The sequence below is a fragment of the Ciconia boyciana genome, chromosome 2, assembly GCF_034638445.1.
Source record: "Ciconia boyciana chromosome 2, ASM3463844v1, whole genome shotgun sequence".
Classification (NCBI taxonomy): Eukaryota; Metazoa; Chordata; class Aves; order Ciconiiformes; family Ciconiidae; genus Ciconia; species Ciconia boyciana.
Window position 1 is genome coordinate 23,482,575 of NC_132935.1, and position 144,179 is coordinate 23,626,753.

The 144,179-nt window shown below is 44.4% G+C and overlaps 1 protein-coding gene across 1 annotated transcript; it reads right to left on the reverse strand.

Moving 5' to 3' along the window:
• Nucleotides 1–14,000: 14,000 nt before the first annotated feature.
• Nucleotides 14,001–79,607, reverse strand: GRHL2 (grainyhead like transcription factor 2). The gene is made up of 16 exons (XM_072851147.1): nucleotides 79,532–79,607; nucleotides 67,689–67,921; nucleotides 64,616–64,683; nucleotides 62,649–63,033; nucleotides 59,095–59,147; nucleotides 54,867–55,020; nucleotides 52,235–52,346; nucleotides 46,717–46,811; nucleotides 37,508–37,666; nucleotides 31,812–31,899; nucleotides 31,585–31,724; nucleotides 29,365–29,396; nucleotides 27,791–27,885; nucleotides 22,118–22,203; nucleotides 15,871–15,935; nucleotides 14,001–14,638 (listed from the first exon to the last, which is right to left on the reverse strand). The coding sequence occupies exons 1-16, from the start codon at nucleotides 79,605–79,607 to the stop codon at nucleotides 14,524–14,526; spliced, it is 1,956 nt and encodes a 651-aa protein (XP_072707248.1). The 3' UTR covers nucleotides 14,001–14,523.
• Nucleotides 79,608–144,179: the final 64,572 nt, after the last annotated feature.

Genomic DNA, 144,179 nt, shown 5'->3' on the forward strand with positions numbered 1-144,179 from the left:
TGAGGTACATGAAGCTGTGCTCTTGCTGTTCCTCTTGCTGTTCTTAGGAGCTGGTAGGATTTTGTTGGGGCATTTTGTCCTTTGTTGTTCTGTTATAAAGCATGACCTCCACATTTTCTAGACACTGCTGCTTAAAACAGTAAGCCAGAAGTGTGTAACTTCTGTAGCTGGACGAGGTCTCCGTGCAGAAGTATTGCACACCAGCACAAGAAGTGGTCACACATGACCAAGTCCCCACGGTTTAATAACTGTCCCTGGGGGCTGAGCCCCAGGACTTTTCAGTGTGTGCTCTCTTCACTAATGGCAAACATGCAATAGTGTGGCTTAGCTTAATTTTCTTTCACTGCAGACCAGGCTAAGTCGCATTACCTTGCATTTGCTGTGGGCTGGAAGTGCACACATGGGCAGAAACCTCGGCTCAGCTGACTCATGGAAACTTGGTGAACTGTGGTAACTTGATGTTGAGCCCTAATCCGCAGACTAAGCTGAGATGAGAATGCGGCCGTGGCCGTACATCTCTCAGTACATGTGAATCGGGGAACACGGTGACAACTGGCAGGTCTCTGGGGGCACGTGGCAGTGGGGAGGGAATCTCCTGCCTCAGAACGAATGCCCTGAGCTCAGCTGTCTCCCTTCTTTTAAAACGCTCTCTTTTTTTTTTTAGCAACACTGGTGAAGATGCAACACGATAGCAATATAGTACAGTCAGGATAAAGGAGGCATCCTTCAAAAGAGTTTCCTTTTGAAGCCTAGCGTCCAAGCGCCAAGTGAAACAAGGGGAGGGGACGGCTGGACAAGACCTCCTGAACACCCGCTACGCCAGCACCTCCTTTTGTCTTTCTCATGGTGCTCCCTCGGTTTCCTGGCGAGGCGGTCCTTGGGCTCAGGAGTTAGGTGGCAGGTTACTGGTGCAAGACCGGTGGAGAAGAATCTTTCACCTGCCCTTTGCACAAGCGTTTGGATGCATTCTTTGCTCTGTGTCTTACTGGGTGGGATCTCACGTAGGAGTCTTAAAGTGGGGGAAGTCGGTTTCCTTGGTATCGCAGGCAGAGCTTGTGCTTAGAAACGCAGAGAAACTTGGCAAGCGTCAGACAGATGAGCAATGCTCAGAGCTGCATGCAGAGTTTTCCATTGACTGTGCAGTAGGCAGATAAGATACAAAGCAGTGATATGTCAGACTCGCGGTGTGATGTGCTCTGAGATAGGGCTAGACCAGAAATGGCACCTTCTAGCTCAGCAGCCCTGTCTGCTGTGTATTCAGTCAGAGACACTGACAAAATACACTTTTAAATACCTTCAGCATTAACATGGAGCTGCAGGAGGGGAATAACTCTGCTCTTTCTTACACATAAGCAACAGAGGCATTTCCTAAGTGTAACTGAGGGAAAAATGTTGCCTGCAGGACCCTTCTTCCCGGTCATGGTAGACAAGAAGGGGAAGCTCCGTTTGACTCTCAAAGCCCAGGTGCCATTTTGCAGGCTGGGGAAGGTGAGAAGAACAGCTGCGTTTTAAGCACACAGAGCGAAAAAGCAGCAGGGTTTGTAAATTGGCAGGGAAAGCACTGACACTAGAAATCAGGACCACCATTGAGGGGCTGCAGAAGCCGTTAGGTGCCTCTGGCATTCACAGCAGTAGAGCAATCAGTCGGACGCAAAGTCAACCTCCTCATCGCTTGCAGAAACCATCCCTGGCTACCATGGGTGTCTCAGCAGCACCCCTTATTCCAGCCTGGCTTTTACTGCCGTTGCTTCAAAATCATCCATACTGAGAAGTTGTTTCAGGGGTAAGGATTTTCACAGGATAAGATATAAAGCTTTTCAGATATACTCTCCATATATTAACAAGTAACAGCTGGAAAGGCCAGATGTGAGGGGCTTCTTGCAATGTACAGATTTGATTTCCTCATTGCTCCCACAGGTCGTGTTATTTTAGTATGTATAGTTGGGATTAAGCTATCACGTGTAAAATGCTGACTAATGCACAAAAAACAAGGCAAAAAAGAGCTTGGGTTGTAGTCAACAATGTGAAAAGACTAGAGAAATGAAAAATTGTAAGAGACATCACTGCCTTTGCAGATCAATGCAGATCAGGGTCTGCATTCGCAAGGTGAAAGCCCCTTAGCAATACTCAGCACAGAATAGCTCCTCTGCACCAGCTCAGTCCGTGGGACCTCCTGGGCTGCTTCATCCCCACATCACCGTGTGCTGAGGCTGGGGACTCTGGGTCCTGCCACAGAGTTGGTCATCTGAGCTTATTCAGCCTGCTGAGTGCTTCCCAGGTCTCGAAGCACACATCAGCCACCCTCTCCGCAGTGTTCACTTACTGCGCAGCTGAGTCACGTCTTAGATCTTCCCCTCTTGCCCTGACCTTATACCAAAGATGTTCTCACCTTCCCAGGGCAGGCGCTCAGGGTGTCCGGCTCTCCGCGGCTTTGCGCCCACCTCCTGGTTGCCATCCCTACCCTCTGTGTGAATGAACAACAAACACCAGCCCTCGACATCTGGAGGAGCCAGGCTTGATGCACTTAGATGGAACAGCTTCTGATTTGGTTCCCAGCCTTTGGTCCTCCTGTGTGTACTTTGCCAGCCACACTATTTATTTCCTGCTATTAAGTAATGGCAGTATTAAACATCTCAAGAACACACTGAACCTCTGGAACAATGTGGTTTTCATTACCGTGTCTGTGTTTGTGATGCACTGCAGGCCGAACCTGACCAGTGCTCGCTCTCCGCTCCCATGGGTCATTCCACAGAGAGCTGATTTCTTCCAGGCAGGAGCAGTATCTTCCTATGCATCACCATTCAGCCTGCGGTGCCCCGATGCTGCCTGGAGCACCCAGATGCTGTGGACCAAGAGATAATTTTGGCGCAGGAATGTCAGGAGGAAACTTTTCCTGCCATCTGTCAAAAACACATGTCCAGGGTGGGACCTCTGGTTTTCTTCTCCCTGGGGACCGGGGTTTCAGCAGTATCAGGGTTGGCCTCGTGTTCCCCCACCGAACAGGATGATGGTGATCAGTAAAACCCACCTGAGAAAATCCTCTTAGATTCTAAGCTTCGTTTGTGCTGTTAATTGGCTGCGCTCAGAGGGAAGATTAATGGGTCCTATGCAGTTGTTTGGGGGAGAACTTGCAGTTCCTTGCCACCACCACCTTTTTATTTCCTGTCATTAGCTTATTCCCATTTCCAGGGCAACCAAATAGGTTGTATTAGTATCTGGGAGAAAGAAAAAACAAAACCAGAGTTTCAATCTGATAAGGGTCTAAGGAAGCTTACTAAAGACATTGTGCTCCATGTTAGTCATATGAATGCTCTACAAGATCACGTTTCTTTGGTATTTTGTGTTTAATTTCCTTATTCGTGTTTTAGTTGTGTTCGTGAATTATTTATTTATTTTGGATCCTCTTAGACTCAGCCCTGCCAGTTGTTTAGCTCATATGCTAGCAAAAGTCCCAACGATCCCCAGAGCAGAGCTGCCTGAGCAATTACTAGCGAGGTGGCCTCACTGTGCCTGGTAAAAATTAAGTGCTTAATTACATTAGGGATTATTTTTGTCTGCACATTTGCTGCAAGGAGACAGATTGAGCCGCATTTCACTATGCTTATCTCTTCCGCTTGCTCATTCAATTCCGTCCTAGCAGTCTTGTCATTAATATTTGTATATTCAGTTTTATTTCACTCTTGAACCCGAGGTGACCAATATTGGCCTCTTCTGACAGAAGTACTTGATACCTTTTGATTTTTAAGTATTGCCGAGTGAATGATGTGATGGATGCAAAAGTAAATAGTTATGCATTTGTTTGCATAAATTTGGGCAGATATTTTTGATGCTGTAGAGACTAATAAATTGAGATAAACCATGGCCAAAAGCTGAATGGAGCCAAGTGCCCAGTTCCCATTTAAGTCCATGACCACTCCACAGGGAGAGCTTTCTCATCTCTGTTCCCTCAGGCTGTTTCTACATTGCATCATGGAGCAGAGATACTAATCTAACTTTAAATAAGCTACCACGGGCAGACTAACTGCAGCAGCATGGAGTTCAGCATATCCTGTGTCTTGGCAAAATTAGATACCTCTCTAGATGAATGCTTTGTAAGCAAACCTATATATCCTAAGGAAGACTTTTAGAACTCAGAAAGGAGGGACAACTATGAATTAAATTAATTTGGTCCGCATAGTTTTCTTATGGCTGTCTAGAATAGTTAGTGTCCTGCGTGTAGTTGCCTATAGCTATCGTGATGTGTTAATTTTTCCCCCTGATTCTGTTGTAAGCTCATCTGGTGATATCCTGAGTCTCCAGCCAGTTCTCAGCCAGGCAAAGCCCACGGAAAGGACATCTAGAGGTGAGCTGCCTTCAGGAAGACTGAGGGCAGCTCTCGGGATTTGTCTCTGTGCTGTTGCATGCTTTGGGAGCGTGTACCCATGGAGCGACGCGTTAAACCTACCCGGTAAAATGGAAGTAGATGATCAGGCTATCGGAGGAGACGGAGAATTTGGCGGAGGGTTGTGTATGTGTTTTGTGCCCCCCAGCTCGCGCACCACTCCCCCTGCTATTAACTTCCAGTTAGGACCTTTCTTGAACTCTTAGTGTCAGAGTAAAGTTTTCTTATGCTGATAATGTATTTGTATTATGCAATGTACTCAGAAAAAAAACAGACGATTATCTCTCTATGACTGTCCTCTCCTCTCAAGAAGCTATTCTCTTCTGTACATATGATATGCAGAATGTATGGGAGTCTTAACCAGCGTTGGTTTGCATCTTTAAGACTGTACTAATTAATGTGTGATACTATTGTGTTTTCGTAGTGGCATCTTTGATGTAAGATGTAAAAACTATTTAAAATGAGGGGTTTTTTGTTATTGTTCAGCTTTTAGAGATAGCACCAAGGACTGCATGTTCACTAGAATCAGCCTTTTTCAAGGGCCGTCATAGCTGCACACAGGCACCGGTGTTTCACCCGGAGCATAGTACCTGCGTTCTTGTTTTAAAAGGGGTCAGTTTTGAGCAGAACCTTAATTCTTCCTGAAGAGTCTAGCTTTCTGTCTTTCCCTCTCTCAGATTCAAGCTTCCCACTCCCGTGCTGTGTGCCAGCCTTGGCCCCAGGAGGAGACCCAGCTGGGGGGTCCCACTCGCAGCACCCCGCTGGCCCCAGCGTCAGGCTTCCTTATCCCTTAGCTCAGCCACGTGCACCCGCCGTTTTCCTTGGGACTGCTGGCTATACCAGGACAAAACTGATGGGTTCACATTTTAAGACCATTTGTGCAAGTGACTTTAAAATTAATTAACGAAAATTTTGAGGAATTAAGCAATTAAAGCAAAGAAGAGCCTGGGGTCAGAATCTTATTGGGGTGCTTAATATAGTGAGAACTTGGGGTCAGTCCCTAAAAGACGGGACCATTTTGGGGGGCTTAGGTCTACACTTCTTGTCGGGTTTGGAGGGGAAGAGAGGCTCGGATCCAGCCTTTTGGGCAGGGCTGATGTACTCAATGGATTGAGTCTGAGAGAGATGCTTCTCCAGATCGTGTCCTGGGCCAAAAGACAAGACATGCTGCAGCTTAGGAGGTTTTTTTCTTTTAGTTTTTTTTTCTTTTTAATGGAGAAAGCAGTTCAAACTGCACCTGGCAAAATGACTGACTTCAAAAGCATGTTTTTCCTTGTTATATAGACACTCACAAAACAGCATTGTGTGGTTAAAAAGGCTCGTTTGTGATAGTTTCTTTTTCAGTGCCAAAATATATAAGCAGTATTGTTTGAAGGGAAATAAGAATTTTTTTACTGTATTGTTATTACTGTTGAACAAATATTGTTTTTAAATGTTAGATTTTGAAGACTTTTGTATTGTAAACTGTTTTGTGACATGGTGCTTTTTCATACTGGAATTACTGATTGCACCTAATATGAATTTTTTTGTTTTCTTATATAAATATGTAACCTTGAACAATCTTGATGAAAACCAATGTATGGTGGGTACCGGCGGTTCAAACAAATTCTCCTACTGAAAGCCCCTAAATGTTCTTCCCTACTAATAAATATTCTGCTGCAGCTAGCTATGATGTGCCCTGTGCTGTTACTCCCTTCACACTGGAGCCTTAAAGCCTCATGTAGCCCCATGGTCTGGTGAGCAAACCTCGGAGAAGCCTTTGCCTGCTGTCCTCGCAGCCCCTGGCCCGCTCACCGCCACGGGCAAAGGGGCAGTGGCTGGGCAAGCCAATTTCAAGGGCTTAGCGAGGGCTTAAGCCGTGCACGGGCCCTGTGCTGGCACGTTGCAGCCGGCTGGGCTCGCCGCTAATATAGTTTTTCATCCAGCGGCTGAAGCCTGCAGCCAGGCACGGGGCGAGATAATGTGGAGTGGTTTATAAAAGCAAAGGAAGGACAGCACAAGGCTGAGAGCCCTGGTCCTCTGGAGCTGGAAAGGCCAGCTTAGCTGGCTGATGGACGCTTTCCCTGCCATAGATAAATCCCTCTCCAGGTTTAGGGTGTTTTTTTATCCCCGAATGACTGGCAGACCATCGGGGGAGCAGGATGTGGGGAGGGACCACAGGTTGGTAGGGTGGTAGCTGTGGTTAGCTGCTCTGAGACGTGGCTCATGGGGCAGCAGCAGAGCCCGTTGCAGCAGGGGCTCCTGCCAGCCTCAGCTGGGCTCTGGAGGGGGCTGGCTCATGCTCCTGTGCTCCTTAACTCCTCAAACTTTTACCTGGGTTAAATTTGGAGTTGGGATTAGCACCAGGGAGCTAAAAGTAGTTTAAATCCCTCTGGAAGTTAACTGAAACCAATGCCTATTTCCTCTTGAGATTAAAAAAACCCCCAGACTATTTGTGGAATTGCACATTAATATGGGCTTGAAACAGGCTGGAGCCTGGATGGAGCATCAGTCACATCACGCAGGCACCCTGTGTGCTCAGTGCACCTTCAAACTGGCTTTATTACACGAGCTTCCAGTGTGCCAGGGTCCCTGTGACAGGTTCCCCTCGCCCTCCCATTAGGGCCATAATATGATTTAGCATTAAGGCGTAAAAAAGGCAGAAGTGTAAGGAGGTGTTTATTTGCATCAGGATGCTAAAATCCTTCATTTACCACGTTTGCTGGCCCGTGCATCTCGCTGTGCAAAGCCCAAGGCTTCTCTCCCAGGATGGGCTCCCAGCGCAGAGTGGTGGCCACCACCGGGCACTCGAGCACGTTGCACCCTGGCAACCCGGGACTGTCCCTCCCACTGCTTCGGGAGGAAGGGACCTGAGACCCTGCAGCTCACTGGCTTGTGAGCCCTGGGTCTGGCCCCATCTGGCAAAGAGCATGCTCTGGAGTCAATCACTGGTTTTGGCAGCACAAATCGAGATGAAAGCTTGGAAAGGTGCCGAAAAACACAGCTTTGCTGCCCCATTGAGTCCCCTAAAGATTCCGTCAAGAGCTAGAGGAGGGGTGTTTTGCTCCCCTCTCCTAGGAGAGGGTCAGTTTTTCTTAAAGACCTTGTCAGTCACCTTGCTAAACCCTCGCTCAACCACGCCAGAAACGGCCTGGCCTTTGAGCATGCTGTGGGTGCAGCAGTTCCCATCAGCCGACACGCTTCTCCTTGCTCCTCCACAGCCTTGCAGACAGAGCACTTCCAACCACTCAGCCATTAAAGCATTCACAGTTTAAGAGCCACTCAGTAAAATGACTTCCTATAGACACAATTAAACCTCTATCGCAGGCAGTGCCCAGGAAAGGTGATTACTTTAAAGAGCCCCATGGGAGCTGGTCCTGGCTCACCCCAGACTGCTTGTCCAGGCAAAGCCCCCAAGAAACTCCCCAAAACCTGCTGGACTGAGGAGGTGTGGTGGCAGGGATGGCACCTGGAGCTGTGAGCTTGTCCATGGGGGCTACCAGCACCAGCGAACTGCAGCCAGTCCCACAGCTGCCATCAGATACATATATATACATCTATATACATGGCATTATATACACATGGCTTTTGGTTTCTGCTGTAGCTCAGGTGCTGACTGCAGATGAGCTGGTAAGGGAACACAGGCTGCGCTGGAGACCGTCATCAGGGCAAAGAGCGTGTGGTGGGAGAGGAACGGGTCTCTGGTTTCTGGTGCATCTGGGAAGACCTCTTCTGCTCTTGGTTAGTTGGTCATACACGCCAAGCTATTTGTCACAGCTGACAAACACTTTTCAAAATTATTAGAAAATGCCAAGCACACAGGGAAAGCCTTTTTTTAAAACCTTTGGTGGCTGTGAAAAGGCTCTTAGAGCTGGACACGACCGGATGAGTTTTGCTTGGGTGGGGATGGGGAAGAGCTGGAGGAAGCTGGGCTCTTGGAGTAAACACTCCGCTGGCCAAGACATTTCAGGTGAATTCACTTCTTTCCTCATTGCCCGGGTGTGGTCTCTGCCTGACACAAGAGAGGAGATCTCAGGGGCTGGCTCTTGCATGGCAGCTTGTCCCGCTCAGGACTTGCCCTCAGAAGGAGCACTGAACTTCTCAACCCCACGGTGAGACAGGGCTGCCCCACCACTGCTCAGGCAGCCTCCCTTTGCTGAGGCAAATGCTTTCCCAAGCAATTTCCCACTTAGCTGTTCTCACCTCCTGGATTCTTGTTTGAAAAGACAAAGTCAACTGGTGGAGAATAAAATGGTTGATGAAAATGTTTTACTGCAAGATGCATGGCCAGGTATACTTCAGTGCTTTGGGCATGCAGGGCACAGCAGGAGCAGATGCGGGTAAGGATCTCATCCCAGGTGCCCTGGACTCACAAAGATGTTAGTGCCAGCGCTTCCAGCCAGGTTCCCAGGACACTCCAACATGTCACAAAATCACAGAATGGTTGAGGTTGGAAGGGACCTCTGGAGGCCATCTGGTCCAGCCCCCTTGCTCAAGCAGGGGCACCTAGAGCCAGTTGCCCAGGACTGTGTCCAGGCAGTTTTTAAGTATCTCCAAGGATGGAGACTCCACAACCTCTCTGGGCAACCTGTGCCAGTGCTTGGTCACCCTCACAGTAAAAAAGTGTTTCCTGATGTTCAAGGGAACCTCCTGTGTTTCACAGTGTGCCCGTTGCCTCTGGTCCTGTCACTGGGCACCACTGAGAAAAGCCTGGCTCCATGCTCTTTGCACCCTCCCTTCATTTGTACACACAGATAAGTATCTCTCCAGAGCCTTCTCTTCTCCAGGCTGAACAGTCCCAGCTCTCTCAGCCTGTCTTCACAGGAGAGGTGCTCCCATCCCTTCAGTAGGTTAGTGGCCCTTTGCTGGACTCTCTCCAGTATGTCCATGTCTCTCTTGTACTGCAGAGCCCAGAACTGGGCACAGGACTCCAGCAGGTGTGGCCTCACCAGTGCTGAATAAATATCACCTCCCTCAGCCTGCTGGCAATGCTTTGTCTAATGCAGCCCAGCATACCATCAGCCTTCTTTGCTGCAAGGGCACATTGGTTCAACCTGGTGTCCACCAGAACTCCCAGGTGCTTTTCTGCAGAGCTGCTTTCCAGCTGGGCAGTCCCCAGCATGTACTGGTGCATGGGATTGTTCCTTCCCAGCTACAGGACTTTGCACTTCCCCTTGTTGAACGTCATGAGGTTCCTGCTGGCCCATTTCTCCAGCCTGTTGAGGTTCCTCTGGATGGCAGCACGACCCTCTGGCGTATCAGCCACGCCTCTCAGTTTTTCATCAACAAACTTGCTGAAGGTACCCACTGCCCCATCATCCAGGTCATTAATGAAGATATTGAACAGGACTGGACCTGGTATTGACCCCTGGGGCACACCGCTAGTCACTGGCCCTCAGCAGTGGCCTTCATGCCACTGATCACCACCCTGTGGGCCCAGGCATTCAGACAGTCTTCAATCCACCTCACTGTTCATCCAGCCTGTACATCATCATCTTCTCTGCAAGGATCTTATGGGAGACAGTGTCAAAGGCCTTACTGAAGTCCGGGTAGACAATATCCCTGTCTACCAGGCCAGTCATTGAACCCATGCTTTGGTGATTATCTTTTTCAGTCTCTGTTCTTGTTTTCTTGGTAGAATGAATTTCTATTTTCTTCTTTTTGAAAAGTTTTCTGGGCTCAGAAGTAGGAACTCAATCCCCAGTATGTAGTAATACACACCACAGCAACAGAAATATTATCTTATACATAGGAATATTTATTTTTTTCCTTCTTAAAAATGTACAAAAAATAAAATAACTGTATTTACAGTTTATCAAACCCCTCTCCCAGTTGCAACACTATTAAGTTACATGAGCTATTTTCTTAATATAAAAGCACACTATTTATACATAAAGTTTCCTTGTTTGCCAGAAAGAGGACTTGTCACAAACTTTGGCACAAACGTTCTTGTTTGTATCTTGTCTCAATTCATAGGAAATGGAAGAGCATAAAAACATTTCATAAGCTTTACATTTTAAAAGTCCTAAGATACTCCTTTCCAGTTCCATATCAATCAATATACAGCATATCTGACAGCTGGAGAGTTTAGTTTTTACTAATTGTTTGAATTAATTTACAACATTTAAACAATCCATAGATTGAAAGAGGAAAATATACAAAAAAGACACTTGATCTCGGATTCCACTGACCAAAAACTTCATGATAGAGGACACACAGGAAAAAAACAGTTCTTTTCTTTGTAGTTTACATTCAGTGGTAAAAATCCTCAAAAATGTCTTGACAGGGATATCACCGTACATCAGCAAAGCTTCACGGCACTTTATTTGGGGGATATCAGCACCTGACTGTGTAGAAAGAAACTAAAATTTGAGATTTGGGGGTTTCATAATAAAACATCAGATGGACAGACATAATGCCAAACCTGTAGTGGGAATCGAAATTAGAGCTTAGAAGACTATCCTCCTTTTGCAAATCTCTATCAGAGTCTTTTGAAACACAACATCTACAGACACTGCACTGCTCTAATTCTTCATAGGGAAAATGAGTTGAGCAGCAAGCCACCCTTCAGGTTGCACTAGTTAAGATTCAAGACTGCTGTCTTGAAGAAAGAAAGGAAATGAGAGTTTTGTTCCTTTAAATAAACAACCAAAGCAGTGCCACAAAGAGACAAAAGGAGGCAAGGCAGATATTCCTGTCCCCTGCTGAACAGTAGCCAAATCTTACTTCCATTTAACTCATAATATTTGGAAGATCCAGCATTAATCAATATTTTTCATTAAACAAAAGCTGCATGTATATTTTAAACAATATACATGCGAGCACTTTGTACTCCTCAAGACTTTTGAATCAAGCAGGGCGTGAGGCAGGCCACTGCTCATGTTTGCATTACTCGTACTGGCCCTTCCCCACCACTTTGATAGCCTGTTTTTGACCAACAAGGTGAACCCTGAGAGCTTGTAGCTTGCCACGACCAGCATCCAAGGTTCAGTGCTCCTCCAGCAGCTGATGCTGTAACTACAACTGAAGGAGTGCAGGGAGATGTGCTCTTTGTAATGTCTTATGTGCTTGCGATGCATCTGCATCTGGAGCAGAGAAGCAAAGCCCTCAGACCCTGGCAGATAAAGTTAAGGGAGACCATCCTTAACTAGCTCTAGTTGGTTTAAAATAATCATACTGTCAGGGTAAATCCTACTCATCTTCTTCAACCCTGCTACCTTCATTGAGACTGTAAGAAGGAGATAAAGGCAGAAGTATCAGCTCTCTTGTATCAGGAATTCGCAAGCTTTAAGATGTATTTAGAAAAGCATTCAGTTAATCTTGGAAGGAACTTCCCTTCCCTGGACAGTGCCTGACCGAAAGCTCCTAAAACGGCAATGGAAAGATAGCTCCTTAAGCCCCAGTATTTTCTGGAGCATTACACTTCTCACTGATCCTACATTGCTCCTCGGTGCAGGATGCTGCAGCATCCAACAGATCCCAGCTTATCTCCACCCATGTGTAAGACAAGAATGTCCCATTAACCTGAGTTCTGGTGCTGCCAGGACAGCCCTGTCCTTCTCTGTGAACCCCAAATTCTCACTGTCCTCTCTTAACGCAGCACATCGCAACCTGGGCCAGCCCCAGACACCACAGACATTCCCTGTAAGAGAGCTTGGATGGCAGGTTTGCTGGGGCAGAACCAGAGCTCAACTCCTGCGTACATTTACTCCTATGCTTCACCTGCAGCTTCTGTCCAGACATCATGACCGACTGAGAGATCCCAGCTAATGTCCTTAGGATCCCAAACACCATCAAACAACAGAGAAATACAAGAACTAACACCACTGCTCACCAGTCCTTTGTGCTGGTTCCAGTTCCTAATGCCACCTGCCAAAACTGTCTTCTTTTTTCTTTAGGAAAAAAGTATCTGGGCTAAGTCTGCATAGACTTTTTATCTGAGCCTGAGTCACATAGAAACAAACTGAACCACCATAAATCCCCTGTATTCCCAGGATGTCTGCTCTTGAGTGGGGTAGCAAAAGCATCTTTGCTCGAGTACATATTTATAAAAAGATAATGGAATGACTACAAAACTCTGCATCAGAAGGAGAAAGAGCATATGACAAAAGAAGAGGGAGGGAGGGAGGAAGACAGAACAGACACTTTGCTTTGCAGACACATGTGGATTTGGGGTGTGTTAGCCCTGATGCTAACGGCTTGAACTTTTTATAGGTTATGGTCCCACAGAAACTTTGACAGGTACCTAACATTTCTATTTGAAGTACAGATTTTAATGGGATGCTATTGCTAATGAAGTTCAGAAAGTGTGCAAGAGCTTGCAGGACAATTCATGCAAAAACATGACCAAATCAGACTGGTCAGCTATGCCAGCTACTTTGCTTGAATGTAAATAGCTGCACACAGCTCAAAACACTACAGAATGAGCCCTGTTAAACTAGGCAGTGTTTCTTTACACTATTAACCACCTAATAAAAAAAGATTCTGTGACTAAATGAAAAAAAGACTTCAGAAGGAAAAAAAATAAATAAACTCTAAAGGCTGCATGTAGGAAAGGACCCACATTTCTGTCTGTCGCACGGGTCCCACATACAATGCATAGAGAATAAAATGCTTGCAGCTGAAACTCACAGGATTATATGCTGAGTGAGGAGCTGTCTATGATAGCCAGAGGAGCTGGAAAGGAGAGAGAGAGGTGCTGGGCTTGGATGCGCTAGGGACATTCAGGCCTTGAACCCCTTTCCTGGTATGATTTTAGCCTGCAACTTTCTCTCTTTACAGAATTCATGAGACAGGGGTGGAATTTGATGGGATAACCTTGTAGTTCAACTTGGGTTCGGATCCAGCCCTTGTGAGAGAGACCTATCTGCACACCTCAGTTGTGGGATACTCAGTCTCCACTGGTAAAATTGTTCCAGTTTCGATATAATATTTACATCAAGCCCAGGTTTATACTTCACCCAACTGTTCTAGGAATCAAAACAGAATCATTCAATGGAGATACAAGAGCAAGTACCCTTAAGAAGACGACTTTGAAGTCCTGTTTCTTACAGTCTAGAGGAATGCTTTAATGAGCAGCCTGCTGTGGAAAGCACCTTTCCCTCCACAGGCTTGAGAAAAACCCACTTTGAGAGCCTCCACTTCATCAACAGAACAGGCAGAAGTCCCTTCTGTACCTCTAGGCACACCAGAGAGCAGACACATGGTGTCTCTTGGATTTGGTGATGGCTGGATGGGACACTCAGGTATCTACAGCTGTGACTTGGGTACCTAAGATGGGTCCCAAGTAATTGTGCCAGAGTAATCCAGACCGTGTAGCACGGTTTGCTCCAATATTTCAGTATAAAACTGGGTGGGCAAGGGTGGAGCATATGAGTGCAGATGCAGTTATCAGCTTCTCAGTACACACTCCGTAACAGATTGCAGCAATCTAATCCTCTAGGAAAGACTCTGTTAAACCCTAAACCCAATACATACAAAAACATAGTGGCAGTAAACATGCCCACATACAGTAGTTAAAATATATTATTGCATATTATAAACATTATATACAAGGTTAAAATGGTTTCTTTACCATTTACTTACAAATGACATTTGTAGCTGAATGCCTTACTTACAAGTCCTCATTGCTACGTGCTGAGAACTACCAGAGGTATTTGGCAAGACTATACACTATAGAGAGATATGGATCAGTCTGAGCAAGTGAACTCTGTCAGCCACTTTCCCCATCTTTAGCACTGCGCCAGTTTTTTAGCAATGACGGAGAGAACTACTGGTAAAGTGATTTACACCAGCTTTCTGAAACTAGACCAGCATGGTTCCATAACATGTTTTAGAATGAGCTTATCCACACTAAAGTATGGATTAAAATGCTGCATTTCACATTTGCAGTGGGTCATCTGTTTACAAATCTGGGGGCTGATAACTGCTTGTACACTAGAGAGTGGGGAACAATAAATAAGGGACCAGGTTAACATGAGTGGCCTTGTGCTTGACAAACCCAAGCCTATACGCAGTGGGTGCACACGTGCAGAATGGACAGTATTTTCAAAGCAGTCTTGTAACAGTTTCTCTGATCAATGGCTGTCAAGTTCCCAGGGAATCTTCTGCTTTCCAAGAAGGATGAAATGCTGTGGTTCCTTACAAACAGGCTCTGCCTGAGGCTAGATCTCTGTCAGTGTGATCTTGAAGCCTTCAACCATGCTCTCCATGTGCAGGATGAATGTGTCCTCATTGGAGTAGTGCTCAATAATGTTGTCATCCATGTTTACCAAGATACTGGTGACAAAGGCACAAATCAATATCTTTATGTACCAGGACACTGAAAGTGAAAGCCATCCACTCCACTGCATGTGCTCGCTTCACTACAAATGCAAAAACAGACTCCAGCACATGCCAGTACAGGGACAATAGTGGGAATCATCATCAAGATCTGCCCCATAGTCCCTTAGCGTCTTTGGATTAGAGGCTGCTCCTTGCCAAAGTAGTTAAGGTAAGAGGCATGCCAGTGCTGGGATGTTAACCCACTTAAGCTGCCTACAAGGTGAGCTGCACTCCAGATCCCTGGCAGACCCAGCTAGCTGGCGTTTCCCATGCCTGGTGCTGGCTCCCCCAGGTACACCTCCATGCTGCTCCTCAGCCACACCGCATGAGCTGCTGCACCTCTGTGGTGTGAGTCGCTAACATGGGGAAGGAGTGTAATGTTGCTTTGCGCGCAGCTCACAGGCCTAGAACTCAGCTTGGATGTGAGAATATCAACAACAACTATTAGAAGTGTTTATGAGTGTTTTCCTCACTCTTTACTGTAAAGTGTTTCTTCCAACAAACATATCACTTGGAAACAGTGTTAGAAGGAAGCAAAATGGGAGAAGTTTCACCTGTCTTCTCAAAAGCTAAAGAAATCCCCAGACAAAACAATCCCTAAGCTAGAGTTACAGCTGAAAATAAATGATTGATTTAAAATTATATCACTACAATATTGTGGTTATTTAGAAATAAAAAAAGTTAAAGCGGAGAGATTTAGATTTAGATTTATGGCAAGGAGTAGCAGCCTAGCTATTCTAAAATCACAGCTGTGATGCTCAAGTCTAAATTTACTCAGCTGAAACCCCTGCAGCAAACATTGTCTGCCTGCCTGCCTTTCAGATTCGGACAGTGGCCTACTTCTTCCTAACACTGCAGGGAAACTCCATACCACATTCACAGCACAGGCTGCACCTCTCCCATGCTAGCACTCCACAATGTTATTAAGCATATAGTCTACAAAACAGACTTTATCCATTTTCCAAACACAAACTCTGTTTCTTCACAGTAAGCCTATGAATACTGGTCAGACACAGACTGGAGAGTCATGTTTCCTCCTCTGCCACCCCTTGCTGTCTCCATAGACCTTAAGATTTCAAGCGTATGGGCATGTCTCCTAAAAGTGTTTATACTGCCCAAGCATAGTTGGGATCTCTGAATACTTCTAAAGGATCCTGCAGTAGCCCATAGTTAGTTAGTTTACTTACCCCTTTTTGCTCTTCTTATAAAGTTTTGCAATCTTTTCAACTGGCAGCCCATATTTCTCAGAGATCTGAAATCATAAAAATAAAAGAAATACCATTAAAGACTAATGAGAAATATTAAATTATCACCTCTCACTTTACATAAGGCATTGAAACACTATCTCCGCAAACTTTGACAGGACAGCTATACAGAAAGGTCACTCACAACCAGATCATAGCTTCATTTAAGGATGATTCAGGGAGGAATAATCCTAAACATCTTGATCAAAAAACGACAATCATTTCCATCCAGAAACTTGGAGACTATAGTTTTCATAGGGTGTGAGTCATCAAAACTGCCTCAGCATGTCCTACTGCTCTGCTCAAGGAGTCAACACTCTTCCCAGCTTCAGAGTTTACCAGGGAATTTCAATCTGATCAGCCGCCTTTCCGCCATTTCTTATTCTGATTTTCTGGGCTCATGGAAGCAAAGGCTTCTTCCACTGGGCAGAAGGCAGATGAGTAGCAACACAAAAGGAGCTGATGGACTGATGGATCAAGAAAAAAAAATGTGCATATTTCTATTTCTCAATGGCATTTCAAGGTTTGTTAAGCTAACAGGACCCTCCATGGTACTTCTTTTGTCTGAAAAGTATCTTCAAGGTACCTTTTACTGTGGGAGGGCTACAAACATGCTACACACAGGATTAGGAAGCTTCTGTACTGTTGGGGAGGTGACTCAGTCTAGTTACTAGGGTGGCAAAATGAGAACACTATGTGACTCACAAAACATCATCTGAGTGTACAGATAACAAGATGAGATGCCACAGAGAAGTGTTAAGGTAAAGGACTTCTAAAACAAAGCTCTTGCCAGCTATGAAAATGATAAAGCAGAAAATATAGGAAAACTTTTGAAGGAAGAACTACTTAGCTGACAAATTACCAACACTAACGAGCACTTCACTGGGATGCTTTGGCATTGCTTTGCAGCAGTGTATTAGTAACTTTTTTGGACATTCATTCTGCAGCAAGCCTGTGGTGTGCTCATGGAGACAGTGTCCCTGAGCCCTCCGTCTGAGCTAGGTTTCCTTTCCAAATTATGACTCTTCTTTGAGGGAACAGGTCTCTCAATTCATATGCTAGAAGAGGATTGTCCCAAAAGGCAAACTAATTATGGAAAAATGACTTTTTGTCAGTGATTAATGTTCTGTGGTACTCTACTGCCAACCAAAGTAAGTTTCCTGCTCTTCCCAGGTGAAATAAAGTTGCAGCTAAATAGCTGACTATTTATCTTCTGCATTAGAGAACTGAAATGCACAATTAAAAATCCATTTAAAGACTGCCAAACATCAGTCACTGTAAAATCCTGTCTTTGTGTTTGCATTCAGACTTCTCTTGAGAAAAAGTGATATTTTAGAGAAGTATATTAAAGCAATTGTCATGAAATAGAAAATGGAAAGAAAGGAATGGATAAACTCAGCACCAAGGACAGATTCAAACACCCACAGGTTGAACCCCAAGCACAGCTCCTGTCCAGAGAGCCACGATTCTCTAAGAGAAAGAATTAATTAGCCTATACTTGCCTACATCACCTATACTTGTATAATTGTCATCTTACCTAAGACAGAATTTTGTACTTTAAAAGTATAGCATAACTCCAAGATTTTGAAGAATCAATGAAGCTTATTTTACACTGCAAACAGTTTCCTCTGACCACAGCATTCATCTGTGGCTAACAGAAAGGGGAGGATGTAAATAAGGAGTAACTGACAAAGTACACCAGACCCATCCACTCTCGAAGTTTTGCACCTAGCAGAGAACAAAATACAAATTAAATTGTGGGTTGTATTTGCAGTTTTACTTGCACCAACATGTTTCCCTGCCCTTTTGGATATGGTGCTGGAGGTACTGATGATAGTCCTGGTTCCATGTTCCCACCTGCCTTGGGAGAGGCCTAATTCAGCATCAAGGCTGCGCAAGCTCATATGCTGTACGGTCACACTCTCCCTGCTGTGGGCAGTGGTCCACTTTGCACATTTATGAGAAAAGGGGCTTCACCCCACTTGTCTTATATCTCACACAAGAATCCTCACTATCAGACTATAAAACCAATCTTTTTCACTCTGAGCTCTATGTAGCGTATGCAAAAGGCTCTGTGTAGCCTATGGAAAAGCTACGTAACCACATGCACAGGGTGGAAACGCATCCTACAAAGAAGTTCCATAACATACTCGGCTTATCTGGAGCAAGTTCAAATCTTTGCTCCAAACAGGGCAGAACAAGGGTGATTTGAACACAGGGTTTGCCATATCCCTGTGTGGGATGTCCGAACCTATTCCAGCTACTCTCCACCAGAGGTGGGACAGGCTGCCCCACCTAGCCTTCGTGAATGCCTGACCCAGCCTATGCACATAAATCCAAGGGAGGATCTATGGGCAGGATCCCCAGTAGAAAGCATCACCTACCTCTGACCAGAAGCACTTGTGTAGGTACCCACACCTTGCCCCTCACTCACACTCTACCCCTGTCTACCACCATCTTTCCAAGTCTCCCTTCCTTCAATGCCTCATCCTGTGCTGCCCATGGAGGGCAGCTGCCTGACCTGAGGCTGGTGACTCCTCTGGGGTACCCAGGTGCCACACTGTGAGGGCAAATCTTGACTGTCGTAGAGAAGTTCTCAGAGAAACTTTAATGTTCTCCTTTTATTCTTTCTTATCCTCTAGCTTTGCTTACCATGAATAGAATTACGTCAGATAAGCAATCTGGTGCTGAACTTTTGTATCTGTGGTTTTGTTGTACCCCTAAATTTAAGCTTTCATCTAAAGCAATAATAAAAATGGCTCCATTTCATCAGGTTGTTGAAAAAAATCCTTCGTAACAGGCATCAGAGAAAAACTGCAACCTGAAACTGCAGAAAATGTCACAACTGTGCGAACATGAGGAAACAGTATATCTTCCTCTCTGGGTTGTTAACTCTGAAGCCTAGTGATATTGTAAAGATCAGTACTGGAAGACACTTTTCACTGACTCCACGCACATAAACAAGCAAGGAGAAACATGCCTGTGCCAAGGAGGTTTAATAGCAGCTAATATACAGCATTCTGCACATTCCAGCATAAAACTTCCCTAGGATATTTGGGATACCTAACACTCACGCATTCCAAATGTTGTTCAAAGTGGTTTGGGACTCTGGGACACCACTTCCTACATAAGCTATGAGAGGTAGGGCTGAGAAAGCCTTGCCTGTCACACTGCCTGTGACAGGTGTAGGTCTTATATAACATGCAGGGATTAGTGAGCTTTGCAAAAGACTTCCAGCTGACTGAATAAGCACATTTCTCAGGAACCCCTAAGGATTCAACCAATTATACCAAACGGCGAGCTGTGGAAGCAAGGCTCAAAGTGGGGGTATGGGAGAGCCTCCCCCCCACAGGCTCAGAAAACAAGTCTCCAGTGCAAATGTGCTAAGTCCTGCTGCAGAATCTGAGAAAGCAGAGAGCTAGCATCTGCTAGGGCATCTCACTTAACACCCTCTTCTGAAACACGTTTGTTGCCAGCTCAGGGGGAACACCACTACTGCCAACTTCTATATAAAACAACAGGATTTCTCATCTTACCCCAAGCAGGCTACAATAAATTTTAAAAAGATATCTTTATTTGGAGGAATATTTTCCTTTATCATCTCCATTGTCCATTTTTCAATCTTCTGAGCAGAGAATTCTTTCCTTCCCTTAGGATGCCTGAAGCAGTGGGACAGCCTTCAGAGTGGCACTAAAATAACAGTCTGGGTGTCCCTTTGGGCTGCAGTCCCCTGGCATGGTAGGTTTGTCTGTAGCACATATCTGATTGCACAAGCCACCAGAAATGCTTTCTCTGCTGGAGTCAGGAAGACAGAAAGGGCAACATCTGGGGTGGTCAAGGCACGCAGGAAAACATCTTTGCCAACTTATTTCTATGGAATGGTCCAGTCTGTTGCCCTACAGAAGGTTGGAAGGACACATACATAGACCGGTATCTAATAAACTTTGGTCTAAGCAAGCTCTATTGAGCTCAGCTGTTAGCTTTCAAATTTAGAAAGACTTTGGGAGATACTTGAATTTCCCAATTTAGATTGCCTTCTGTAATTTGAATAAATATGTGTTTCTGCACAATGCAAGACTGGGGTACCTACTGAGATCCACAGAGTTAACCTGACTTTGGATCAGGCTGAGAGCAGGATTTAGAGCTGGTCAGTTACCACATATGTGTGATGTTTTGTGAGGGGCAATTGTTCCACTACTTTCTGTTGATCAAGACTGACTAGTGTAGGATGCAAACACCTTAAAAACCAAACATTTGCATCACTTTCTGAGATGCACTATATCTCTGAAACCTGAGACCTTTAGATATTTGCCAGAAGAAAGAAATCTGAGAAGGAATCTAATTGTTCATTTGGAATGGGGGTATACAAGAGAATAAAATAAACATAGTATCTGAGAAAACAATATAATTAATCATGGAAAATTAGGAGAAAGCCACAGACCAGGAATAGTGATTAACAACAACAACAAAAAAAGTAAAATCCATAAACAGAGAAGGAGCATATGATTCAGGATCATTGGTGCTGTCTTTCAGATCTGGGGCTCTATAATATTCAGAGCCTCAGTTTCTAAGTTCTTAGTACTGAGTTTAGAACTGAGCATTTAGGATGTGCACAATTACAAAATTACATGATTTGCTGAAACGACTGTAGCGAGAGTATTTAAGAATATGCAGTTTGACAGCTTTTTGGCATCGATTTATCCACAATATCCTACCAAAGAGAATTAAAATTTTCTGAATGTGTTCCTTGCAGTGAACTGGGACATTTTACAACAGATCAGATTTCTCTGGTGCTGAAAACATGCCACTGAGTCAGCAGCTGTGCTGACAGAGGTATGCAGAAACCTTTCCTGCTTCTGCACCAGCTTTGTTTTTATGTTACACAGTGGCTGGAGAACAGGCATGGAGAAGCACAGACTACTGGAGATAAAACATTCATGTTAGCTCGAAGGGTTACAGAAGAATTATAACATACTTTTAACTTCCATACAAAGACAAGATGAAATCATGTTACAGCTTATCATGAATCAGACTGCAGCCTCTTCAAGCAAAGCCTGGCTTTTATTATATATGTGTGTTCTGCCTAGCACCTGAGCTGCAGTCACAGATAACAAACAGTATCGGTAAAAGCACAGTTAGGACATCCTTAGAATGCAGCTGACTCTCCTCAGAGATACTCTGATCTGAATAGGTGCTTTAAACAACTTCACTAACCCACAAATATTTTTTTTGCCTTCTGCTACTGGCCAAATATTGACCAAATAACTCAATCTTTACTGCATTTGAAGTGTCCAGTACATGCAACAAGACACTGTGACAGTTTTATGAGAGTATGAATATACACACTTCTAGCACTCAGCTGAGCTCTCTAGGGACACTTTCATCCCTTCCCATCTTCTCTCCTACATGTAACCAAGGCTGGAAATCAACTCAGCATCCCACATGTCAATCTCACATTAGTCCCCCCGCTAAAGCAGTGAGATAAGTGGTTGCTTCTTAACGCTTCCCTCACCAAATTTCACACATCGACTAGCCATCAGCTCATATAAGCAGGATTAAATGTGGAAATAGCCACTCAGGATCACAGCTAATGGGTAACAAGCAAAAACTTGAGTCAAAGAAGCAGCAAAGAGGTAGGCTGGTAGGTAGGGCACTCTGGGATTGAGGGCTAGAGAAGGAATTTGAGAGAGGAGGTATGAAAGGCTAGTCTGCACTAGCTCAGCAACTGCCTCATATGCTGGAACAGCAATTGCACAAAAGCCATATGAAATTCACATGGAAACAGTGCATCCTTGGGCGTCTTCTTTAAAAGATGGTTGTGAACACACCAATGGGCATTACAGGAGAAGATTCAACAGGCTCCGAATCATCAGTTCAGAAAGAAGCATTTCAGAAAATGAAGCCTGCACCTCTATGCTTCCCTGACACTGGTTAATTACCACCATTCCTCAAGGCTCAGGTCTCCCATAAATCAGCTCTGTGACACAAATTAATCCCAGCAACCTGCTGACAGCACTGAATTCGGAACATGCCAGCATTTCAGAGGTGTGCTCCAGAAAGCCTTTATGAAACGCTTTAAATGTATTTGAGAATAACTTCATCTTTATATTATGTTTTACCTCAACAATACATTGAAAGCCTGAGATTTTCTTGCCAAGAGAGAAACAATATGAGGACATCGGATACTTACCGCTTCCATTAGCCCCTTTACTGTGGGTGATTTCAGCATCAAAGCATCAAACACCTCATCTGTCTCCTTCCTCACATACAAAAGCACTGAAACAGAAAAAAAGTCAAACTTGGAGCAGGTTCAGTCAATTGAGCAGACGAAACACTCCACACTGAGTAGAAAAACAAATACTAATCCATGACAGATAAAATTAAGTGCTGAAGGTGGTTTGCACTTAAAAAAAATGTACTCTCATATCATCAGTGATCTAAACATGGAAGACACATCATAGTTGCTTTGAAAACACACAAAGAAAATTCAGAAAATTTAATGTGAGGAATCCGTATCTTCAAGAATTTAAACCTCCATTTACTGAAATAAGAGAAACTAAAAAGCACTGGGGCCCTGTCCCTGGATCACAGGACAAAACACACAAGCTAGGTCTTCCTAAACCTGTCTCAGCTTGCACCTCTCCAGGCTTCATCCAAAAGGCTGGGAAAGGACATTCAGAAAGGGCAAGTCTGGTTTGCCTTTAGCTGAGCCTTTGAGAGCAACACCAACAAAAAGGAAAAGAAATAGTTCTCTTTGACATTACTATGTGGATGACTGCAAATGGGCCTGGCCAGTCTGAAATTAAACACTGGAAAGAACAAGTCCAAAGTAATTTGAGACTTTACAGGGAAGACATTCAAAAGCCGAGCTGGCAGGCAGGCATTTACCTGCGTGCCCACCCCTGCTCAGGTACCCAAATGCCATTTGTACTCCTGAAAATCTCCTTCCTCTTCCTACCTCAGATGTCCTGCTGGGTCTTAGTGGTTCACAGGCGCAGTGCCCTGCCTTCTCTAGCTTGTTCTCCCCTCTCTGACTTGCACAGGTAAAAAGAGGAAACTTGCTCTTACATGGCAAAACCAAAGCAGACAGCTACAAAGTGAATAAACATAAACACTAGAGAAGTGTTTTAGGTGTAATCTCACATGACTCTGATAAAGTAGCAGGTTAAATAAGATGTTCTGCAATTTATTTTGTTCCCTAAATAAACTGCCTTCAAATAGCAGTGCTGCACGTTAGGTACAAATACACATGCACCGTTAAGTATCTTATGTCTGTGTGACAAATGACATTGCTAATCATCTTTTTTTTTTTTTTTTGGTAGACAGAAAAAGATATCTTTTGAAACTGCTAATCCTTGTAGTCCAAAAGGTATCTTCACCAGGTAACTCAATAGATGACTTGCAGATGAACCAACAGAAATTATGGTATTTTTCATACAGAAGCAATTGTTTGGAAGCTAATGCTCAGGTCAAGACTCAGGGTGGACTCAGGCCCATTTGCAGATCAGTCCCCTGTCTTGGTCTACAAACCAGATGTACAGGACAATAGTGGTTTTTGGATCTTTAGTTCAGAAGTACAAGCCACAAAACTGCTACCACAGGCACACAGAGCCACATCCTTTTTACCTACATTTTGGTAATTCTTTGGGACCTGCCTGAGAGTGTCCTTTTAAAGGACTTAGAAGCTGAGATAACTTCGGGTCACAACCTAAATATATAAGACTATAAGAGAACAAAAAAAATCCATATCAGTAGTTAAATTTTGTTGGGTCTGATAGGTTTATTTGCATGAGCAAGCACTCGCTCAAAGTGCTAATTTTACCCATACTAACACTTTTATTAATTCAGTAATTCTTCTCTTGTGACTAGAGGGCTGTCCTGTAACTCCTGGCTTTTCAAAAATCTGGACCTCTGCCAGCCTTAATAATTACAAACGTATCTGAAAGGAACAAAAAATCACTGGGTCTGAGGTTAAAGTTGGGGACATTAAGCAATCCAAGTGCTGAGCTTTAAATCTCTCTGTTGTGCTTGGTGTGTCAGGCGATGTTATGCTGAATGAAGGATCCATTACAAGGATAACGGGGAACTTGAATCACTACTATACACACAGAGAGCCAGGATTAGTAAACATATGGGGAGTTGTTGGTTTTTTCTTTCCCCCAACAGGTGTGAAAATCCCAGCTTTGATTCACTAGGGCACTTTTCTATAAATGACTTCTGATGACAGTGATGCCTTAGGAAGCCCCTGTCTCATGCCTGCCCTTATGCTCTGTTACTCTGGCCTGTCTCAATGAATTTTCCTGGATGATGAACTCTCTCAAACAGCAGATGTGAGTGCAAAAACAACTCTTTTTTCTGAGTTGTTCTTCAGACAGATCAGGTCCCTGCTTCAGCGTACAATGCAGCCCCACAAGCCTTCGTGCTGGCATAACCACGGGGAGAAGGCCGGCTGGCCAGCAGCAGGAGGCACAGCCAGGGTAGAGGGAAAGGGGCTGCCACGGCTCCATTGGGCTCAGCAGCATTGCCACTGAATGCCAAGCCATAACTCTGACGATGTGACACAACTCATACTTATGCCCTCTGATCCTACTGTCACCATGTTCATGGCATCTACATGGGCTCACTTTAATAGTACAGATGGGGGGGGGGGGGGGGGGGGCACGGATCTTGTGCCAGGTAAAGAGCTATTTTTGACTGAAAGTTAAAAGACTAATTCAGATTTGTCTGCCCTTTACACTACGTGACCTCAGTTCTTAACCTTCTTACCAGCATTGAAACCTACCATAGTCCCTAATCTTTAGCTGTTAAAAAGAATTGCAAAAGATGGGGATGATAAATTTACCTTTAGTTACTTAAGAAATAGCCCTGATTCACAAAATTGCAGAGTGGCAACCAGCCTTTGCTGAAGGCAAGGGAGGTTGTTGCACCTAGGAGATTTTTGGAAGCCAGGCCACTGAACTGAGGATTTAAGCGTGAACGCAGAAGAACAATGTTAGATACCTCTTTTAAAAGTGTTAACAGCTTGGCTCTCCATTGGCAAATCTGCCAAGGCAGAAGACAAGCAACAGACATGTGGCAAAAATGAAACTAAGGACATGATGGGACAGTAAGACTTGGGCCACTAAGAAGGTGTGAGCACAGGCATTACCAATGCTGTGACTGACACTCTATGAGCAATGACTAAAGTCTTTGTAAAGTGGTCTCTGGATGGATTTGTGGCATATTTCAGTCAAGGAAAGTAGGGCTGGTAGCTGTGACCTGGCTTTCCTTTCCCTCATTTGGAGTTTTCACTAATTGCCTAGGCACAAATTCCCTAGGTGACAGAGTGAATGCTGTCCTCCACAGGGATGGTTCACAAACCCCTGACTGTTATGAATCCAAAATGTTTTAGAGTAGTTTAACATGACTTTCCTGAGAGACAAAAGCTAGACAAAAATATTACTTTCTTCAAGCTGAGAACTACAGGACTGGAAATCTCCCTGATCTGTAACACAGCTGCTGGATTTATAATTAACGGGAAACTCCCTATGAAATCCGAAAGGGAAAGTGATTTGAAAACTCTTACTGAGAACTCAAAACAGGAAAAGGCCAGAAGTCTAGCCAAGTAACTAGCTGTGCTGCACACTTGGTACAGATTAACATACTTTACATTTCTGTGTTGGGCACTTGTACCTCCCTTAGAGGTCGAGGAGATGAAAGAATAATTCACAAAGATGCAGCTATCTGCATGAGAATATGAACCTTGTTTTACCAATGGCTTGCAAACCCCTTCAGACTCTTGAAGGCTGCCCCTTTTGCTTCCACCAGACAGTATTACAATTAGGTCCATCAGGCAGAGGTGAGGCCACACACTGTCACTTCAGTTCTTCAGCTGGGCTTGGACCTCTCACTGGGTGCTACTTACCTGCACTGCTCTGATAATGAGCCACCTGGGATTACATTGCTTTTAATGCATATTTTCACATATCAGACCTGCTCTCTCTCAAACGTTACACCAGTGTCCCGTCTATACCTGCTCTCTAGGAGTTATTGATTCTGCTGTACCAAATAAATCTGGAAGAAAAAAAGCTTCTAGTGTTGCTAAGCCTGGGAAAAACAGCAGAACATTTTAATACCCGGTGACTCCTGTGGCAAAGGCAGTATTGTCAAATGGGCAGATTCAGCTGAGCTGCGCTCCATCAGCACAACCCCAGATGCAGGGTTCCCGATGGCAGGAAGTTCACCAGAGCAAAGGCCATGCTGGAAGAGGCTTGGCCTCCAGCCAGCATAGTCCAAGTTGAGAGAAACACCGAACAGGAAGGGGATGTGAAGAAAGGATCCTCCAGCTTCTCTGGTTCTGTGCCTCTCCTGGATTTAATTATTTAACATAGTTTTGCCACCAGTTGAAAAACATTTTTTTTCTTTCAAATCTTCCCCTTGAAATGGTTGCAAGTCCTGAATTATATTAAAACAACTTACCACAGCAAAGGACAGGAATAATCAAAGCAAGTCAATACCTCCTTGCAGGCAACTCTCCAGGCTTCCAGCTGGGAAACCCAGGTGAAATTGCAGGAAATGACAGTTCCTTATGTAGCCCTTGTGGCTGTCCCCTTCTGCTTGATGGAGCCCTGATAATGTGAATTTGGTCAAGGCCTTCAGTCAACCAGGTACAAGTTTGTGGTCAGTGCTGACCTCACATAATTAATTGAAGATTTAATTAAAAGAAGAATATGTTCACATTTATTCCAGGAAGATATCAGTCTCCATCCTGTAATCTTGTATGTTTCCCCTGGTTCAAGCAAGCCACCCTAACCAACAGAGAAACTTTGCAAATGCAGGCTCATGGGAAGTTGTTTCTATAAAGCTCAAACGAGTCTTACAAATGGTGCAGCTAAGAACAATTGAGCTCACTTCTGTACCTTGTTGCTTTGTCGTCTCACAAAACTGATGGGTGAATCTCAAAACATTTGCAAGTTATATAAGTTGGTCAAACCCCTGGAGCCTCCAATAAACTTACATGACAGAACTCATGAGACTGAAGGAATGGCAAATATTCTCCAGGGTGTCTAACTGGCAGTGTAGGAAGTTATCACCTATAGCACTGCACTGGAAGTGACTGTACACAAAGCAGATTTTGTGGACAAAACCACCATCTGCTCATCCTTACCTTCAGTGCAAAGGTTTAACAGCTCCACCTAAACCATTGCTTCAATGTTACTCAACTTATGCTTCACTGTAGCAGACTGGAAAACAGGAGTTGGACTGGTATAACATGAAACGTGACTATAATAATATTCACTCAGGGCAGTAAAAACAGTTAAGGGAAATAAACTCTTAAACAATTCAGTTAGGTCTGCTGGAAGATGTCTCTCCAAGCCTTATATTTCTAATTGGGTAGGAAATTTCTGAGCTTTTATTCAGGCTAATCTCACTCTGCAGTCAGCAGGAGCTTGCCTGCGTAAGGTCTCTGTATTTCACCCAGTGCATCTTGTATATTTGCTTGTGATCCCAGCCAGCACAGAAAAGATGAGCAAAAGTTAAAAATAGACAACCACAGATTTGCTACTGGAACATTTATGAACTATGCAGCTTGGCCAAGGATCAAGAAACTTTCTAGCTTTTTTATATTTTATATACATTTGTGTCCTGATCCCTTCTTGAGACAGCACAGTCCTTTTTTTTTTCTTTTCTGCTTTTAAATCATTACTAGCATTTGTTAAAATGCCTCGTTGTATACTGGCAGGTATAATGATCTTTTCTCCCATCTATCCCACATTTGCACTAGCATCAAACAACTGACTTGGTCCAAGCCACACCTGCCCTTCCCAGCTTGAGAGCATGAGTCCCACAGCATTATTTTTAACTGCTAAGAATTGACTGTTACCTCTTTTCAGGCCTTCTTCTTTCATTTGTTTCAAAGGGGATGGACCAAACTCCTCCTCCACAGGCCGGAACATCCTTTTGACCAGGACACTGCTACTAGAAAACACACAACAGGGACCATGTCACAGTAAAACTGTGCTCCCAGCAGGAGAGGAGACAACAGCAGCAGTCATGACTCACTTGGTACTCTGGCAAAAACCCCACTAGCTACTCAAGTAGCACCAGACCAGAAACTGCAAGGATTTAGCTTTTGATGCTTATCTGAACTCTCCAGGCCTCTCAAATTGCCCAGACCGACTGTCTGGGACAGGTGACAGGAAAATACGCTCCAATGTTACACACTATTTTGAAAACCCCAAAGGCCCTTAACTGTTTAAATATTGAGGGAAGGAGGGTGGGGAGGAAGAAACAGATAAGTAAGGAGCTGAACCCACATTTACACATTGATTCACCTCCTCTCTGGGGTCAAGGAGACAGCCTCAGGAAACACCAGCAATATTTCTAAAATCTGAGACCGTACAAGCCAGCGAGTTCAAAAGGAATAACATACTGGGCCAGATCCAGCCCAAAGCTGCAACGCACTCCGCCAGGGAAGCTGAGGGCTCAAGGCACTACGGCTGCCCCCTCCCCTCGGAATAGCTCTGGCAGGACTCGGTGTCTCCTTTTACTCTTGGAGGAGAGAACTGAAGGCAGTGTGCTTGGTGCAATAAACCCCTTTGTTTCTCGAATTCCACAGTGAGCCTTATAAAGTACATTAGCTGCATAAAAGAAACAAAAAGGGCCTCGTGTTTTCAAGTCAATGTTAGCTGCAGGTGCCTGGCCACTCCCTACCACAGGCCAATTTTGCAGGTTTACATGAGTGCAGTTGTCTTACTCCAAACTCTCAGATTTGAGGGTGCTCACCTGGGATTCAAGCAACTTATAAAAGTATGGGGCTTGCACACATTACAGTTAATACTGGCTGAACTTCAGCCGCACATACTAAAGCCCTTATTTCATGACATCTCTATTTTAGGGACTTTCTGCAATTCTTCCAGTCCCTCCAAAGCCAGATAGGGGGTGCTCCCATTTCCAACCTCCCCCCTTCCCAGGATCTCCTGTTCTCTTTCTGCCTTTCTCTTCTGGCGCTTGGGCATTTTCTCTGCAGTTCCTGTATTTGTCGCATACACACGTGTGCTGCTAAACAGCTTCCAGGAACGGGGTGAAGTTCAGTGCTTCACTAAAAAAAATCCTGGTTTTTAAATTATTTGAGAACCCTTATATATATAAAAGACACTTTATTATCAAATATATTGTCCTGTCCCTGTATTGAACCTTATGGCTCCTTAAACTGTTTTACTTGGAAATGCAATAAAAAATAGATATAAAAAGCAGCCAGTTCACATGAAGGAAAATAAAGTTACCATAAGATAAACCTCCCTCTACCAGTTCTACATATTATCCACCTACCGTTAGTGATGGGAGAACATGAGGGAAGGGGGAGAAAGGGGATCAGTTTTATCTGATTTTGTGTTTTGTGCCTGCTTTCTATGAGTTTGAACTGCTAACTGCAAAGCTTGTGAAACAATGCCTTACCCTTCTCTCTCATCATCTGTATTATAGTAAACCTAGAAGAGTTGAAAAAAAAAAAAAATTATTCCCAAAATTCAGACAGACACCTGCTTAACAGAATAACTTCAAAAGGGAGAAAAGACAACAAGTGGTTTGAAGTTTTTCATCTGTTAAAAATACTTTTCCTTCTATAAAACATAAACATCTCTAGTTCCAATTGTGGTCTGGAAAAAGCGTGGCTTTGAAAAACTGCTGTTGAATATCATCTACTGGAAATATATCAAAGCATTTTGACAGACATTGCCCTCTCCCCTGGTTTATATCATTTTCCCAATTGTTTTATAATCCTCTAAATCAGATCACTACTCACCTAAATTACCCCTAATACGATTTAAGCCACAACACTCACAAGCTTTTGTATGTATTTAGTACTGTCTGAAAATCTAATTAAACTATAAAGACCAACATTAATCTATGGACCTAATGGAAATACAATTACTAATGGTACAGCTGAACTTTTTTGCACAGGCTATGGGCAGAAGTGCAAGTCCAGACCGTTGTTTTGTGTAAATCAGTACAGCTCACAGTCACTGGGACCAAATTTACAACAGCAGCAAATGTGGCTAACAGTAGCAGGGGAGGCACAAAATCACAGTCTGTTGTCAAAGGCTTTACAGAACAGTCAGCCAAATTCCTCACAACGTGCCTGCACTGCAGGTCCGCACCAACAACTGCACCAGCAGTCCAGCTGCTGAGTTACTGTGCAAGTGCGGGGTGAAGGCAGGGCACCAGAGCAAGGCATCTCGGGCAGATTTCCAGCACTTGGGCTGGCAAGACTCAGAGCACACTCGGCTCTCAATGGGAGCCTTCACTTCTGAACCTGTACAATGAAAATAGCTCCGAGGTGCGTGTGTGCAAAGCTGAGGTCTGTAACTCATTCTATGACCAGGACCTGAAAGTGGCTACACTTTCGTAATAAAACATTCATAAATAATAAATTATTGTCATAATAAATCATTCTTATATTAAGTAATACACAAAACAACTTAAAAGTTCAGGATAGCAAGAATGCTGATACTGCAACCTATACAGCAGTAAAAGACAGGGCTGAACATTGCCTAAGAGCTAGCAAACTGGGATATCTTCCAGTTAGTTTAGAAAATTATTTACAGGATTACATATACTAAGGAATGCTTCCACCTTCTCTGTTTTGAGACAAATCCACATTCTGGTTTGAAAGCCATGAGGACAGAAGGTACCCAGCACTGATACGTGAGTGGGCGTCTTTCCAATTTTGGAGAGTAAGTCAGTGACAGCTGTGATTGCAATGTCTGCGCTCTTTGTGCTTTGCTCTACCATAGTTATCACTGCTTTAAAATAAATGACAATTCCAACACTCAGTGTCATTTAATCTGCGTTATTTTAATATTTTGCAGCAAGATGCATATAAAATTTCCTCATCTACTATTTGTCTTTATAAACACATGCATAAAGGTCTTATTCTACTCCCTGAGATGTTAATAAATAACAGGTTAATATTCAAAAAATTGTCAGAGCTGACCCTCCAATTCAGGTTTGCAATTTCCCAGCAAGCAATAAATTAGGTCTTAGAAGAGTCAAGTCAGCAAAGACTTCCTCACACTTACTGGTGATAATGACTCCATGACTTCTGCAATACTAAATATTAACATTAGCATGATAGATTTTTACTTTGTAGAGTGAAAATATTTTCTTCCGAGGAATTCCCAGATCTCTAGGTGATGCCGACAGAAAATGGGCAGTGGTGTTTAGTGACCTCTACACATGCAAGAAGAGCTTGGTCTTTGTTTTCAGTTGTCACGGGGAGGGGGATCTCTGCTACCACAAGGTGGCACTTCATTTCATCAAGCCAAATAGCACATTCAAAACCAGACTTTCTTTCAGTCACAAATCAACCTTCTATTTCAAAATTCTTGATTGTTTGTTCCATTATTTCTTCCTAGCAAAAGAATAGCAAAACCATAACAAACACAACCTAGTCGGTTGTTAATTAAGTATAATCTCCTTTTTCGCACCCAGAACTCGGAAAGGCACTTGTCTCTTTTAAGGTCTTTTTAAAGTGACTTGCCAAGAGCTGCATTTACCAAAATGAGAGCTGAAACAAGTGGCCCCCAGGAACAGTGATTTATTTTCCTAAAACCTGCCTCGGAGCACACGTGGCCGGATGGTGGGTGGGCACCAGCTCATCTCATTTTCATTGCCTACCTGTCCAGTTCTTTGTAGGTTTCCAAAGTGAACATCCGGTATGAAGAGAACTGGCTGGGAATCCAGGTCAGCCATTGTTTTGAAGAAGGTGATATCGCTCTTTTTTTGCAGAGGGAGTGCACTCAACTTCCCTTCAGCTGCTAGGAGGATCACAAAGCGACGTGGTTACGAGAGGAGGCATGTTAAGGGTGACTTAGCCCCAAACCAGAAAGGCCCGTCGTACTCACAGTTATTACATGAGGCTTGGGATGCCTGGCCTTTGCCTTTCTTCCTGTTCTGCTTCCTCTCTTCGTCTCGGATTTTCCTTTCCGCTCCCTGATGCAAAAAAGACAACCCACAGATATTATCCAACGAGGAACCACTGTGAGCATCGTACTCTGCGATGCCTGGAACTACAGTGACAGACACATCAGAAATGCTGAAACAGAAACTGGTTATCCCATTACAGATAAATCTGTCCAGATTGTTGGGAACATGCCAGCTTTGGATCGATCACCTGTGCCCAAAACTCAGGCTGGCACATCCAGCAGCCCCCAGGGCTGGAGACAGCAAAAGGAACATATCCACATGCTGGCTTGGAGGAGACGGGATGGACGGCCCAGGCAGCATGCAGTCTGTAGCAGGGCTGTGGCCACCACAACTTGTGCAAAGGGCATCCCGAGCCCAGCGCCTCTGCAATGGACAAAGTGCTCAGGCCAAATACTTTGTGTATGTACTGACGTAAAACACCTGCAGGATTGCTATCATCTTAGCTCGTGTCTGTGCTAATCTTTTCCCTAAACTCTCCTCCACCCACCTTGTCTGAGGGTGGCATTGCTCCACTGTGGCCAGCTTTGTAGAGGCCTTTGAGATTTGCCAATGCAACAAGGCTACACTGACAGCTTGCCAACAGTGCAAGGGCTCTTACAGAAAAATACAGGGATTTCAAACAGGGAGAAGCCCTCCAGAAATTGGAAAGCAATGTAGCACTGCCCTATTAGGCCCCAGGAACTCCTGGGAAGTTGCAGGCTTCTGTTATGTAAATACACTCTCAACAAGTTTAGAAAATAAAACTTGTTATTGACATAAAAAGCAGCAACACCTCCTTTGAAGTTCTCCTAATTTACTTTATAAATATGAATAGTCATGTTGTGAATGGTATTAAAGATCCATATGCTCCCAGACAGTCAGCATGCAAAATTCAAGATTTTTTTCCAAATTAAAATTAGAAGTTTCTTTAAAAGAAAGAGGGGAGGGGGAGGGAGGTAAGGAAAGCCAAAAATATCCACTCAAGACGCCAAAATTCACGCATAAGCCAATGAACCAAGCTTGAAAAGAATGCAAGGAAAGATGTTCTCCTGGCTGTGATCTATCAATAGACTTCCAGAAGTTGAAAGAGGTGGAGGAAGCAACAGCTCTTTAAAAAACATGAAGGTGTCTAACGGAAACATTGCCTCCAGACCCAGGTCCCAATCCATTTGTCACTGCCCTCAACCACAGAAGCCAAGGGAGTCAGAGTCGTGCCCTTATCAAAATTGTTTCTAGGGGTACATTTGTATCTTTAAAGGCCACCTGTTCTTTCACAGAAAGGAGAAAAATATGCCTCACAGCCACTGCCCTGCAGAAGGCACATCCCCGAGAGCCCTGTGCTGCAGAAACCGGCTCTGCCAGGCAGCCGCAGCCCTACCTACTGCTCAGTGCTGCTGCTCCGCTGCTCGCAGGTAGCGGGATGAACCTTGAAAGTCATTTCGCACACGGCAGCAAGCGTGAGTTTCCTCTCAGGAAAGCAGAAACTGAGGAGGACTCAGACTTTTATACACAGTAAAGAATATACGTTTTGCTGATTTTTCTTTGATATTCTCTGTAACTATGAACTTGGTAAAGCTTCACAGCTTTGTCCTCATTCATTCAAGGCAAGACACCCCCAAGTCCTCTGGGGTGCAGGCAATATCTAAGCAGGGCAGCCATGCCCGCCCACCAGTGCTTATTTGTGCCAGAGCCACTTTACAAATGCGGCAACTGCAATACCCACAAAACTACCTACCAGCCCTTCTGAGCGAGGGGCGTCCCACGTGGCACAGTGCAGGGGCAGCCAAGCCTACATGATGTACGACATTGTTGTAAGTGCTGAGACAATGGACCACAATAAGATATTTGCATATCAGAGCATTCCTGCTGGACAGTTTTCACAGCTGAGCCATCTGACCCATACCTAATAAATCAGAGTTTGTATATCTCTTCAGGACAGAAGAAGAAATAACCCTCTCATAGGGCACTATAAATTAGGCTCTGACCAGTCAAATAATTGAATGAGTTTTTCATTTTTTCATTGATGTTTGAACTTTGTATAAATGCAACGAGTACCTCTGCTACTAACTATTAGCAAAACGTAGCCTATGAATTTCAGATGATTCAAAATACTTTCTTTTCTAGGTCTTCACCTCATTTAAGCTTATGTCTTGCATACTAGCTCCAGCCTAACAAAGCCCTTACCATCATAAGGACCACTCCCATCACCATTATGAAGCTCATACGTACACCTGTTTCTAGTTCAAGGCCAAAGTATTCCACATCTGGTGGCCCAGGCCCATAGACTTCAGCTGCCTTCGCTCTAAAGCTGAAGATTAATAGGCAATTAGAGTTGCTCAATACCCTATGATAATCCATTTTCTCTATGACAATCCATACTGAAGACAAGAGGGCAGGAACTGCATATATTCCAAACACCACGTAGTTTTTCAGATTAAAGAAAATGGGATTAATTTATTTGATTTTGGAACAATGTTATGGTATTTTCCAAGGCAAATGCTTCTGCTTCTTTTCAGCAAGGCTAATCACATGTAGAAAATCAAAGTATCTCTGAATCCCGAGTTCCTTCATACACAGTAGCTAAAGCATCTTGCATAAATATAAATAGGCCTGGTAGCAAGTTTCCCTGACAACCTACTTAAGGAATAAAAATTATAGTCTTATCATAATGCAGCATCAGTGATCTGTACATGATAAAAAGACTGCAAGGGCAGAGAGAATTAGCACTGAAAAACAAGATGTGCACTGTAACAGTTGCTTTGAAGATTGCCTACTGGAAAATAAACAGGGACAAAAGACTGGAGAATGAAAAGGGAGCAAGCACACGATTACAACCTTTGCAGCCTTTATCTCCATACATTTGTGTCACAAAGCACACATTGGATCTGAGTTGGTGTTGCTCTCTAGTATATATGTAAATGATACTAAATTTAAGCAACTGCCTGAGTAAATACTAAATATATATAGTATGTACCACTTAGCTAAATGCAGTTTTATTTCTTCAGGGATACTCTTTCCACAACAGCTATGCTGTGTTTCAGCTGGAGGACATTAATTTATCAGCAAATGTTTTTTGGAAAAACTGGACACCTCTACGTGTGATTTATCTAAGTTAATATACAAACACATCTACTGGTCCTAAAGAGGCACCATCACTGCAGAAAAAACATTTGTAAGAACACTGTCAGGCACAGAAACATTTTTTCTTCCACGTTTCAAACTAAGACACATTTCAGTACTGAGGCGGGAGGAATTTACTGTGCAGTTCCTCTGATCCAGATGATTGTAATAAATCAGGCACTTTTCTTATCAGCTTCTCTTTGGGGTTGTCAGACTGGGGCATAACAGTGCGATTCACAATTTTAAAATGTATAAAAATTATTATATGTTTGCTGTTTTTTTAAAATGGCTCCATAATACTTCTTTAATTGATCATGACAAAGAGGTGGGCAGTAATTGTCTCAGCTCCACGGCCTTTCCCAAACAGGCAGCAATCCCTGTCTTTGTCACTAGAGGGCAAGTCGCAGGCTCCCAGAGAAACTGAGCCAGGGACCCTCCACCTAGCACAGCCTCAACCAGTGCCAGGGTTTATTTTGGCATCTTGGTCTTGGAAAGATGAGGGTACCCAGCCCCACCAGCTATCTTCCTCTGAGCATGACGAATCCTCCCAGTGCCACCAGCAAGTGGACATTCTCCAAACATTTATTTACTTACAAAAGCACCACGACAAACGGATGTCGGTAAAGATACAGCAGCGTAAGTGAGGGGAGAAGCAGGTCTCAGTCTCTTTCCAAGTGCCAATTAGCACAAACTGTCATGTGAATTGACCTCAATAATTTTCATTCATTTTCATTCATTCAACTCATTTTCAGCCCTGCATTAAGTTAAAAAGCTCTGTGTGCATGTATGCATGTATACATTTATATTATACAGATATATATCCCATTATCAATACTCGTGAGCCCTCCAGTTCCCACTTTCAATATAGTTTTGATGTGGATAACGCTTTAACTGTCCCTGTGATCTTTTCTTCTACTTTGAGACAGTTTTGATTAAAAGACTCAACATCCATTTCCTGCTTTCTAGTCTGGATATTTGAAGTACCAATTAAGCCAATAGATGCAATGAACATGTATTATTCAAAATCTCCACCAGTTGTGTCTACAGGTCACCCTCGATGAATTTGTGCTCTGAATTTCCTTCCTTTTTTTAAATAATTCAGATTTTTCTAATTGCTTTTCAAAAACAGGTAGATGAAAACGACTTGTTACTTTGATATTTACTGAGCTTTTAACATCCAGCTGTAGCTTCAAATCTCTAAATATTTGACATTCAAAGTTACAATTAAAAGCATAACATTTTGACTGCAAGAAGACCTCAGTGCATACATTTACATTCATTACTTTCAAAGTTTTTGCTCCACTAACACAACTGACTGATTAGCCCTCAAGATCCCGTTGTCAAGATAGCAACAAGGGAATTAACTGAAAAAGGGGAAGGAGCAACAGCACAGAGACCTGGAACAGTTGAACTCTTACCCTTCCATTAAAAAGTTAATGCTACATGTTGCCTGGGGCATGGCCTTTTGCCTTTCTTTTCCCACCTGTAAGATGGCAAGACTAATTTGGATAAATTTCCAAGTCACTTAAATAGATGTAGGCTCCTGAATCCCTGAACCTTGACTAGAATCCAGGCATCAGCTCCCCCCTAGAAGATCTTTCCCACCAGGGATAAAGTCATCAGCTGGCAGGTGTTAAACACAACTGAAATGTGGTCATGTTCACATCTAAGAATCATCACTGAGATAACATTTCTGAGCAACTGTTTCTTCTCAGTGATATATACAACTGACCATGACACCATCAGACTCATTATGGCATGATCTATGTTTTGGTGCTGAAAAACCTTACCAATTCTCACAAAGGACTGGGGAAACCCATTGTAAAAGAACTAAATTTTGCAAGAAGGAGTGAGCAAAAAAAGGGGAAAAAAAACAGTTACTGAACTACAAAATGGGAATGGCTCATATATTTTTGCAGTTTACTTTTAATAAGAAAATCCTAGCAACATAAAAGTCTCATTGAAGATTCCAAAATAACGGTTTGTAATCAAGCGAGGGGAAAAAAACCATCAGCAGCATCATTGGGACTCGGTGTTTTCCACTGTATCATAAAAGAGAGCTTAGCAGGCCTTTCTGAAAGGTGCATTCCTCTATCAGAGACCTCTCCACAAAGTTTACACATTACCTATCCTGGCTATTAGAGCCAGAAGGGATAACATCATCAGACTGGCACTTGCGTAAGCCTATGGTCAGCACTGACCTTCCAAGTAGAGATCTTTACTTTTATGCTTTCTATGACTTTTTTGATATTCCTGTATGATGACCTATAATACGTTGTCCTTAAACAGTCCAACTATTGCTCACAAGCTGAGGAATCAGGGCCAAAAAGGCTGCAAAGCAGTAAAATAATTACATTATAATCTGTTAGATTTATGATATAGCTGGTCCAAATTCTACCATGAAACACAACTCTTTAGGGAAAGAAAAAACATTTAATTAGGTCTAAAATACAGCAATAATAAACTGTCTAACGAGGTTCCTCCTCTATCCATGGTAATTGTTCTTTCCACTTACCTTGTCACAAAAAACCTTGATCTGGCAGTAGGCTCGGTGGATGGGTTTATTGCTGCGGTTGTTGTAGCTGTACGTATCAATCTGAATCATCAAAGGAAGCCCTTTTACTCCTTTTTGTGAGGAGAAGTCTGTGCTTAAGCAATTCACTGTGATGAAAATCTGTGCGCCAGAGAGATTACTTTTAAAAAGTGGTGCAAACAACTATTAAACTTCTGAAAATACATGACAACAAATGGGAAAATAAAAGCAGATACCCCACCCCCCCCAAAAAAAGATTTTAATTCAGCTACAATCCACACTCTGGCAATTCACACATTTATTCTCTGCATCTGTCCTAAGTCCAGCAAAGATGCTCCCACACTAGGAAGAAGGACAAACTTTTAAGGCATGTATCAATGCTTCAGTTTGGATCAGGAGCTCACATTTGAAGTGAATCATTTGATTGTCCCAACTTACCGTGCTTTGGTTCGCACCAGAGAGCTCAGAGTGCATGAGCTGGATTCTTTTTGGAAGAGCCAGACCAGAAGATGCGTCCTAGGAGCACACCTCACATGTTCCAGCTGCTAATAGCTGCTCAGTCTGTGGGAACTGACTAAAGATAATCTGAGATAAAACTTCCTAAAATGTGTCTCACGTGGATATCAGGTCTTTAGCCCTGACTTGTTTCACTCTACAAACCTGCTCTGTATGTTTGCACTATCTGTTAATATAGACATAGGAAGATCATCTTGCATCGTCCTTTCCAGCCATATTTTGGTCTGGCTTGTTCTTCTGACAGCTCACAATTTAAATTCGGTGTGGCCAAAGAAAAGTCCTACCCTTCCTCCCACCCCCAATTCTCTTCACACTCTCATCAGCAGTACCTCTTCCTCCATCCCATCAACAGATACTCCTGATCTTCACTTTAAGGGTCCTTCACTATCTTTCTTCAATTTCAAAAATCCATCTCATCCTGTCTTTCAAACTGGGAAGCAGTTTCTCAAACATTTATAAAACTGCTCCCTACCTCTTCTCAAAAGTCCCCCTTGCCATGTAGAATCCACGCAACTTGACACTGCCCTTGGTTCCTGGCAAGCCCTGCCTCCCTTTGCTTCAGAAACCCATCTTGTGCTTTCCTTCTACACCCACTTACATCTATTGATAGCCACTAGTCACCTCCCGCCCTCTAACCTCCATCGGTACTACGGAACAAGGTGTGCCTCGTCTGCCATGTGTTTGTACAGCACCTGGCAGATGGGTCTGCCACCACCAAGTATCCCATGGACTATTTTGATGCAAAGCAAGCTGTAATCATGAACTGAAATATCACTGGTGTCTTTCAGTCAGGATAGCGTGCATGAAACTTGAGAGATGAAACTGGATTAAAAATCCTATTGTTCTCCCCAGTGATGAATATGTGCATTACATAGTAATTTGGGCCAATTCTTTATTGACCTGATTCTACTTTTCACTTTTCTCAGTTTAAAAAACAACAACAACAAAACCCCAAAACTGTGAACTAAGGAAAAGGACAGAGAAAACTGCCGGTATGTATTTCCTGAACCAGGAGGGTGCGAAACCTGCTCCAGCAGAATAAGCACACTCAGGAAGGAAGAGATCTGCGGGGTCTCTCCAACAGACCTGATGCACACCTCGCCGGGCAGAGGAGAGGCCATCAGGCCCCTGGGATCTGGGAGGATTCAGGAAGGGAGAGCATGAAGGAACCCCTCCCTGATCCACAAGCAAGGAAAAAAAAAATAGTTTGAGTGACCAGAATACTAAGAGAAAGGCATCTTTCTCTCCATCCCTAAGAGAAAGGCAGCTGACAATAGAGAAGGGCTCCAGTGGCTGGTGGGGGAATACTTTACCCTAATGGCAGAAGTTAACATTACAGTCAGGTTTTTTACGATGGAGCCAGAGGAGCTTGTTTGCCTGACTGAGCTAATGGCACCTCCGCATTTCTGCTTCTGATTGTATCACAGAGCTGCATTTACAAATGAAATAGTTGAACTTTAACTGCGGGGAGAGGAGGGAGGCGGGGAAGGGCCCTAGGTGAAACTCTGATTTTGAAGCTGATAGTGTTATTTCTGTTTCAAATTACAGCTTAGTCTCCTCCAGCTCCAAAGGTAAGTGTGGATACGGGTGCATATGCCTTTGAAATATGATGGCCTGAATTTTCATTTGCCTTCAGACTCCTACAGTGTCAAGGCAATGCTTTAAAGTGTGTGTGAACACAGAGCAGCAGAATGAGGTCTGGCATAAAACAGAATCTGGCCTTACTGTATTTTAGCCCATACTTCTGCACAGGGATTTTCCAAACTGTATGTTCAAATGTGAGAGGGGACACATCTACCTATGCATTTTTCCTGTGTATCTACCCAGCAGTTTGTGCATCTACCACCTTTGCTGCACACTCAGCTGAGAAGTAAAAAAAGACCTTGTCCCACCTTAATCAACTACAAGCACTGTGTCATCTCTTCCACTGCCTCCAGAAACACAGAGCAGAGTAGGAGTGGCTGGGGAAGACAGACTTTATCGTTTCAAGATTCCCCATACAGCAATAACAGATTATTCAGCATGAATAATAGATTGATGCTGTAAGATTCAATATCCTTGTCCTGACACTGTAATACATCAGGATCTCTCTGAGGAGCAATGACTGTACATTCATGCGCGTGAAGTGTACTATACTTTCTGTTATATCATCTGCACCTCACAGACAGACAGATAGATTCGAATTAACACAGATCATTTATTTTTGGGAAAATTTTCTGTCTCCACACAATCTTCTATTAGTTTTCCTGTAAAACACAACACTGACTTTGGATTTGGAAAACATGGGGAGTGTGGAGAGGGAAGGGAAGGGGAAGAGGGCGTAAGTTGTGTTACTTGCATTGATTTTAGAGGGTTTTTTCCTTTGCATGACTGAAGATTTGCACTAGTTTTAATACCGTGGTGCAGCAGGCTGCTGTGGTGAACAGGACCTGGGGAACCGTCTGGACAGTCCCCTCCTCTCTGCCCCTGCTCTGACCAGAAACCTTCGCCTCCCCAGGCAGTGGCCAAGGAATGCTGCCTGCTCTGAGCAGCAATGATTTCACCCGCCTGTCCAAGCACAGCCTGCTTTGCCCTTTACAGCCCTCATTTTCCCCTCCTTTTTAGCTCCTGTCCGTAATGCAGGTACTCCCACTCTCAATGAGACAAGGAGCAAAACAACCCCACAGGCAGCCACAGAAAGATGAAGTCCCGCTCTACATCTCTTGGAAGACACCCAGGTGTAAGATCCTCCTTGCTCTGGTCTCTTGTGTAGTAGAGTTACATGGTTAGAAAACGTAGAGTTAAGTAGAAATGACAGTAGCAGCAGTAGAAATCACTGCTTTTTTTTCCCCAGGGCCCTGTCTACACTTGACTTAGAACTATTTTAATGGATGTGACTATGGCTGTACCTGAATTCATTTACAAACTTTTTTTTTCCTGTGCAAACTGAATTTTAGCAATGTTTTGCTATCAGGAACAAGTTTGGGTTGTTGTTATAGAGATGTCTTTTTTTTTTAATGTCAGCATATCTTAGATTAGAGCAATTAATGACAGAGTTCCACCCATCCAGTCTCCAGCTCAGGCATGCCATTGGCAATGAAAATCTAATTTGGAGAAACATTTGGTGCCTGAGAAAGTTTCAAAAGTGGCCTAAGATAACGACAACTCCTCTGTTTGTTATAGAGCATTACTAGAAAAAGCACTCTCTCTTTCGGGGAAGGCTCTCCTCCACAGTGTAGCTGTTATTATGTGAATTACTGTTTGTTAAACACTGCAGCATAATTAGTGATGTACAAGACACAAACACAGTAACCTGCCTTAAGAGAAAGCAAGGCTCAGAAATGCATTTCCCCTTTTATCATCTCATCCAGCCAACATGACTCCTGCTGCAGTCTCTCAGCTTATATGCTTTAAAGGTCTACTGTTATGAAACCTCTAATATAAGCCTTTTATTACTATTTACATTTCTGGCTCCCATTGTTTCAGAAAGAGCCAAGAGCAGAAGGGAGGGAAGAGTGTGTTACAGCACAAGATCAGAAACGTAAAGCAATTTCTCTACTGAATACTGGCAATACGTAGAATCTATGCCGGGGTGATGGGTCTTGACAAAATCCTGTTTTAAAGGGGTTCATCCATCTGGACTGCAACAACAAAGAGTTAAATGCCTTGTCTCTTAAATGACTAACATCAATCCCATCATTCCTCGTACACACAGAAAGTGTGGTTTTATAGTTTCTCCTGCCAGCCATTACCTTATAAATCCCATACAAAGGTAAGACCTTTGTTTTATTTCAATACAAATGTCTCCAGCAAATGTTTACACTACTCTTTTGAAGCTTCCTCAACCCACACCACACCCCAGCAACTACATAAAAATGCCATTTGCCTTGAATCCCAGATGCATACTTACTGAACCATTTGTATACACTGAAATTTCAACATTATTTGCTACCACGGGTTAACTCTTCTTTAATAGATACATGTATGTGTGCATGCATGACATATATATATTAAAAAATATATATGCAAGCATAGACACACAGACATGGTTTATTAAACCAGTTACCAAGTCTAATCCTACGTAATTTCTGGTACTAATTCCCCCAAATAAAGTATCTTCCTCCAACCTTTAAATTTTGAGTAGAGAAAATATTAATTTCCTCCCTAATGAAATGAAATTTGATCTAAGTTAGAAAGGAAATTAATAATTAAGAACAAAATAATTCTTATACTAGTCAAAGCTTGTCCTAAGTACTGCCAGCAATGTTAAAGAAATATGGATTGTTACAATACAAATCACTGATAGACCGTGCTGCTATCAGCTTGATTTTACAGTTGTGCCCACTGGAATCATAGCTAACCAGCCCACAATGTCTAAGAACCTAATCCCGCAAATCACTCACTCATTGAAAACACAGCTTATTACTGTATGCGCTATGCCAAAACTCATTAAATAACTGGAAAGGTTCCCAGAGGCTTCAGCATGCTTTGGATTAAAGATCTACATTTCAGTTAAATATAGCAGGACAATGATTGCATGCAAGTATACACAACAACTGCACAGCACACAACTACTGTACACACAAAAAAGCATGTACCAGCACCTGCCTGAATAACATATCCACCAACATGTCTGTTTACTGCATGTCCAAGTTGCAGCGCTTTGCAGAAATCAGTAATTTCTTGATATCACTGAAAAGTATTTTTTTGTCTGCTTTAAGATGACATTTTTCTTTAGCAACTGTTCACTGAAGTCACACGTTTTAATTTAAGGTTAAAAAGTGCTTTCCATAAAAATATACAATTAATGTATTGTTTCAGAGGTAACATCATCCTAACCATTTTAAATTAGCAAAGTATTAATCAGAGAGAAGGCATATCTCAAAGAGTTGGTATGATTTATGACAAAGATACTCTCCTTTGACCAGGAGAGTTCTGGTTCTTAATTATCTTTCTTGCAAACTAACTTCTGTCAGCAATAAGACTGCAAGCAGGCAGATGTAGGTCTATCAAAAATGAAGTTGAGCTCTCTGTTCAAAAACCTCCACTAGAACTTTGTCAATCAGCCAGATGCTGCAGCAAAATCTTCTGTAGGGCAACAGCAAGGCAACTAACTACCTTCTAGCATATCATAAAAAGACTTTTAAAAGATGGTTAAAAAGTCAGCCAGTTCTTGTTAATTGTTGTTTGTTTCCTCACCTTTTTTTAAAGAACTCCTTTAAAAATACCAAACATAGCATTCAGGTTCAACCAAAGGGAGCCAACAAATCACCTTGCCCATAAATGCTGCATATTTATATAGAGAAGTAAATAAAGGAGTGAAACGAAGATGGACTGTACAAAAAGTGTTCTTCACTTCCTACCCCTGCTTCCTTACTGCACAGTATTTTTGTCTCAAGGAAGCATAAGAAAGAGTTTGACATGGCTGTAGACCCTTCCCCTCATTTCCCTGTGTCCTGCTCTGAACCACAATCCCCACGGTGACCTCTAGACAACGGCCCCAGCAGAAAAGGATGCTGTTCTAGAAAAGCATAAGGATGTGCCAGGCCCAACTCTGCTCTGCCAGAAGGCAAGGGGACTGCTGTTCCCGAACAGATACAGCAGAGGAAATGCTAGCAGAGTGGTGTTTCTGACTGGTGCTGTTCCCTTAGTCCATGGAAAGAAATGGCGAGATTATTCCACAGCTCAACATGTGCTGTACAAGATTCCCTCTTCCATTTACTTGTTCTGCCAAGCAGCAGTCGGAAGATGAGGGACCGAGCATGAGGAGCTGGAGCCAACACCCCAGTTCTCTTCATGTTGCTGAAGCAATAAAGAGAGGTCTCTGCCTGTACTGTCTGAATGCCTGTTTCCTCTGCATGAGATCCAAGATGCTGCCTTACAAATCCTTAGCAGACTCACTGTTAACAGGCAGATTCTGGCTGTCACACCCGCGCTGTTATACCCTTATCCTGAAGGGCTTCCAGGAGGAGGGTACTGCTCTGCTTGCGTGTGGGAGGAGAAATCTGGCTTTAAATCAGCTGCCCTCCAGGTGGAGTAGGAAAGTGAGAAATCTGATGCTCCAGTAAGTCTTCCTAGATGTGGATTCAGTCTTCCAGGAGAGACGGGGATATTTGGTTAGGTGATTTCTACTGCTTCTGTTTGATTTTTCAAGATCGCTCCCCTGTGCACTTCCAACAACTGGTCCGTTTTCTTTATTTCTTCCCAGGCCAGTAAAGCACTTCATCACATCACATCTCAGAGGCCCTGGAAAGAACTGCTCTGTGCCGCTTTTGTCTGACTCAGAAGAGGAAGGTCTTTGTGCCTGTGAGGTTAGTTTTAATCTTGAAATTGTGGTGAAAAGGGAAAACAACACTGAGCAGAAACAATGGAGCCAGATTAAAGATCATCGTTCAAAAAGCTTAAGAAAGGAGAGTCTGTAATTAGGCCTTTAAATTCTTCATCTTTCTTGGATGAGGTATTTGCTGGAGAAAAAGCAGCCTTCAGTGACGTGCCTCGAAGTCCACAGCTTTCAAACACCACAGGGGCACCCTATGGGAATCCCCAGACCCAGCGCAACTGGTTATTGTATTAGACTCTCCAACAAGAGCAAGCATGTGGGTACGTGTACACATGTGCGGGGAGGGAAACCCTACTGCACGGTGATAAGCTTTCAGGTACAACCTGATATATGTTTGATAGCCCAATACCACATTGTGTTACGAATCCTCTTACTTTTATGAATACATTTGCAGTTCAAGCTCCTAAAGATCATATCTTTGATAACTACCCCCCAAAATAAATACACATAAGCCAATTTGCATTTTAATGACTACTTCCTGCAGAAATACACGTGGCTTTCTTAAATTTCACTCCTGACAGTTTTTTAATCCAGCAACAATAAGAGAGTCATTATTTTAAAATCTTACTATGTTATATTTCCAGTGATCACTGTGAGAGTTGTGTTCTTAATGTTCTGGCACCCAAGGCAGGAGCAATGTGACTGGTGTGAGATTAGAACAAAATGGCTGAGGATAACACCTGACACTAGTGGATGTGACTTTCTTGTTCCTAGATCAACATGGTGTCTTGCTAAGTCTGGCTTGCAGCTGCAAATGCAACTGCGTTAAAGAACTGCCAGCCCTGGCAATGGTGATGGTAGTTGCCAGTGGGAGGAAGAGACAAGACTGCCATGCTCTAGCCCTGGTAGTGGGCCCTTCTGTAAAGGTCCTTGGGAAAGTCGGTGGTGTTGGAGATCCCAAACCTATATTTGCTGTATTTGCTTGCATAATGATCACATGCACACAACAGTCATCTGTTGTGACTGCAGAGGACAACATACCGCTGTATTTTGAAATGGAATCACATAATAGGGGAATATCTAGGGCGGTGAGAATGTAATCATTACATGAATAAATATAGCACCATTAGCAACTGGGACAAGTACAACTCTTTACCAAAGACAACTTTTGAAAGAGCTAGGCGGTTTTCAGAACTATTGTCTTTTCTTTAGTGCTCTATTCTTTTAAAATGTGCACCAGAGATGAAAATCGCTGTTACTTCAAACCTCAGCACCTTCAGTCAGCAAGTCACGACAGTGAGTGTTAATGCTACCACTCCGTGCTCGATGCAATCTCACAGGACTCACTTGCTCGACACAATCTCTCTAATGCTGTTAGAAATGCAGTGGGGAATCGTGCATGAAGATATCTCTGTATTTGAAAGATCCTTAGCATTACTTGAACATTGGGCATTTTATATTCAACATGAAAACAGTATCAGGAGTTTGCTAAGCTCAACAGTGTTTGCTGTTTATTATTTCTACATCCCCGAGAGTCCCGCATTACCCCCACTCATTTTACACAGCCTATTTCCCTTGTTGTTTGCTTCCCGGGGGCCAACTTCTTACAATTACCAGCAGCTTTTCATTTCTCCTACACTAGTCCATGCAGCTGAAATAAGCTGCCACCCTTTGGATAACCTTATCTATAAGAAACTTGTTAAGGTGCTCTGCTGTCCTGGTTTATAGGTCTACTGCAGCAGTCACATCCCCAAATGCAAAACCCCATGTCTGAGGGTACTTGACCACTTAAAAAAAAAAAAAAAAAAAAAAAAAGAAAAAGAAAGAAAGAAAGAATGCACCCATCCTCAAAAACAGTCCTCAAAAATACATTCATTCCCAATTGCAAGGACAGTCTGTGAAGCACTATAAAAAATAATGGCACAAACACAAGGAAAGACATAGTTAGCTTTCAGAACATTGAATATTGGAGATGTTAATACTGTAGAAAGGAAGTTGATAATTTAGAGAAAGAAAACATTCACCTTGTATCCTACATGGACTTTCCAAGTAGGAAAAAAACTTTTACTGTTTCTCAGGCTGGGTATATTTTAAATGGAAAATCACTGAGGCCACAAGTAAGAAACTACACTGTGAGAGCCCTGCAGGTTTTCCTCAGAACTACATCTCTATTTGTCAGTGATACAGGTGTGAATGCAATATCATGCCATAAGCCATTACATACCATCTTGCCTTTTACAGATGGCCAGAATCCCTGGGGTCAGTGAAAGACCACAGTTTACCTGGCTTTGCAGAGACTGAGCTCGCTCACCTCCACCTACCCTTCTTATTATTTGTTAAAAAGGAGAGAAGTGGAACAGTGACTAAGGATAGATGGTACTTATAAAGGGATACCATCTGCATGGGTTTTCCTCACCTTTGCCTCCTCATTGACATCCCAAGTAAAGGACACAGCATTGAATGCGATTTCTTCAATATTCCCAATGGTATTAAAACTCTCCTTGTAATCAGCTGTAAGAAATAACAAACAAACAAAAGACTCATGAAAAAGGTTTGAACTTTCTCTTTTACAGCTTGTAGTACATCTTTGCTTTTTCAGGTGGGTTGGCTAATGCATCAAAACTACCTCTTGTATATGTTGAATTATTAATAAGCTTAATTGCAAAGAGGTAATATACTGCAGCTTTAGTCCTATGCCTAGTACATCACTAGCTAATGTTCTTGCAAAATATTGTTTGCTCTCAAAAAGGAATCAGTGTGACTGTAGAGGGAATGAGTGGGTGCATTCATTAGCTTGGCCAAGGAATGGCCAAAACTGGAAAATTAACTAAAAGCTATTGAAACATTTAAAGGGACTGTTCGAACCTTGACATAAATAAACAACATTATGGTAAATCCTAAAGAAGCTTTCTAAAAGGCTAAGAGCTGTAACTGGAGGAAATAATCAGTAGTGTACACTTCTTGCCCAGCCATTTCAACTTTCCTGGGAACTACTGCACTGGATGCTGGATCTGTATTAAAAAAAACCAAACCAAAACAAACAAACAAAAAAACCCAAAAAAACCAAAAACATAAATATCCTTTCTCCAAAGTGTGTATGATACTAAAATAGCAAACAACCAAAGTATTTTAAATTGTCTCACTACAAAATCTGCAACCTCTTCTCACTTCTTTCCAAAGGGCTGTTAATATTATCAATAAGCTAGTATTTCAGAAGGAATGCAAAGCAAAAGGGAGTCCAAATTTCAAAGATGACCCAACCCCCCCCAAAAAACAGTAAGGGCAGAAAACCACGTAAGACAGACAACATCCAGGTCTTCTTTATAATTGAAAAGAGGAACAAGCCCCCTTTTTCTCTCCCTTTGCCAGCCAGTTTAACACACTTTCTTCTTTTTGATGACAGATTAAGAGAAAGACCAGGTCTGTAAGGTGGTAATATCTGCTTGATTAAAGGAACTTCCAGATTCTTCACACAAATATATCAACTCTCTCTGGGACATATACATTTCCTTAGAATCCCTCCAGGGCTGTAATGGCTGTAATTGGACTCGGTGCCAGAGGGCTGAGATTACGTCATGCAGCAATCTTGATCTAACGTTTGCCCAAATCTGCGCTTCAGAAGCAGGCTGATTCTCAGCTTTGTAATCAGTTATAGAAAGAGGATGTTTTTGTATTCTATGAGACACCCAAATGGTTTCAATATTAATCTCCTTTACCCTTCTAAAAATGAACTGTTCGTCTAAAAAATAATTTCTAGTTAATAACTGTTTTTAAATCATTTATAACAAAACCACTGCTGCAAGGAGAATTATTTAATATTTGAGATGTGTAATCAATATACTTTTCTCTCATCTGAAATGCAGGGATGCTGGCATTTCACTGGGCAAATGAAACTGTGTGCCTGGGAAACATGAATGATTTTGGATACAGTAAAAATTCACTGTTCTGACCATAGGAACAGCACAAGATATTTGGTGATGCAGCAAGTCAACATGGTGTTTGAGAGAGCAGGCAGGCTTTTCATTCCCTGATGAACTCAGATCTCCTTTCTAACTTAAGTCATTGGCTTCACTATCTAAATTCAGTGTAGAAATGCAAATGAGAGGAATTAGAAGACAGAGAAGTAGTTTAATATGCATGTGCACACATCCACCCACCCCTTAAATTTATGATTCACCAGAAAGTGCCTCGTGCAACTGACTTGCATATGGGCGTGCTGTGTAGGTGCACTTTGGAAAGACATGAACAAGATGTCTTGTAAAGACACATGTTTTCTTCTCCTAAAAGGCTGTCAGAACCTTGCATCCCACCAACACTTCCCTTCCCCCAACACATGCCTCTGCTTCCTTAATTGCCATACACAAATCTCATGGAGTGTCTATGTGACATGCTGTTTAAAAGCAGAAGTGCACCCTATTCCCCTCAATTTACAGATAATTAAAGAAGGATCCTCAGTAGATTAAGAAAGCATTTACATCCAAGGATATTTGAAAGTTGTTAATGTGACTACAATTTTTCCTCTTCTGCTGCTGTGAGTTACCAGAAATAGAAAATTGGGGTTCTTCAATATGCCAGAAAATGGCTTTACAGGAATTATTTCCTCTTTTGTTGGGTAAACTGCATATTAAACAATGGCAAGTTTCAACATTAAACTAATCATTTGCATGCATTACGTACCATTGTAGTAGTTTTTGTATTGTGCACATAAATAATACAAAATATCCTGCAAAAAAATATGGGCAAGACTCTGGAGCACCAATAACCCCAATCTAAAGCTTCCACACCCACTCTTTATGTCCACTTTTGAACCTGTTCCAGTGTTTGTCAAATTATGGTACTGATTCTAAATAATCAATATTTGCTGCAATCTAGTACTGTATTCTTTATTTGACATTATTTTAAAAGAAAAAGCTAGTGATCCATTGTCACAGCACAGCATTGTGGAAAAGTCAGCTTTCCCCCCCTCCCCTCACTCCTGCTAAAAAACAGTGAAAGTGCCTCCCTCCTTCTTCAGAAAAACCCATAACAGCACATACCCTAAATTCTGGAAAACACCTTTCCTTCTTGCTTAGTAAGTGTCAAGCCCTCAAGTTTATTCCTCAAGCACTATGGAGTTGCTTACATGTCAGTCCATGCTTATCCTCTTAATATCAATGCATCTTCAGACCCAGTACTACATCTAATCCATTCAACCATCCTTCCTCCCAGGAGGTGCACCAGCCAGTACACAAAACAAATTAAAGCAGTGACCCCTGCACGTCTGGATTGAGGGAACAAATCACTCTATTTCCTCTAATCTCCAGAATATAACTGCAGGCCAGAAGGCAGAGAGACAGACCTGTGCCACCAGGGAAAGCAGCACAAGAAGAGTCATCATCCCTATCTGAGAGCTGATTAGCTGGACCCCAGAACTAGAACATCCCAAATTCATTTGATTCTCTGCCTGCTAAAGACCAAGTTATGCTCTAGATTAAAAGTGCATTCATAAACAATTAAAAAGGATTCACAGATGTTAAACATACGCTACAAATGTTAAGTTAAAATAGTACTAATGATTATAAACATCTATGGAACAGGTTACACAGATTTATGGCTATTCACAGATAGTTTTAAAGGAGCCTAATATTATTAACCCTTTATATACTGTTGATAGTTGGAGTGAAATCCAAAATAAAAGAGAAGTGGGGCTACCAGCAGATTGCCAGACCATCTCCTGAAGAGGGGACAAATCTGACACACACCCCTGACCTTAGCAAGCTTCTCGTGAGTGCCTGTTTAAATGGTTCTCCATGGCGTCTCCTGGCATTTGCTAATCTCCCTCATAGACACCTAATTCTCTCTGTTAACTACACAGGGCCTGGACACTAAGTCAGTATTCCCTTACAGGAGCCCTTCAAGGATCTGAATTTTTAATGTAAATGGAAATCTTCATAGAGCCACACAATAATTTAGCTTGGAAGAGATCCCTGGAGGTTATCTGGTTCAATTCCTACCCTACTGCTGCTCAAAGCAGGGCCAACTTCAAATTTGGATGAAGTTGCTCAGTTAGATCATCTGATGATAAAACTGGAAGATTTTGCTAAATGCAGCTTGATGCTTGTATAGGAAATGTAGTTGGGAGCCATTCTGCCCTAATAAGCCCAATATCCATGATGTAAGTCCCAAAGAAAATGAAATGTACTTCAGAAACACTACTTCGTAAGAGCTAAGGCCATATTTCAGTTGTTCGCAAGAAAACACTGCTGAACAACATCTAGGTCTTTCTTCTGAAAATGCTGAGGCGAACTGTGCTCTCACCGTTCTTACATCTGACAGGGAGTGCTGTATCAGTAAGTCTTACTACACTGGGCTTTGCTCATGTTTGCAGTCCAAATAAAGAATACACACCAGAGTGCCTCAAAAGTCAGCACAGACCTATTTCATCTCAAACTAATGGAAGCATAAAAGACATTCACTTTAACACACATAAACACACAGGTCATGCACAGCACTTGTTTTGCAGAGGACGATTTTACAGAATATGCATCATAAGCTGATTTGTTCAGGTAAGGGGACTGAAATGTGCTGGTACGCCACGAGTGTGGTGGAGTCGGAGGGTGTTGGCACTGCAGTGGAACGAGCTCCTCAGCACATACCTTCAAAGGTATGAGCACTAGCACTGCAAGCTTGTAAGGACTAGCACAAAAAACAGGCAGCCTTCAGAAATAGCTGTGACGTGGCATACTATGCTCTTTTAACATGTCATGATAGGAGTCATTTGGTCTGGGGTGGAGGTTTTATTGCCTTAACTACCCCAAAGGACAAAAGAAAAAAAAAAAAAAAGAAGCTGGGGAAACAGTTCAGCCAGAACTATGATCATAAGACAAGAGGCAGAGACGAGATTCAGGAAGAGCCACTTTGACCAAATACACTTGACTTTAAATAATGCCAGCCTCAGTGGAGACTGCAGCATTTGAAAGTCAAACGGCACTGCATGAGTAGGACCACTGAGGGACTGATTCTCTGATCACCCTGTTCAATCACCCCTGAAGTCTTGCAGTGCTCTCTCCAAGTAACCCTGCTTTTTTTTTCCTTTCCCCTTCTCTCTGCCCCCTCTCATTCCTGCCATTCAATGGTTTGGTTCCCTCAGGCGGTCAAAACAAGATAGACTTGGTCTGCTTTGGTCTTGCCGACTCCTTTGACTGGAATCCGCTGCAGATGGCTGCGTGTGTAAACTGCACGTGGGAGGGCAGAAGCGCTTGATGTCTAGACACTCCCACAGATTTCAACTTCAGGCTCCTTGGCAGCAGGTACGTGTTCTTCCGCTGCTAAAATCTCCCAAGCATGCGGATAGGGCAGCTGTGGCTGAAATGGGCTTGTAAATACCTTCGATGGGATGAACGATAAACAGGTCTCTCAGGATAGCACACCAGAGCTTGCTTCTCCCTCACTTCTCCCTCACTTCTCTCTAACGCGACTCAAAAAGTGGGGGTGTAGGAGTCCTGTACGCTCCTTTGCAGTCACCATAATGATGGCATCTTCACTCTCAGGCTGCACTTACACATCAGATTAGCTAACCTAACTGTTATGTGGGCTGCTACTGTTACTGGATCAAAGAGTGGATCAGCCTTTGAAAAACTAAAGGAAACAAACACTCTGCCAGTCCTGAGGTGCAGACCTTGACTTCCCAGCACCAGAAGGTGGAACAACATTAAATATGCATGCAAGGGGCAGCTCTTCTTTGTGACTACTGAGGACGATTCCTTCTGCGTGGTCTCCGTCCTGCTTCATAGACCCTATAGCCCAGTCCTAGCAGGGACGAGCCATTGCTAAAAGCTGTGGTACAAGCCTTGCAGCCATTGCCAATATATCCCACCACATCCCTGTGCAAGGTACGAGAGCTTTCCACATTCTGCAATCTTCCCTGAAACATCTGGAGATCCTCTTACACTCACCAATGTCGAGGACCCTCTGTTTAGCTGTGTGCTGCCGAGAATGCCAGTATTTCCAGTATTTCAGCTGCTCGTCTCTGTTTTTATCCTCACTGAAAACAACCATGACCACGCTCTAAGAAAATCAAGAGCACAAGTTGCATTAGTTCATATAATTAATAGTCAGAAACATAAAAATTAAAATCTCCCATATGCCTCTAATGCTGATCCAGTCACCGCCCTCCCCCAGTACTTTGGTTGTAGAAGATTGCTGGTTTTTATTCCAGTCCAATATTGCAATACACTTAAAGACTCAGGGCAGAAGAAATGTAGTTTTAAAATAATGCAGGGCCTAGGATTATCTTCTTGATAGTCCAAATAAAATGTAATCATATTCTTAGATTTAAGAAGTCTAAGTTCCCTTAAGAGCAGTCATTTCAAAGTCAGAGGATCCCCAATTTCAATTCTGATCCAAGTCCAGTCCAAGTGCTGGAGTTCAGATTCCTTGTCACTCTGGAAGATGACATTACACTGTAAAGGGATGTGTTGTTACGGAGCTCAGGCTCACTGGCTAAAGGTAGGACATTTTTAGTTTTACCACACATAGTCCAAATACCCTTCTTGGCAGCAGGACTCTTGCATACATGTATTTAATGACAAACTCACTGTGACTATTTACTGAGTTTTGCTGAGCTTTTCAGTTCAAGTTCTGAATTCCCTTTGTTAAACTGTGTGATTCAAAGGAAACAGATTGAAACTTTATGCAAAATTTCACATGAGTAATAAAGGCTTTTTAAAAAAGCCCTGCTGTAGGCAAGCAAATCAAAAAACACAAAACAAGGCAAGAATGCTCATACTAGGTAAACTGAAGTGAAAAGAAATCACAGAGAACAAAAAATTCACTTTTAAATATCCTCTTTTGTTCCCATTCTTCCTTTAACCCTGAGTCACCAAGCTCATAAAAAATACCATCAAGCTGTTTCATAAGTTGAGGAGTTGGATCACCATTGATTCATGATCTATGTCCCTCCACACAGTCACCACTGTAACCCTTCACATGCTCTGTGACCTTCTCCATTCCACCTATAAAAGTCGAACATCATCACTGCGTCTTCCATGTCTAGCTACTGCATGGGCACAAGGCAGTATATGCTGTGGATGAGTCCCGAGTTATGCATATGCGTACTGGCTGGCCATCAGGTATGTGCTGGCTGGCCAGCTGATGCATTAACCAGAACTGGCAGTGCAGACTGTAGCTTTTCCACCAAGGACAGCATTAATCTTTTTCCCCTATGAACCACTTACGTGGAACTTGTACAGGTTTAATACCTTCAAAACTTCTTGCCCCTCTGTCAGGTTCGGATGGAATTGGCAATAAATTCAACAGCCCCCTTAGCTGGGGGCCTGGCAAACAGAACATGGTCGTGAAAGTTGCGTGTGGTTTCACAATCTTCTGTAAACTGTACATCCTCCAAAAGAAATGGTCTCATCTCTGCTCTACAACTTCCATCCTTCTGTTGCCACGGCTTCAAAACTCATGTGGCTCTGTAGTGAACAAGACTTATGAGGACTGGTTTTCAGCCAGACCAGTGAGCTCCTGACTCCTGTTACAGCTGTACAAGTGCTGGAGCTGGCACCACAAAGAGGGAAGGAACAGGTGGCTCACAGGGAGAGACTTTTCAGCAGCAGAGAAGTCTTACATCGGCTTCAGCCAACAACGAAATGCCATCATCAGCCTCATGTTCTTAGGAAACCAGGCTAAAAATTAACTGCTATGCAGGTTTACAAATCATTGCCTCTCTTTAGGAAGAATCTCTCTAAACTTCACATATGATAGAAACATATAGGTTGTTGTCTGCTTCACTGCTCATGTTGACTTTCATTGGTTCCTTTGACTAAAGTCACAACATTTTTACAGCACTTCATTTATTTGGATGGAAACACTTTTGCAGCCTTATACATATGCAGCCCTTCCAGCTTTAGGGTGAAATTTGCAGGGCAGAAACTCTGAGGCTCATTGGTCATTCCAAGGTTACTGGGCTAGGATTTGCTTACTCAAAAACATTACCAGGGAAATCAGGAGGCCTGTTCACCAGGCAGACGTTGCTGAATACCCAAGCTTCAGTTCCAACCACAGAATCTAAGATGCAAATCATCCATTTTGTCATACTTCTGGGTGAATATCAAGTGAAAGCTCACACTTATATGATGTAAATTATTTAAAATTTGTGTCACAAAGGATGGCTTCAACTCTTCACATTTTATCTGACATGCACTGGAAAGCAGCTGCTGAAGTGCACAAGTGAGTGAAGATGGACTTACACAGTAGATGTAGCAGTTTTCTGATTTTTTTCTTTAATCATGGCAATGATAAGTTCACCGATGTCAAGTGCAATATCTGTGCAATTACCATTCTCCCAAACCATAAACTGAGGCAGATATGTATATAATTAACTCATAAGATCACACTTTGAAAAAACTGGACCCCAAAATATTTGAGACCACCATCAATATTACTCTCCCACCTTTACATTGGGCTTACAAGTAAGCTTGCTCCATCCTCTTCCACAAGAAAAAAATAATTAAAAACCAACCAACCACAACTACATTTATCTACAGAGCTCCATTCCCATCTAGGAAAGAAATTGGACTATACCCTGACTTTGCTGATGGGATGCCGGAAACATTTGTTGTCACCCGTCTCGCTCAGGGTGATGGCGTAGAACTGTCCTTTGTTCAAGTAGGTCATGGGCCCCTCCCCTTGCTTTTGACGCAGAGATTTGGTAGCTTCTAGCGTATACTGAAAAGTGCTGCTGAAAAGACAGGGAGAGAAACACCAACAAAATCCATCACTTTCTCCTTTTCTCTTTGTTCCCATTTATTACGTATTTCATGCATTGTATAAGCAAGGCATAAGAAGTTAATAATAAAATTCCTGGAAAACGTCAAATAGGTATTTAAAAATGCAATTTTCTTTTTTCACGTTCATCAGATCTGGCAATCAAGCGTAAAACTATCTGGACTGTAAGTCTCTTGGAGAAAAGACTACATCTTTACTTTCTCTGAAGAGAACCATCATGAAGTACAAGACTACGTACCCCACAGTGAGAGTGTCAAATACCAGAAGGGAATGCAGTATGATTTGCAGGAAATCAGCTACCTCCACAGACATTTAAATTTAGAAGTGTCACAGAAAGAGAAATTTAAAAAAAACAAACAAACAAAGAGACAAACAGACAAACAAAAAAAACCAGAATAAAACTTGTTGCAGAAGATGGATGTGGAGAATGTAAAGTCCAACTGCTACTTTCAGCACAGGGCAGAAAAGGAATACAACCAGAAGGGACAGTAGGTTCATTTGTTTAAAGACAACGTGCAGTCAAGGTTTTTACAAGCCTTCTTTTCAAAATTAATCAGACAGAACAAAGTACCTACATTTAGTTGTATCTGCAATCAAGTAACCTCCCTTAGAAAAAGACAAAAATTAGAGAAAAAGAGAGTTTGCTCTTGTGTTGGAAGTCAGATTTTAGAAAACATCCTCCTTCACAGGATAACTTTCCACCTTTAAAGCAGTTCTCAAACCATGAAAAGTTAAAGCTCCATTAACTACTGAACTGTTAGCTGAACACAGTTCTCACAGAGCCTCTTCCAGCCACCTTCTCCAATAATGGGCTTGAACAATAATCCAATAAAAATGATGCCTGCAGCTCCTCACATTCTCTTAAATGAAAAATAACGTTAACCTTGCAGAATAAATCTTCTCTTCAAACTGCATTTGGTCACCACAGGAAGCTTAATGCAAGGAGTCACTTGCAGGATGTCCTCACAAATTGGAGATACAGGGGAAGCATTTTCACGAAGGTCCTAATTCAACAAAGTATTTAAGCAGTGCTGGAGTAGAACCAAAAGGACGAACATGTTGGTCCAAAACAATAGTGTATCCTTAACTTTCTAGGTCAAGCAAATACTCTGGATCATCATAACACTGCCATAGCAATATGGAAATAAGGGGAAGACAAAAACATTTTTAACTATCCAATGGAAAAAAAAAATCACTAAAATGTATGAATAATAATAACATTTAAATACCCACTTGATGAGAAAGTAGAAGGAAAAAAAAAACCTGATGCACTGTCTTTCCATCCAAGGGAAGACATTTCAGACAGTTTAGCACCAATTATTTAGTTTAGTATCAATCATTCAATCAAATAAAGACAATTTCTAAGTGTTTCTTAGCTTATAAATGGAAATCTAGTCATTTTTCTAATTGCTTAAAAGTTACAAATCAAAGCAAAACTAAGGTAAAAAGCAAACACTAGCCTATACCTATCCCACCCACTGATGGCAGTACCGGTGCTTCCCAGCAATGCAGCTGCTGCTGACACAAAGGCTCTCACGCACAGTGGAAAGGTAGCATGAAGGGGACTGCGGTCCCCTCTGCTGCCGCCCACCGTGGTGTGTGCTGCCGCAGTCCCTCTGTCCTGTGTGCAAGGGGAACAGAGGCTCTGTCGACACTGGCAAGTGGAATGGCTCCGTCCAAGCAGACTGGAAGAACAGAACCACTGGTGCTGCAGACTCAGCATCCACCCTGCTGCATATGCTTGTCCTGTGGGTTGACTGCCCATTAGTGGTGGGGGCACATCTTCTGATTTAGTGTCAGACAAAGGGACCGCAGGTTGCACGCTGTGAGACTGCTGCACAATGTGCACCAAAGCACACTGAGTGCCCTGGGAGATGACCTCAGGACATCTGGACAGAAGGCCTAACGAGGATGTGTGCTGAGAAGGGCTTAGGATGAACCAAAGTCAAACACACAGTGTCTTAACAGAGCTGCCTACAGTCTGCCACAGTTTGCTCTTCTGTTTCCTGGCATTCTGTATGTTTCAGAAAGATGTCAAAAAATCTAAACCCCAGACACACTGCACCTGGCCAATTTTGCAGTCTCAGTTTGGTACCACTTGGGAATTTTCTTCTTGTTCCCAGCTGGCAATCAAAGTGTGCCACATAGCAGGAGGATTACTATTACGCTTAAAACTTATTGCAGTCACTCAAATGATTATAATACTGTTCTGAATCTCACCATGAGTCTTAACTAAAGCCCCTTGTAATCATTAAGGAATCTTCTATCAGGCTTCCAATTAGTTTCATATTCACCACTTCTTTTTTTCAACCTGAAGCTTTCATTTCTGAGCACCTATCACTTCCAGGTAACTCCCAAGGAAGATGTATTTCATTTTTCTTAATGTGCACTTGGAAGTTTTGTTCTAACGTGGACCTGGGCCATAGCATGAAAGACTTAATGTCTGAGAATTGTTAACAATGCCAGTGCTTCAGGATTCAATTTTATAAATATCCAGTGTAGTAAGTGAGCAGTCTTTGCTAAATATCTGTTTCGTATGTACTGCCTATATAATAACTCTGTTCTGAGCTCACTGCAGTTAATGATTGTTTTAACATACCTCAAGAAAAAAGATCAAGCTGGAACGAACCTCCAGTACAGAAGCAGTCATATGCCTACTCCAGGAAAAATATGTAGGCACGTTCCTGTTTCTAAAGTGAGAGTAATCTCTCAGATATAAACAGAACTATTCAGAAGCATGAAATGAAGCTGTTGTGGTTTAGCCCCAGTCGGCAATTAAGCACCACCCAGCCGCTCGCTCACCCTACCCTGCTGGTGGGATGGGGGAGAGAATCAGAAGAGCAAAAGTAAGAAAACTTGTGGGTTGAGATAAGAACAGTTTAATAATTGGGAAAAAAAAAATTGTAATGAAAAGGAAAACAACAAGAGAGCGAGAGAGGAACAAAACCCAGGGAAAAACAAGTGATACAACCACTCACCACCTGCTGACTGATGCCCAGCCCGTCCCCGAGCAGCAATCGCTGCCCCTCAGCCAACCCCCCCAGTTTATATACTGAGCATGACATCATATGCTACAGAATAGCCCTTTGGCCAGTTTGGATCAATTATCCTGGCTGTGCCCCCTCCCAGTTTCTTGTGCACCCAGCAGAGCATGGGAAGCTGAAAAGTCCTTGACTAGTGTAAACATTACTGAGCAACAACTAAAATATCAGTGTGTTATCAATATTATTCTCATACTAAATCCAAAACACAGCACTATACCAGCTACTAGGAAGAAAATTAACTCTATCGCAGCCGAAACCAGGAAATCAGCTTATAAATTTTACTGATCACAGTCTTCATTAGCTAAGTGACTCTGCAGTGTTTGCCCATTCTACGCATGCATTTTTCTGTGCTTAGCGGGGAGGACACTATTCCTTTCAAACGTCAGTTTTTGAAACTTTTTAAAAAACTTTTTGGAATCCTTAGGTCTTTTTACATGGTTTGTAATAGATACTTCGTTTATATTATTGTATAGATAAACATGAAGTACCACAACAAGCAGTATAAAAAGACAGAGGGTTTCCCAGAAAACCTACTAGGAGTAACTAGAAAAAACAGAAGGGAAAAATAAAGATGGGAATTCCATAAGGTTGGTGGAGCCAGTTCAACCATCCTGGACATCTGACTTGTGCATCCTACCATCCTGAAAGGTGGGGAAGACTTTCCATGACCTGGCTGTCAAAGCTGTGCCCTGTTACCTGGGGAACCTCTCTTAACACTTTTAATTTCGCCTGTCTCCAGGGGCTTCAGAGGAGTTACTGACTTAAAACAATGCTGGGGGAAGATAATAGATGAAGATATAAACTGGTCAGATTTGAAAGCTAACACGTGCAGAAGGGGAGAGTACTGCTGGGCAGTGTCAAGGGAGCCCTGCAGGTGCTCCAGGGTGATGAAAGGGAGGGTGGGAACTGGACACAGGCAGCCTCTCCTCGATACATTCCTACATGATGCCAGTCAACACATTTCAAAGCTTATGCAATACCTTGTTTTTTCATAAATATATTCTTCAGCCCCCACTGACACACTGCGATACTTCTGAAAAATAAAAACAACAATTAAATATAGTTTGATACAATCAAAATGCAAATACCAACAAAAGCAGAATTCTGTTTATTTAAAGACCCCTCGGAAGAAACCATCAACCATTTAAAACTCAAAATCCCTAAAAACTGAACTGGACCCTACGTTGTCTTTACACTAGAACTGACAGAGATAATTCATTTATGTCAAGCTTTTAGAGTTTTTCATAACCTAACTGCTACAGGAATGTAACTGAAAAACATCTTCTGCCTTATTAAACTCCTTGCCTACACATTAATATATTATAAAACAATCCTGCAAAAATGTACCCCATCCCAAAGATAAGGAGATTTTCAAATGAAATCATAGTTTTCCTAGAGACTTCACATTTTGTTTTGCTTTATTTAAAAATATGTGTGTAGTCAGCTGACCTTAAGGCCTACAATGAAATGCTGACAAAAATTTAGATTGCTATACTGTCTATTTTGAATAGGACTGGTGACGCAGGCTAAGAAAGTATTTTACTTTCAATATAAGATTCTGTTTGAGTGAAACGCACACTTTACCAGATGGAAGGAGACCTACAGTCACTCTTTAAAAAAAGAAAACACATCTATCAAAAAAAAAATTACATCAAGAGCTGGAATTCTGAAAAAATGAAATCTTTTTGCACAGGCTAAGCAAGGATTTGTACTCTGTCTTCCTGAGCAAACGAGCCCGTTCGTACTGTACTATGTAAGCCTTGATACTTCTTGGCTTGCCTTTTGCCTGAAACATGTTTTTGCTGATGTCTCTCTGATTCACTGATGGATCATTACATTTAACCTCCAGGATTTCTTTTGTGATCACCAGTTAGCAATTAAAAGCTGTTTTGTTCCCAGAAGTGTCAAGTCAGGCAATTTTGAAAACAGTTTTTAATTTTAACTTATGCACAACTGTGCCACAACAAATATCCAGTCAGATACCGGTTAAGTGCAAAGGTATTATGTACCAGTTAGGAATATTTCCTGAAGATCAAAAGTCAAGGATCCATAAGGAGTAGAATAGATAAGCTAAATACTCTAAGACATCTAATATCTGAGGGGTATTACAATAAAGATGGTCCCATATTAACATGCTAGTTACATTTTATATGAAGGCTAGAGGTTGACATTGTCAAAACCATTCAATTTACTTACCTATCCTCGAAAATTTTGTCTATACTATAAAGGACTAATAAATTAATCACAGCTAAATAAGAATATGAATGAGATGAGAAAGGTATATTTATATAATCATTAAAATTGTATCCAAAGAACATAGCAAGTGATTGACCAAAGTGTCCGATACCAGAGGGCTATATAAAAACTCAGCATTCTTTCAGTATAACAGAACTAAGTCACTCAATAAACGTTTTGAAACAATTTCTAAATATGTATTCATAAGGTGTTTAAAAATTGAGCAGGTATCAGAACAAATCTACTGCAGCCAAACCCAGCCATTCTCACCAAGTGAACAGGAAAAATAGTAAGAACAACTGTATTCCTACTTCAAGCACTAGCTTAGCACAAGTTTCCCTTTTGGTATGTTTTGACATTTTACGTTATGCTCTCCTCACACCTGCTTCACACAGCTGTCCCTACACAACAGCACGTGGCTGGAGAAGCTGTCAGAGCACCACAGGGCTGAAGCACATCCGGGGATTTGGGTAGTTAACAAAAACCGAAGGGAGAGGCTAAGTGCTGAGTGAGCCTGCAGCAGGGTGGAAAGCTCTTCCTGCTCCCGTGCCACAAGCATGTGAGAGGCTGGGGCTGGAAGGCCACTAACACTGGCACACACCTCGCCTAACAGCTACAGACGGGGACCTAGTTAAAGTTAGTTGTTCAGTCTCCCTGTGCAGTTAATAGGGGAGGTGAAGATGAAGAGGAGTGAGTGCACCTGGCAAACCATTCCACCCACTTTTGGCAATCAGATTTGAACTGCCTCTTTCTCCACAGACTGCAGAGAAAGCCTAGATGACAAGTATCATACCCTGTTATTAACTAATCATTTTAAAAAACACGTAACAAAATATTACCATCATAACAAAATTACCGTAACATGGAGTTTGGGGTGCAAAATATTACCATTGTAACAAAAATTACCATAACACAGAGTTTGGGATGCAAGGCCAACGTGCAGAGGTAAAAAGGGAATTTACATCTAAGTTAAACAACTTTGCGCATTCGACAGCACTTTGCACAGCACAGACCGGCTGTTTGGGTAGCTCTCAGCAGCGCGTCCCAGAACAAACCAACATGATGGAATCACTCAGCTACAGCACACCAGGAAAGCCATGGGTACAGTACCACTGGACTTGCATAAAGAGCCATTTACCAGTAACAATGAAAAACAGATGAAATCATGCAATTTGATAATGCAGAGGCAGTGTTTCTAATCCAAGGTTTGATCTTACTGATTTTTCAATGAGATTTCTTCATTAATTATTTATTTAGTTGGCCTAAATGTGTTCTATATCCTACAATGGATTTCACCTCCAGACCTCCTGATCTATGATGCTTGTGTGGAGACAATTTACTTTTCTATAATACACGTACACAAACACAAAGTAAATTTCTTATATATTCAGTCAGAGTAACTCAGCCTTAATGTAGCTTGCCTTGTACTTTTGTTACATTTACAATTTCATAGAGTTGGAGGAGAAAAATCCAGGGAGAGTTTTACCACTTAATATCTCTAATTATTTGCAGAGGTACTGTCAGCTTTAAATAATTTTTACCTTTCTACATTTCTGGCTTGTTTGCATTATTCTGCAGCAGGCAAAAGCAGCCAGAGGGTACTCACCATATTAAAGCTGACTGTATAATTACTTTGCCTCAGCATAACTGTAAAATAGTTACAAGGTAGCTCCTTGTCTCTCTTCTCCTCCTCATTCCCTACATATGCATGCACCCGAGTCCTTCCCTACCTGTTAACTTCTCCATTCCCCTCTAGTCACCTAATTCTACTACTTTTTCTCACTTGCCCATGTTGCAGAGTAGAGCCTAGAGCAACAGACAGCTTCTGAATAAATTACTTGGGTTTATCTAGCAGCAGAGGCTGACACTGCTCATTTGCACTTTCAGAAGAACATTAAGAATTTCCCAGTTACAAAGTGGCTGCTATTTCTAACTGTTATGAATAGGTCTGAAGGCAGATCTTGGTAATGGAAAACAGATCTTCCTTCAGAATGGCAACTATCCTCTACTTGACACAATATCCCAGAAGACAAAAGATCAGTACCTATTATTCTCAGAGTTTCCAATAAACAACTTTAAAACTGTCTTCTGAAACGCCTCATGATGCTCCCCTATAATCAGAGGACAGACTGACAGGAACACAGCAAGGAGCAGAGATGAGTTTGTTGAAACAAGCATCACTGTTCTTCTAATGGCTCTTGTGGACAGCTCAAATCTCCTTATCTTGTTTACAAGCTCAAATCTCCTTGTTTACAGCTTTATTGAGTTCTTAGATGCTAATTTGAGGTGAAAAACTTACTTCTGTTCCTCCGTCTTTGAAGGTGTCGCTGTACGTACTGTCAGGAGTACTGCGCTGGTCATCTTTGAGATAATTTGTGTGGGGAGCAATGTTGGACACTTCATATGGTTCAAAGATAACCCCTCGGTGCTCCTCATTTTCTCCTCTTGCATAGTGTGGTTGTGGGGTCATAAAAACAGGGGTGAACTCCTCTGCTTTAACCACAGTCACTCCAGTCCCCGTGATGGGCGTCGAGCTCCCGGACACGTTTGTGTTGTATTCCCTTTTGGACGACTCCAAAGGATCTTGGTTCAAGGAAAGGTTAACTGGCACTGTCTTCAGGACTTGCACTCGGTTCTCTCCCCCACTTAAATTAGTCTGAGCTTCCGTGGTATTAAGACAATTTCTGTGAGACAAAACCAAAAAATGTTATGAACTGTCCTGATAGCGTAAATCTCCTCCTTAAATAGCTTAATGTTCTTAGATGGCAGGGAAGGAGATCTTTCAACTCTGATAAGCCATTGCCATAAGAAATAGTATGTTAACAAATACTAGGCAAAAGACATCGTGAGGCAAGCAGAGGTCCAGAGCTCTTTAACAGCTAGGGAAAGATAATACATTTGATTTGACCTATAATCGGTATGACTTGTTACAATAAATTCTGGGTATCCAGGGTTGCTTTTGCCTTGGCTTATAATTTGGATGCAAAATCAATCCACCAGTGCAACAGTCATTAGGCACAGAATAAGCATAAAGAGTAAGGCGAGGTATGGATTACTCAACAGTACATAATTTGCATGTGAAATAGGCAGAATATCAACAGCAAAATTCATAAGCTGATGCATGCTCTTTCAGGCTGCTGACAGGCCACTACCGTTTGTGTAACTCTGGTACCAATGCTCTTCTGAAAGAGCGAGCCCAGGAATCCCATTGTATCAGAGTAGATCAGTAACTATAGCGGCTGCAAGGTAACCTCCAGCAGCATTCCCAGGTCTACCCGCGGTTGCTGTTGAAAGCAATCTGATTGCTGATAGTAGTTGCACTGACATAAAATTGTTAACTTGTAAAGCTTTTAGTAGGTGTAACACACTGCTTTGTTTTCAACCCAGGAGATATGTTCTGACATTACAGTTCATCTCTCTTGGCTTTCCACCGAAGGCCAGTTTTGTCAATCACACTCAACTTAGGAATTTCTCTGGCGTTTGCAGAAGAAAAACAGTCCCTCAAAAAAAAGTTTCATATTTTGTTTTGAAACAGTAAATTTATACTACTACCTGTTTAAACTTTCATGTTACACGGCTCGTGGAGACCATCTAAGGCTGTCCCAAACTAGCTACATTGAAATAAACCTTGTGTAGCTTCTCTCCACTATAATTTTACATGAAGATACCTTCCTATATGTAAAAACTTAGTTCTTTCTACATAAATGTACACTCTCTCTTGTCCACAACTCTTAATAAAGGCAGGAGTCAGCTTCCTCTCCCTCTTCAAGTCACTTGTAGCCTACAGAGGAGGGCTGAAATCTAAGAGGAATGAGAAAAACGTTTTGAGCTAATGATTTTAAGAGAGTTACTTTATTTGTTTCTGGGCAGATCCTAAATTATGTTAAATAAAACTGTATAAATCAGGTTACTGAGGCCAAACTACTCACTTTTTGCTCCAGAAGAAGAAAACTGAAAGAAAAGCAGCCAGTAGCCAACTGTCAGTATAATCTGATTTTACTAATCTCAGCAGCAGCAAAACAACAAAACGAAACACAAACAAATCATGAAACTTTCTGCTACTTTGCAAACTGCGTGTTTAATAATACTGTTCAATTTTCCCAATAAATTAAAAGTAAAAAGGAGTAAAGTTTGCTTCCCGAAACAGTCTTCATTCTTTTACCTTTTGGAAGAAAACCATAAACCCTCAGGCTATCATAGTTCCTTCAGTTCACAACTGATCAACACTGTTAGTAGCTGGGTGTATGATTTGGAATAATACCGTACCTTTTATCTTGGTCTTCTTGATTATCACTCACTTTGTTAACAGACAACAGCCTTTTATCTCTGGGAACCTGAGAACAACACCAGGCATGGGGTCAGGCAAATGCAACTGTCAGGTATTTGCAGCTTCAGACTGCTCTACTGCAACAACTAGAAAAATGTAACCGTATCAGTGTTGTCTAGTTCACAGATGCCAGGAGCTGTTTTTCTTTGGGAGACTGATTGTGAACAGAAAGATAATTTCCAAAGGGAAAAAATGTAGGGATTGTTTTCTTTTCTAGTTCTTGGGCACACAAATCTGGAGCAAAGCACTCTTCTATATGTCCTTATCTTTGGAATATCAAGCTAGGTCAAGCTATCTCAAAATCAAAGCTTATATTCCCAAACACACACACACTTTTCACTGAATAATAAAAGATGAGAAGGAAGACATGATGCTTTGATGAGCACTGCATGGAGACCCTTTTAGCTCAGAGGAAAAAGGAGTTTCAATTAAACCACAAGCACCAGCTAAGTCCTCCTGTTACAGAGCATTCTGGAGGATGCAGGACTCATACCCTGGGGAATTTTGTGGATCCTTCCCTTTCCTACTATGGGGACAGGTTGGGGCATGCTGGCATGTCATCAGAGAACACTGACTTCTGCTTTGCTGAGTCCATCGACAGCCATGAGAAGTAAAAATCCAGCCAAATCTGGCCCCTCAATAGACTCAAAAATTGACACCGAAAGTGACTTAAGAGACTTGTCTTCCCACATACCGGCTTCCTGACACCAGCATAGATATGAAATCACCAAGGGCAAAGTTGCTGCCATGACCATATTTTTGTTTTCTTGCTGAACCAGCAATTTGGAAGCTAAAACTTCTACTCTATCTTTTACAAAAGAAGGTATATCCACTCTGTCACAGCAGTTAACTCAGGATTAAAGAGCAAGAATAGACCTAAGAATGGGCTAAAGCTGTGCATTTTATCTTTAAATACTTTAAAGAAGTATCGGGAAAATATCTGAATTTAGAGGAAAAACAGTACTACAGTGCACTACAGTAGCCAAGGTTAACATCAGCTATATCTGCAAGACAGCAGCAGAGTCAGAGAGCGCTAGCCAGAGCCTTTCCTGCTCTTAGGGACATCCTCTCTCCCTATTAAGAGTCCTGTTGGTTAAAAAACCTCTTTCATAAATTTCAGAAGTGGGATCCAAGCCACAGTTTGCACAAGTTGATTCCCCTGTTAAGATCATATATTTATCCCTGAAGGAGGGTTTATGTTTAGGTAAATATCACTACAAGAAAAAGGAGAAGGAAAAAAAAAACCAAACCAGTTAAGTTCAAATAATTCCTATTGACTGAAAAAAGTACTTAAAATAAAATTACCCAGCATGTCAGAACAAATGAGCCAAATGATAAATAAGGGCAATTTGAGAGAGTCTTGTGCACTGGAAGACCTCCTCTACACTTCCACATTACAGCACAGAGGTTTAAGTTAGGTTTTAAGTTCCTGTTTGAGAGCATCAAGAGTTATCCTTTTCTCCCAGTTTAAGACAGAGTTATGACTGAATGCTGGAAATGGCTTTGAGATTAACACAGCTTATTCCACCTGAACCCCAAGTCTTTTGCAACTGCCTGGAACAAGGAACAGCCATGTCTCAGAACATAGTTTTAAGAAGGAAAAGGGCAGTTCTCTGCTTTTATTTTAAAAATCCAGCAGATTAATGAACTGCTACATACAAAGGTGCTAAGACAGAAGCCAACACTCCAGACGCTCATATACATCCTGAATTTTACAAATCCGCATTAACTTCACAGACTCTGGCGCTGTGGTAACTCTGTCAAGCAGAGAAAAGGACCTTTCTTCTTTCTCATTGGGAAAAGCTTTTCTCTACTGACAACAACACACAAAAGCAAGGAATATCTCTTGAAATATAATCAGTAAAGAAATTAAAACAATATTTACCCATAAGGTTAGTATATGGCAACTTGCCTACAACCCCTTCTCCTGAACACTCATTTAATGATCGTAGTAGAGACTAAAAGGAGCAGCCCATTCTCTAAAAGCATTTATACTAATAAATACTAAAAGCAAAGGTTTTTAATTTTACATTTCCATTTCTGCTACTTCTTTTTTAATTATATGGGGAGCTGGCATTGTTCTGCTGGCCTTCACAGAAGCCAGTGCAGGCATAGGTGGCATTCAGGAGTACTGAGATAGTTTAAGTGAAATGAATGATTTCATACTTCAGTGCTTGGTAGGCAACGCTGGTTCCATTTGCAGAGTACAAAGGGGTCAGCCTGGGTTTCAGGGTGAAATTTCTGCATTACATAGAGATGCACCCTGTAGGACTCTCTTCTGATTTCAGCAGAAATCTCAAACATAGTTCTACTTAAACACTATGAAATATACAAAAAAGAAAGGTGGTATCAAAATGGTAGGTAAAGCCCTGGGCTTAGAACCTGATGTAAACTGAAACTGTGTGTCAGTGCTTCCCCTGTAAATTGACTCAGATCTCTGTCTCTGTGTCCAGCTCCATTTCCATCCTCCACCACTCTATTTAGACTGCAAACTTCCAGTGCAAGGGCTAGACCTCACTGTATGTTTGTATACAGCCTACTGCAATCATTATACAAATAAAAATAACATGGGAAACTGTCAGATGAGAGATACTCCAGTTAAAGAGCAAACTAAAACATGTGTGGAATGAAACAGAAAAGCAGACAAACATACAGATGGACAAGGCCTCCTCTTTTCCACTTTTTAAAGAATACTGCAAGTATCAGAGCACAAATAAAAAGGCGGCTTATTCATCCAGTGCTCTTGCAAGGGAAGAGGAAGAACGCTATGCTCAAAAAGAAATCATGGTTACAAATTTAATATGGGAATACTGATTTTGTTTTTTTCTCTCCAGAACTAAACGCATCAAAACAGCCTCAGATAGGCTCCCCCAAAAACGGGACGGATGCTTGATGCAAGTATCAGAGAGAAAAGTTGCAGTGACTTCTGTCTTTAAAAACTGGCTCTTTTGATGCCTCTTAGAGCGGTCCCCTGCTAGCGCAGCAGGGAGGAATAACGATGGAGTTACCTACTTTATAATAGTCATACAATAGGCCAAGAGCAGCAGCACTGTCCTCATCACCATTTATGCTCATCATAGCCTTGGTAGCTGCTGTTAGGGGATTCTCCAAATACGACTTCCAGGCTTCATCTTCGCTGGTGTAGGCTCGTCTGGTGTTGAATGAAGTGTCATTTGGCACTAAGGCCACAAGTCGCTTGTTACTGCATAGACAGGAAGAATAAAATGGTGATCCAGAAGAGATTACTTTATTCACAAGGCATGTTAAAGAACATCATATAGCTCAATGAAAGTGATATGATTACATCAAGCAAGCATCTCTGTATTAAACCTGGTGACATAAATATTTATCAGTATTAGGTATCTTCAGTACTTAACCAAAAAAAATTAAATGTGTGCAGATTTTGTGATAATAATTCAAATATCTTTTTACTAATATACAGATAGAGCTATCAAAATATTTTAAAACTATTTGGAAAAAAAGGAAGTAACAATATAGGAACATTTTGCCCCAGTATTTTTGCGAGATGTACATTTGATTAGGGAAAAATACATTTAACTGAAATCAGTTATAAGAAGAAGACATGAATGAAAAAAAAGAAAAAGTATCTAATACTAATCTAGTGTTCAACTAAACCAAGCATAGTTCAGTATTTAATAACAGTACTTAATAAGGGTACACCTTATAATTGAGCTATTCTCTGTTTTTGGAATGCAATTTGTCCGTAATTTCAGAGAAGTTTTCTGTAACAGGACATGAGCAATGGGTCCAGTGGATGGAGCAGAAGTAGTCAACATATTTGGTCTCAGTTCCCACTTTATGACTCACCACATTTAGTTACAGACCCATGGCAATACACACAAGACCATTAGTAAGTGGGATTTGCAGCAGAGCAGTTTCTTCCAGCCTGAAAGTGGTACAAACTGACCAGTGCCCGTGTATATCACAGGAGAGGCTGCTGCACCACAGCTATGGCTGAAATGTCCAGTATAATGGAAACGTAAATGAAGATAATAGTACCTGCTTTTGTAAAATGTTCAGTAAACTCATGGATAAAAGAGCTAGAGAAAAAAAAACCCAGCAGCATTCCTATTACACAAGATAGTAGGCAAAGAAATTAGGCAGGGAAATAGCGGAGCGAGGGGCGTGCTGCTTAGTGCACTTCGCAAGACCACGGTCAAGAATTGTGGCTCAAGTTATAAGGATCACAATGAAACTTTTAACACATTACACCTTACAAATTTGAAAGCTGCAAAGATGGTGGAATAACTGAATATACTGACTTAAGTGGAGAAACCAGCAGTTATTCCTGGTGACCTTCATACAATATGTCTTGCTATCTTCTACATAAAAACTGTTCATTATTCAGTCTCCTCTTTTTGCTCTCCCCTACCTGCAGCTGTGCCAGTTCCACAGACCTAACCAGCCAACTGCTGCTGTTGCACAGAGAGTGGCATTCAAACACTGTGCAACCAAGCCTTCTATTTGATTTCAGAAATAGGATTTGATAAAAGCACAACTGAGCCCAGGCGGTAAACGCTCTCGGACGCCGGGAGCGCGTCTTGCCTGCAGCCCCCAAGCCGCAGTGACCGGCTGGCTGGGGCTTTGCCCAGGCCTCCGCCGCTGCCTGAGCACAACCTGTGAAGTGTGTGCTCCAGTGTTTAAGGAAGAGGAGGGGGATGGTGGAGATTATCATCTCCATGGTACAGAGCACTGTTTACAAGCTTCTTTATTTAATGAAAAACAAAATAATCCATCTGGTACACAGAGCGCAGTTTTATGAGCTCTGTGGGGGAAGAGAGCATTTCGTAGCTTTGTATCACAACATACAGCCAACAATTACAGTTCAGATTACATTTTCCTTTCATCTAAAATATCTGGATTTTTAGAAGCCTCCTTTCTTTTCCAAAGGCCTTTCTTTCTGCCTGGCCTTTTGCTGTCTAAAGATTTTTGTTCTTCTTGTTACCACATACACATTTGTGTTGTTACAGGTTTGCTTCAGCAAGCAAAGCTGAAGCATAAATTAGGAGCCCAAGGAAGGACAGAGAGAACTGCTAGGTCTGCTTGTCTTTTCAATACCTTATTGTTAGCGACTCAAATCAGATTTGCAACAGCCCCGCTGTTTGTGCCAGAGGTAGCTGAGGGCTTGTTCCCACTCTGGAGTAGCCAATTCTCCCTGGCTCAGAGGCAATTATTCCAGGCAAGGATTCTCCTTTTCTCAACAAAGATCCCCTTCAGCTAAACCCGGGCGGTTTCACCACATGGGCAGCTGCCCATTGCAACGCACAAAATACCGCTCGCTCTCCTTCCTGTAGCAATCTTCCCTTACAATCAATAACTGCCTTTTGTTACTCAGAGCGCTCATAGCCATATGATAGTAATAACTGATTTATGAGCACTACAGGCAGACTGTGAGATGCCCTTTAAAAACACACCTTTTAAGAGTTGGGCTGTGCTTGTCTGCAGAAATGCTGGAAGGGAGGAGTCAATCTCTGCTGCTCTAACCTAGTCAAGACAATCTTAAAGCAATGAAGAGCGCTGTCCCTCAGAGGTGTTGTATACAATTGCATTGGGGAGAAGCTAAAGTAAAGGGGATAAATGCTCTAGGAACAGCCACTCAGTAAGTAAACAGCTGGGATGGCTGGAAGGGCAGAGGTGCATAGGCCTAGAGCCTCCCTAACATCTCCCCAGAGCATGTTTTCTCTAAAACCCAGGTTTTCACGTTTAAAAACTAAATATCCATCTCTTCTGGCTCGAGAGATGGTCTGCAGCATAATCAACTGACACACTCGTGTTTACTCTGCAAACAGACTGAAACAATCGCACTAAGAAAAATAAAAAACTTCCTCATCACCCCCATCCCTGTAATCAGCTCTGTGGGAGGTTAATGGTCAGACCTAATTATCATGATTTAACATAGTCATTTCAAAGATTATATCCAAAGCAGTCAGCCAAAACAACTGCGCTCCCTTTAAGAAAACTTCTCTGTTAATTAAGGTCGTTTGGATGGGAGGGAGGGTTTCTCTTAAGAAATGAGACTTGCATGTGCACACACGTTCCCTTTCCTTTTCCACAACTGCTGAACCTCCTGGACAATTTCAGCCAAATGTGACAGAGGGGTAGCAAAGTCCCCTGTAACCAGAGGAGATAAATACTTTATATTCTAATATATGCCAGGACAACCCAACCTCCTGAGCAAGGCTCTGCACAGGTAAGCTCCCCTGGTCCCATCAGGCACCCTTCCATGCTGGGGCACCCCCAGCTGTTCCAGCTGTGTAACTAATGATAGCAGGCAGCTGCTTGGAGTACAGTGACTCTGGTGGCACCTGGACCATGGGGAAGACAAAGGGAAATGTAAGAGCATTCCCACTGGAGAGAGCTGCTTTGAATGCTCCACCTGTGAGAAAAGCCGCAGTTGGAGCCTGCAATTAGCAACACATCTACGAATCTTATCAAAAGCTGCAAATCCATCAGTGACCACATTCACGGAGAACCAGTCACTTAAGGAAGGAAGATGGGCCAAGATTGCAAGCGGAAGACTCCCGATTCAACCTGGCCAGCAATATCAGCAAATATCCGCTGTAGCCCCAGGCACATCTTCTAAAACAGCCTGCCAAGGAGCAGAGAACAAGCCCAACCCTGACCTTGCCCATTCCTCACTCCAGCTAGCCCACCGCCCCTCTATGTGGTAGCCAGGGTGTGCGCTAACCAGAACACGGCTGGGAGAGACCTGCCTGTAGAAGCTGAAAGCACTCCATCATTCTACCATGGAGATACAGCTTAACAATTGAGGATACTTTGTGCCTAAAAAAGTACTGGTTTCCTTTCAAGCTATCAGTTGAGCTTCTAATGAATGCAAAATGTTTCAGTTGGTTTATGTTCAACAGTAGCAGGTAGTTACGTACCTTAATATATAGGTGTGTGAGGACGAAAGGTATTTTCTGACAAATGGTCTAGCTTAAGAGCTAGACTGCCCTGACACTTGAGTGTCATGTCAAGACTCAACTTCAGATGGCCTTTATTTTGCAAAATCTTCCCCCCCCCCCCCCCGACTGTTTAGTACAGATTTTCTTGTTTGTACCATCTTACATGTTTTATGTGCTTTCCTCGTAAGAAAAGATACACATAAGTCTTCCAGATTTATACCAGTTATGGCGATTTCTGCATCTGGTAAACTAATATTTTTGAACTTATTTAAAATTAAGATTATGGAATTTTATAAAACCCTATACAAGTGTAGTGTATAGAGAGGTCCAAAACTGTGCTCACTTCGTTTAATTTCAGTTACTGCAGTACAACAACATAAGGTGGAGATGTACATTGTACTTAATATCAATAAGTTAGCTGAATGGAAAGGGCTGGCCTTTCAAGCTCTTCTTCAGATTAGAGATAATGAACTTTCAACAGCCAGCACTTGGGGCTATAAAATCCTACTACAGACAAATTCACACCTAACCTGATGCAATTTGTGAATTAGCTTACACAGAATCAGAAATGCCCATTAACACATTCATGAACAATGGTGAAAGGCCACAGCTTTGTGATCAGAGCTTGCTTTTTATTCAGAAACAAGATGTCCTGCCTGCCAGTCTCTCTTAGCCAATTTTGATGCTCAAGAGCTTTCTGTTGAATTTGCAAAGTTCACACAGTCCTGAACCTCTTTGCTACATTTGCCATTGAACATGAAGCAGACCGATGCAGCCATGCTGCATCAAGTACAGCTGCATCCTACTCTTCTCCATCACATGCTCAGCATTACATCCTGATTCGGTTGGTGCTCCGGGGGAAAGAAAGTCTCATCCTGCCTGCCCCCCAACTTTTGTCCTGCCCAGGAAATTCAGCCCTGAAACACAAAGCAGACTGTTAAAAGTGCCAAGGTGGGCACCCAGCCCAAGTATTTCCTGAGGTTTTTTTAATTGCTTTTTTGGACATTACATTTGTTCTTTCAACAAACTTAAAAAAAACCAAATAAATTGTAAGAATCGAGGTGCTCCATGCATATCCCTGCAGACTTCTTTGCCCACTGATAATGCATTAGAGCTTCCCCCTCCCTGCAAAGGCTAGGTGCCAGATAGGAATACAGCAAGTAATGCGTGTGAGGCAGCAGGAGAATGGGAGGAATCCCTGTTCCCAGGTTTCAGCTCAGCCCTGAGCCTGCCTGTTCTTACGCCTGTGAGACAGGAGCACCGAGCACATCTGCGCAGCTCCCTCTGCAAACTGCAAACTCCCTTCAGGAGAGGAGATAGGAGACTTTAGTCCATACAGCTGTTATAAAGCACACAGAAATTTTAGCACCAAATGACTGGAAAAGGCAAGACAGACTCATGTCATCCTGGCTCCCAGCCCAGCACGTCAAGGCCATAGGAAATTTATCATAAGCTCCTTTTTTGTTGGATGGTAAGAAAGTGCACAGGGCAACTGTCTGCAATGGGGAAACCCTGGGAGAAATACCCTAAAACAAGATGCTAGCCAAAGGAACTACTTTTTATGTTGCATGTAGACATGCACCACACACCATGCTGCATCCCAGGTTTCTGATCCCTTAATTGTCCAGATCAGAGAGCTGGCTGAAGTATGCTGTGACTCAGTGTGCTATGGGAAGAACACCTGCCTGCTTAGTCTTTCCTCCGGTGCAAAGTAAGAAATGGGGAACTTCAAGAATGCCTGCATTTGACAAAATGTATAGGAGCACACTCCAGCCACATTCAAGAGCTACAAAAAGACCTGAAGCTCCCACTTTAGTTTTGGCATAGCTAAGAAGGGCAGAGTGTGATAATTTACAAGCATTTCAGTAGCTCTAAAACCCTTTCTAAATTTAGTTTACACTTAACACAAGTCTCAGTTCAGCTATAAGGCTACCATAAAACAGATTTATAACAAATGTGCATACAATTTGCCTTAGAACTAATGTACATACGTATGAATTCACAGGCACAAACTGAACTACTATGACCATTTAAAAGGCAGTTAAGGACAGATCCCACAGAAGCTCGATAAGTTAACAAACTTTAGATTCCAGATCATAAATGTTTGTCTGTGTCATTATACAAAGAAGTATAAATCAAAGCTAGCCCTAGTGCTTGAAACCATTTGTTTTAAAGATTCTAAGGTTAGCCCAAATTTACTACCCTCAGCATACTGCTTTGCCTAGACATCAAATAATAATAAATAAAAAAAAAACCCAAAGAAAAACGCATGGGTGACTCACTGCAAGTTTTGATTTATTTAGTTAAAAAAAAAAGTTTAGACTGTTCAGGATTTATTGCCAAAAGTATAATTAAAAAGTCAGCAACACTGTTGTTTCAATTAGATAATAGTGTTCCGTTAAAACTACAAAGGAGCATAAATGTTTAACGAACAGGAAAATTATGGCCCATGTGTCTTGGTATTTTGTCTTTCACAGCCGACAATCAAATCATTCCCAGAAGCATGAACAGGTCTCCAAAATGCACTTAGCCCAATCCAGTGAGCATATAAATATACAAATGACTTGAGCGTGAAGGAAAATCAAAGCATTTAGACCACCAGGAAACCAGAAGATAAGACGCCCTCTGGCCCAGCCAGCAGTCCATACCAAGGAAAAAACTCCCATTAAAGTGGCTGAGTAATTTTGCCTACTAATGAAGGCAGGTTTGGGACTCTTGCAATTTTGGGACAATTATTCTTTTTGAGCACAAGACAAATCTGAACAGGATTGAACATGTTAAATGATTAAAAGAAATTATTTTACCTTTACAAAACACTCTGAGAGGAAATAAAATAATATATTGAGAGCAGAAACAGCGAATGGCAAAACAGACTAGTTCAACAATTAGATGCCTGCTAGAAGGTTTATTTGTTTTTACTCAGAACCAAAATAACTTGAGCATGTAATAGTGATTAAAAAGATTAAAACAAATAGGTGATTCATTAACATTGACAAAAAATTATTAAGTATGTCAAAGTGGAGGTACGAAAAAGAAATCTGACACAAGGATTAAATACGTACAGTAAATGACTACTGAGGACTAGTTCAAGTAGGCAATTACTCACCCTGAGACAGACTTTTTATACCTATTATTTCAGAGACTTTTTTTGCTTCGCTTTTAATTAAATATTATTTCTACCAGACAATCTTTTTTTATTAGTGTACTAAGTAGCCTGTTGCCTTTTGTTTTTTAAACCAAGCAGAAAACAGTCACAAAAAAAGGCAGGTTTCAGCATATTTGTAAAAAAAACACTGACATCTCAAAAAATGAGGATACTCTGGAGCTCACATTACTGCAGTAGCTAACAGAGTTGATCAGAATTAGCAATTACTTAGCAGCTTCGGATCAGGCCTTGCTCTGTTTTGCTAAGTGTACTTCCCGCATGCATAGCACCCAAGGTTGTTCTAGCTGACTTGAAGCAGCCAGCAGTAGGCTTTAAAATTAAAAACAGGTCATGACAAGGCTTCCCAGACCTGCTGCAGTTTAACCTGACCCTTGACCCTGTGGCCCTCGTTCATTCATTGCTTCCACGGAGTTAATGGAAATGGAATAGTCACTGCACTGATAGCACTGATTGCTGGTTTTTCAGAATATGAAATCTTCTACACAGTCAGAAGGAAAACATGAATTCAACAACTGAGAAATCCTGGGAGTCAAGATTTCCCGCAAGTATTTAAAAAAAGCACACAAAAACAAAAATATACTTTACAGAACAACTACAATACAGAATTATGGAAGATGCCATTATCTCCCACTACTAGGAAAATTAACAAATCTACAGATATACATAATCTTCGAGGCTGGAGACATATTCTCAAGCTACAGGTATGTTGCAATATTTGACTTCACAGTTCACATGCACTTAATATGGTTTCCTTGGTTAAATATTTCATAAGCAACAGTTCTCTTCTTTATGAAGTTAGTACTATTGAAAAAGAATAAAACAATGAGTGTCCTGGTATACTAGGATGTCTGAACTAATTACTTATCTTCTTTTAATTAGCTACTACTCTCATAATCACTGATTAAAAAGCTAATGAAGATTCATTCCAGGATGAATTCCTAGATCAGCATTTGAAAGTGCTATTGTGTGTGTGTGTGTGTGCGTGTGTACAAAAAAGGGCAGCTTAATTGGCTGCTCCATGATCATGGGAAAAAAAAATATTTAAGGTAACCATCAATGGTCTGCACTGGATTAATATTTGTGAAAATATTTGACAACCAATGTCAACCGGTGTAATATCATTTCCCCTTCAGATGTCCCTGCCAGAACGAGAATGATGATGTCCCTGCTGACCCTTCCACAGTGAAGAGGTTATGTGATCATTACAATCAAGTAAGTGACCTGGGAAAATCCCCTCCCTCCTGTTCTGCTTTGATCTTCAGTCTGGTCTCAGACTTCAGCACCACAGAGACAGCAGTGTTACAGCGAGATGTAACCATTTGATACCCTTACTCCTCTCAGTTAAGCTTATGGCTGCAAGTTCTATGAGGTTCTGCACACCGACTTTCCACCTTCCTTGCACAGAGATAGTTTTCTGGGGAACATCCACGACAGCATGTCTGACATTTAAAAAGTGCAAGCACTAAACACCTCTAAATCCTGTTTCTCCATTCATTCCCAGATGAGTAACACTTTGGAAAATTCATCTCAATGGATGCCCTATCCAGACATTCAGCAGTGGAAAAAAAAAAATAATTGAGTAGTCTGTGACCTAATTGCCACTCAACATCTGCTGATGGGAAACATGTTTGGCCCTCAAAGAAAAAATTAAGAACAATTCACGGAATCACACTGCAATCCATAAATGCCCTTTGTTGTTATAGTACTAGATGCTTAAGTTAAATATTATGAAGGCAGCAGCTACATTTACACACTGAGGAAGAAACAGGAAACCAGGGCAAAATTACTCTGTGAAGAGTCCAAGATCAACTTCTGCCACAGACACTACACCAAGTAGCAAGCTGGATGTGAACATGCCTCCACTGACACACAGGAGCAGGTCTGAACCCATTCCCACCTCCAGGCTCGCTCTCCCCTTGGTTATTTACCCACAAGCACATGCTCAGCTGCAAACCCAGGCTGCCCCAAGTCCTCCTTAAATGTGGTCAGTCTGAGCATGCCCCAACCCTGTCTACCTGGTGTCCTGAGTAGCTCTTGCACATACTGAGGGTGTTGGGAGCCTGACCAGCCTGACTGACGGGCAGTCATGCGGCTGGCCGGCTAGCAAGAGAGCCACAGCGACCAGCACGCACAGGCCTGCTACCAAGCCTGCTCTCCATGCAACTGCAGTCCCAGCCTAGGTGGGACTCACGACTTTACACAACACCAGGAGGGGTGGGGTCACAACTGTGGCATTTACCAGGCAGATCCCAAGTGGTTGTACAATTGCTGCTCCTCATTCACAGGAGTACTGCCAATCTCTAAAACCCTGTTAGGTCTCACAAGCATTGAGGTCACTGATTAGCTTCACTAATGCACTAGAGCCATTAACCTGGGGTTCTGTGGTGATAATTTTTTTCTGTATACTACAGTAACAACAACTTTTCAGCCTATAAATGCAGAAGTGAACCCTGGAATCATCTTTACATCCTGCAAAAGGGATGCTCCCTCCTCCCCACCCTATGCCCCCCAGCCTCCGTTCAATCCCCAGGGTCCTCTCGCGATGGCTCTGGGAATTGGATGGTAACAGAACAGCTGCACGGACCTCCAAAACGTTCATAGAGAGGCAGGGACACACATTTCCCTCTGCAGAGGTTCTACTTTGAGCGGTTCTGTCTTTAACACCTGCCATTTGCTTGCACCCCCTCTGCATACGAAGAACCCAGACCAATGAAAAATGGATGTCAAAAATAACCTCCAAGAGGAGATCAAGCTACTCTCAACCCAACACTCCCCTGAGCCAGTTCTCTAGCTGCACAAACAGTTCTACTGACACAGCTGAGGGGGTGGAATGGAGGCAGGAACAAGTGGCCACAGCCTGCTTAAGTCGGTACTACCCCTGAAAAATGCATGTGAAATCATGCCTTATCTCTTCTGACCCATAGGAGTTTGTGGAAGCAAGCAGGCAAGACCCAGCTTAGGCAGAAAGACTAAAGGGAAAGACAGGGAGATATGCACACTATCTTAAGGTTAATCTCCCCTTCCAAGCTCCTCATTTAGCATTAGAATCAAACGACTTGTTCTTTAGCATTTTCACCTGACTGTCCACCTTCCTCCCTTAAAGCTGACGGTGCAGGTAGCACTACAGCACCCCTGTCCCTGCTCCTCCCTCCAAAGAGGGCACTGGAGGCAGCCCTGTGGATGTTGTGCAGCGGGATGTACCACCTCTCCAGAAAACCCGCCAAATCCCATTGAAGGATGAGAGAGGAATGTATTTTTTCACGCTTTCTATATCCCCTCAGCTGCTTAGTCCTCTACATCAGCACTTCACTAGCACAAACCCCACAAAAACAGGTCCAATGACACTGACAAATTAACTGACCTCGAAATAATGAGCTTCCCTCTCCAGTCTTGCCTGTAGGGAAGATCTGTTTTTAAGTAAAAGAAAGGCCATGTGGAGGAGAATAATGTTGTACTCTCTGGATTAGGTTTTAATTGGATATAATTAGAGCCTAAAAAAAAAACCCCAATAAACAACAAAAAAAACAAACCCCTTCCCATGCAAACTCCCCCCACCAGTCTAATATCTCATTCCACCTGGTCATCTTTTCTGAAAGCAAATGTATTTGTCTTCTCATGTTACACTTGTGTATAGAGAGCCCAGGGGATTTCTTTACTTTTTACTTCCTTTTCAAACTCTTACCTACCGCCTATGAATTTTCTAAACACCTTAACCAGAAACAGATCACAGGCATACCTGCAACGGGGGAAGTGCTGTTACTTGAGGGTACGTGCTCTGCAGTGCTCTTACGTTCCTCACAGTGGTAACAGCAGCAGCACTACACAGAGCAGGGGATGAAGGGCATTAATGCTCCAGTCTCAGTAGTTTACACCTATGCCATATTGATCCTGTTGGAAAGGAAGGATAGTCCTGTAGCTTAGTAGCATCCTAGACCCAGAGAGGAACCACTTTTGCCATAGTTTCTACAGTCTTACACAAGTTGGGTTTCCACTGCACTGTTTTTCAGTTTCAAAGCTGACTGCGGTACAAAGTTGCTCCATCTCCCCCCCCCCGCCCCATATTCCCCTCCCGCCCCCGTTAACTTCGCTCCATCTGCTGCAGCCTAGTTTCTGACCCTTTGCTGAAACTACTGGCAACTAGGCTCGGCCTGGGAGTAACATGCAGTTCTGGAACTGCCCATTGCTTTGGGATGCTTCTTGTCAGCTCTCAGTTCTTTCGCAGTTAATCTGGTTCCCCTCCCAACTCAATGACTGCTCTTTCAGCTGCTCCTCCCTGCCTCACCAGCATCCCTCAGGGCTCTTATTCCCTTCCTCGCACTTAAATCGTTAACTGCTCTTATCTGGCCACCTAAGGCATTAGTTCCCATTCCCACTCAGATGAACTCCCAAACTCCACTGTTCCCAACTCCTACCACAATTAGTTTAATTTCACATCAGTAACTACCTTCGCGCTATCCCACTGTCAGCTGATGTTTGAAAAGGCCAGGACTGAAATTATTTTTTTATTCTTTCTCCTCTGAACCGTCCCATGTCTTCCCTATCAGGGCAGCCAACCCTGCTGTTTTCTTTTGTCGGATAATCTCTTTCTTTCACTCCTTGACAGGCAGGCTGTCACCAAGCCTCTCTCAGTCCGATGTCTCCAACACCAGGCTCCTCCTCTCTACCTCCTTCGCCACAAAGGCTCCTGGGGAGCCCAACAAGGGCTTGCATCTCAGCAGCACCAAGCGTAGCCGAGATTACGCTCATGACTGGGGCGCTCCTACCTGCACCAGAGCAGCAGTAAAACAAAACTGCCGTCTCCTGCTTGGCCTCTGCGATCTCCCGCCCTCCATCTTCCATGCCCCGTTACTCTCCCCGGCCGCCTCCTGCAGAAACACTAATAACCCGAGCAGGTAAAATGGCCTTCCCGCCTGGCCGCCTCACGGCAGCTCCTCGGCGCCGCACAGCAGCAGGCCGCCGCCACGCTGCCAGCCAGGCCCCGGCCCTCACGCCAAGCCGCCTCACCGCCATCGCGGGAACACAGCCAGCGGGGCTTTACCCTACAGCGTACCGGGGCGGGCGGGGAAGGGGGTAAACAACAACAACTCCTGGGTTTGTGCCGATCGGCACGAAGCGTTGATGGAATCGGACACACGCTGGGGTGGCAGCAGAAGAGCAAGTCGCGGCCTGCGCGCCAAACGACAGCTCCCGGCGCCTCTCCCCGCCCGGGACAGGCTCCCCTCCCGCCGCTGGCTCCCTCTCGGGCCCGGGGGGCCCGGCACAGCGGCCGGCGTCCGCCGGCGCCTTCGGAAGGCGCGGGGGGCTCCCCACTCCACCGCCGCTCTTCCCCCGGCCTCGCCCGCCTCGGGGCAGCCTGCTCTGCACGCCTCGCTGCCGCCAGGCCCGGGCCCGGCCGCCGCGGCCTGCGGCCCCCGCCGCCCTGCGCCCACCCGGGCGGGAGAAGGGCTGCGGCGGGACCGGGACCGGCGGGAGCGGGCGGTTTCCACCTCCTCCTCCTCGTCCTCCGGCGCCGCTACTGGAAAAGTTACTTTTTAACTCCGGGCGGAGGCGCCGGTCTCCGGGCAGCCGCGGCCCCACCGGGGCGTCCCGCCGGGAAAACAAGGTCAGGGCGCCGAGGCTGAAGGCGCCGCACGCAGCGGCTGGGGCGGCCGAGGCTGGTGAGCGCCTGGCCAGGGCCGGGCCGGGGCCCTTCCTCCCGCCGCCCGCGGGACGGGCCCGGGGCGCCGCCAGCCCCCTGCCCTGCCCGCCCGGCACCGGCTGAGCCGACGGGAGGCTAGGGGAAGGAAGATGGCCGTGTCCGGCCCGGGATAAAAGCCCTTTGTTGCGCTAACACAAAAGCCAAGAAGCACTTTTCGTCCGGGGCCTTGGGCGGGTGGAGGCCCCTCCGCTCTTCTAGGGCGCTGAGAGCTCCCTACCGGAAAGCGACCCTCGTGGTGAGGGGGGAAGAAAACAACAAAAAAACCCCCACTAAACTAAAGGGGGAATTAAAAAAAAAATCGCGAAGCCCCACAACCAGATGGAAAGCGAGGTGGGGGGCGGCGAGCCGCAGCCTTGTCCTCGGGCGCGCTGGGAGCTGCTCTGCCGCCCGGTCCGGCGTCGCTTTACGGAGGGAGAAACGCCGTCCCGGCAGGTCCGCGTCCGCCACCGGAGAGGGGGAAGCACAACCAGCCAGACGGGCCGGCCAGCCCCGCGCAGCGGGAGCAGCGGCGTGCCTGCGATCACTTACTTGTCCGTCTCTTGTGACATGTTTGATCCAATGAACTCTCTCCCCTTTTCCCGGTGCCTCCGTCTCCCTGGCGGAACTGGACTTTCAGGTCTGTGCAGGTGAAGGTGTGTGTGAACGCCCGGGACGGCAGAACCAGAGCTACTGGTAATTCTGCTTTCCTTCCCCCCCTCTCCCGGCTCCGCAGCCAGCCGCCGAGGTAGGACAGGTAGAGCCCCCTCCCCCTCGCATGTGGGGAGCGGCGGGGCTGGGGCTGGGACGCCGGCGAGACACGGCACGGCTCGGCTCGGCTCGACGCGGAGAGCGGCCGGGCCGGGCGCGCACAGGTAACTTTCCCGAACGGCGCTGGATTCTTTCACTAAAGGAGCGGGGCAGAGGGACGAGCCGCCAGCTGATTGGGCGGCGCGGGCTGGCAGGTGCGCTGCCATTGGAAGAGGCGCGCACAGGTAAGGCTGCCGCCGAGCTCCAGGTAACGCACCTCGCGCCCGCGCCGCGCCGGGAGGCAGCCGCGGGGGCCGCTGCCGCCGACGAGGGGAAGGGAGGAAGGGGGAGCTGGCGCTGAGGCGGCGGGCGGTTCCACCGTCAAACAACCTCTCCCTTCCCCCGCCGCCGACGGAGCGGGCCGGCCGCGGGAGAGGCGGCCGGCCGCGCTGAGGAGGCGGCCGGCCGCGCTGAGGAGGCGAGGCGCGGTGAGGCGAGGCGCAGAGCCGTTGGTGCCTCGCGCGGCGGCGGTTGGCTGTTGGCCGCCGCGCGCCGCTGAGGCTGAGGAGAGGCACCTGGCGTGTGTCGGGGCACGGCGGAGCGGGGCACCGCGGGGCTGCTCCTCGGCCAGCCGGCCGGCCGTGGTCTGCCTGCCGCATGCACCGGGACGGCAGCGGAAAGCAGTAGCTGTGCCCAAAACCCCCCGGCTGCCGCGGCTGGCCTGCGGCTGTCGTCGGATGGTGCCCAGAGAGGCGTCGGCCTTCGCAGGACAGTTTCGTAGTTAGGCTTTTTGTTGGGTTTCAGGGCTTTTTTACTTTTTTTTTGGACCTTACCACGGTTGGGACCGGCCGGGTTTGACGTTGGTGAATGTCTTGGTGCAGAAGGCAACTCACGGCAGAGGGATGAACTGGTGCCAGGAGATGACACCCACTGCGTGGATCTGAGAGCTAACAGTCGAGCGGGGGGGTTGAAGGGTCTGTTTTGTCAGCAGGGGAAAGCTGGAGAGAAAATGGGAAAGCTGGAAAGGGGTGTTTACTGAGGAAGGCTCTGTTATGCAGGGGCAAAGTGGATAGAGAGGACTGTGCCATCAAACTGTCAGTCACTCTTCAGTCCAGTACACCCTACTGTGTACTTTGCTGGAAGACCTAAGTGGGCTTACAAGGGACAGGATCGGGCTTTGAGGGCAGCAGCTCTGCCCCTGATGGGGAAAGGGAGGAAGAGGGGCTCTACCCCCGTTGGGTCAGTTTGAGAAGAGGGAATGGAAAGATAGCAGAGAGACTTCCATCTGCTCTCACCCGTTCTCAGTCCCCATTCCTCCACCAGAGACAGGTCAGGACCCCACTAATTCTTCCTGCCACCACCTGTCCTCCTGGAGACGTCTTCCTCTACTAGGCATCCGACTTGACTGCTGATAACCTCTGCTGTACAAATAGTGCTGTATGTGTAAAGAATGCACCATTATGTGGGGTAGACCATTATATTACTTGGTGATTTTTGCAAGAAAATTAGCTGAATGATGCCAAAGCCATCAAATTTATACTCTCTTAGGTGAAGGCATTTTCCATTTTCTACCTTTGATTTCACCTGACAGGGGAATGTAGTAGAAGGGATATTCACAGAAATAAATATTTGTATAACCAGGTATATATGTGTATATATATATATAAAAAAACCCATGTAGTATTGCTATGTGGGCCCTGATCTTCTTTCATCTACTCTTGCAGTTGAAATCAAACGTGATTCTGTAAAGTCTTTGGTATTATGGGATCGCAATCAGGCACAAATACCTATTACTGGGTCTAAGGCCTTATCTGTATTCATAGTAACAAACCAAATTAAGCCAATTCAGTATAAATCAGTTTTAAGTCAGCTTAAACATAGCCCCATGAAAATTTCCGTCACTTCAACTAAATAGAATTAGAAAAATACTTTAGCTAGATTAATGGCACTTTGATTGAGCACAAGATACTAGTTAGCCGTTCTCTTCCTCCATTCACCAGTCACGGGAAAGAAACATTATTCTACAATCTGTAAATCCAATCAGAAGTTGCTAATGTGGCCTGAATTTTGAATAACAAATACTGGTATTGAACTTGTAGGCCATTATTCATAACAATGCTTGCATGAATTACTTTGTATAATACATTTTGAGGAAGCTATAAGGCTTCGTAAAACACAGAACAGAAACAGAGTAATTTATTCATTACAAATAATGAAGTCATTTTGAATACAGATTACTATATAATCTTAAGGCAAGTTGAGCCTCTCAGGCACATTACTGTGAGAGACTGTGAGTTGTTTTGGAGAAATAGTGGTAGAATGCTATAACAGTTTAAGTTAGCGAAGCCCTCCTGTTAGCTGCAGAAATGATAAGCTTTATTTTCCAAATATTTGTTATGCTGAAAGAAACTTTGAGACCTGAAAAGGTTACCTGTTTGAGCACTGTCAATAGGATTAACGACAATTCAGGTATCCTCTTTCTCTTTTTTAATTTTTCAATTATGAGAAACATTTGGACGTCGGTTTTTTCCCCCTGTTTTTTCCTGTATGAAACATATAGGAAGAGGGAGAGGAAGATCAGTGATGAGCACTTTTGAAAATGCCACCTTCCCCAAGGTAGAAATGCTGCTGATGTGTGATTTTACAAGAAAGAAAACTGCATTTGATGCCATCTGCAGTCCTGGACCAAACCCAGACTGTAACTCAAACTGAAATGGAGTTTGTTGTTCTAGTACTGGGTCAAATACAAAACTGCCTTTAGCAGCCTGCTCTCAGGAGAGATTCTCTTAGAATGAGGTAGTTGGGAGACTGAATTACTGCTCACTGTCTTAGGTAGTGTTCCAAGGTCAAAGTTAGGAATATAAGTGGAAAATGCAGTAATGAACTCTTGATTTGAGGTTGTTGGAGATGACAACTCTTATTTAGTTGGGACTTGCTTAGATGGAAAAATATACCCTGAAAATTATTTTAACTAGGTAGATAGGCACAGGGCTCATGGTTTTCTGGATGAGCCTTTTGCTTCAGACTGCAGACTGGAATCAAATTGAAAGTGTCGGAGTCCACCTCTAGCTGAGCAGGTCAAACAAGTCCTGCCTGATGCTCATTCTTCATGATCTACAAGATTATTATAAACTAATCTGTTAGTCATTGAAAAATCAGCTAATGTTATTTCTGGCCAGACCAGTCTCGCTTCCTGTAGAATAAAGGCTGTGTAGAGCAAAAATGAGATAGTCATGCAGTACATTATTGAAAATCAAGGACTTGTCTTTGGAGTGTACAGGAAAAATTTAAAATAGTAAACTACTGTTTTTCATACTGTGCTTGCTTCTTTGTTTGCACAGCAGCTGATCGGTTTTTTTGCGTTGTAAGGATTCAGTGTAGAATTCAACTGTCTAAAGCTTTACCTCATGTTTACACTGTTTACTCCATAGCAGCTAGCATCAATGTTGTTTGGACTTGCCAGCACTGGGTAAAAAAATAGAGTGTACAAATAAGGCTTAACTAGGCTTGTTAGTTGCACTAAGTACCTAAAATATCTTTCAGAAAACTATTAAAAGACGTCTATGCGATAAAAGATGTTAGAGAGATATTTATGTCAAAACACTGTTGTAAAGCAGTTCAGTGAGAGAGCAGATGTTTGAAAACAACTGTTTTCAGTAGGCAACGATTACCACGTATTTTTATTTGTGTCTTTCTATGTCATTGATGGCTGTTGATATAAAAAGTACTCTCTCACAGTAAGTTCAAAGACAACCACCTACCTACTAATTTTGTGATATGCAACATTTACTGTTAATCCTCCCTATAGCCTTTCCTTTGTAGTCGTCTTCTGTATGGAACTGTATTTATTGGAATTTGTGCAGACTTTGATCCTCAACTGACTTCAGTGAAGCCGTCATGTACATCAAAATAAGCTTAACAGATTTCAGTGCAACCCTCCTGTACCCCAAATAGATCATTCTTAAGCTCTAAGAATGAATTACTCGGCACTGTTAACTTCAAGAAAGTAATTCTAAGTAACCAAGATCTGGAAACAGTTTACTTCTAATGCTTCACAATGAAACTGTAAAAGTCCTATCAGAATAGAAGATTTTGTGATTAATGGCAAGTACTTGTGGATTTCTGTCATGCTGCCTGGAAGCTGCACTTTGTGCTCCCCAAACAGGTCTGCTGGGATCCGTTTAGCGACCTCGAGCTCTTGGGTGCCTCCACATCATGTACGACAGCAGCAGTTCAGCAGTGTGGAGGACCATGGAATATCAAGCATTTCCTGGCCACAGGGTAAGGTGTGGAGCCGAGCCTGGCACTTTCTATTTGAAATGCTGATTTGCATTTCTTTTAGTTCATCAAAGCAGTATGGAAACATGTAAGAAAAAAAGGAAGGGCTTTATTTTTGTTTTGCTCATTATGAGTGTAGAATTCCTGGTTCTGAAAGATGTCAAAGTTATGACTATCCTGTATATCAGCAACACTGAACTTAGGCAGTGTGGCACACACAATGTTTTCAGCTTAAAACAGGAGAAGTCATTTTTAGTGATTAAAATAGCTCACAGCATGGAAATCCTTTCAGGATTGAGACAGCTAAGAAGGCGGCAAAGTCTGACAATAGATTGGAATATTAGGTTCATACTTGATTAGCAGACATTGAAGTACCAATCCATTTCATAAAGATTACTCACAGTTTTGGAACCAATTCAACAGAATTTAATATAGAATGATAGCTTTTCTGCAGATGCTTTGATCTACCTGATAGCGTTTTTTAGTGATTCACTCAAGCATTTTGAAACATTGGGAAAATACAGTTAGGTCACCTAATGACAGTAATTTTGCTTTTAGTGTAAAACCATAGTGTGAAAAAGAATAAGAAGGCATCTCTGACAGACAATTTAATGTGATGTGGGATCTGGGACTCTGGAAATATGTTAATTAAGCTGACATTAAAATTGTGTGATGTCATTATAGGGCAGACCTAGAGAACATAAATAACCTGATCTGTGAGAAAAATGTTAAGAGTGCATCTTCCTGAAGCTTTGTCCAGCTTCCTGTGTTAATCAACGGGATCTTTGCATCATCATAGAACAAACCTGCAAATTCGATAGACACATTTTGAGTAATCCTAATTTGAACTATTTTGGGATGAAGGTAAAATGCTGTTAGTTTGTTTAGATTGTGAACAGTTCCTGGGGAATGTAAGAAGAAAATTGTCGTAAGACCTGTATATCCTTTGTTTTTCTTTAATTACTAGAACTTTTTTTTTAATTGCCAGTAGTAGTTTAAAACCAACTTTTTCTCAAAATTAAAGTGGTTCTTTTTTCTTTTCTTCTTTTTCTTTTCTTCTTTTTCTTCTTTTTCTTCTTTTTCTTCTTTTTCTTCTTTTTCTTCTTTTTCTTCTTTTTCTCTTCTTTTTCTTTTTCTCTTCTTTTTCTTTTTCTCTTCTTTTTCTTTTTCTCTTCTTTTTCTTTTTCTCTTCTTTTTCTTTTTCTCTTCTTTTTCTTTTTCTCTTCTTTTTCTTTTTCTCTTCTTTTTCTTTTTCTCTTCTTTTTCTTTTTCTCTTCTTTTTCTTTTTCTCTTCTTTTTCTTTTTGTTCTTCTTCTGTTTTCTTGATAACACAGAATTCCCTCAGTTGTACAAAACAAGCCCACAGCTGGTCTTGGTACTGCAGTGGGTGCCTGGGGGAGGTGGGCTGACCTTCTCGAAGGTCCATGGAGGCCCAGACTGAATGGCTTTCAGTGGGGAGTGGCAATGGCCAAGTCTGTGTTTGCCACTGAGGCTGCTGCTCCCAGCTCTCATCAGTCAGTTCTTGAACCATTATGACTTACAGAGCATCATTTTAAAGGAATCTGAAATAGGGAAGTAATCAACATGTGGAAAACTTAAGAGCTTCAGATGTCTTTGCATTGGTTATAAGCATGTTGAGAGTTTAAAAAAACATAGAAGCTCCACAGGTCTAAAATATTGCACTGCAATAATAAGCATTCTAAAATCAGTGACGAATGTGTCTCTTTTTGCTCTAGCAGTCTGTCCTAAAATAGGTGTAAGTGTTCCAGCATGCAGAAGGTGAAGGGTGGCATATAAACAATTGCTTGTTTACTTTTCCCACACTCAGGAACTAGAGTAAATGCAGCTCAAAGAATCCACAGAAATACTTTCCAATCGGAGCAGCAGGAGTTGGGAAACAAAGCTGTGGACGTATCATCCTGTTGGCTTAAAATCAATGCAGTTTTACCTCAAAATAGGTCAATACTATAATCAAATAGCAAGGTACTTAAGAAATCACAGCAAGTGGAAAAAGCTGCTTTCAGAATCTGCTGAATAAGAGGTGGGGTTGATAGCCCCTGGGCTGTTGCTCATTTATCCTTGTGGCTGCCCTCAGGAGCAGGCAAATGTTATTTTATTTGAAGGGCAGAGGATAAAGAGGATTGTCTGGTGGCACAAAAGGAACCAGTGTTGGAGCCAGGAGATCTCTGCAGTGCCTTGTTCTATGGAAAGGTCACTAGACCATGTGTCTCTGTGTTTCTGTTTAAGCTTTGTCAGCTCTGCTTTTAGTAGCTTTACAGACAGGTGTAGCAGTGTCACTTTCTACTATTTGTTGCTATTCTCTTTTGAAATAGATGAGTATTTCAGAAGAAAGCCTCCAACTGGTTTCGTTCATAAACATAAAGGCAGTATATAATATTAGTCCATCAGGCTTTTTGGGCAATGTAGGATCAGGGCTTGTTGACATAATCTTTGGCCTTTGTTATTGCCTGGGTTTGGTTCTTCAGTGCTCAGGAGCTTCAAGATCATTTAGTCCGTGGCTTGGGGAAGACTCCAATTCTAGATCCCTTGCAGCCACTTCGTCAGTCTGTCTTATCAGGTTCACCATCTCAGTGATACCGTGTTTATACAATGCACATGCCCTGCATGCACCTACAAGCCTGCTTTATCTCTACTCAGACTGCTGTGAAAGTAGATTTTGCTATTCCTCTGCTGCTAGGACTTCCCTGACACCCAGGGAGATGTGATAACTACTGTATCTCATTCCGCCCCTGTGTTGTGGGATAGCCAGGCCCAGGAATCTAACTCTCAGTGCGTCACTCTGACATGCTGGTTCCAAGTTCCTTTACACCTCATTTTTCTTTTGCAGCATCTCTGTTACCTGTGTGCATTATTACACTGCCTAATCCAGTATTGATTTTTTTTCCTTGTTTTTTAATGCAGATTGGAGTTACTAGGTAATTCCAGCTCCTTTAGCTGTGTTCCATGGCTGTGGCATATGCTGCTTTATAATCCTGCCTTTGTTTCTCTGAGTCCCTTGTTTAAGAGAAGGATCAGATAAAACATCAGTGTTTTCTCAATTCATTCAGGATACAGAAACTTCTTACTGTGTCATGCCCTAGACACTGTGTGTAAATAGGAGTTGCAGTGCAGATTTTGCTTCCTTTGTTTCAGTACAGCAAGCAAATATCTCAGAATAAACAGATTTACAACATCGTACTTTTCCCTTACATTTTTGTTTCTTTTCCTTTTTCCCAAGTAAGTGGAAGTCCTAGCTTCAGGAAGAAGCAAAGTGAAAGTGTTCTGCAGTGAAGAAGTTTTATGTGGCTCCGGGACAGAGATGCTGAGTATTTGCTTGTCTCTGACTTGAAAACAGTACCTGGAGATGGCTGTTTGTTTATATGGATGGAGTGTTTGGGTGTGAGGGGCAAAGCAGGCAGATTTATATTTACATTTCTGTACTGCTTCTTTTTCTAGCTCCCACACATGAGCAATAGCCCTGCAGGGAAGGGTGGGGGCGAGATGTGTATGTTGCTTCTTATTTCACCATAAACTTTGCTCTGAGTACTACATCACTCCTCTGCATAATCAATACCACCGTTAAGGTGCTTGGGGAGTGAGGCAAAAGCCATATACTCGGGCTGTGTCATTCCAGAGTGAACTAGGTGCAGGAGGACACACTGAAAGGCTCAGGAAACCTGTGTGAGAGGGAGGCCAAACTGATACCCTGCAGTCTCCTGGCCCCAAGGCGAAGATGTTGTTTGGTATCACGGTGAAGTTGCTCAAGCTCTCACAGCCCAGGCAACAACTGCCAGGGACAGTTCCTGACCTGTGAAGCTTTCAAAGGAGGTGCACGAGGCAGACGTGGAGAGGTAGGTGCAGCACCTCTCCATTTTATACGTGAGGGTTTTGAGTAACAGACTTGCCAAAGGTTATGTGGGGAATCTGTGCAGAGCCAGGAACTATTACCCCTTGCCCAAATCTCAGGCTGGTGCCAGATGCAGACAGGTAGTTTGCTGAGTGCTCCAGCCTGACTCCTGGAAAGTACTCTTGCATTCCCAGTGAAACTAGTGAGTTCCCCAGTTTAGAATTTATTTTTAAAGTGCACAGGCAGGGATTACATGTTTTGACAAACTCATGCCAGAGTGTTGAGTGCCTTGTGGATTCTTAGCCCCTGAAACATCATCATGCCTAACTGCTCATTAAACCTGCTGCCTATCAGAATCCCTCAGCTGTCTTGTGGGCTCCCAGGCAGCACCTGAGAGAGTGCAAGATGCCTTTCTCAGTTTAGTCTTACCCTTTTTTTGTTTAGATCGCTAGCAAAGGTGAAGGTACAGTTTACAGGGGGAAAACAATTCAGGGTGAATTTCTCTCACAAAATAGACAAACTGCATTTGAAATGTAGGATTTTAAACCCAAATGTCTTTATCTCATTTTATCAGAGCTAATTGATTCAGCCTATGTGCAGCACAGGTTGAATTTTAAATGTTGCACTGATAACTCTAAGCTGACATCAGTATCTACACAGGATAACTGATGATGCGGTATGATAGTTGGCTTCAAGGACAGGTCTTACCTTGAGCAGAGTGGAGTACTTTCTCACCAGAGTTTTATAACTCTTGATAAAATTTTTCTCAATCTTATGTATGCATGAAGTGCAGGTGGTGGACACTGAGCTTGGTACCACAACGCAGTGGAGCAGCAAGTAATACCCTAGCGGGGATTCCCGAGGTATCCCCAAGGTCACAGCAATGAGCAGGCAGCAACTTGAGTAAAAAGCAGGACACAAGAGAATGTCAGAAGGTCCTGTCACCCTCGCTCTCCTGGGATCATGTTTGTAAGGCGAGGGGGGGATAACTGCATGCTTCAACCCTCCTTCTTACAGTGAAGTTGAATAAAGCATATTTTGTTGAGATTCCTAACAGATAAACACATTAGTCACCACTGGTTGGCTTAGCCCAGTAGAAGAGCATGTGGCTGCCCAAAGGGGCTTTCTCTCTTTCTTACCCTAGGTCATGCATTTCTGCCCCCTTGTGTCACAGCAGCAGCCTTGCTCCTTCATCTTCCTGAAAACTGTTTTAGTTTGGTTTTGTTTTTTTAATAGGGTTAGTTTTCAGGCAGGTAAGTAGGCTGGCTTGACCCCCTAAAAATCCATTCCCAAACTGTGGGAGTGCTGGAGCCAACAAAAGGAAGGGTACAACAGATGCTAGTTGTAGGGCAGGCCCACCTCTTTTGGCAGCAGCCTGGTTTTAGCTTTGAGTTAAAGCGATTGTGAAAGTGCATGCAAAGCAGTCTGTTCTGTTCGAGGTGAATGAAAGCCTTCCAGGTGTAAGCATGGGGAATTAATTACAGCACTTGCACAGCCCAGTTCTCCTGGAGTTTCACACATGGCTGGCTCACATGATGTCTCTCGGCATTAGAGAGACGTGGCATCACCAGCAGCTCTGGCAGCATCTGTTTCTTGGACCTTTCAGCCTCCTCCAGTGGCTGGAGTGGTGGTGAATTTCTGCAAGCGCAAGACAATCCACAGCATCAGCATCACTGTAGACCCAGTGAAGCTTCTGAATTCACAGAAGTGTATGGATGAGTGCAGCTATCCAATCAAGAAGGTATTTTATGTCTCGGGTGAAATGACCATCTTTTCTTTGAAAGTTGTATGTGTAGAAGGTGTTGTGTCTGTTTTTTATAGACAGTACTATGAAGAATGTCAGTCATTCAAGTTGTCCTTTGCACTGCCTCTCTGTTCTTTGCTTCGGAAGTGACTTCACAGCTGGCTAGTGCTCAAATTCTGTTAGCTTTAGACAGTAGATGCCTGGGGTTAAATTCGATGCTTTGGCCCTCCAAACCCAGCCTTGCAAGATGGGGGGCGGGGGGGATTTCCCCTTGATCTGTGCAGTTCCTTTTGGGTTCCAGAGCTTCCATCAGGGCAGGGAGGGGGAAGGGAGACCAAGGATATCTGAAAATCTTCAGTGTAAACAAGGCCAATTATACACACACACCAATTACTTCAGTGTAAACAACCAATCACACTATAATGGGGAGAACCTTTTGAGCCTGAGGAGAGTGCTTTGAAGTGCCTCTGCTCTTAGATTGCCTATTAATGCAGAGAATTGCACCAGCAGGAGCTGTTGGCTCCAGTGACTAGAGTTTGGTGGCAATGACAATGGAGCTGGGTGGACTGGGAGTTGGATGCCGTGATATGACAATACAGTAGTTAAAATTCCAACAGCGATGAGGCAGTAGCCAGTGGCAACCTGGCTGTAGGCTTGCCTGTATCAGCCAACACCTATCATTGATGGCAGTGCGAAGGAATGGGAATTTCTTGTTACATATATGTGTAGGCATTGCCTTTGTGTCCAGGAAACTGCTTGACCTGCACTGTACTGACCGGTCACTTTCCCAGTTAGTCTGCAGCCTCCTCTGGCTTTAGGTTGCTCTAAGCCCCAAGTGCCATTTTCTCCTGTGAAGCACTATACCGCTTGTTCACAAGGCCTGACCTGTGGTGGATGGAGTCCACTGAGAATCTTTCTAATCTTGTGAGCTGCTGATCAGGCCCTATAGGGTTGAATTCAGTCTGTTTGCAGGTGAATGCTGCTACCTGCGTAAAGCTGAGGGCTGCAGCAGGTTCATCAGCCCTGGTCTCCAGTCCTAGAAGAGGAATCAAACAGAATGATTTCTTCACAGGCTCTTCTCCGCATGCCACGTGATTGCTCTTCTCTTAAAGTTCCCTCAACATTCACTGTGTACAGCCCTGTTCAGTCTGGGATCGATGTGCTTGTTTTGCCCTCCTACGCTCAGCAGAGCTGCGTCATCTACCTCTAGACGTGACACATCAGTGCAATAAGGGCAGACATTTCTCCTGTACGCACAGAAGTGAATTCCAGTTTGTTAGCAGTACCTACATGATTTCTTGCATTTTCTGCAAAAGAATACAAGTCATACCCAGGTTAACATAAATGCGGCTAACTCTCAGCAGGGAGAGGATTATGTCAATTTAGGCTAATAGCTGCCAAATAATAGACACGCAGATACTCTTAAATCGGTTTAATTTATGTCTGCTGGCCCTGACAATTGGAAGAAAAGATAAATATACACAAAGGGTTCAAAGCTTGGGGTGTTGTAATGCTAATTGAAAAGTCACCAAAGGAAGCCTGCATGGTGTGTGGGAATCTTAGTGCATGAGATTAGTGGCTAATTAGTGGCTGGGAGCTGGAGTGCACTCCTCCCAGCTATCTCACACCGAGAACAGGCAGCTTGGCCCATGCAATCAGTTCTTGCCCCTGATACCGGCAATGAAGCACCTATTGTGGGCAACAGACAGTGTGGTGATGGGAAGATACAAATAGTGCCAGCGCCATAGCAGGCTCTCCTAACACGTACAGAAGCAGTGTCAGAGATACTGCTGTCTAGGTGGCTTGCTGTGTCCCGAGCCACAGCAAAGATACAGGCATTTGAGAACTGAGCTCTTTTTTCTTTTTAACAGATGCACAAATCTTGTTATCTTGCTTTCTGCCTCTTTCATGCCATGTTTACAGCAGATGACAGAACATGCTCTGGAGGCCCTGAGCTTCAAACCCTGCTTTAGACGCTGAAATGAATGCGTACAGGTGGTGGCACCCCCTTCCTTGCATCGTGTTTTAGAATATGACATTTTAAAAATAGAGGTTTCACACTGTCTGTCAGTGTCCTGTTATTTCCCTCTCAAGCATTTCCCTGGTGTACAACTGAAGTATAAGAATCAGAGATTTAAATAATACACTTCTGTCATATGAATCTTAGAGGTTGGCCTTTAGAAAAAGAGACACCTGCAAAACTGTAGGAATTGGTGTCACTGATGCATCAGTGACACCACTGAACTAAATAGGGCTTTGTTTGATTAAGCACACATCTATTTTTCTCAATTGTTTTGCATTCATTTGTGAGAATCCCTTATTTATTTCTTCATTTAAGAAGGTTGTTTTGTAACTCTGAAGAGTTACATGTTTTCTTCTTTTCCCCACATTTGCTTTTCCAAATCCGAAACAAGTGTAAACACAGCTTTAAACTCTTGCATACCCTCTCAATTAAACTAACCAATATTAAACCTCACACAGGCATTCAGTAGCAATACCAGGATGTTCACTTCTGAACATTACAGAAGCTGGAAAGCTTCCTTTCCATGTCACCAGCTCTCTAAGTAACGCAGTTTTGCTCAAGCTGGAGTCAGAAGTGGGGTAACGTAAGGAGCCCACGGTCACAGGCAGTGGCCTGTGACTGTGTAAGCTGGTGGTGTAGAGTCAGCTTTTCTGGCGATCAGTGTATGGGCACTTCTAGTGCAGTTTCCTTGCCCTCCAGTCAATCAACCCGCTGGACAACTAACCCTCTTCTCCAGCTGTTGAGAAAAAGCTAAATCATCCATGATCTCCCCAGTAAGAGCTAATTGCAAATAGGATATCCTTCATATAGTAGCCATGTTGTTGTAAAAGTGACGCTATGCGGAGAGGTAAGGTTTGCCGGCAGAGCTTGTATCTTCTTTGATCACATACATAGTTGGGAAAAGTTAACAGACTTTCAGACACAGAAGTTCTTCAGAGAAGGTCTGAAAGAGAAAACTCAAACTTTGAGCTATTCTGGCCCATTCTCAAAAATCCTGTAGAGAGAACAGACATGACAGCCCCAGACAGTCAGCTCTGCCATGGATAAAGCCAGCTTGCAGGGCAGCCCCAAGAGCCCAGGTGCTCCAGGAATCTTAATAGCCTATGTGGAGCAACAAATTCCTGAAACCTTGCTCTTCGTTCAGTAAATGTTTGTCAAAACAGGAATGAGAGATACAGGAAAAATCAGCATTTTCTGGCCAAATTATTTCCAACTGGTTCTAGGTGGGTATTAGTAATGCAGCTGTCAGTTTTCACATGATGGTTTTTAAATGGACACCATTTTATTAGTCATCTTTTAAGATACCTTCCCTTTTATCTTAAGCAAAATACCTGTGGGTACCATTGCTGATGGTTTCAGATACTACTGGACAGTAACATGAAGATACCTAGTGGAAGCTGGTCAATGTGGTGACTGGTGCAGCATGGGAATTCAGTGACAGTGCGACAAGCTGAAAGACACTCCATGCTGGAGCCTGGCAAGGAGCTAGGAGCAGATAAGACATCTGTTTAATCTCACTGTGAGTTGAAAAGGGGGAAGAATCCCAAATCAAGTATATTCAGCTGAATGGAGCTTGTGACGGGACCACTGTTTGCTTGAACAGCTTTTGAGAGGACATCTTAAGAGGACTCTCTGGCCTGGTGGGCAGGTTGCCTCTGCCAAGATGCTGTCTCCTCTTGGGAGCCACAAGAGAAAACACTTGTCCTTCCTCCCGGCCAAATCAAAACAGCCCCTTCTCCTTCCTCCTGCTCCCTGCTGAGCTTGGGGTATCTCCTGCTGCCAGGTGGGGGGCCAACGTTGGCCAATGCTGCCCTGTTGGCAGTGGGGCCAACACCAACTGCTTCTTCACAGCATCCATTTAAAGTCAAGGCTTGATAATGGTTGTTGGTCCGTGGGCTCCTCTTCACCTGGGGGAATGGCCTTGTCACAGAGGCATCTCAGATAATGCAGGTGGGTGTCAGCAGACCGCAAACAGTCCAGCCATCTCTCCAGAGTGCAGAGGAGGCTCAGGGAGAGGCAGTCATCCACGTAATGATCTCCGGATGTTGTGTCTGATCAGTTCCTGTATTGCTGAGGAGTTTTGTGGGGTTCCAGTAGGCTGTGTGCGAGAGGAGAAGACAGGAGAAGAAGGACTCTTCTTCTGTACTTGTTCCTCTTATAAAGAAACTCGGCCAATTGTCCCACCACCTACCACTTGCGCTTCTCAACAGCCTGGGAGACAGGCAGGTCTTGGAAGGGCCTGGCAACCCGCTGGAGAAAGTTATTTCTTTCATCCCCTTGCAGGACATCTTTTAATGTTTTCTGCACAGTAAAGAGAAGAAAAACAGTGAAGGAGCTAAAGAGAAGGAGCTGCAGAGGAGTTTCCAATTCCTGTAGGAATCTATGCATGGCATGTTGGGTCTGCAGGAGCCCACAGCTGTGCTCAGCTCCATGAAACCTGGTAGTTCAGCTGTAAATCCCAGGATTTTTTCTGAGCCAATCCCTCAGCATTTAGAGAAGGTACTGGACTGAGCTGAAGTTCCGCAAGCATATGTGATCTCATGTCAGCTAAAAACCCCTAAAAATCAGCTTAAAGCACTAGCCTGTTCCAAAGAAAAGCGCCAAACCTCAGTCCGGAGCTTCCGTTAAGTTCAAAACAGAAATGTTCCTTCAAATAAAGTAGGAAAGCCAGTTTGCTTTGCAAATGGTCTCTCTAACAACTTCTTTCTCCAGGTAACTTCCAAAACAAAATTCACCTATTCCAAAATAAAAAAAATTCACCTATTAAAAAATTTTAAAATAATCTATTCCAAAATAAAATTCAGTGTCTGAGATGACATCTGGGAGATGTACAGAAGTCTGGTTTAACTGGGGTAAAGCTAAGGTGAGAGACAGATCAAAATCAAGCTTACCATGGAGGCTATCTGCAACCTTGGTGGAGAAAGATTACCATCTTGCTGGGGAGATCATGTTTTGGTTATTATCAATAGCAATCTGGTTTATACCGTTTACTCTCCCCTCTTTCTTAGGCTATCATCTCTGACAGCTGGGAGACTCGACATGACACCTAGGTGGAAGCTCTGATGAGACTGAATTATGCTATTGAATCGGAAGTGTCATCAGATCATATCACACGCTGTGACAATGTGTAGGTACCACGGTCCTCATCTCAAAGCACTTACAGTCAAAGCCAGAGAGCTTGTAAGGAGGAGGGTCATAGTAAAGTAGCGACATCTGTGCTATTTTGAATGTTGTGATTTATAGCTGTATTTTTTCAGTAAAGCCCTTTTCTTATTTTATTGCATTATGATGTAGGAGCATATGAGATCATACAGATGTTACAGTAAGAGCCAGCTGCCTTTCTGTGTATGCTTCTGTGGAGGAATGTCTTTTCTGTGCAATTAGCCAGGAGGATCGAGCTTTATGATGGAGCAGTGTGGTCTGAGCTGCTCTCCCTCACTGGCCTGTTCAGAAAGCAGTACAGAGGGCAAAACCAGCTGTCTTTACAGCCTCGCCGGGCGACAGTAACAGGCTGCTGCCTATGGCTGTGTGCAGAGACCCTCCTGCTCCACAGGAGCTGATCCTGTTACGCTCGGCGGAGCAAGTCTGAACAGGGTGAAATGAAGAGGAAATGCCAGTTCCAGCCCTCCCAGATGGCTCCGGGCTACTTCGTACACTAACTTTTTCAGCCTCAGGAGGTTTTGCATATTAATTCCTCACCATCCACAAACTGCTTTTGGATCAGTGCTGCGCTGCCGAGATCTTGGAAAGCCACCCCACTCGTGTGATTCCGGAGACGTGAGCTACGCCGTGTTTATTGGGCTGCCTGCTCTGCTCTCCTGTTTTGGTAATCCTCTGCTCTCCTGCAGGTATTAACATGTACAAGAAAGCTTCGTCACAATAAACAATAGCCAAACATGCCACTGTTTTTCCGTCCATCAAAGATACCATCATACTTTTAAATCAGTCCCAACGAAAATCATCAGTGGGGCTGCAGAAAGGTCAAAGGTTTGCCGGTTTAGGATTTCGTGGGAATATACGCTTGTTTGGACTTGGCCCAAGAGCTTCGTTTACCTGTTTGACAGGTAACAATTAGCGAGTAATAGCTCTGCCGGCTGGAATGCGGCTGCGAGGGCCAGCGGGCGCTGGGTTACCTGGTGGGCAGGTGTGGGTGCAGCGCCCAGATAGGTATGTGCATGCACAGCATTCCTGGGAATCAGTTTTCCCTTAAAGATGCAGCAATGACTGCAGGGCACAAAAGGGCTGGGCTTAGCCCAGGCTCCAAGACGCTAAGCTGTTTGCAAGGTAAAGATGTAAAGTAAATAGTGGAAGAGAAGAGGAGCTGAGGAAAGAGCTGTGAGAAGCAGCTGCCCCTTTTTTTCCTTGCCTGGAGAAAGGAGAGTTTTGATTCTGCCTTGAGAATCTCAATAACGGAGAATTCAGTGCGATTACAGTGTCATGGGAGATAAAAGAGAAGGGAAAAGCTGAGACAGAGTAGAGCTGATTTGAGAAGTGCGTGTCTGTCTGAAAGTTATGTGGACGGGTGGCCAGCATGGCTCAGGAACTGTCTGCAAGGATTTTGTGTGCATTGCTCCCCAGCGGCAGCCCAGCACAGGCGCAGCAGCATATAGCAGAGCAGAGAAGCTCACTTGGCACAGTATAAATGTGAAGCGGGGAAACCCTATATCAATTGGTTTAGAAACGGTTAAACAGCTTATCAGCTACCCTCAACTCTGCCATTAGCAAGAATCCAAGCCTCATGAGTTTGTCGAATAAAACCACTTCATCTGTGGCAAACGGCCCCATTTCCAGCTCCTGCAGCAGTCAGGGAAGATTCCTGCATCAGCCCTTCCCGACAGTCCCTAGAGGGAATCTGGTATAAATTATGTAGACAGTCAGGGACTTTGCAGGTGTTTTTAAGATGTTTGATTTTTTTCTACCACAGCAGGCGACCTTTCTCTTTTAGGAACAGAAAGTTTTGCTCATTCTTGTCATATTTTATTCCCATTTGTGAACAGGCTTCTGTGTTTGTGTATTTCCACTTACGTGTTTCATACTTGACAATTGAGCTATTGTGTGACTTTGGAGAAGCCACATCCTCTTTCCTGGTCTCTGTATTTTCACCTGCAGAGTTGGAGTAGCGAGTCCCATGTTACTAACCATGAGATACATGGATGATAAGTACCTCTAGTTATATACCTGTATGCTATTATAGATATATATTTATTTGTATCACACAGTAATTATTTTGAACTTAATTTCACTAAGATGACAATGTATTTTGTATTTTTAATAAAAACAATGTCTTTTTTACTTATAAATGCTTCCCTGGCTGAAAGGACTTTATCCTTGGTGTACTAGTTGATGTCATTTGAGGAAGAAGAAATCCAAGTATAATTAGAGACCATATTCCTTGATCTTAAAGGACCCGGCATCACTTTGAGTCATTAAGCATTATTTGTACACTGTTATTTAGTATGACCTTCATTAAGAGGGAGTCTCTTTGCTCAACGGTCTATGGGCCAATGGTCATTAAGCCTCACTACTAGCTGACACAATAGCGAGGTTTCTATTTATTCCCACAAATTCCTCATGAGCTACAAGCAAGCACTACAGAAGCACAGAGTCATCTCTGCACTGTGGACCAAACTGAAGCGAAAATATAACCCTTCCTCAGAAAGTGCTGAGGCATACATGACAAGCCTCTTCCCCCAGCCCACAACCACTGCACAAGAAGATGCAATTATCTGTCCTGGGTCGGACAGGAGGCTCGTCCACTGCCCTGCGCACCTTCAAGAGCCCCCACCCCGGGCACTTTGGGAAGAAGTGAGCAGCACTCTTCCCCTTCCAAGCATCTTCCACTCTGCATCTCAGACTTCCTCAGCTGGAGCTTGGATCTATGTCTCTGCGTTTCGCACCTCTGAGTCAATGCTTCGTTTTCTGAATCTGTCAGGTCACCGTTTGAACCCCTGTATACTTTTGACCTCCATGAGGTTATGCAGCCATGAGCCACACAGGTCATGAGGTACTTCAAATAATCATTTTGTTTGTTATAAACCACATTTCTGATCGTGACATTTGGTATCTATGGTGGTGTGTGAAACAGTGGGCAAACTGTTCCTTCTGTCTCCCATTTATTGCTGACCTCTACAACCTGCAGAGTCCTGCACATTTTGGTGTGTCTTCCTACGATGGCTGTTGCGACCTTAACATTTCCGATCGCCTCCCTCTTGGGCATGGAGGACAGGAACTGCATGCAGTGTTCAAGACCTGGGGCACTTCAGCTTTGCCTAGTGGTGTAACAATGCTTTCTGTTCCTTTACATTCCTCATGTTGCTTTGGCCCTGCTGAGCATGGGAGCAACCTTAGCATGCTAAGCAACACTTTCATCAGACTTCATTGTCACGATCGTGCTGCATAGTTGTGCTGCACGATAAGCACGAATGCCTCGGAGTCAAGTGAAGAACTCTCCTCCCTCCTGCAGCTTCCTGCAGCTTTCTGCCCACCTTTAGGTTTTGTGTCCCTGTGTGGGCTTGATCGCCCTGTCACTTGGAGTGAGTGGAAAGAGTTCCCCTGATTTCAGCAAGACTGGAAGTCCTGGGAGCATGTCTTGTGAATGTCAAGGGGAGCTGCATGGAGAAGCTGAGCTGTGGTTAGTGCTGAGTGATGTGCTCTTCTGGTCCTTGGGAACAGGAAATTTCATGCTCCTAGGGAGACCAGACTCATTAAGTCAGAAGAGAAATGAAGTGCAGTACCAGTGGTGGCCTTGTGAGAGTTTTGCCTCACGGTTCACATTATTAAATGCTTTCTGTGAACACAAGGAATTCAGCCTTTCAGTTTGGTGACTGCTGCTTTCCACTATATCAGCACTTCAGCCAGAACAGTTGTAAACATTTAAAGAGCAGCGTCAATTAAAGGTGACTTGGGAATGAATGTGATATGAAGAACTTGGTAAGACTGGAAGAATAGCTGTTGTACCAAATGCTTTTTCTAAATGGACACCTGAAGGGATGAAGCTATGAAGAAGATGGTTTGGGAGGCAGCCTTCCCCCTTCAGCAGTGCAGTCATGGTGATTAAAAGCACACACTGTTTTGAAGGGGCTTCCAGCCATCACTGAATGAAGCTTACAATGAATGACCCATCGCGTGTTAAGAGGCAGGATGACTCCACCTGCTATTCGGGTTCTGTACAGAAGGCTAACAGTACTTCAGGCTGAACATGGGGACTCTGGCGAGTATGACAAGGGCTCTGTTGTTCACTGGTAACTACCAATAAAGAGTCCATTAGATAAAGTGGATCATAAATGGCATCTGAAGTAGTCTTTTGCCCCAGCAAAGGATATTCCAGGACAGCAACATAGGAAAAGGACCAACTCAGAGGAATTCACCACCACAGGTTATTCCCAGGCAGCACCACACTACGTAAGGAGGAATGGAAAACACATGGCCTTATTCTCTGTGGAGTGTTTGTGGAGGTTTTGTCACCATAGTACCGAGTCACCAAATACAGAAAGGTCCCTCCCATGATTCATAACTGAACCCACAGTGGCCGTTGCTGTTTCTCGCAGTCCTTCTCACTCTGCCCAGCGTGTAATAGCTGAATGGAGCAACACTGGACACTTACAGGCCTCTCCATCCTCCCAGCACGTTGCAAACAGATTACTACACCCAGCAGCTCTTTATGAGCTTTTCTGGGCAGGTGAAAAGAGCAGATAGTTCTGTGGATCATTTCATACAACCAGAGGTCTGACTGGTCACCTGCTATTACCAGGGTAAGGATTCATGAAACAATGCATTGTGAGACATTGGGTTCAGCTGTCCATGACCAGACTTGATCTATTTGGGAAGAAGTTTTCTGAAATAGTTATCAGCTTGACGCTGATGATAACCTAGTATTAAGACATTTTTAGCTAAAGTGGTTCTGCTGCATGTGACAGTAAGGATAAAGAAAAATACACTATTTTGTCCAACTTAATTGTTTTCATATTTATGAACAGTTCTGTCATTTCTATGCTTCAGAGAAAGATGCTGAAAGTTAACATGGCATCAGGAGAGGCAGAAGGAAAAAAAAATACTGCTTCAGGAGTCTGCTTTGAAAATCCCTTTGAAATTCACATTTGCTCAGCAGTAGCATTGCTAATGTCAGCAGCTAAATATATCTGGATTTCCATCCACATTGTGCACACACCAGGCTACGTGTGGCCTAAGAGCAGGTGCGTCTGCCTCTCCAGAGCTCTCCTGCTGGGACGACCACCTGGAGGCAGAAGTCCCCTGTGAAGACAAACTGCCCTGTAAGGGAGACCTTCTGGAGCTGGGGCAGAGGAGTGGACCACGACAAGGAGCATAGGAGGGGAAGACAGGGGCTGGAGGCTGGGAAGGTGGGCAGAGAGGCTGCGACTGGGAACCAGAGTGTGGGGAGCACTGGACTGCTTGGATGAGACTGGAGCAAGGGGAGGGGACCTCTGGGCACAGCAGTAACAGCAGGGCAGACTGCAGATGGACATGGGGGCATGGGAAGGACTAGGCCTGTTTGAACAAGAGAGAAGAACTGAGAACTAACAGAGGTAGAGGGAAAAGCGGTGGGGCTGGTCTGTGAGGAACAAGGGCTACTGATGGCTGAGTGCTGTGGTGGGGACCCAGTCTGGGCAAGACCAATGACTGTGGGTGGCCTCCTGGCTCAGCCACCATGTTTTCTGCCTTCCCCTAGTGCTGGATTGCCCAGAGATCTCAACATTACCGACACTAATTACACCTCCAGGAGCTGCATCACTGCAGGAAAGTCACTTCCCAGATGCAAGCTGGACCATGGATGGATGCTGTTTCCAACGGTAGAATCACAGAATCGTAGAACAGCCTAGGTTGGAAGGAACGCCGAAAGATTATTTGGCGCAACCTTTCACAGGAAAGGGAGCCTAGATGAGATTATCTAGCACCCTGTCCAGTCGCATATTGAAAACCTCTAGTGATGGGGACTCTACCAAGTCCCTGGGGAAGCTGTAGAACTAGACACTTTGGGCGGGACAAGAAGAAACTGGAGAATTGGAATAACAGTAAGTGGATGTCTTAGTGCTGTATTGGTACAAGATGTGGGTGGTCATCGGTTGGAGCAGGCAGATGAGCAGAGAGGCCAGCTAGCTTTCCTTGCCAACAGCACGGCAATGAGCAAACCACTGCTGTACCGCCGCAGGAAGGCAACTCGAGCCAGCGAAAGCAGTGCTGAGGCCATTGCGGAAGGGAGTGGTGAGACCCCACGGGCATGACCTGCCTCGTTCTGCCCTAGGAGGGGTGTCCCAGACTTGTTCAGCACAGAAAGCAAAGACTGCAAGGAGATAATAATACCTCAAGGAAGTAACTACCAGGAAACAAACACGATTTAAATTAAAGGGCAGTGTTGGCACAAGGACAACAGGGTGCAAACGGACTTTAACATATTTCAGGTGGTAAAGAAAGGGCGGCATCTAACCAGGTGAGAAGTGAGTAACTGGAAGAGATCCCCCAGGGGGATCCCCCAGATCCCCCAGCAGTAGGAACGAGAGTCCCGGGGGCTCGGGGATGCAGTTTGGTTGGGAGACCCTGCCAGGATCACCCAGAGCCAGGGCTCAGTGGGCCCTTCCAGACCACTGGACGTGAGCCCTTCCAGACCAAGGACGTGAGCCCTTCCAGACCACTTGCTTGACCAACTTCCATTTTGGTATCTCCTAACTTCTGAGTTGTCACTGCTCTCCAGGGCACTCAGGGAGAGTCTGGGTCTTCTGCAGCTTTAGCTATTTTATTTCAGTGAATAAGGTGGCTCTCATATAGCCCTAATTACGTACTGGTAGTAGAAAAAGAGAAACAGAAAAAGGAAACTATCTGTATTTAACAAAGCTGATCTGCTGCCACTAGGGATTAAGTCCTGACTCAAAGAGCTTGACTTACCCAAGACTGGTTGGGACAAAGCAAACAGTGCGCCGTTTGACTGCAGCCCAGCTAGTGATGGCAAGCCTTTGTGGAAAATAAACTGCAGCCATCACAGCTCAGGGGATTCTTTCCCTGCCAGGGATAACAAAAGTTAGGAAGGACGAGAAGCATCCCTTGGATAGTCACTGTAGTATAGTTTCTTCTTCAGGCTGGGGAAAGATCAACATGAAGGAGTAATGCCTTCCTAAAGAATATTTTATGATGGAAGAATTTAGATTGTAAAGGATTTATTACTTCAAGTGACACACATTGTTTATTAAATCTTTTCAAACCTGTGAAATAAAGAGCAAACACAAGTCCCCACACCCAAGCAAACATACAGATAGGTTCTTATGCAACTCCACCCCCTGTGGCTGCTTGTTGCCAATTTCCGCAATGACTTCAAATCCCAGGACAGACACACTCCAGAACGCTTCAGCGTAACCTCAGCCTGAGCTTCCTTTCAAAGTGGCAGGTCCCTGGGTTTTCCTTCAAAGGCATGCGTGCTTATTAGCATCCCATGTTGTCAAAGGGAAGATAATAAGACCCATCTTATTTTGAGATTTGTGTAGGTCATAATAGCTGTAGTGCTTGGGACTGCTGTTGATGTTTCTGTCTTTGTAAGAATAAAGGGAAAGTATTGGGGATTAGCACTGTCACCATACTCACTTCTTCCCTCCCCTCCCCGCCGCAAGCCTTACACAAAGAGCACAGACAAACACAACCTTTGCATTGTACAAAAGTAACATTCAATATTTTGTAAGCAGATCGGTAACTGAGGTTTTTAGTATATCATTGTTAAACGTAGTAATAATGCTTTCATAAATTTTCCTTCTATAAGCAGTATATGTGACACTGTATGAGAGTTTAAACCTGGATCACAAATATCACAGATTAATGTACCTTCCAGATCATCAAAAAGGAAAAGCGAGTTCACAAGTATTTCCAGTGCTGATAACTGCCACTCTACACTTTGCTTTTCCTTCCTATCACCTCTCCAGGGTTTTCCAAGCCTTCTTCTCTGTGGCTTCTCTAGTAGCTGTCGTGATGCTTCCTACTCAACAAGTGCAGAAATCCATGGGAGTCCTTCAGTATTTATCAGCAAGATTTGGAGTCCTGCCGCCAAGAATGGTGGGGAGACTGCTCTTGGTTCAGGCCCATGCCAGCGTGAGCTCACTGGCAAACAGTGCTGGACGGAAGCTGTGGGAGAAATGCTTCCTCCCATTAGGAGATTTGGTGGTTCTCAAAAAACAACAGGTAACATGATTTTCCTCCTTCTACTTCAGCTTTTGACTTTTATAAAGAGAGGACAATTATGATCATTTACTACATAAAAAGACATACAGGAAAGCTTAATACAGTGCTGTCTTTGAATGCAAATACCAGATGCTGCGGAGTCTCAGCTGTGTAGATTTTTTAATGAAAAGACTCCCTTTGTCCTTGTCACAAAGGAAAAATAAATTAGGTATGCATTTTTAAAAGATCTCACCACTTCACTCTTGTAATATGACATTAAAATGCAACCTGAAATTGTTTCAACTATTAAGCTAAAAATATTAACCTAAAAAGATGTAAAGGTGGAGCTGACCCAAGAACTTGGGGTGTGAGTTTGGCCTATTCTTAGGCTACTGAAGTTGTGATCACTAAAGAAACTGAGCACAATTAAGCTTGGGCTGGCAGCAAGAGAGCTACGTGACCCTGTCCAGAAATCTGGCTGTCTCTGTCCCATCCTGTCCCATCCCACCCTACCCCATCCTTAACACTGGGAGAGGAGCAATAGAGCAGCCTGGCCTGCAGGAAGGCTTTTGGGACATTAAGGTGGATTTTTTTGTGAGCCATTTAGTAGCATAATAGTGTTTCTGTCCGGAAGCGGGGGGTGAACTTCTTAGTGCTTTGCTGTTGGAGCCAGCAGAAAAAAATAATCACCAAGTGCTTTGGGTAATATTCAGGGCTTCTGTCAACACTACCCAAATTACCAGAGTACTTACTTACCATAGAGGCAAACCTTGGGAAATCATGTCAAGTGTTTAGCAACCAGTGATCTCATAGTTTTTCTTATTTGAGCAGCGCAGGATGAAAGCCTCCTACAAAGCCTGAGCAGACAACTGACATGTCCCAGCCTGTTTCCTTCAATGGCTAAAAGAAGTCATGGCAGACATTTAAATAAAATCTCCCTCTGTATGTGCAATTATCTCTGAAACTACAGCGGGGATGGTTGCCTCTATGGGCAGCCTTCACAGGTAGGAGTGATATTTGAGGTCCTATGCAGCACTTTGGGTTTGCAAAGTAGTTTAATCTGGTCTTGGAATATCTCATTGCACTCACTTGAATGAGAACACTTGCCCAGGACGTCTAACTTCTGAGGATGAGTGGTTTTGCACAGGTTAGCCCATGCAGGAAATGGCAAACACTTTGACGACAAAAATCCGAGTGTGTTTCTTTACAGAGCCTTGTTCTCCAAGCCCTTCTAAGCCTCCTTCTCTGTCCACCCACCAAGCCCCAAAGTCTATGCCAAGGCAGGGGTTGCAAAGGACAGCTATGTGACAAAAGTCATTAGGAAATACACCAGGAGCATCTGATGTCACCAGACACTCCACAAAACACATAATATAGGATTATCAGGTTCGATCTCCACTCCAAAGCAATGCTGGTGAACATCTCCCTTGTCTACTCCTCCCCTTTCTCAGATGCTGCTGTGTAAATCTAGCCTTAAGACCTATGAACTAGAGAACATACCAGCCCATTTCAATTCCATTTATCCCTAATGTCTTGTGAAAACTCTTGTGGTCTTTACAAATGCTCTCTGTGAAAAGCTGAATGAAGCAGGGAGTCAAAAGGAAATTCACCTTTCTACCCCTGAGAAATGTCCTGCTAAGAACTGAAATAAACTAAGAAGGTCACTTCCAGAATATTAATATTTTTTTTCCCAAATTCACAGGCTGGATTTTTTTAAAAGGAATGTTTTTATTTCAGTGTGAGAAATTTTCCATTAGATTTTACTTCGTGTTCTAGTGATTCAAAAATCCTTAGTGAAATGTCAAATCTTTTCAGGCAGGTTTTGTAAATAATCTGGAACTAAATCTTTTCAACCCTTCTTTCTCCTTCTCCAGGAGCATAGCCAGAATGCTGGGATACCCTGGAAGAAAGGACTGCAGTGCCATAAGTTACAACTTTATGATGGTGTAACAATAAAAAAAGCCCCAAACAATTAATGTTATACCTGACACTTATTTACGAGTGCACAGAAGCAATCTGAAAGCTGTAAAATCCCTCACCAGCCTCATTTAAGCTCACCCTGTGAAAGACATGGGTACTAGTCACTTTTATTACTGGCAGTGCAGCGACCGAGTATTTTAGAGCTTGCTAAATAAGCTGGGTCAGATCCACAGATGGTGTAAATCAAAAGTCTGTAGTTACTCCAACATATCTGTGGTCACAGAGGACTCTCTGGAGTCATTGCACAACCGGTGCCGCCCCAGGGAGCTCTTACATCAGGTGCAACCTCCATGAGCTGCAGACACGCCAGTCTCCTGCTGCCGATAACGGCAGTTCCCTGCCCCATGTCCCCTGCAGAGGTTCTGGAAGAAGGGACCGAGCTGTCATGATCCCCGTCGTCTGGCCAGGCTGGCATCTCAGCCCTGCCTGGGGCTGGTCCCCAGCCCCATCTCGCTCTCCTGAAGCCTCTGCAGGAGCCCCTTGGTCCAACCTCATCCATTCCCATCCCCTCGCTGCTGTAGTGCTATGTTCATGATCACGAAAATGGCATCTCTGAATAGATTTAGCCAACAGTGGAGAAATGATCATTTTTAGGGGAACGTAATAGTAGAGACCAATGGCTGGAACATGTTTCTCCCCACTGGGAAGGGGAGGAGGAGCTGGCTGCTGGCAGCAGGTTGTGTTAGCTTCAGGATGACTAAATCGCTCAAGGTAAAAGGGTGGTGAAATTTGATTTGAGTTGCTGTGAACTGAGAAAATGCACTTATCACAGACTTCTCCCACAGTCATGGAAAGAGCCTGCATCCAAGCTACCAGCAGCACCCAGTACAGCTACCACTCCGTCCAGCTCCCGACCTCCATGAGATGGGAGTGACAAGGATGTGACACTCCAGCCACCCTCTTCCCCGTCGGAGCTCGAGCCAGAGGCAGCCGGACGCAGTCTGCAGCTGGGTCCTTATCTCCCATGGAGCAATGCAAGTCATAAAATCCACCTCATGAGACATTATAAAAAGCACCTCTTGGCTCTTGCCTGCAACTTCCAAGGTTTTATTCTCTCTTTATGGATAGCTCTGCCCATATCATCCTCACCCTTGAAGGGCTTTTGCCCATCAGCAGCTCCCAGCCCAGCTGAGCTCTCCTAGAGATGCCACAGGGAGCATTTGGTGTTGAAGTGGGACTCACTCACCAGCATGCTAATGGGGAGGCCACCTCTTGCCGTCAAGAGAGAAGATCCAGAGGGTCTGCCTCTGCAGATCTGTAAATCCCCAGTGACTGCAACTTCAGCCCGCAGCAAGCTGAGCAGACTTCTTTCCCATTTTCTCTTGAACAGCAACGTCACAGGTGAGAGCTCTTGCTCTGCCGGTGCCATCTAGCCATAAATTCAAATCAGGCTCTGACTCTGCATCTTCCCTCATGGATTTTATCTCTCAGGTCACTCTTTCCCAGCAGTTGAGGGATGAGCAGTTACACGTCTGAACTTGCGGTCATCATTCTGCGGCCAGTTATCAGACATGATACGTCAAGTAGCTGCATCTGATTAAAGAGGACTGTGTACACATGCCTCCTTTTTAGCTGCAGTATTCTTCAGTCATGCCAAATGTGTGAATTAATGAATGATGCTCATGTGAATAATCACCTAGAACAACTAGATGTTTTTTCCAGCTGGCTCACCCGGATCTGCCTCTGCCTTTGCTCCAGAAGCCTCATTTCCCATGTTCCCAGTGTGAGCTCTGTCACTTAGCTCTGCCTGTATTTTAGGTGCATGCTGCAAGTGTCACTGCTTTCTTCAGTGCTTCTGTACAAGGCTGATGAGAAATGCCACTGGCATTTAACTCCGATTTTTCAGTACTGAAGTGACTTTCAAATGTCCTTTTTTCCTTGCTTTCACACACTCCTATCTGGTATTGATGGTCCAGAGCATGCTGAGTTTCTGGGTTTACTTTGGTTTGAAATGCACTAACACAGTTCTGGCCTTTGCTCCCTATCCGTTTGTCCAGGGCGCTGGAGGCTCCTTCACCCATCAGCCTCTCCCACGTCCGCGTCTGATTTTCAAATAATGCGTTAGTTGTTAGTGGTATCCTGGGAGGGCTGGCGTTTGTTTGCAAAGCTCCTCTTGGCAAGGGGACAGGGAGCTTGCAGTTGCTGCCAAATAACACGGGCCTCCCAACAATAAAAATATGTTACTTTTTTTCACCTCTGGACTCTGACGGAGGTGAGGAGGATGACTTTGGCTGCAGCATGTTATGTGAACTGGATGAGCGTCAGCTACCCAACTGCTGCGGGGTGCATCCCCACCTCTTCTCCTGCGAGCGCAGTCTGATAGGCCACGGGGCCGTGGCATGTTTTGTGTCAAATTAATCACTGAAATTTTCATGTAGAGATGCACAAAGCCTGCCAGGATTTTAAGTCTTCAGACATATTTTCGGCACCGGGAAGCAAGGTGAGATCTCATGTCCCACTACTGAACCCGCTTCTAGTGACCAGAACACGAGACCTCCGCGGGTTCCCGTAACGTCACGGGTGGCAGGCGATCTCCGGGTGAAAGCTGGCAGCAGGCAGCTGCTGCCTGCCCCTGTCTCCGGGCATGCCGGCCACCTTGCCCTGCACAAGGCAGCAGGCAGCCCTTGCTCAGAGCCACAGTGTGTGCTTTCCTAGGAAGCACCTCAGCAGCACACAGTGTGTCAGGGCTTCTTTGGAAATATTTTTGCATTGCTTCATGCCCCAAATAATTGCTTAAGCCCCTCCTCCTTCCACCGCTCACACGCATTTTAACTCCTGCCCCGGCCCGCTTGCCAATTTTCCTCAGGCCTCGTTATGCAGAGCGGGATTTCGCGTGCTGCAGCACGGTGCTCGCTCCCTCCCACCCCCCGGGAGACCTCTCCCCTGCCCCAGCTCCCCCTGCAAGTGGTGCCGGTGGCGTTTGGGCCGCCATGCCCCTGACGGAGCAGCCGGCCCCGCAGCCACGCAGACAGGCATGCACACACGGCAGCCCTCTCTCTCCTGCTCGCCTCCGGCAGCACTCACTCTCCTGGTTTTTCCTCCCGATCTTTTGCACCAAAGGGCTTAATTTTGGCACAAGACCTCGGGGGACAGATGGCCACGGCTGGGGTTTGTGACATGGAGGAGGCATGGCATGGGTGTCCCTCTGGACCCCACAGCTGCTGGCATGCTGAAGAGAGCCAGGGCAAGGACTCAGCCACGGGGCACGTAGTTTCAGTAGGGTATCATTTCACACCGCACGCTCCCTGGTGCGGATCTGTCCTGGGCCAAGCAGTGCTCTCCCTGCCAGAGCCCAGACCCGCACAGGGGAGAGCGGGATAGGTGAGGCCACCCTTCTTTGGGGACGTGAGGGAACCTCACCACACGGACAAGAGCTGTGCGGAACCGCCCATCCCCAAGCCAGAAAGCAGACGCAGGCCTATTTTATTTTTCAGTAGCAACAGAGGCATCCTCAGCTTCCCATCCGGTGCCTGTTTGTGCGTCCAGCGTGGGCGCAGTGCCCCGAGCAGGTCTGCCCCTTCCCAGCACCAAGGCACCGCTCCTGGAGCCCGTCACAGCACCGGCTAACGTTCAGGTCATCTGATACTCCCCACTGAGACCTGCTCCTCTCTGCTCCTGATAACCATTGCCAAACTTCAACCATTTTAACCTGAAATTGCCCTCTGCGTATCTACCTCTAGTATTCACTTGAGACTTGGCCAGTACTAGTGGAAAGGGTTAGCCGTTTCCAAGAGGAGGCTCGGGCCAGGCGCTGGAGTGCTCACCCTGGGAAGAGTACACGGTTTTAGCACCTTTCCCTTGAGATGTCCTCACGTTGCTGCTGCAGCTTGGCATGAGCCGCGGCCCTCCCCGTGCCTGTGAAAATTCACCAAAACCCAGCCAGGTCATAACCTGTTTAAAAGCAGTCCCCGTGTACACAGCTGACCTGACTTCCTATGGGGGTTTGTGTTGTTAATGACCCATCCGGCTTCCAGGGACAAGTAAGTGCCAACAGAAGGCTTTTTTTTGCAGCAGGAACACGTTGAAAGCCCCTGTCCCATGTACACCCTCTGGCAAGTGATAAATTGCAAGCTTCCATGGCCACTTTTTCCACAGTTTGGGATTTTTTTGTGTCTCTCTCCTCCCTCTGCTCTCTTATTTTTGTGAAACTAATTGGGAGTTAATTATATGTGTGACATCTGATTGAGTCAGCCAGTGGCTTCACAGCTTAGCAGGCAGATAAACAACCAGACACACAGACACACATGCCCACGCATGTACGCACACACACACACATTCACACATGACTGCATAAGCCATTTCTCTTAGAAATCTGGATCCATAGCAATGATAGCCCATGGTTTTGGCCAGTGGTGGGCGTTTGTCCAAGGCAGTGACCCTCGGCCAGGCTGGCGAGATGTCACCCAAGGGAAATGGGGCTGGTTCTTCCTTTTGCCCTTAAAAAAACCCAACGACTTGGAAATCGTTCTTCAAAGACTACTTGGGTGACAACACAAAGTACAACATTACTCAAAAGTAGGGAAGTGGGGAACTGATTTGGCTCAACAGGGGAGGTGCCCACGCCACGGGGACCCCTGCTCAGGCCACCCCCAGGCTCTGTCCGGGCGCTGCCTGGCAGGGTGCTTGTGGCCTGAGCCGAGACTCTGCAAACACTTCTCGCGTGTCTGTGCTTGGGCCCCGGTCCTGACACTGCCTAGCTTACATGCACTTTTTTGTGCCTCTGTTTCTAAAGCCGTAGCAATACTGTGGGTTTTTTACACAAGCGGTTACGAGAGTAATTTCACTGATCTCTGTGGGGCATGTCTGTGCTCGGGGCTGGAGCACCACAGAAGAGCCCAGAGGAAGGACAATCCTGAGTTCAGAGCAGAGTTTAATTAGGGAGTTATAAATCGAGCACAGGGCTACCCACGGGGGATAGATGGGTTATCAATGGCAGTATGTGGGCATCCTCCGCTTTTCTGCTGGCTTCGGCTGGGTTTCTATGCAAAGCGGATATGAAGGCATCATTGAAAAGGGACCCCAAATGCATGCAAGTGAGAGAAGCAGGGGAACTGACTTCCACAGCCACCTACATTCTGGGAGGAGGTGACACACAAATAAGGAAAATTGATTTTTCTACCATGCCGATAATCTCATGCATAGCAGAAAAGGGTCTGCTGCCTGCAGAGGCTGTGCTTCCAAACAGGCTGTTTGCTGCTACGGCGTCCACTCCTGCTGCAAAAGATGACAGCGTTAATCTCGTTGGGAAAGGCAAAGCCACAGAGGTTAACCAAGGTGGTCTTTGCAGCATCAAGATACTACATAGCAGTTATAAGAGCGAGGTTTATTTTGATAGTTGCGCTCCTGTAGGACTGATTGCCGGGAATAATCATGGTTTGGCACCCAAGGGAGAGTGCAGATAGTCACACAACCTGCAGTTTGTAGGTACAAGAGGAGGTGACTTGGTCCTCAGCAGCTGCCTGCCTGTTCTGGGTTTGTGGCTTGTGCCCAAAGCCCTGCAGACTCCTAGGTTTCTTAGTCCAGATAAATGAAACAGCTGGCAAGAGGAAGGCGGAAAGTGAAGGCTGGCAAAGAGTTTTTGAGGAGTTCTTGATTGCTTCGGTCTCACAAGCACCGTGCAGAAAAACCTCAGCCAGCTTTGCATGCGCTGGCTGGAGACCTGGAAGGGCCTCGCCACATCCGTGTGCCACTCTCACTGAGCCCATCAGGCTGCCAGGGCCACAGCAAGTGTCTCTGTCAGCTGTTTTCATCTTGAAATCATAATTCTAGTCAAAAGGGGAAAGGACCAGTCATTGTCAGCAGCTGATAGGTCTCCAAGACCCACAACCAAGACACACCAAGAAATGTTTATGCAAATATCATTAAAATGTGTCCATCCTCTTTCTGTGAGAGTCAAAAAGCTCCGGTTACCATCTGCCAGAGCAACAACAAATGTCCAAAGCTGTCTGCATCGGGCTAAACCAGAAGCCTGTTGAGAAACAAATCGAAACACTTTAGGATGTACTCTCAGTCAACCTCTAATTGCAGAGTCTAGTAATCATCAGCCAATGAGACCTGAAATGTGGATCAAGCAACAGCTTAAGCAAGTGAGCATTGCAACAAAAATACAGAATCCACACATGGACATTATTTTTTGCAAGAATGAATCAAAGCTCCTTAGTCTGCCGGTACTGTGCGACAGTGCTAGTTATTTTCAGAAGTGGGGTTGGAGGTGCTCGTACTCCACAGAAGGCATTGCTCCTGTGTAGCAAGGCATAAAGGATCCGCTATTAATCGGAGCCAAGATTACCTACAGAGCCGGGCTTTGCACCTGGTTTGTGTTTAGCTATTGCTGACTTCATTCAAGGGTATGAGCACAGGAAACTTGTGCAAGCAGTCCCTGCTAATACGCTTGCACATTTAGAAGGCAGTGGAGCAAAACCACACTTGAGTCACAGCTGAACACACTTGATGGGGGAGACACTGATGTATTTCACTATGTTTAGATCAGCCTGGATCATCTGAAAGAGCATAAACAGCAAAAAAGGAAGAAGGACAGAGAAGGCATTTTCTTTCATAAGTCCATTAAAGAGCAGTCAGAGAGAAATGAAAAGGGCAAAGAAAATATTAACACTTACTTTGTGTCTCTGGCTGCAAGAGAACAGATATTTTCTTAAGCGAGAATCTGATTACTGAGAGCAGATGATGAGGAATTAAGAAACCAGGAGATAAGATCAGGAATAGTTAATAAGAAGCTTGGGATCTGTAAAACCAGTAAAAGGGAAAGGCCATATGCAGGCATGCTGAAGGAAATGGGGAAAGAAATTAGAGACGCTTTAGCAAACCTTTTTAGAAGTTCAAGAGAAATCCCTTGGGACTGGAAAATGTAACAAAAAGCAAGAGCTGAGGGTAAGCAGCCTGAGGGGAAATCAAGGCTACATCTAGTCAGTTTGAAATCCATTGCTGGAAAGTCTTAAAGCTCTTTAAAATATCAATTTGGAGCCATACTTAGAAGAGCCTAAGAGCACCTCACTAAGTTGCTTGAATTCACCGAGGTTGTTATTGGCAGAGCAGAACAAAGTAGTGGTACATGGTGAGAATTTCTGAAACAATGTCTATCTTGAAAATTATTTTTAAATAATTTACCTGAGTAGGAACCAGATGACCTATGCAAGAAGATAAAAACTCACTGAGGCATATTTGTCGCAATTGTCCTTCCAGCTTCAATCCCTGGACAAATTGTATGGCAAATCCAACTGCTATCACGAGAGTTTTGTAAAGCAGTTTTAAGTTATGTTAAAAATGGTAACACTGCATATGACATTACAAAGACCACCATACATGTCCAGCCCTGTGTCACATGCAGAAATATTAAGCTGGCACTCCCTGTTGGATTTAGCTAAATGTGGAAAGAAACCTCCACGGTCTTTGCCTGGATGACAGCAGGGATGATGCAAAGAAGACAGCAAGAGTCATACAACTGCAGTATTGCAAAGAATACTGAAGCAATATGCTTGCATTGCTTTAATTAAAGTAGATGTGGTTTATTAACTAACAAAAATAAAGCTAGGAAATTCTGATCATAGAAATATACAAAGATAAAGACAACGGTAACATAGACACGAAAACCTAGAATATAATTTTTTTAAAAAGAGTTTTAATATTGGTAAGATATTTAACTAGGTGATATTATTTTGGCATTTCTATCTAAGCTCCCCCACCAGGACTAATTCGCAGGAAGTGGCACAAAGTTAATCTCCAGTTTCTACTGTTTTATTTTCTATGCTCTGTGTAGTGTTTTTTCTATCCAGTTTTAATTCCTTTGAAACAAAGTGCTGCAGCTTATATTCTCAGTGTTGCCATAATGCTTTGTAACTTCTTCTGTCTGTGCTAACATTTCAAAAGTAGCTAACTGGAGGAAAAAAATCTAATATCAATGTTGTAATTAACTCTATCCATCTCATTAGGCAGCAGCATCTTATAAAACAGCGAGCACGGTCACCTCATCCGTGTGTCCTGCTAATGACCATCCCACTGCACCGGCCAGAGAGTGGCTGTGCTTGTGGCTGGCCAGGCATCCCTGCAGTTTGCTCAGGCAGTCCCCTGCTTTAAACATTAACTAAAATAAAATCTGACACGAAAGCCGTCGCAAGGACAGATGAGAAAAGGACTACGAAGAGGAGGTATCAGCAGGTCCCACATCTGTGTTTGCACTTCAAAGACTGGGGGGAGCCAGCAGCGTGCCCCTTACAGGGGTGTGCAGCAATGGCACTGCCCGAGGCCATCCTTCTCCTTGGCAAGAGTGCGCCCAGGTCGGGAGAGCAGCTACACAGCCATGCGCCAGCACTGAGCACACCGGCCACCTCTGGGACAGGGCAGCCGGGACACGAGCCCAGTAAACCTGTGGGCATCAGAGCTGTAGAAACCCAAGGGAGGAGCTGCAGCAGGGGCTGAGCCCCAAACGCTGCTGGCTTGGGAGCCCCAGGGTCTGCAAGGGATTTCACTCTCAGCGGGTGCCCAGAGATCAGCGCTAGGGAAGAGCTTACCTAAAACAATGGAACGACCTAGAAACTGATAAAACTCAAATGGAACTGGAAAAGTGTTTTGAAATACCAGGGAGACAAGGAGACAGCAGCAATGAATGTCTGAGTCTTTAAAATGTCCAGCTGGTGAATCAGTGCCAGTGGGGACCCGTGCTGAGCTGTGGCTGTAAAGTGAGAAACGCGTACACAGAAAGCCTTCGGACTGACAGGGAGCCTGGAGAGCAATGCGCTTCACGAGGCTTGGAGAAGTGCAGCCATTATGCTTGTAACTGTAGCACAGGGATACCAGGACACGGGGCAGGTAATGAGGGAACCTGTAAAATGCTCCACCTCAAACCCTGAAGTCAGACGTGAAAAAATTACAGGCAGCTTCGATCACGTAAGTGCAATGTTTAAGGAGTGGGGTTGAATTACTTCCAGTACGAGGAACTACTGTAAGACTTGTATGCAAGTCAGATGGCAAGTGAATGGAAAACATGATGGCCATCCATACCTATGTCTACATTGGTATCATCTATCAGAGCTTTTGAATATGCAGGAAGAAGGATTAATTTTTCAAGAGAATCCAGAAACATATAAAAAGCAAACCTTTCCAAAGCCTTCAGGGATGCCACTGGAAAATCCCTTGACAACTTTGTTAGCTGCACAACACACGTTAAGATAAAACACAGCAAGCAAACACTTCTGCACTGGCATCCTCTTATATTCCTTTCTGCATGTATGGAAACAGGGTAAGTTTTGGAGGTCACTGAGGACAGATCCATGACCATAGTGACCAGGAGAACACCAGGGTCATGGCTCCAGAGGCCCTTATGGGACAGAATCACAGTCAGCACAGCTGAGGCTGGCAGCCACCGCTGGAGACTGTCCAGCCCAACCCTTGCTCTTGCAGGGTCAGCCAGCGCAGGCTGTCCAAGGCTGTGTCCAGTCAGGGTTTCAGAATCTCCAAGGATAGAGACTTCACAACGTCTCTGTGCAACCTGTGCCTGCGTTGGACCACCCAGTTGCACCGTACAAATGGGATTTCTCATCTGCAAATGGAATTTCCTGTATTTCTGTGTGTGCCATTGCCTGTTGTCCTGCCCCTGGGCACCACTGAGAAGAGTCTGGCTCCCTCTTCTTTATCTCCCCATGGGGTATTTATGCACATGATCACCCTGAGCCTTCTCTTCTCCAGTCTGAACAGTCCCAGCTCTCTCAGCCTCTCCGTGTATGAAAGTTGCTCCAGTCCCTTCATCATTGCAGCCCTTCAATGGACTCACTACAGTATGTCCCCATCTCTCTCGCACTGAGGAGCACCGGACACAGCACTCCTGATAGGTCCCACCAGTGCAACACTCTGCCTAATGCAGCCCAGGACACACTGGCTTCTTCACTGCGTGGTTGCATTGCTGACTGATGGTCACCTTGACCCCCAGAGGTCCACCAGGACCCCCAGGTCCTTCTCTGCTAAACTGCTTTCCTGCAGGTCGCCCCCCCAGCATGTACTGGTGCATGGGATTATTTCTCCCCAGGGGCAGGGCTTGCCTCTTCCTCTTGTTGAACTTCAGGAGGTTCCTCTCTGACCCTCTTCTCCATCCTGTCCACGTCCCTCTGAATGGCAGCCCAATCACCTGGGGCATCAGCCACTTCTCCCAGTTTCGTATCGTCTGCAAACTTGCATCATTGTAGAAGGCTATCAGGTTGGTTAAGCATGATTTCACCTTCATAAATCCATGCTGACTATTCCCAACCACCTTCTTGTCTTTCATATGTCTGGAAGTAGTTTCAGGGATTAGTTGCTCCATCACCATCCCAGGGATCAAGGTGAAGGTGACCAGCCCGTAATTCCCTGGGTCCTCCTTCTTGCTCTTCTTGAAGACAGAAGTGACATTTGCTTTCCTCCAGTCTCCAGGAACCTCTACTGATTGCCACACACATATTGAGGTAGCTCTTAATTTTTGTGCCACTCCATCATAAACTAGCAGAAAACAAAGTGGAAACATCAAGAACATCCATTTTGTTTGGTGTTTCTCATGCATGGAGTACCGAGAGAAGACTTCATATCTAAGACATAGCTGTGAGGAGATTGAAACTGTAGTGGGTCCCTGCTGCTCTTCAGTTATGCTGGTTCAAATCCAAAGCAAGTCCAGCATCTCTGGGCAGGCACTGAGGAACAGGTTTCAGAAATGCGGTCGGTTCCTGGCCGTAAGCCAGCTTTCCCTGTAGGGCCACAGCAGAAGTGGCTGGCAATGCACTGCTGCCAAGCAGCTCTCCAAAGCAGGATGCATCATGGGGCAAGAGTTACTTTAGGTGGCATCATCAGATGCGAGCATGTCCCACGAAGAGCCCGTACTGCCTGGGGAAGGGTGCTGTCAATATTTGTACTGTTACTGTGCGAATCCACAGGAGCATTTTGTTGGCCCCAGACGTGTGTGGACTGGATTAGCATAAAAAGCTGTTCCTAAATCCTACTCACAGACCTGATGTCTGTGCAACCATCTCAGGTAAGCAGGTAATTTTCTTTACTGAAGTAGGTATAAGCCTTAGGCAGATAAAGTGATCACAGAAAAAGGATGTCTGCCTTATTTATCCTCCAATGTAGAAAAGGTTTGTAGCAGAATAAGCACAACTTTGTACCGGTAATTACATCTGTGAGATTTCCGTTACTTTATCAGTATCACAGCATATGTTCAAATGAGGACACATTTCTATGTAAATCCAGAATTATTCTCTATACACTGTGTAATTAAGCTGCTTCTTTGCATGGCTTTTTGCTTCATTGCAGTTAGGTTTCTTAACTAAACCCAAGAGTCACGTGCCATCCCGCTGCAGGAAGCCAGATAGAGGAGATTAGGGTCAAGCCAATAGGTGACAACAAAGTCAACTGCATTAATGTGTGTCCAGTTTATTCATAATTTGAAATCTCCTAGATTTGGCAAAATAACAGAAGACTTCACAGGATGCATGTAGTTCCAGCCTGGCCTGTCTCTGTTGGAAAAACTTGTTGAAATAATGTCTAAAGGTCTGGCTTGGGGGCATTCTGGGGAGGTAGATGTTATATCCTTATTGCTTTCTAGGTAAAAAGGGAGTGATTAAAGGCCTGGATCGGAACAGGCTCTTTAATAGAGAAATACAAATGCTGATCCCAATTTTGAAGTTCACCCCCAAAGGGGATCTGGAAACAAATTTCTGAAAGAAGCAAGGCAGCACTTTATGGACACCTTCCACCTTCAGGACTGCTGAATCCTTCTCCCACCTCTTAATCCAAAAGCAAACTGGCAAAGAAACGAGATTTGCTCAGAAACTGAGCAGAGGCCTGGAGGTGCAGCACCTCCAGCATCGCTCTCTGCTGGGGCTACAACAAGGGCATGTGCAGAGGGCTCAGAGGAGGACAGACCCTCGGTGTCTCTTTCCCATCCTCTGAGCTGTTCTCTGATGAGTCCCTTTCCCTCCCCATCCTGCCACCCAGCTCCATCCCCCAAAAGTGGAGTCTGCCCCCAAAATCCCTACAAGCAAGCCCAACAAATGATGCTGCAGTTCCTGCATTTCTCTCCAAGCTGCTGATGGTGCCTGGGCATCGAGGAAGGAGCCCTTTCTGCTAGATCCTCAGCCGACTGGGGCTTCACAGAGCAAAACCACAACCTGAAACTGCAAACAGCAATTCTCAGACAGATCATGGGGCCTTCAACTTCAGAAGCAGTGCAAGATATACGTGTTAATTTGTGGTTAAGACCTATTTATCTGGAACAGCACTGGAGGGTGGCTTGGCCTTTCCTGTAGCACAGCAGTTGGAACTGCCAAAAGAAAGAGGCATTAAAAGTTAATAAAAAAGTCTGAAACACGCTCATTAAAATACTTGGAAAACTTCACAGTTTGGCTTCATACCATAAAGCGAGTATGTGAGAACTTGACCGGGCTTGCCTGCCTCCCTAGCAGACTGTCTTGACTTAATACTTAAAAAAAAAAAATCACCTGGCGCCTGATGCCATGTTAAAAAGCCCCTACCATGTCAGATACTGTTGTAATTTGCCCTGGAAATGCATCTGAAGCAAAGGAATGCGTGAGCACAAGTCCAGAGCTCAAACAGGGGAAATACTGATTGTTATACAGATCAGCGGATGCAGATGATATTTTATTTATTTTAACCCTCAGCCCAAAGTTTCAGGGGCTGATAACTCTGCCACCCCACTCTGGTTCATCTGGCCTCTGGATGGATGGACGTTGCAGCTATTGCTCCCAGAGCAGGCTCTTTGGATACCACGGTATCAAGCGGCCTGGCCATATCTGGAGCCATTTCAAGGAAAATCTAGCCCTGCGTTTGACCTCATTCTTCTATTTACTCACCACACTAATTAGGTCAGGCGGAGGGAAGGCCAACAAGACAGGTAGGATGGACTATTTGCATAGCTGCAAGCGGTTTCTATCTGATTGAGTGGAGTGGATTGAACCATAGGTGGATCGTGGGTCAAGAGGTTGTTTGAGTTTCACATTCATGGATGCACTCTCCACAGCCAGTGTTTTCGTTATGCTGCTCCACAGCACTCTGCACTGGCTGCTAGGTCATGAACTGAGGCCTGGATCTCAAGCTGCTGAGGATCCGGACCGCTGTGGTTATGTATCCATGCAGCACACCGAGGACAAACCCTACAGTGGTGCAGTGAAGGCTGCCCACTTTCCATCTCAGCCATATCGTCCGCTTGAAAGCATGAGCTTTGGTGGTGTTACAGACAGATTTATCAACAGCTGAAGCCATCTTGCATCTAGTATTTAGTTCGAGGGTAAAAATTAGAAGATATATGAAGCACCATCTTGGGATTCTTTGCCTAATCTTTGTTCCTCCTACCCCACGGTTTCTCTGGGATGCAGAGCCTTTGGCTAACATTCCACTATCACATCTGGGATTATCCTGCAGATCATGTTTATCCTGCTTCCTGCAAGGTGCAATGACTACCTTGGGACCAGGGCATAGCATTGAATTTTGCACCTATTGTAGCTTCTATGACTGCAAGGTGTTGGACTTGGGGGCCTTTGGCCTTTTCCCTAGATGAGCTCTCAGAGTTTTCAGGTATAATATATGGAGCCTTCCAGCTTTTTTATGGTTGGCCTTATTTTACCGAGGAAGGTAACTAGTTAGTACTTTTCCTTTTGCCTAGGTGTATTATGAGTGCATGATTACACAGCACTTCTTCAGCGGAGGATTGCTGTTCCCAGACATGCTTCCTTTGGGAGCCCACTGTAGAAGATTTGAGCTACAGGTCCCCCATCCTGCAAAATCCCAAGGCAGGGCTATGAGGAGGCACAGGACAAGTTCAGAACAGGCCGGCTGTGCAGAGGTCACTGGGATCCATGCAACACCATGTGTCAGGAAGACAGGAAGGAAAGGATTTTCAGCCTCCCCACCCATGTTCTCTGCCCAAAATGACTTCTGCTTGAAGAGCATCACGGTGCTGAGCAGCCAGCACCTTGCTTAGTCTGGGTGACTGAACCCAAAATCTCAGTGGAGGAAGCACACCTTAGCATCCCTGTATGGCAACAACTGCTCTTAGGGCAGTCCTACCTGTAAACAGTGCCGCAGTCCTCTGCACCCTGGAAGCACATAGTATCAGGTACAACCTGTTCCCAAGGACTTCACAAAGAGGAGAGATTCCTGGCAAAACCAAGAGTAGCACGCAGCTTCTCCAGACCCCTCTACCCTGTCTCTTTCCTTCACAGGAAACCCCCTGAAAGACTTCTTGGTAGGAAAAGGCCGCTGCTGAAGGGATGGAAAGGAGCCCACACAGTGGATGGTATGCACGTGCCCTCCTTCTACAACTTCTCTATTATCAGTAAAGAACAAAGAAATAGCAGATGTATATCTGATGTGTTTACATGAAAGCTGCAGTATTTACTGATGCTTTTAAGGTCATATTTTACTTCAGTCAAGCATCGAAAAAAATGTAGAGAGTATCTTGCAGTTAGTTAGCTAAACACCTTTTCCTGCCTTTGGATTGGGTAAGACAGAAACAATAAACTTTATCGGGGAGACAGTTCAAAGAATTGGCAAGAGAGTCCAAAATCCACTAACTCAAGGTCACTCATCCACTCAAGGAGTCCAGGCTGGCTAAGCAGGGACCGTAAATCATCACATTTGACACTGATTCGGTGGCCTATGTAAAACGTGAGTGAGTCTGCACACAGTTCCCGCGGGAGGAGCGTCGTATCACAACTGCCAGCTACAGAGGCAGTAACTGGTTGCTTCTATGAAGAGGCCCAGACTCCACTGGGCATGGAAAGATAATTTTCCACCTAATCACTGGGAGTTCTAGTCAAAGCACGTATATACACAGGAGTGTGGCCAAATCTGTCACCTAAACCCATTTTGATGGAGCTATAAATACAAGAAATTGCAGTCTACAAACACAACCAGGACATGCCCTGGGTACTCCTGCCCGTCACACCAAGTCCTAGCAGGGGACATAATGTTGTGGCATTTCCTCTTGGCATCCTAACAACTTTCTGGGAGGTGGGCACCAACTTTCTGATGGTGGGCACCATCACTACGGTATCCCAATACATCACAGTGACCAAAATGAGACAGGGAATTTTACAAATGGGAAACTGAGAGAGAGCAAAAGTGAATTGCCTAAGATTTTTTGGCAATCTATGGTTCAGACAAAAAATATTGGGTCTCTTGAATAGAAGTTTAATGTCTTAAGCACCGAAACACCCTTCTTAGCAAATGCACTCTCAGGCTTAGTAGTTAAAGCTCCCCACTCACTTGTTGGGGTGTCAAGAAATTACATGTATGGCCAAGTTGTTCCCACAGTCAGCTCTGAGGTGTATGGCCCTGGTCAGTGTGAGAGGCAGGGTACTAACTAAACGGACTGTTCTGATCCAATAGTTGTCCAATTACTGTGCTACTTGAAGCCTACAGAAAATTAGGAGAAAAAGCAGACAGTTCCTTTTAGTCCTTCAGCATGGAAGTCTTAAGCCATTTTGCACCGTTGCATCCCTGTTACCATTCCAGACTGTCCACAGCACATAAAAGCTATGATGTAGCGCGAGCTAGAGCAAAGCTTATGGGAGCTACTAACGCAAAAATAGAAACCTCCCACACTAAATGAAACGAGTGCTGTGCATGCACAAAGACATGTGTGAGCGAGACTGCTTGTAAATATTCTCTGCAGTCTGCATAGGAGTTGTGCGGGGGCAGCCTGAAGACCTCCAGCAGCAGGAAAAGGAGATAAATGGGCATTTATTTGGCTGAGTGTCTGGGGAGAAGGGTTTTAATATGTGCTAGAAGCAACTGGGGATTGAAGTTATCAAACCGTGTCCTGGTGAACTTAAATAATAAAGGCCTGAGCTATGCACTGCTGCCTTGTACAGCTCCTGTCCCATGAGGAGGGTTTCAGAAAGCTGAGAAGGTGTCTCTTGTATCTTCTCTCTCTTCACCTGGCAGCTTTCTGTGTTTCTTAGCTAAAATCTCAGAGAAAGGAGTCACAAATTTACTGTGTGTAGCAAACTTCTATTAGCTGGAAATGCCCTTCCCAGCTGAGAGACTCCACGAAGTACTGGAAAAATAATTAAGCTATGTAAACAATATTCTTGAGTTTTGCCCAATCTGAGCTAATCCCAACCTTGGCCCCACAGCTGTTCTCACAAGAGCACAAGTGAGCTCTGCTGCATGCACCCACAGGTGAACGCACACGCACACGCCCAGATGCCCGTGCACGATAAGCGGCGCTGGTGGCACCTTCCCGTGAGGGGCTGCTCCACGCTTCCTCCTACACGGCTCCCTTACAGCCCTGCCAGCCTCTGCCTCTTCGGGCTGACATTCTTCTGTGCTGCCTCAGGCAGTTTCATTCGCTTTTCTACTTATCTGGGGTTTATATTTTCAGCCAAAAAAAGTTCAAGCGTTACCAAGAAAGGCAGGGGGAGGGGGAAAAAAGTTATTTACCTTCATTTTTCCAAAATTTGGTAAATGTGAGCAATTTTTTAGTGTGACTTACAGAAATGTCACTTCTTCCCTTTCTTCTTTTTCCTTCCCACTGATACCAGACCCTGCAGTTTCCAATACTTTCCCAGAGCCAGAAAACGTGCTTTTCTACAGCTTTTTTGAAAAATAGTTCAATAATTCAATTTAACAATATTCTTTTTTAAAATCATACAAAAGCCAACATCTAGGATAAAAGATTTCAAATTAAAAGCCATATATTTGACAAGGGATAACTAACCAAAAATAGTATTATTAAGGAGAAATTTCAGGCATCTCTAGACCCTTCTCACAAAAGGATTTAGTGATCAATACAAGGCCCATCCCTCTTAGAAGAAGGATTGAATAGACATAAGCAAACAGTTTAAATCTACTACATGCGTTTGTTAATCATAGAAGCTTTATAGCTTCGGCAGGCCTGAAAGTTCATGAACATTAAATCTGAACTCATCCCACCAAGGCAAGTGTCTTTGGTTACATTTCATCTTCTTTTCGGCACAGGATGGAGAGGACTGGGTGCTCGCAGAGGTGTCTGGCAGCTGTACAAGCGGCTGGACCAGAGCAACAGGAATATTGCCGTTTGTGTGGAAGGGGTTGGGAAAAACTGATACCAACTCTGGGAAAAAGGATCTCTACTTTGTGCATGCTCCAAGCTGTCCATCTACAACTGTAGCTAGCTACACTGATACCATTAAATTGCCAAGTATGGGTGCAGCCTAAGCAGGCTCCTTAAATAGAACAATGGAGCATTTTTTTGTTGCTGGTGTAATCATGTGTCACAGGAACTGTGGATTTGACAGGTTCACTTGAAAGCTGGGTCTTACTAATACCTGCAAGGATACAGTCATGCAGGGTTTCCCCTATCACAACAGCCCCTCCTACCCTGGTCTTTGGACACTGATTTCCATCACTCTTCTGGAACACCTGAGGTGGACTGGAACTATGGGCCGTCCTGGTGTCACAAGGGACATTGCCAAGGAAGCACAGGAATGTCCTCCTGGGCTTCACTGTACTAATGTCCACAATTTAACTACAACAATATCTTCCCACTGGTCCCTCCAGAAGGAGAAGCAAGATCATCTTTGAAACTGTAACATCTTATAGTGTAGACATGTAAAATTAATGTATCTACATTTGAACCTAGACACCCAGGTGTTCAAGGTGAGGCTGGATGGGGCTTTGAGTGACCTAGTGAAAGCTAGTGATGATCTAGTGAAAGCTGTCCCTGCCCATGGCAGGGGAGTTTGTCTAGATGATCTTTAGAGGTCCCTTCCAACCCAAACCATTCTGTGATTCTATGATTCTATGATCTCCTCCCCACCCCTGCACTCATTTTGGATGCCTATACATATAAATACATGTGCATGCACATGTATGTACACAAAGATACATGCATACCCTAGCCAAAATGAGACTTCAGAAGCACCAGTGTGAACATATGCAAGTATTGGTTTGAAAAAATACACAGAATGTTCTTTTTCCTCTTTCTTCAATGCAGTTTTACTGCTGGTATGGCAACCCAGTGCCCACTGGGCCATTCTCAGCCCTGCACATGAACACACATACATATGTGTATGTACCCAGGAAACAGTACTGGCTGAAGACTGGATAGGATTTATGAATCAATGGCCATGTGGCTCCTTCAGTGACACTAAAGCAGGAGATGCATCATTTCCTCCTTGCCGTTGCAATACCCCCAGGGACTTGGGTGTTTCAGGAAGGGAGGAATATTTCCCAAATTTACTCACAGGCAGCTGTAGGCTTTCACTGATTGCTTGAAATTTCACATCTTCAAAACATGCCCGACGGGAAATAACAGCAACTCACAAAGACCTAGAAGATGTATGGCAGGCAGGGACCTCTGCCCTGAGCCCTGTTGTCAGTTATCATAGGTAAACACATAATACAACCTCTCATAAACAAATCAAGCACCATTTAAAACATGTTGGGTTCCTTAGCCCATACTGTTAGAAAGCAAGCCTATGGGGCACCACATCTGCTAATCTGCTGTCTTGATTTATCCATGGTCAGCTCTGTCTTTTACCTTTGGTCTTACCTCACCTCTGTCCAGACTGTGAAATGCCCAGACCCTTTCCTGGGCAGCAGTCACATCCCCCTTCACCGGGCAGCAGTCACATCCCCCTTCACCTCATCCTGCTAGCTGAAATAAGCCTGACACTCAAATCTCCTCTTATAACATAGGCTTTTCAATCCCCTGCTCATTTGTGATGCCCTTCTCTGCACCTTCAGCAAATCCCTTGTGAATGCAGGTGAACACGGTTTTCCAGATGACACTCAAAAGAGCCCTGTACCGGGGTGTTAAACCTGCCCTTGCCCTGCTGGTCAGTCTTACATTTTGCATGCACTAGAACTGTGCTTCCCGAATCAGTGGCTCATAGTCACGCTGTGACTGACTAATGCAGCATGATGCAGCTTGTGCACCAGATCCAGTGCAGCACACTTCCATTCAGCCAGTTGTCTTCTCCCCATGGTAAATGGCTGTTTTCGTAGCAAATGGTGCCCAAGAGCTGAACACCTTCACCCTTACAGCAGTCAGCTTAGAGCCCATAGCTATTGCTCCATCCCTGTGCATCGGAGAAGGAATTGGGAAAATGCAGTATCTTCTTGCAGTGCCTGGCTAGAGTTTCTGCCTCATCATTAGGGGGAGAAGAGCATCCAACAGAAGCTGGAGCTGCTGCCATGTCCAGTCATGGGGAAAAGGAGTGCTCTCAGGACAGCCTGTCCTCTTGCAAGTGTGTTTGTGCGAGGGGTGACATGGTGTGGTCAGCAAAGGTCTGAGCCACAGCTGTTACTGTCACAACCTATGAAGTGAGGGGAAGGAGAAAGTGTCCCAAGTCTTGGTTGTAGCTGAGTTTGAACTGCCCTGGACTAATACACGCATAGATCTTCCCCACCCCCACCCCTCCATTTCCAGCTGAAGAGCATCTATCTAGCTGATGGCAGACATTCTCGTTAGAAGTTCTCAGATCAGGCCCTATGCTCTGCACTATTTCGTTTCACCTCATTTCCATTACTACCCTCCATTGCTCACTGCTCAAACCAACAAGATTTCTGTGGGTAGCATCTCATGCGCCCCATTACTAACAGTACTCCACGCTGTGTCATCAGTTAATGTCCCTGTCTCCTTTTAACTTCTGGTGCCGCAGCTGGGACTCAAACATTTAATAACGTCCATTCCATGTCCAGTCCTGGAGGAATTCCACCAGTAATTGCTTCTGGAACATTTGTTCTTGTTCTATCATAACCCATCGTGACTTCCCTGTTTGTCAGTGCTTTTTCTTTATCTTAAAATTTGTGTTTCTCCAGTATAAGAAATAATTTCTTGGGTTTATTTCAACCTCTTAGTGCAAATTGACTGCATTTGCCTTGTCTGAAAAGGTCAGTTTTCTTTGGAAAGGTCAGACCTTTCTAAAAGAAAGGCACTATGTTAATTTGGCATGATCTACCTTGAGCAAATTCATGTTGTATTTCACCCCATTTCCAGTTATCTCCTGTCTCTTTTTTCCTTCAGCATAGTTTTTGTGTCCAGCTGATCCACATATCTAATGCGTGAGCAGGAGAGCAAAAAAGAGAAGAGAATTGGTGCTCAGTTCCCCTCTGTGCTCTGCTCTGTGTCTGTGACATTGCAGCTGCTGGAGTCCATGCAGGCAGCCTAAAACAGAAGGAACAAAACAAGGAGTAAAGTCATGAGCTCTCCCATGAAGCTCTCCCATGGAGCATGGACTGTGCGTCCTTCCTGATAGAACCTGTTGCCTCATGAAACTCGGAGCCTGAGGGGCTTAGTCAAATATCTTAGATAGAGATGAAACGCTAGCAATTATTAAAAGACAATTAAAAGGATTATCTTTCCTCATACTCCATAAACTGTTCTCTAGCTGGGCTAGGAGGACATGAACTCCTCCGTTGAAGAGCTCTTGATTAGGTGCACAATGCAAATTTAACAACGTTCTCTGAACTGTTTGGCCACCGTCCCAGAGAAGATATCGCTGCAGATGAAGCATTGCTCTTCTTCACCAGGGCCATGGCTGCATCTTCATTATAACCTCCATGGTGCACCTCCATTGCAGAGACACACCGTTTCTGGGGAGTGCAGGGGTGTGCGGATACAGTTTGCTTTCCACACACTGCCTTTGGAAGTAGACAGCGTGGGAAAGTGCTTGTGTAAACTCCATGCCAAGCAAGAGCGCGCCTGTACAGCTGAGTTCGGTGAGCAAGGAGGCTCTGCATCAACTTGTTGATGCTTAAGGAAAGGATGGTGTCTATTGATTAGGGCATGTAGGCAGATGAGCTGCAGACGTGGATCAGTGTTTAAGGATCTGCAGCTTGCTGGGAGCGGCTCGCTTGTGAGAATGCACCTGGCAGATGCAGGGCACGTGCAGCCAGCTCTGCACAGCGGTGCAGCACCGGCGCAGCACGTAAGCCGGGGAGGCCCTCCCCGCTCTGCCCCTCGGCACGCAGGCGTGCGCCACGCACCAGCAGCATGGGGAACTGCCAAGATGGCAGGCGCCAGTGGCTAGCACACCACCAGCTTCCCCTATGCTGGAGGAGCCTGGGGTTGGGTGCTTCAGTAAGGGCTGCGGCCCAGAGAGCCAAACCCTGTATGCCCCACAAGCCGGGCAGTGGTGGGGGAGATAGTAATCATCATTACCCATGTCTCCCCCCTGCGCCCAGAGTGCAGAGGTGGGCCCAGCCTTCCAGGGACACTCTTGGCCCAGGCCCCAGTCTGCTCTGGCCTTTCCTCTTCGCCACAGCCAGCCTGAAATTCTTGTCCTGGCCGCCAGCCTGTTCCCCTCTCCAGCAAGAGGAGAGGGAGCAGGAGCTGCTGAAGGGAGGGTGCGAGGAGGTCTTGGGGCACAGCGTGAGGTCTTTTCTCTAGCGGACACAAGATCAACTCGCAGACTGTGTCTCCTTTACCTCAGGGAGCAGGCCTTGGTGTCCTGTATCAGGTAAGGACTTTGGTGAGCTAAAGATTCAGATCGTTAACTTAACCTTCAGGCTCTGTCGCTCTGAAGCCAGCTTGGCCCCTCTGAAACTGCGAGGAAGGCAGCAGAACCCTCCCTGTAACGCGAGAGGTTTGTTCTCCCCTCTTCCCACCCCCACTCCAGATCTCCACCACAACTCAGGAAGATACTGCTATACTACAACAAGAGGACAGGCCAGCTGATGGAGCAAGCGCTTCTCATGAAGAGTTTAATAGACTGAAATGTGGAAATCGTGGGTGTCGGTCTCTTTTCCCAGGTAACAAGTGACAGGACGAGAGCAAATGGCCTCAAGTTGCGCCAGGGGAGGTTTAGATTGGATATTAGGAAAAACGTCTTCACCGAAAGGGTTGTCAAGCCTTGGAACAGGCTGCCCAGGGAAGTGGTGGAGTCACCATCCCTGGAGGTATTTAAAAGGCGTGTAGATGTGGGGCTTAGGGACATGGTTTAGTGGTGGACTTGGCAGTGCTAGGTTAACGGTTGGACTCGATGATCTTAAGGGTCTTTTCCAACCTAAACAATTCTATGATTCTATAAGAGATCTAAGTGTCCAGCACAGTCTCCCAGCAACTGGACCAGAAAAGCAGAGGACTGGTAAAGGGGAACAAGGGAGAAACCAGCTACTGTCTTGCCAAGCATGTCCTACCCCAGCCTCCTTTGTGCATGCAGCCACCCAGGGAAGGACTGCCTGTGCAAAGCTTTGTGTGCAGATGGCCGACGCGCTGAGCACTGCCCCTCGCTGCATAGCACGGTTGTGCCAGCCTCTCTGCCAGTTTGCACATACCCAGCTCTCCCATCAGCTGCTGACACAGGAATTTGGAGAAAAGGCAATGGGTCTGCTTCCAGGCACCTCCTGGCTGCTGCTGGAGCCAGGTCCCCTGCAGGAAGCAGACCCCCAGGAGCGGTGCAATGGCATCCTTTCACCCCACATCTTGTACGTTTCTTAGTCTCAGGCTATGGGTGTATTCTGCAGATCGCAATGCCCTTCCCCAGGGGCCTACGGTGGAACCCAACATGCCTGGGAAGGGCAGTTTAAGACTGATTAGTCCTTCAAAACCACTCCACGTGTATTTATCCAGCTGCTGTTTCCTAAACTGACAGGACCTTCTATGAGTGCAAACCCTTCTAACACTCAGTGAACACCAACGATAACAAAAACAAACAAAAAAACAATTGTCACTTAATCTTTTTATGAGCTTGAATTTTACAACTATCACAAAACAGAGTAGAACCTCTGAGCACTTTTGATATTGGATAATCTATAAACCTTTTATTTAGAAAGAAAACTTAAAACACATTGAGAAGAGAATATTTTCCTTCCTGCTGTGAAATTAATGTACTAGCTCCCTCATGGCCAAGTGGTAAAGAAATATAAAAGTGATTTTGCCCAAATACTGGTTCCTCTGTCACACTTTGTTAAGTAGAGCCAATACATCACTGATGGTGTTCTCTTCAGATAATGTCAAACGATTACGAGGCACAACATACAGACTTCAAATAAGGCAGGACAATAATACCAGGAAAGCTTATAGTAAAACAATTTGCTCTGGGTTTCTTTAACAATTATCATTAAACAACTGCACTGAAATCCACCTCAGTTTACCAGCTTTTAAATCAAACAACGAACAAACAGTCCCAAAACTGTTGACATTTTGATTATGACTTTTAGCAAAAGAACATAAAAATGCATTCATCTCTATAAAGGTTCATCTAAAATATCTTGAGAGCTCCCTCACTTTATTTCAATTTGTTCTGGTCCCCCGGCAACCAGGACTTAGTCACTCCATATAAACTATGACTCCTAGGTGCTAGATTTGTAAGAGGATCTTGCCCCAAAAGATACTGCATGTGGTAGCAAGGGATAGTTCTGTTTTTCTCAACATCTTCACAGCTTGGCATTTCAGAGAAAAAAAAGCTTGTTAAATAGCTAGTTAATATGCTGGGAATGACCTTGCAAAAAGAAAAGAGCAAGAGAATAAAGTTCTCACAAAACTCATATTTCTGTATGTCAGCTTGGCTAGATTGAAAAAGGATGGAAAACAGTGTGGAGTGTCCAAAGTCCCAATCCACCTGCCTCTGGTTTTGCCCAGGCAAGCTGTCAAGCTGCCTTCCTGCACAAGGAAGTGTTTTATGGCCAGATCTTACTTAGCTCTGTACTTTCCAAGAAGGCTGGTGTCACATGATGGCCACCCTGGATGCTAGGCTCCAACCTATGGCCTTCATTTCAGCTGGTGATCCCCAGTCTATGCTGAGTACAGCAAGAGGAGCTTCTATCAGTACAGGATTTGGTGGGAAGGAACAACCAAAGACTGAAAAATGGAATCCAGCATGTGGAGAAAAAGCCTTTGAGGAAGAAAACATGGCTGTGGTCTGAGGCTAATCAGATCACTCTGGCTTGCTACCACTGTTCAAGTAGAGAACATGCCCTTCCCAAATATACCCTGTCCCTGAGGACTTAATACAGATGAAAACTTCAGAGACCAGATTCTCAGCTGGTATAAATTGGCATAATTTCATTAATTGAACCAGCTAGACCCTAATCTCTGATTGCTGCAAGCTACATTTGGGATACTTATTTTCCTACACTTTGCTGGATGAACTAGCATCCTTCTGTCTGACCATCATTATGTTAACGACAAAACAGCTTTTTTTTCCGCTAGACACGCTTTTCTATCTGACCAAAAGGCCATAGAAGAAAGAGTTGGCAGGAGCCTCAGGAAATCAGCTAGCCCATCGTTTACCCTGCAGCAGGATTAGCTGTACTTGCACTGTAGACTTGTTCCATATCTTCAGATACCACAGCATATGGATATTCCCAGGAGGTTTGTTTTTAATGACTGAGTAATTTCGTCCACAGCAAGACAAAAAGCAGAGGGAATCTGAACCCCTGCAGGTGCAGAGCAGGTTTAGAGGCAGCTTCTTGCCAAGATCCCACCTGGATGTTAGAGCAGGATTGGGCTGGGGAGTAGCAAGGAGCCCAAACTGCAAACACAGGGATCCACCAGCAGCATTTTTTACATGTGCATAGGCAAGGGTAGCAAACAGGCTCTGGCTGCTGGCACCAGTGATATTCTGAAAGCTTGGAAGAAGTCGAAGATATCCTGTGTGGCCGGGACAAAGGATTATTTGGGTTCAGCTGATATGCAAGGACTAAGGACTCAACAGTACTCTGAAGCTGTGGGCCCCCGTACCCGCCGCATGGGAGTTTAATGATTGTTCTCCGTTCTTGTGCATGCTGTAAATTCCTTGTTACTCCAGCTATCACACATCTGTCTCTTAGCTATCTCCAGACCTTTTTTTTAAATGTGGCACTATGTTCTTGATGGATTCATTCAATGATTTATCAAGCACAAACTAGCCAAAAGTATAAGACTGAGATCTATGAAAGATCATTTCATCAAGTAAAACCCATGAAACTGAATTACTGAATGCAAAGATTCCTCTAGGGAGAGTGTTTCTGTACAGAAGAAAATAATTGCCATTTTTCATTTGTTCTACCGACTTTTTAATCTTATACTCAGCTGCCGTTTGCACACCTAAACCAATACAAAGACACCAGACCAAGCGTCCTGACCATCCTACACACCCACAGCTGAAAAACAGAATCCAGTATGCTGACTGCACTGATGACAGAGAAACAGAGACAAAAAAGAAGTCCTTCTTGCCATTAGAACCACCAACCATATGCTTATTAATTTAAGTTCAGCAAATCACCCTCCAGTAATTTCTAGCTTAATCTAATCTTGCTTGCCTTTTAACACCCAATTAAAAAGACAGATACCACAATAAGCATAATAAATCAACCAACTTGCAGCAGCACTAAACACATAAACACATCCGCAAACCTGAATGGGGAATAACACCTGACAAGTTCTCAAGAAGATGATGTTATCTGTCATTTCTGTTGGAGCCTCCCTGTAACTCAAATCAGGACAGAGCGTGCACAGACTTGGGCATTGTCCCAGCATATACAAGGGCACAAGTCATGACCAAAAAATTTCAGTCAAATTTTTCTGGAGCATCCACAGGGAGATTGTGTGTTCTTCACTGCTCTAAGGGCTTGGTAGAGGTATTTCGGTGGAATTGCTATCCTTCAGGATTTCTTCAGCCCAAAGCTGAAGACACAGCTAGTGAGGTGCAGCCTACCGAGGCTCACTGAGGACCTGGATCTGGGCATTTGTGTGAGCATGTACACACTTGTGTGTGGAAGGAGAAGGCAAATAAAATCAGAAAACAACATAATGTCTCAAGACATTCATTAATTCTTCCAGCAATTACACAAAGTCTATACCTTTAATTAAAATTAAATTAAACTAGCTCTAGACCTCTGACCCATGTCAGGAAAGAGAGCCAACAGCTGCCTGATGGGGTAACATCAGAGCAGACAGGGGTTTTCTATTCTCCAAGAGGTCAGTTGTAAGCTGAAGAGCTCAGCTGAACCACCACTATGTATTACTTACAAAGCAGCATACTCCTCTCTTGGTGCTGTAGAAATACAACAAATATTACCACAGCAGCCCATAAAAAGCTTCAGGGCACAACTAGAGTGCCAGGCCCCTGTTCCTACTGTGTGACATTAATGCCCTGTAAGAGGGGCCCCGACTCTGCACCTCAGCTGTCATGAGAAGACTGCACGGCAGGACAGGGGGCACGGGGAAAGCTTGAGAAGCCACCTTTCAGCACCCACCACAGGCAGCACATCCCTTAAAACATGTGTGCCCAGGGCCACCACAGTGGCTGACAGCATCAGAGTTAAGTGGGCCCTGGCAGGGTCAGTGGAGGGAACAGGGTGTCTCCACAGGTGATGGATGTCTCCCATGCACTGAGCAAGGATTACAAGGCACAGCTGGAGATCCTGACCCTCTCCTCTTTCCTGCACTTCTTTGCCCTGTTGAAGTTCAAACAGTGTCTTCTCCTAAAGGAGACACTTGGCTGAGCTGGACACTACTTTTCCCAAAACAGCCAAAGAAGAAGGCAGAGATGACCATCACCCCGTTACATGATAATTTAGTGACGGGAGAGCACTTGCCCACAAAATGGAAGACTACCTCTCGGTTCCCCCTCCTCAGCATGATGATAATCCAGGCTTTCCTCCACCCACCTACATATACCCTCAGGCTTTCTCTCTTCCTGCTCCAGATCTGCCTTCCTGTCTGAGCCCAGCTCTGCTTTTGCCACCCCCAGTCCTGGTGGTTAGAGAATATAAATCATAATGAAAACTGTGGGTTTGAATGCCTTCAGGCTGAGAAGAGCATTGGATCCAGGTGCTTCCCAATGCTAAGCAAGAATGCCAGCCGTTATGCTTATTCCCAGTGGCAAGAAGAAATGCCACCAATAAGGGTCACATTCTTGTGATGGCAGCTGCAGTGCTTTGCAGTGAACTCAGAGCTACGCGTACGGGCAAAAATAGGATGGAAACTGGTGGACTTCAGGTTTTTTCATGCTAGAAGTCTAGACTGTGCCTACTTTCTCAGTGCATTCCCTTAATTTCCTGCATGCCTAGGGAAGTAGGGAATAGAGGTACTTTAGATTTAGGTTGTGCTGAAGAGAAGGTATTTTGGATTGCTTGCTGGAGGTAAGGCACCTACATTTCACCAAAAGTCAGTTTCAAGCACTCTGACTCTCACTGAAAGTTGCTAGTAAAACACCAAAGAGCTTTATGTCACAATAGCAATAAAGTGTCTTGGTTTATTGGGATAGGAATTAGAAATGGCATTAAATGGAATTTTAAATTAACCCAAGCTAAACATGGGAAGACAAATATTGTCATTCTTCCAGTGTGCTTCAAATCGTGTGTTTCATGCCTGGTTTTAAGCCTGAGCTTAGGTGTTAAAGACAAAGGTATATACTGCCCCAGGAGAGTTCAGCAAATCCCTTTTTCTAAAAGGTGGTTCATATAACAACCTAATTTAGCCCTGGTATAATTCTGCTGCTTTGAATCCCAAGAGTTTATTTTGCTTGCTGCGTGTTTCCAAGCTGGGAAAAGACTCAGAAAACAGTATGAAAAAAGCCCTTCCATGTGACAGCACCTCTCTATGTTAAAGCCTAGGCACATACACAAGATCTGTGGCATATTTAGTGTACTGTGGCCCAGGGAACTGTATCTTTCAAGGGATCTCCCAAGATTAAGGCTCAAAACATACTACGTGACCTCAGGAAAAGCATTTCATCTTTCTCTGGCTAGTTCTATCATATAAATTAAACCCTGCCAGGGGATGTTCCAGGGCATTGGAATTCAATCCTCTATAAACTGGTGACATAATCCTTGGCATCAGTTTTGCTGAAGCCAACTGGCAGTGTCCCAAACAATTCCCCGCACAGCTCAGGAGTCAGTGCAACCCAAGGCCATTCCCAGCAGACATGTGGAAGGCAGCCACTCCGTTTTGGAGGGAAACACAGTGAACACAGGCCGCTCCATGCCAGTCAGCCTCTGTGCTCAACAGCGAGCCTGGGCATGTTTTGTTGACTAGTACAAGAACAACTGATGCACCTAAAATGGGGATAATGTATCATTTCCTTTGTAAAGCGCTTTGTGATTTAAGGATACAACTACCGTTATAATCCTTGCAGACACATAACTGGAATGCCCATAAGATTATTTGAAAATAAGTAAAGGTGTCTTTCCTCTCTCAGAGTACCACATAGGGAACAGCTGCCAGAAAACACATCCTACAGGAAGCTCATGCTCACACCTACAGGTAGTGCCTGCCAGAAAAAAAAAAAAGAAAGTAGCATGGTGGCTTATGGGGGCAAGATTTCTAATTTCCTGCTCTTTTAAGTGCAGGAGAAAAGATGCTTATGCATTGTTCCCCTCCCTGTGAGACAGCAGGGTGGCCTTGTCCATCTCCAGAGATCCTTTGCTTTAGCTGGCACTCTCTATCCCACCTGACAATCTTGCCATGGCCACAGGAGCAGGGCCACCTGTGCTTGTGTGATGGATGCACTTTCAGCACTGGAACAGCTTTGAGCCAAGCATCCTCTCTTCCAAAAAGGGCTCAACTGGACAGCACTTGATGCTGCAGATCTGCTCTAGAGGCCAGTGAGCAATAACCCGGAATTAATGCAAGAGGAATGGAAAGAAGGCAGAAGCAGAGAGAAAGCACACTTCTCCTTCTACAGCCACTGCCTCCCCTCACCCTTGCCCGGTATGCTGGAGCTCCTCAGTCGGTTTGAGCCTTTCACTTGAAAACATTTTGCTTACTGATCCTTCCAGATGCACAAACAATTGGCATCTCCTCCAACTGCTTTGGACTTCAGTGGGTTAGGAGCTGGATTCAAAATACAAACCATATTTCAGCCCCCAGTGAAAGGCAGTCACTTATGGAATGGGATGCTGGAGCTTTGTAACAACTCTTACTGGCATTAATTACCAGTCTCCACAGTCAAGGGCTACCTTTTTGGCCAAATGGACACACAAATGATTGCCAACGCTAAGCCTCTTCTGTTTGCTCATCCTGAAGCAGCAGGCTCCATCACTTCCCCACACTCCTCCTGACAAACCGAACAGAACTGGTTACTCTTGACTTAAATTTGTGCAACTTTATAGGTACTTAGTCCTTCTAATTAAAAATGCATACATGTATTTGTTTACTAACGTAGGATAACATGCTGTACAGTACGATACTGACACAATCAGGGGAAACAATCCTATTTTGGAAATGGGCTATTCTGAGGCTTTCGTTCACAGCAGCTTACACACAATTTCCTTCAGAGCTGTTAGCGCACACCTCTGTGCATGCTCTGTGTGCAGGTGCATTATAGCCCACAGCTGGAGCTGGTTTGTGTGTAACACTTTCTGTGTAAAAAACAACAGAAAATGCAACTGGTGATAATTATTATGGCAGTTCTTCTTTTTCTAAGATTTTGGAAGAAACCAATTTCTGACAAAGGGAGGCACTCAGCTATATCTTCATCCAGTAAACAGTTGCCTAAGTGTTCACTAGCCCGTTTTACAGACGGGAAGTGTTTGCAAGAGGCTTTCATCCTGAAATCATGCCCTCTGCATAGATAATCCTCTGGTTTTCATAATCCACTGCTCTCTCATCTCACTTTTGAATGAAGGAATAAAAATATACTTGTACACTTGGAAGGACTAACTTCCAAGGAAATATTACTGCTGCAGAGAAGACACAATGGTTCAGCCAGTAGAGAACTGATGGGCTGGCTGTAGCAAAACTTACTCCATTATCACATCTCTCTCTCTTCTGATGGCAGTATAGAAGTAAATAATGACCCTACAAAAGACTAGTTTTAGCACTAGCTTTGTATAAAAAATGAGGATGCTTCATCGCTCTCAGTAATTATTAAATCAGATGGATTATTAGCTACTGGGCTACAGTTTTTAAAGAGTTCTTTTGGCCAAGTGCCCCTGCAGACTACCATGAATTGTCCAACTCCAAAACCCTCTTCTGCTCACTATTCCCAAAGCTGCAACTTTCTACAGCATTTACAAACAGCTGCACTTTTCAGAAAGGCAGAAATACTCTCAAATTTAGCTACATGTTTGGCAACATCTGTCTCAGATGTTCACTGGACTCCAGACACAGCCTCTCCCACCTCTCAAATGGAATTGCTTTTGACTGACAGGGCTTGAATCTACACCCCTGACTCAGGTCTCTCCACAGCCAAACCACTGCGCAGGTACATAAAATACATGGCCAGTTGGCACTAGCTCACTCCTGCAGCTTATGGTACCTGCCTTTCAGATTTCCCAAAGGAGAGTAACCCCTGCTTCACACTATTCAAGGCCTCTTTTGTTCAGGTTTTAATCCTGCAACCAGCCATGGGCTTATTTGACTCCTGAACTGCTGTCAGCAGGAACGATGCCACTTGGTACCATTCACAAGCGATTCAGCACCTGCAGGCTCAGGCCATGAGTCAAGAAAGACAATTATGGGAAAGTAATTTATGCAGAGAGCAGGAAAAGCAAGTGGTAGTATGTTGGAGTAAAGTGACTATTTTATTCAGACAAAAGCCAAGGAGTTGACGGCAAATGCGTTGTTAAATAGATACATGAGAAGGAGAGAGCGTAGGTATATAGGCTAAAACCAACTCCATTTTTATTCTTTAAAAAATCATGGGAAACAAAAATGTGTTTTGATTTTTCAGGGAAAAAGGAGACATTTGGTCCAAGTCACACTATCTACATTAAGCATGAAGCTTTAAATGATGTCACTTGTTTTTAATGGACAAACTATTTCCACCCGCTAGTTCTGGCTGCTGATGCACTGCCCCACGCCATGAAGGCAGCACAAGGCCTGCGCTGGCTTCGCTCCCTGCTGGGCGCTCAGGAGCTCCCCTCCACCCAGACGAAGCCATTTCCTATTATTTCTCAAACCTCAGCTCCAGAGGGTTTGCACACAGCTCAGGAGCCGCCTATGAAGCGCTCAGGCTTCAGAGGCAGAGAAAGGGGCTGCGAGCGCCAGCCGCAGCCGTGCCGCGGGGCCGCCATGTTCGCCGCGCTGCCTGCTGCGTGTTCTCACGGCCGCGCGCTCGCTCCCCAGCCACTCCCGGTAACTTTTTGCCGGAGTGACTCCAGACCGGGACGGGAGGCCGAGCGAGCGACACGGTTTGGGGCGTTATGTCCGCCTCGCCTTTGCCGTTTCCCCCAAAGGCAGCCCGCTGCCGGCGGGGCGGGCGGCGGCGCAAGGCCGCCATCTCGCGGCTGGGAGCGCGGCACGCGCTGCCGGCGGCAAAATGGCCCCCGCTGCTGTCCTCCCGCCTCAGCCGTGCTGAGGGCACATAACCGTGTTTGTGAGGAAGCTTCGGGTTAGGGCGAACAAGGGCTAAGCAGCGAGCGGGAGAAAAGGGACCGGCAACAAAAGAGTGATAAAACCGACAAAGGTAAAGGGCGCAAAAGTGCTTCATCAGATGAGCGGTGCCAGGTTGTGCCCAAGGTGAGCTGTGAGAGCGGCCTGCTGTTTTTCATTCACGTGAGACAAGCAGATCGTGGCTTGTTCCCCCCCACCCCCCAAAAAAATTAACATTTTCTTGGAAAATTTAGTAAGGGGCTTGAATTTAAAAAAAGTGAGGGGAAATTTCTGAAGTATAAAGGCAAATGTACATCTGATGGGAAGAAGAAGGACTTTCTTGCTCTCTGTTGGTTTCGTAACAGCCAGATGCATGCCGGTGTTACTTCAGCGCTTGCAGATGTCAGGGTGTAGAGAAAGGGCTGCTCCACCCCATTTCCCTGCCAAACTTCATTTCTTTGAAATTTCTCATACCACTTGCCTGCCTCAGGCTGAATTTCAGCTTGAAATTTTCCTAAAAATAGTTCAGCCAGGACCAGAACCGGTTAGTGGTGAAACACTTGTTCTTGCCTATGTTAAAATCACATACAGTCATTTTGTACCATCAAAACACACAAATTTGTGCAAACTAGAGTTCCTCCATGCATTGAGGCACGAATTTGGCAAGGAGCCAGGGGTGTAACTTCAGCTCAAACTATTAAAACATTAAAAGGCATAGAAAAATGTTCTTCTCAGTAGGGACTTTTTAGAATTTGGCAGCTGAAATCCTTGAAGATGCATTAAATTCCAGCGTAGGACCACCATAGATAAAGGAGACTTTCCTTGCCAGTGCTGCTTGTGGCTGCTGCAGGCTGCCGCTGTATTGTCAGGTGCCTCAAATCACACCATGTGGTTTGTGTGCTTAACTGCCCTTAGCGAGGGTTCACAGAGAGAGTGTCAGCTCCATGCCATCAGCTGCCACTCAGGGTCCATTACACACTCTGCTCAAGCAGAGGTGGGTCTCATACAGAAGATGTTTCAGTCCCACTCGTGACCCGTACAGTTGTAGGTATGAGGCCACGTGGTGGATTTGTTTTCCATTTGTTCTCTAAAAACCTGGGCAGTTAAACATTCACAGAAGTTAACGTTAAGGTCACAAAGCCACATAAACCACTCTGGAACATGGAGGCTGGCTGTGGAACCATCATTCCACCCCTTGTGCATGTGCATTAAGGTGCATCTGTACCACAGGCTTCTTGCTTCAGTTGGATGGGGTTTGTGTCTCTGTGGTACCCTCTGTACCATGAGGACAGAAGCCCTGGGCACGTAAGGATCAGTGCCGTAGCAGTCCAAGTGAAACTGAAGTGACAGAGACAGAGAGCCGTACAGCTTAGTATTGTCCAGTGTCTGAGCATCGGGAGCTCAGCATGCAGCCAGACCACAGTCCTGCCTTTTGATAGCTGGGCATGCCACCTTTTCTCACTGGCTTGGGAGGCTGGTAGTCTTCATGTGCATGAGCAGGACAGGTAATTTTGCAGTCTGTGAGATGTCAGATATTTGAACCTAAGGTGGGCATTAAGAACCCAGCGTTTTCAGCTGTTAAAAAAAAAAAAAAAAGTACAACTCCAAAATAAGAGAGATCACTGTAATTCATACAAAATTGCCTTTTATTTTGAGTTTGCAATGAGCTCTGCTACTGAGACCTCTGTGACTTGTCCCCCAGGACATTTGACTTCTATCAGGGAAGCCAGCTTTCACCCACTGCAAGCACCCAGCAGTACAGTCTTAGAGTACAGTAGTACAGTCTTAGCAGTACAGTCTTGCCCCCACAGAAATGTGGGCCAATCCATCCCGCTTCTTTTCCACCGAGAAATAAATCAGACACCAGCAGGGATTTCCCCTTCTCGGGAGGAGAGCCCGCTTCTGCCGGAGCCGCCGCAGCTGAGGAGCTCCTTCCCCTGCGCTGTCGGAGACCACCACCTGCTGGGGGCTCGGCTCAGTTCTGCCAGCGCTGCAGCCACATGCCCTCCCCTCTAGCCTCTCTCTTTTCAGGCTCATGGCATTTGTATCCGCATCACACAATTTCCGTCTGTCTGCACAGCAAGCAATTCTCTGGAGGTAACAAATACGCAGTTTATAGTTGACAGCACACTGCTTTTCTACGCCCAGTCACGGTCTGCTGTTTCCAGCAAGAAGCGGGAAGAGACTTGTAGCTGTTACATCCCATTTTCCTTACTCCTCAAGCAATTCATTTTGAGGACTTTTGACTAAATTTATATCAAAAGGAATCCTTCCCTTCCATTCTTTGTTATATACATTTAGTTGTGGGTTTGGTTTGTTGTGTTTTGTTTTTTTTTAAATATTTCTGCTGCAGTTTTGGAGTTCACTTGAGATGTATGGGTATCAGACAGCATTGCTATAGCTCCAGCAGCGAAGCAGCTTATCTGGAAGGTCAGGAAAATCACAACTTCTGATTGCCCTGGTTTCTTTCAGTGAGGAGGCAATGCCAAGACAATGAAAATGAGCTGCTCCTTGTCACTGGAAATCTTACAGGTTTGGGAAGTGACTATGCTGTGGGTTTTGGGAGACTGCCTTGTACAGATGGATAAGAAGAAAAGAATTTTCAATTTGTGTGAAGTTAGAGATGGACAAACTGAAAACGATAGCAGAGCTCTGGAAAACCTCTGGAGTGGGTTCTCTGTAAGGGCCAGCAGAGTGGAGAGGAGGCACAGCAGATAGTGGGAACATTTGCATGCATAGCTTTGGCATCTGGGATTGATTTTTTCCCATGAGCACAGCAACAAATTCAAACCCCGAAACCCAAGTTTTTAGTGAGCTGCAGGTCTTCCTTTATGTATGGTTGTGACAGACATGAAAACACTGCTTGGGTTTCAAGAACAGATTAAGTTGGCTATGGGAAGGTAATCCAAATACGCTTCATGGGGCATGGAACAAAGATCTTAATAATCCTATACCTAGAACAAACTAACAACCAGAAAATGGTGTCAATTGACCAGTTTCCTTTCAGACAAATTAATATAATCATGTTACCATGCAGTTCCCATGACAAATCAGTAACATGCTGTGGAGAGAGCTCCCATCTTGCCTATTTCAATAGCACAAGAAATTTCTCTGGGAGTGTCTGGTGGGGAGACCATTTCCACCATAGCCTGAGACTGGCGAGTGCACAAGGCTTCCAGAAGAAACTGCTGCTCCAGGAGGTCCCACAGATCAGCTGTCTAAGCAGAGCAAGTCTTTCTGCTTTACTTTGTTTTGCGGTGAGATTCACCAATGCTCATGTTTCTGCCAAGGCTCACTGAAAGGAAGGCCTGCAAGGATTTAACCGTCAGTTTGAACTGATTTTGTGCTGACGCTTTGTTGGACCCACAGGATATAATTTCTGGTCAGCTGTAGCCTTTCCTGCATGCCGGCACATTTAGTGGTGGCTTTCTGCATCTCTGAGACCCATAGGTTATAATTTCTAGTAAAATAAACAATTTCTTATTCTTCTTTTTTACAGAATGAATCAATAAATGACTGGGGCTCTAATGTCAGGCATTGCTGTACAGTGCCTAGAAGCCTGAACGGGCAGCAGTGAGGAACATCCACCTGCAGGACTCGTCTCACCTTCTGCTTCTGTTCTCACCTTTGGCTCGTCCAAATATAGTACCTCTGGGGCAGGAGCTGATTTTTGCCTTGTGTTCGTCTCACACCCATGGCAAAGTGATCCTGCTCCCCAGGCTTAAATGAAAGGGCTTCTGATTCATTAACAAGTTTGAATAACCCCACAGGAATTTTCAAGCCTAACTGGGGTGAGAGGTGCCACATTACCAAACAGCCTGCAGGCTATGTGATGGCTAGTTTATTGGCACAAAATTACAGGGTGAGCCAAGCTGATCCAAGCCGTAGCCTGCTACTGCATATCCAGCCTGGAGGTCTGTGGTGTTCTTTCCAAATTTTCTGATTTGCTGGTTTGGCAGGGTTCAGCTTTTTTGATAAAGTTACAACCTCAGTTGACAGACTAAACCTAAACTAAGGTCAAAGCAGACCAGAAATTATAACTGGAAATAAATGTTGGCAACTCTGAAATAAATACCAGTTTTGACCTCTGATTTTTTAATAAAAGCAAGACATTGAATTCTGCCTCACTTTCCACCAGGGCAGCCAGCAAGAATCAAAACAGTACATAACTCAGAGCAGAGATGCACATGCAGAGGTAGGAGCCAGATATTGGGCAATGTTCAGCGTATATCCCAGTGGGATGGACACAGGCCTTCAGCTGGGGCTTCAGGGTACTGCTGTCATGTAAATTAGAAGTAGTTATGTTCCATCTCCACCATAAGTGATAAACAAGCCATGGAAGCAGTAAGGTTGAATTATGTCATTCTTGAGCGCTGCATGCTCCTTTTAGTGCTTTGAAATTTGTGCTACTAGCTTTGGAAGTTAGCATGCAGGTATTTCACGCTCTCAGCTAACTATGCATTTGTTAACCTCTCAGATGTCATGTGAATGGCCTGCTCTCTATCTCCTCTTCTCTGTCTTTGATGGCCATATAGGCTGTGCCAAAAATACAGCCAAGACAAACACTTTGCTCCAGATCGTAACTCCTGCACACTGTTAACAGGCTTCAGTAAGTTTGGAAACGAGCATAAAACACAGATTTCTCTGAACTTCCAAACTTTGCAGTTTTTACAGTGTGTTATGTTTCTGGCAGGAAATCTGGATGAGATGCCAAGTTGGTAGAAAATTCAATATCCCACTATAAAATGTTTATTGTTTGGCATGTATATCTAAGTGGACCTTCCCATTGCTAAGTTAGCATGATTAAAAAAATCCCCCATCTGAGAACCAGTCATCCAGCTGCAGAGTTCAGTGAAATGACTTTCAATAAACAGTGCAAGCATGAGGGAGCCATTCCTGTAAGGGCCTCAGGTCCAGAGAACCTCCCAGTATCTTCTGCAGGACCTCAGCATTTCCTGACGTCTAGACCTGAACTTCTATTCAGTTCATCCTTTTAAATAGTCACAGGACCGTTATTAAAACTAGGATAGGACATGTCATTTGCTTTCACAGTATAAACCAGGAAGATACAAACTTGATCCTACCCTAACAAAGCCAGATCCTTAGTAGTTCTTATATCACAACCATAGCAATAACTAAATGACAGACATCAGATGTCTTTTTTCTCTCCCCAAATACATGCTTTAATAATTTTGAAAAAGTATAAAATTTGTGTATGCATTTGTAAACCATATATGTGGCTCAGTTTCACAAAACAATGCATCTTCTCACACGAGGTAATATATTTACATTACGGTATTACTAGAACTATAGGGTTGTAAAAGATTAGCTTTACAAATACGCTGTCCTCATTCATATCCTGTAAGGACATGCTAAAACATCTCCATTATGTAGTTTATAAACATGCCAAACTAGTGTATAAGTATACTCCACGGTTAAATGATCTTATTATTCCATGAGCAGGAACCGTGTCATCTTCCTTACATTAAAATAAACCATTTTATACCTATTCCACTCTTACATCCAAAAATACTTGCTCATTTTTAGAAATGAAAATCAGTTTTAGTGAGCCTTTTCAAAAGTATCCTTGATTTCCATTTGTTACCCATTATTGCAGAAAGCCTTTATATAAACAGTAAGTATCTTAATAAGGAGACTTGACGCTGCAGGCTCCGGAAGGCTCACCCACAGATGTGTGACGTGAGCTCTTCTGCACAGCTGCGATGTCTTGCTGGACAGGCCAAATCTCCGCCAGCCATTGCGACTGCCCCAGCTCCAGGTATTTTTTAGTCAGGGTGCCTTCAGGAGTTCCCACCTGCTGTTCCGTGTCTCGGGCCTTGCTGAAGCGTGCTTGATTGAGGAGCAGATCCACGATGGCTGTCACCCATGGCTGCGTGGTGGTTGTGTCACTGCCATCCTGTAGCCTGCACGCTGCTTACAAGAGGTCACCAATGAGAGTGCATTTGGTCCTGTCACAGTCCCTTTCTGTGTATCTCAAACCTCCCATAGAGCACAGCACATTAAGCAATCAGCTGAGCAAATTAGGCCCAGGAGTGCAATAGAGCATACTGCAGATAAAGACAGCAAGCTGCTGGGAAAGCTGCATGTGTGACCTTACACAGCACTTGTCCTTTTATGGCTGGCTGAGGCCAGCGAGACTCTCACGAGGACAGCTGCACACTCACTTCTGGGGGGCTGGTGCCAAGCCGCTGGAATTCTGCCACTGTAACTAATGAACTCACTTAGGAACCTCTGAGTTAAGTTTAACATTTTGCAAAATGCATTTATTCCCAGTGCGCTGGTAAGGATGTCCAGCTGGTCTGGATACACAAGACTTCACAATACACAGGCTACACAGCCAAAGGTTAATAAAGCTAAGGTACAAACTTAGAATTGCATTAATTCTTAGAATAGTTCACCAGATGATGTAATTTTCCACCAAATTAGCAGCAGATGAATTATCAAGGTTCTGCTGTCTTGTCTGACATAAAACCTGTGCTTGAGGAAAGGAAGAACCTTTACAGAGTGTAAGGATGCTAGAGAACATGCAGTTGGGGAGCACTGCTACCTCACGGTTAATCAGCCGAGACAACAAAGTGAAGCGAAGAATGCCTCTCTTTAGCACAAACTGAGATTCAGCTAAAAGGCTTGCGCTAGCAGTCTTTGCCAAGCTCCCTAAATGCTGGCTGTAAGAATGATCACTAAGTACAGAACGTGGAAATCAACTGTGTGCATT

What these genes read in the sequence shown, in the direction of transcription:
- GRHL2 (XM_072851147.1), bottom strand. Translation starts at nt 79,607, where the DNA reads ATGGAAGATGGAGGGCGGGAGATCGCAGAGGCCAAGCAGGAGACGGCA. An exon ending in ATGTCAATGAGGAGGCAAAG is followed by an intron (nt 37,667 to 46,716) that starts GTGAGGAAAACC and finishes TCTGGCGCACAG; the next exon opens with ATTTTCATCACAGTGAATTG. An exon ending in AGAAGAAGGCCTGAAAAGAG is followed by an intron (nt 22,204 to 27,790) that starts GTAACAGTCAAT and finishes TTTCTGTTTCAG; the next exon opens with TGCTTTTGTATGTGAGGAAG.